Raw genomic sequence first — 144,179 nt, forward strand, 5'->3', positions numbered from 1 at the left:
TAATCATTTGTTATTTGTAAGTCATGTAGGCTGTTGATATTATTTTGATTTTAATACCACAAACAGCATATGTAGATGTATCATACAAAAATCAAGAAATAAGTACTAGCCCCCTATCGTCACGAGAAATGTGTTGACATTAGTAGTATCAGTCCCTTCATCCCAAAAAGTCATTCTTTAGCTGAACAAAATAGTGTGAAAGCTCAAAGGATGTTATAGAAAAAAAAAAATGTACAATAGTCCTCTAGCTGAATGGGATAAGAAGCATTGCCGTAGAGTAAATGTAGATAAAGCATACTGATGGCTGTTGGAAGAGAATGTGAGTTGGTTTTGTAATTTGCTGGTCAGCGGAGAGAGCAAATGCAATGAAAAATTTATGTACCTCTTCGCCCTCTTCGCAGTAATAGACAGGATAGGTAATGATGTTAGGGAAGTGGAGAATACAGTAACCCCCTGTTTGATGTCATAATTCAGCCAAAGCCATTTTGGGTAATGCATTTTCTTGGATAATGCCATATTACCTTTCCAGTCCCTCTACAGCAGGGGTTCCCAACCTTTATTTACCCATTACCCCATTTTCCACACCTCTCTTCACTCATTACCCCTCATTGCTTATGTTTCCACAATTGCATTTTAGCTGCTTAACATTTTGATGCCTAGATTTTAGTTTGAATGTAGGACTTAATTAAAGGTTAGGCTAAAACCAAGAGGGTTATTGCAAGGAGTAATTTATTTTTATTATTAACACTGATACCAAATAAACATGACTTTCAACATTCATCTCTGAATTTTAGTATAGGTCCGAAGTCTATCATAACTGGTATGATTTTTAGGTTTTTTTTTTTTTGTTACCTCCCCCATTACCCTTCACAAAAGACCAAATTACCCCACTTGGGGTAATTTACCCCAGGTTGGGAACCCCTGCTCTACAGGGTAATCATCATCATCATCATCATCATATGGACCTCCTTTCCCACCCTAGGGCAGGGTGAGGATCAGCAACATCCAGACAGCCAAAGTTTGCCCAGGTCAGTGGGCCATGCTTTCATTCACCCATCATTCAAGCCCATGGAATCTTGGCTCCATCAGATAGGCCTAAAAACTTACACCACATTCTGTAGCTTCACATTTAGCTATATGACAGTGTCAGTCCGAACGCTGTCACGTTAAAAAGGGTTATAACCCTTACAAAAACCTGTATTATACTGTATAACTATCTGAACTTATAAAAAAAAACAACCCAATAGCTTTCCTGATAAAACAAGTCAAGGTACAGCATATTCATACTGTACATACAGCACAGTAAATCCTCGATATACGAATTTTGGTTTTAACGACCACCTTATGCTGGTCAGACATTGTATTCATTTAACCAATTTTGTTTGGGAAAAGAATGGCTGCTTATGGGAAACACCAACCAGCATGGAGTCCACACACACACACACACACACACACACACACACACACACACACACACACACACACACACACACACACACACACACACACACACACACACACACACACACACACACACACACACACACACACACACACACACACACACACACACACACACACACACACACACACACACACACACACACACACACACACACACACACACACACACACACACACACACACACACACACACACACACACACACACACACAGAGAAAGAGAGAGAGAGAGAGAGAGTAGTCGTTTAATTTTTAAAGGCTCCAACATGCTTGCATGCATCAGCCTTGGTCACCTAATGGCGGCTCTCCATGCTGCACGATCTACTGCAGCCTCCCTGTTCAGTCCCTTAACCCTGAGGTCACACTTAATGACCTCGTCCCATGTCTTCTCGGTCTACCCCTCATAACCCCACCCCTAATATTAACACTTCTCACCTCCCTCACCCAATTATCATCCCTCATTCTCTCCACATGCCCAAACCATCTCAATCTACCTCTCTTCATCACAACACCAATACACTCCAGTCCCATCCTACCTCTCAACTCTTCCATCGTAAACCCAGCCCCCCCAAAACCCAGCCCCCCCAAAACCCAGCCCCCCCAAGACCTTGGGCGCAGGGACACACTACACATCCACCTAATCATTGTCATTTCTGTACATCTGAGCCTGCGAATATCCTCCTCCTTTACTACCCAGGTCTCACTATCATACAGCATTACACTCCTAACACATGCTGCATACAAAGACCCCTTAGCACGCAGGGAGAGTCCTCTCAATGTCAGGATAGGCAAGAGCTCCCTGAACTTCTTCCAACCACTTCTCACCCTAGCCACAGAGCTAGCTCCAGCCCCACCTCCAGCACACAACATGTCTCGCAAATAACAAAACTCTTCCACACTTTCAAGAGATTCACCAGCAAGTTCAATCCTTTCACACCTGACGATCTCCACCTGCTCTTCCCGACACGCCGTACACATAAAATCAGCATTATCTCACAGTCTACATGTGATACCGCTACATCTCTTGCGCACCCATTTATCACAAACACCGCACAAGATGGAATTACTTCCCACGCTCTTGTGGCAAACTGCATATAGCCACTCTCCCTCGTCTTTGACAGTACAGCCACCAACCCTAGATATCATCACTTTTGTTTTCTCTGCATTAATGTACCGTGAGTTTCTTTACCCACACTTTCCTTGTAAATACCGAATGATAAATGTACGGTAGTGTATAGACAGTGTACAGTATAGTGCAGAATTGTGATGGTTATCATTGGCTATCTGCGAGTGGTGGAATGCATTTCTTTTTTATGTTTAATGTACATGGAGCCATTTCATACTGTTTGCTATTCTCTAATATGTAGTATTTACTGTAATGTAACAGGTAATTACAGTTTGAGTTTCCTTACCCACACATTCCTTGTAAATACCATATGACAAATGAATATAGATTTATCCAAAGCCTACTTGCAGTCTCTAGGGGGAGGAAAGTGGGTGACAACAGGCAGAAGGCGATGGCGCCTGTCGGTAAGCTTGGGGAGGACAAGATAGAGTTTCTGGTGGGTCAGTGCAGGTGGAGTCAGACCTCATGGTTGGGGGGAATGGTTAGGGTGGAGGCGATGGTAGCGGGGAAGGTGGTGGGTGGGGTGGTGGGGGTTGGGCTAGGGGTTGTGGGGGTTAGGGTGGATGACATGATGGGATGGGTAGGGGGGTAGGTGGGGGGGGTGCATGTGCAGTGTGGCTGAGGGGGGAATCTGGTGGTTTGTTGAAGGTGCCACTTGTGGCAATTGATGCTGGTGTGTAGTTTTTGTAGGAGATTGAACCCCAGGTGGCCATCATATGCACAGCAGGTTGAGTCAAAGACAATAAATATGTGTTGAGTGGAGACATTCTCGTAGGTTTTGGCATGTAGGGCCAGAGTCTCCCCGTGGATGGGAAGGGGGCCGTCCCCCATGTCTACAAGATGGGCAAAGATGGCGACTGGGCCGAGGCTGTGGAGTTGCAGGAGTAGAAATGGTGGTAGAGGCATGATCTGGCTGCTCCCGTATCAACCAGTAGCCTCGTTTTCATCCCATTCAGCCTCATCTTGTAGGCTGGGGGGCAGTATTTGTGTGAGGTGGACCCAGTCACCGTGGGGAGGTGCAGGGACAGTCCTAAAAATCCAGCCGTTGTGGGGCGTCCTCCTCTCCGAGCTCTGATTCCCCGGGCTCGGAGTAATCGGTTGTGGGAGCCTTGTCCTCGATGTTGTCGTCTTCAATGGCGGAGAACTTGCAGTGCCCCTGGTTGGCTGCCCTGCATCAGGCAACCTTCAGCTGCTCCTGTATGTCGTGAATGGAACACCGTTGGTTGTACACAGAGAATTCCCACGGGTTGATGGAGATCAGGTAGGTGTTTTCTCTGGGACTGGGGCATCTCTTGGTGGGGAGTGCCCTTGGCATGGTGGGAGGAGTTGAAGGGGTGGTGTTACTGGGGGGCATCCAGGGTTTGGTGGGTGGTGGATTTTGTGCTGGGACTTGGCTAACCGCCCTGATGTGTTAGGGAGTGGTGCAGGTGTCAAGGAGGCGCCTGACCAGCTGGATGTCCATTTCGAGGTCCCCTGTCGGATTATAGATCGTGAAGTGCTCTCTGATGGCACAAGGGAGCATCCTCAATAAGGTGTTGATGGTGTGTTGATCCCAGGTGGTGGCATTGGCTTCTAGGTAGGTGGCGGTGACGAGTCGCCTGGCCTGGATGAGGGTGTCATCCAGACTACTGTTGTAGGTAAGGGTGTCTAATTGGGATGCAACAACCTTTCCCAGTGATGGTGTGACTGCTTGGATCACTATTCGTTTAAACTGTGCCAATGTCAGCTCAGGGATGATTTTTGCAGTGAAGCTGGAGACCATTTTTCCCAGGTGTGGGAGTGTGACTGCAGTCTTTTCTCTACATGTTCAAAACTTGTCCAATATAGGTTTGACCATGCACATGTATGTGTCTATGTCGTACTGTTCGGGGGTCAAACTTAGGTAATTGAACATGCAGTTTGGAAGCCATTTTTGTTTCTTTCGCTATGTTCCTTGTTGCTCTCTGTCGGATCTAGAACCAACGCTAGCCACCAGTGTTATGCAGCATATTCTGGGTTCAACTTTTTGAACTCAGCATACAGGCATGGACTTGGGTTCTTTTGTTCAGGACCGGGCCAGGGCATGAAACAAAGGAATAGGGCTCAAACAAAGGCTAACCAGTCTTACACGTATATTACCTTACTAAAATACAGTGGACTTGCACAATACATAGAACACAATACAACACTAAATGATACACAAGTGAAACACAGAGTCTAGATCACAGGTAGGTGCAGGTGGCGGACAGGTGTGGGAAGGGGACCGTCAGGGGTGCGCTCTTGGTAGAGGTGCTGGTCTCGGGCTGCGTGTTCAGGCATCTGGTGTAGGCTGAAGTGCGTCATCGTTGGAGGCCCTTTCCTGGAGGGGGCCTTAGGAGTGTGGTGGCCCTTGGGACTGGGGCCAAATAGGGCCAATAGGCGCGCTGCTTGGTGCCTGCCCTTGGCTGTGGTGGGAGTCCTGGTGGAGGGTCTGGGCTGGTCCGGGGTCGTCAGGGCGCCCCTTGAGGGGCCGGGGAGTGTGGTCTCGTTGAGAGGGGGAGGCGTCAGGAGTCGTCTGTGGCTGCTTGCTCCCGGGGAGACCAACAGCTGTCGGGGGCGTCAAGAGCTTGGCTGCAGGGACAGGACACCCAGGCTCACAACAGGTCTGCTCCAGACACTCTCCAGCACGAACCCTGTAGGGGAGCAATCTCCACCCTAAGTGGTACAGGGGGAGCGTGAGGTGCATCTCACTAGGCCTCTGGAGGGGTGGGCTGAACCAGGGACATCACCCTCAGCGGGAGCCTCCAGAGTAGTGGAGGAAGGAAGACCGGCGGTCTTTCCCTTGGATTGGCAGGTATGGTGGACTCTGCCGGAACTCCACTCCGGGGCAGTGAAAGAAGATCCAGTGGATTCTCCTTCCGCCTGGTAAGTCCGGTGGACTTTACCAAGGCTCCCTCCCGGGGTAGTGGAGGAAGGAAGTCTGGTGGACTTTCTCTCTGCCCGGCAAGTCCGGTGGACTTTGCTGGGGCACCACCTGTCCTGGGGACAGCAGGAGGAGGAGGTCCGATGGACGTTCCGACTCCTGTGGCAGGTCTGGTGGACTCTACTGCTGTCCTGCTGCCAGGGGAAAGTCGCAGCCAAGGGGTATCCAGTGGATTTCCCCACTGTGGTAGATCCAGTGGACTCTACTAAGGCTCTGCTCCCTTCCCTGGGGCTACAGGTGGAGGAAGTATTATGGACGTTCCGATGCCCCTGCTCCCGAAGGTGGGTGGCAGAAGAGGGAGGTCCGATGGATTCTCCCTCTGCAGTAGGTCCAGTGGACTCTAACATGCTGCTGCGCTCCCCTTGGGGTATGTAGGACTTGGAAGACTGGTGGTCGTTCCTCTTCTGGTGGCAGGTCCGGTGGACTCTACCGACGAAGGCCTACGTGGGACTGTGAACACAAGTCCCACCCCGAGTCTGGTGAGTTCTGTCCTGGTCGGAGGGTAATGCACCTGGGCGATGTACTTCCTGCTCGTCTGGCTGGGTGGAAGAGGGGCATATGGTAGCAGGGGACGTGGGCCGGTGTGGCTAGGGACCCCTATGCGCCTCCTCTTGGGTTGGATGTCGCGCTCTCCTCGGAGTCTCTTCGTCGGGTGGGTATTTCAAAAACTTAGATGAACTACATAATGAGTGAAAATATTTGTTGCACATCAAGGCATCACTGAAAACATGAGTGACTCGGCAACTAATTTCTGGCTTGAGCTGTGAGCGGTAAAGTAAGGCCTTAACCATCCGAAATTCAGCCTCCTCTGTTACTTCATGTACTGCCTCCTGGCTCTACCCCACTCGTCTGAAGTGTTGAGTATTCTCTCAACTGCACATAATCAAAACTAAGCGAACAGACTGCATATGTCAACTGCTGCAAACCGCCTTCATGCTAAGCAAGCAATTGCACCACAGGACGCAACATGCTACAAGCGAGAGCCATATGCATCGTCAATAGATGTTACAGGTGGGCAATGTCACTAGAGCTCTCTGAACAGAGAAGCTGCCAGGAAACAGAAAAGTGACAACCATCTACTATATTCTGACGATGCCGAGGCTCCACTGAGCTGTATAGTACGGAGAGTCTTCTCATGGGTAGCATGCACCACGTAGTTTGTGTAACCGCCGCCAGGGGCCCAGGGCGGCGCTGGTGTTGTTTATCTACACCACCGACGTCCACGTCTTTTGAAATCAGCCAATGAATTTGGAAAATATAGTGGCATGGCCCATTGCTTAGCTTATGTAGGCAACGGCGAAACAGAAATTACCATTGTGGAGGCGACGAGTGCAGGTGTTTTAATGTGGCGGCCAAAGTTACACGCTCGCTGCGGAGTTACCTCTCCACTTTATAGAGCTCAGCGCGAAGCTGCCAATGACGAACAAGGGCCTCTTCATATATTTCCCCAATAGTTCTACAATATTCATGTGAGGTATATACCTTAGCTAATTAATGTTTTAGCATTAGTTTATATTATTTGTAACCCTTGGGATATTTTGGCCAATCTTGGGATCTTTCAGGGGTTAGTCCTTGGGATTTATTAAATTTTGGTGTGGCAACACTGCCGGTGTGCGACCGACCCGCCAGTCGTTGGGAGTGCAGAGTTACTTGCATTTTGTAAAAAACCCAGAATGCCGCGTATAGACAATGACATTAAGCTGGACTTCAAGGACGTTCTTCTTAGACCTAAGAGATCAACTCTAAAAAGTCGGTCTGATGTAAGTATAACTTGAACATGATTTACATGTTAAGCAAGTAGAACAATCAGCTGACGATGCTGTCGTCTGCTACCGGCACTTTCAGTACTCCCGCATCATGTACTTTTATATTGTGTTGACACAGCAGTTTTCGTTCTTGTTTACACGTAGTTACAGGTTCTCAGATTAGTAGATATTTTTTTAGTATCGGAGTAATAAATATTCACCGATGAATTCCAGTTAGTTGAGGCCTATACGTAGCCGGCCAGGGCGAACTAAAAATACGGTAATTTATCAGCAGGTACCAGAACCAGACCATGGGTTTGACAAAAAGAAAGCAGTAGCAGGTATATTTAACGAAGTTTTTCTTGACTATCAGGGAAATTTGGTAAATTGTCAAGTTTTGTAACCACTGCTTGTATAATGACATTTGCTAGCTGAGGTGTGTGGCATATCTTCCACCTCTGATTATTTTATAAAACCGCTGACTGTTTATCATTATACTTGTTGAAGAAGGTGAGTGGCAAGACCCACCACCTTCTTTTGTTGTATCAGTACTCTGTACCTTCACAACAAGAAATCTTATTAGTCAAGTTTTGTGGAGGAAACATTTTGCTCTTTTATGTGATTCATTTGACTTTGGCTATTTTCATAGTTTTGGACATTCATGCCCAATCTAGTGTGTTGTAACACATTACCATGCCATTTTAGAGGGGGAAGGGTTCTCTGTTTTAGTTTCTTTGGAAATGGTTCATTATTTATGATTTTTATCATGTAAATAATTTCCCTAGTCATGACATGCATCCTTTTACCCTACAAGCAAAAACATTTAGAGGACTGATAGTGCTGTCATCTGTAGGTCTCTTGGTTGTTCCTGAAAACTCATTACATGAGCTGATCAGGGAGCTGTGGATCACTCACATGACGCGAAGTGACGTGAGCTAGGGTGACAGAGAGACAATCCCAAGCTGTGGATCAGACATGTAACACGAAGTGACGACCTAGGGTGACCCGTGACCCAACCTAAATGTGCCAGTTCAGACATGTCTGTTTTTATTGTGCATCCATTCCTCATGGAATCTCAGCATGGCTTGAGAACCTAAGGTGGCCTTGAAACTGTATAAGATGGATGAAATTTTCCCTCTAGGGTGAAACTTAGTTTGTCTTGAAGCACAAGATCTTAAATGTGCCAAGTTTGGGGATGTAATTATTGCAGAAGGATGTAATGTTGATAAGTGGTTGAAAGAAGTTTAATATAGCCATTACCCGTACTGACAGTGAAGGAATACTCCTCAAGTATAATAAAGGAAACTACAGTATGCTGTGTTTGAAACTGTGGGGTAGCAAAACATGAGCAACTAAAGAGGAAGATATCTGCAGGAGTGAGTGTATGAAAGGTGAATAAGCAAAATGAGAGAGAGAACACAGATTTGAGTGGATGCATAAGCACTGAGAGTATATTTGGGAGGTCTGTGTATCCATCTATTGCCAGATCCCATAATCCCGGAAGGGGTGGCCATTTGACTTTGAGTTATATGTTTTACAGGGAGAGAGACTAACCCTCCACCAACCCACTTGTTGACGCGTAGGGAACATGTATGGTTTGGTTATATGGTTACCACCCAGCGTTGTAAATGGTTTCTTGGCTTACAGGAAACCATTTGGTTTGTCACTCAATGTAAAGCCACCTGTAAAGGAAAGAAAAGCAATAAGAAGTGACAGGAAAGATGGGAGAAATAGGAAGAGCGGAGGGCAGGCACAGAAAAAGAATGATAAAGGCTAAGGAAGAAGTAGGCAGCACTACATCAAGTGAGTGGATGATGGTCACCACCACTTACCACTATGATGTACACAATTAGGCTGTATGGTTTTATAATCATCATCATCATCATCATCATCTGCATTCCACTGCTGCACTTAGGCTTCTTCCAAATGTGGTTTTCTGTAGAAGAAAAACAGGTAGTATTATGGTACCCATCCTGGTCGTTTTATGACTCAGTGGGGGGGAGTGCTTTTAGTCTGACTGCTACTATGTCAAATTGCTAATACAGTAATCTGACTGCTACTAAGTCAAAGCAGCACTCAAGTCTGCACACCACAATATGATAGCAATCCATGAGCAGGCTCAGCTTCACCCTTGAAGGACTGTCACCACCCTTTCCATCTGGGGTTGGAGCTCAAGAGGGTCTCAGGAAAGATGGGAGATGAGGTGGCCTGAGCAACCTCCTCCATGCCCTTCTCACCCCCACCATTGAAAAGTCACTGCCACCCCTTCTGACTAGGCTCCAACCCAAGAGGGTCTCTGGAGAGGTGGGGGATGGGATGGCCATGCCATCCTCCTCCGTGGCCTCTTCATTCCCACCCCTGAAGGGCCACCACCTTTTGCAGCTGAGGCTCTTGTTCAAGAGGATCTCAGGAGAGGTGAGGGATAAGATGGCCCTACCATCCCATTTTATAGTATGCACTATACAGTATATATATATATATATATATATATATATATATATATATATATACCCTGGGGGTAGGTTTTTTGTTCAAGAATACTTCCCCAGTATCCCTGCTTGTCGTAAAAGGCGACTAAAAGGGTTGGTGGAGGGTTAGTGCCCCTCCCCGGAAAACAACTAACTAAAAAAACAAACAATAAGCCTCGGACAAGGACTGACCAAACGATGACGACCAAGGACCGAACTAAGGACATGGTTATCGGAACGTGGAATGTAAGGGGAGCGAATGATGCCGTGAAAGAGAGAGAGATTCTCTAGGTGCTTGAGGGTGCGAAAATGGATGTATGTGGGATAACTGAAACAAAATGGAGAGGAGAAAGTGTGAGAGAATGGGAGTATGGATGGGGTATATGTGCAGGAGTAGGTGAGAATGAGAGGGCAAAGGAAGGAGTATGTATAGTTGTGAGTAAAAGATGGAAGAAGAGCATAAGACCGTATGGATCAGTTGGGTCAAGGATTGTGTGGGTAAAGTTGAAAGTTGGAATACAAATGTGGGCGATTGTGTGTGTGTATGCGCCAACGCAAGATCGTGCTAGCAGAGTGAGAGAAGAGTTCTGGACAAATGTAGAAGTGTGCATGGAAAAGTTTGGAAGGAATGAGAGTGTTTTTGATTGGTGATATGAATGGTAAAGTTGGGAATGTGAAGGTGGATGGAATAGTTGGTGAGTGGGGTGTGCCTGCTGAGATAGATGAGAATGGGAGTGCGTTAGTGGACATTTGTGCTGGGAGGGGGTTGGTGATAGCCAATACCCTCTTCAGGCATAAAATGATCCACAGGTATACATGGCGAGTGATGAGAAGGGTGGGTGGTGAACTGAATGAAAGGAAGGCAATGATTGATTATGTGTGTGTGGATGAAAGGATGCGAAGATGTGTAATGGATGCAAGAGCTTATAGAGGTTGGGGGAGTGGACTTTCTGACCACTACTTGGTGGTGGCCAGAATTAGGATTCAAGTAAGATGGAGGAATAGAAGAAGAGAAAGATGAAAGGAAGAAGTAGTTGCAAGGAGAGTTGAAAGGTTACAAGAGGATGAGAAAAAGGCAGAGTATAAGAGAGAAGTGGAGGAACGATTGGGCAAATATGAATTGGAGCAGATGGGAGACATGGAAGGTGTGTGTAGGATATTTACGGAAGAAGTATGTGCAGCATGTGATGTGGTGTGTGGAAGGAAGAGAAGACGGAGGGGGGTGCAAGGAACAGCGTGGTGGACTGAAGAGGTGAGACAGGCTGTGGCACAAAAGAAGAAAGCATACAATGAATGGATGAGAAATAGGGGTGTGGAAGAAGTTGAGAGGCGGAAGAGAGAGTTATATGTAGAAAGAAAGAGAGAGGTGAAAAGATTAGTAAGAGAGAGTAAGAAGAGAGTGGATGAGGCATTTGGAAGGAATTTGAGTGTAAAGTGGAGGGACTGTAAGAAAATGTTCTGTAAAGTGGTGAAAAGAGTAAGACAGGGTGGACGTGAAGTTAGCAGGGGAGTGAAAGATAAAAATGGTAGATTACTAGTGGAGAAGGGAGAAAAAGTGAGCAGATGGAGAGAACACTTTAAGGAATTGTTGAACATAGAGGATGGAAGTAATGCGAGTATAAGTGGCTGGGGAATGGCTGGGAGAAGGAGGGAGGTGAGAAGACAGGAAGAAATCAGTAGGATAGAAGTTGTGGAAGCAGTAAAGAAAGTTAAGTCGGGGAAAGCCCCAGAAATTGATGGAGTGTGTGGTGAAATGCTGAAGCATGGGGGAGAGGTAGTAGTAGAATGGATGTGGAAGACATGCAGATTGGCCTGGGAGGAAGGTAGAGTCCCGGAGGATTGGAAGTCAGGGGTAATTATTCCCTTGTACAAAGGAAAAGGAGAAAAAGAAGTGCGTGGTAATTATAGGGGCATTTGTCTTCTTAGTATAATAGGAAAAGTGTATGGTAGGATACTTACTGACAGAGTTAGAGAAAGAGCAGAGAAATTAGTTGGAGAAGAACAGGGAGGCTTTAGGAAGGGAAGAGGTTGTGTAAAATCAGATATTCATTCTTAGATCTTTAGTGGAAAAGTTTCTAGAGAAGGGACAGAAGTTGTATGCGGCTTTCATGGCTTTGGAGGAAGCATATGACAGGGTGGATAGACAAGGATTGTGGAAAGTGTTAAGAATATATGGAGTAGATGGGAAGTTGTTGAATGCTGTGAAGAGTATGTACGTTGGTGCGAAGGCTGCAGTGCGTGTGGATGGTGAACTAAGTGAATTTTTCTCTTTGAAATTTGGGTTGAAACAGGGATGTGTCATGTCTCCATGGTTGTTCAATCTGTACATGGATGGGGTAATAAAAGAGGTACAAGGTAGGGTAGTGGATGTTGGAATGGCCCTGGTGAGAGAGGATAGTGTTTGGAAACTCCCTGTACTGTTGTTTGCAGATGATACTGTGTTGTTGAGTGAAGACGAAGGGGAGAAGCAAGGCTTGGTGGATGAGTTTGGGAGAGTGTGTAAGAAACGGAATCTAAAGGTGAATGTAGGGAAGAGTAAAGTGATGGTCTTTGAGAGAGGTGAAGTCAGTGAATGTACAGCGAGGTTGGATGGTGAGAAATTGGAAAATGTGAGTACGTTTAAGGAGAGGGCCTACAAAAGGTACTGGAGCCAACCCACCCCTGAATCACATCATCTTTACGTTTCTGCCCGGAATCGTGCTAAGTCTGTTCTTCACTCTACTAAAAATAATTTCATCCATACTAAATACTCTCAACTCTCCAACTCGAATTCTTCCTGCTCCTTCTGGCACCTTGCCAAGAATCTTTCTAACAACTTTACCTCATCATCCTTCCCTCCTCTTTTCTACTCTGATGGTTCTGTAGCTATTTCTTCTACTGATAAAGCAGATCTCTTCGCACAGACTTTCTCCTCCAATTCCACCTTAAACGATTCCGGTGCTGTTCCTCCATCACTTCCCTCCCTCTGACTTCCTCATGGCTGACATTAAAATTTCTTCAGCTGATCTGTTTTCTGCCATCACTGGCCTCAGTACTAACAAGGCATATGGGCCTGATGGGGTCCCTCCTGTTGTTCTCAAGAACTGTGCTTCTGTGCTTACTCCCTGCCTAGGCAAACTCTTTCGCCTGTGTCCGTCAACTTGTACCTTTCCTTGTTTGCTCTCATTCAGCCAGTCCCTAAGAAGGGTGACCACTCCCAACCCTCCAACTATTGTCCAATTGCTTTAACGTCTTGTATTTCAAAAGTTTTCGAGTCAGTTCTCAATAGAAAAATTTTAAGGCATCTTTCCTATCACAACCTTCTTTCTGATCGTCAGTACGGGTTCCGTCAGGGACGCTCCACTGGCGATCTTCTCACCTACCTTTCAGACTCCTGGTCATCCTCCTTTCGGGACTTTGGCGAAAGCTTTGCCATTGCACTTGACATCTCAAAGGCTTTCGATCGAGTCTGGCATAAATCTTTAATTTCCAAACTGCCCTCCTACGGTTTCTATCCTTCTATCTGTGCCTTCATCGCTAGCTTCCTTTCTGGTCATTCTATAGCCGCTGTTGTAGACGGCCATCATTCTTCTCCTAGATCTATCATCAGTGGTGTTCCTCAGGGCTCTGTCCTGTCACGAACTCTCTTCCTTTTATTCATCAATGATCTTCTAAGCTGTACATCTAACCCTATCCACTCATACGCTGATGACTCCACCCTTCACCTTTCCATTCGGTTGTCGCAACGCCCATCCCAACAGCTACTTCAACAAACAAGGGATGAGGCTATGGCACACCTAATGTCTGACTTAGCTCGTATCTCTGACGGGGGTAAAAATAATATGGTGTTTTTAATGCATCTAAGACTCAGTTCTTACACCTATCAACCCAACAAAATCATCCACAGGTATACCCACTAATGTTTAATAATATTCAGCTTAATCCTGCACCATCCTTGAACATACTCGGGGTTTCATTTACTCGGGACTTACCTTGGAGAGATCATATTACATCTCTTGTAAACTCTGCTTCCAAGAGATTGGGTGTGCTAAGCCGATTCCGCTCTTTCTTTACCCCTGCACAATTGTTGACTCTATACAGGGGTTTTATCCGCCCCTGTGTGGAGTACAACTCTCATGTGTGGGGAGGCTCCCCACATACAGCTCTTCTCAATAGGTTGGAGTCAAAGGCTTTTCATCTCATTAACTCTCCTCCTCTTACTGACTCCCTTCAACCTCTGTCTCTTCGCCGCACTGTTGCATCTTTATCTCTTTTCTATCGCTACTTTAACCCCTTAACCACGGGGCGTCACTTTCGTGACGCTTGGGAGCAAGGGATCATACCGCGCAGCGTCGCTTTTGTGATTCTGTGTTATTTTGAATTCACCCGGGCTTCCAAGTGGGGGCTTGTATCATCTATCAGTACTGCCAATGTCCAACACTAGTCAGCATTCCTAATCTCATCTGTACTCCCATCCATTGTTGACAATTTAGCCATTTCTCCCCGTTCTTGACTCCCCTCCCTACCCCCCCTCCATTACCCTATCCTCTCGCCTGCCCGGCCGTGTTACGCTAAGTAAATCTTCCCTGGAATTTTTCACTGATTTCATCCATTGAAATAAGCCCTATGTCCTATTCTTATACCAAATAATATATACAAGAAAGAAATAAGGTAAGTGAGAGTGCCATACACCTGGAATTGGCTAATTATCACCTGACAACACCTCACGTGCACTTGTTCGCTAATTTTCGCTGTTTTTTTCCCCTTGAAATATGCCGTATAATCTATTTTCGTAATAAATATACATGTAAGGAGGGAAGGGAGAAGCCTAAGTGATATTTACATTCACCTGGAACTACCTAATTTATAATGTATTGTCTAGATTTCCTGCCAATCATTTCAGTGCTAGACATAGCTGTTTCAAGAGCTAACAATGGTAGCTCTGAATATCCCCTAAGTAGGCCTCCACCCTGGCCCTCCGTTATCAGTTTACTCTCATCTTCCGAAGTGAGGGTACGTATGTTTCTTCTTGCTGACTTCAAGGACTTTTTCACCCCCATGCAAAGGGCCCTGTGACCTTTACCCCCTACTAAACCTCGTGTGGAAAGAGGTAAAGGGCTGACAATTGATAAAAGAGTGACTACGATCTTTCTATTGAGTAAAACAGTGCAAGTGGAATTGTAAATAATGTGTAAATAATGTGTAAACAGCAAGTGAAAGTCATCATTCATTCATTCATTGCCAGACACCATGTATCCCAAACAGGGTGGCCAAGGGCTTAGAGTTAATTGTTTTACAGGGAGGGGCACTAATCCTCCACCAACCCCACGACACGTAGGGATGCCAACAGCATCTGGTGTTCCCAGGCGGTCACCCATCCAAGTACTAACCAGACCCAACGTTGCTTGTAAATATACGTGAACAATGGAAAATAGTTTTATAAGTTACTTCAAGTGACAGTGCATAACACAGTGTAAATAAAATAGAAATGTAAATAACGTAAATAAAATAGAGAACGTAAATAGAAATGTAAATGAGTAGTACAGTATTATAAGAATACGAGTATATACCCTAGGAGTAATGAAAGTGAAAGTTTCACTCTAGCATGTCTGAATGCTATGAGTTATGAGAGTGAAGATGGAAGTGACATTCACTCTCAGTGCTAGTATACAGGACGAGAAAGTGAATGCTACGTATTTTACTGAAAGAAATTGAATCCCTACAGTGACAATAAACTAATACTACTGAAGGAAACTTATGGATAAAGACTGTAGATATATATAAGTGTTATATAGTAATAGAAATATAAAGTGTGAGGGGTTTTATAAATAATAAATGACAGAGTACCAAGAGCGAACTAGTGCCAGTGCGACCATCAGACGTGCTCGTAATTTCCATTGCTTTCACAGTGTTTTTTTTTTTGAGTATGGATCCCAAACTACTTGAAAATTATAGAATAGTGTTTATAGTGTTTGTATCTGGCTGTGGTAATCATATTACGGGTTGTCGGGAAGTGTAAAGTGGAGACTTCGTTACCCTACTTCAGAGGTCTCTACAAGTCCTACGGTAACCGACGAAGGCTCAACAATCATTCCAGGAGAAAGCTGAAGGTATGTGCCATAAGCATATGTAATTTTATTATTCTAGGACTAATAACTGATTTTTGGCAAATATTTTTTGAGTCTGTCGGAGCCCAAATAACCCCAAGGGACACGCAAGTCATTGGTAAACAAGCCCGCGGTGTAGGGGTTAATGGTCACTGCTCCTCTGAACCATCTGCTTGCATTCCTCCACCTCTACGACGGGCGCGTAGCACCCGTCTGGCAGCAAACTCTCATCCCTTTTCTGTCCAGCTCGCTAATGCAAGAGTTAACCGTTACTCCCAGTCTTTCATTTATGCAACAGGTCAACTCTGGAACTGTCTCCCTCTGTCTGTATTTCCTGCTGCCTATGATCTCCAGTCTTTCAAACGCAGTGTGTTCAGGCATCTCAAAATGATCAGATCTTGAATTTGGCTCTCTGTTGTATTTGGTTTTTCTTGGAGGGAACTGTTACTGCTGGCTCATGGCCTTTGGTTCCTTCTTCCTCAAAAAAAAAAAAAAAAAAAAAAAAAAAAAAAAAAAAAAAAAACTTGGGTAGTGTGATGAGTAAGGATGGAGGTTTGGAGGGTGAAGTGCTTGAAAGGGTACAGCAGGGAAGAAAGGTTGTTGGTTCTTTGAAAGCAGTGATAAGAAACAGGGAAGTGAGCATGCTACATGACAGTATTGTTATACCAACTCAAACGTATGGAAGTGAAGCTTGGACGTTGTTGGAAGGACACAAGTCAAGAGTGAGAGCAGTGGAAATGAGTTATTTAAGAGGAGCCTGTGGAGTCACATGGAGAGACTGGCTGACGAATGAGGATATAAAGGAGCGTTGTGGTGTGGATGTGGATGTGATAGAAAGCATTATGAGGAACACACTGAGGTGGTTTGGCCATGTGGAGAGGATGGAGGGTGAAAGACTGACGAAGAGAGTGTATGTGAGTGAGGTGGAGGTGGAAGAGGGAGGGGGAGGCCGAGGATGAGATGGAGGGATGGGATGGAGAGGTATATGAGAGAGGGGTGTGTGAGATGGGAGCAGGGCAGTAAAATGGCGGGGGACAGGGCGACTTGGAGGCGATTTGTTTGTGACCACCCCAAACGGGATTGAGGCATCTGGCAATAGATAGATAGGTAGATAGAAAATCTCAAATTTCAACAGCTCAGAATTCGATTAATCAAATTTCGATGAATTTTCGAGTGGTCTGCCTATCTCACGTTTCGATGCAAAGTCATGCATTTCGATGCTCTCTCAGGGCCCGACTCCAACCAAAACAAACTGTGTGCAAGGTGATGTTCTATTGTCTGCAGCCTGTCCTGCCCTCTACGGCCAAGCACCACAGTTTCAGCCTGTACCTTCCACGTGTGGGTGTGCATTTCGCTGCAATTTCGTTGTGTTTTAGTTGTATTTTCGTTACAGCTGACATGTTTCAAGATGGCAAGCAAGAGTGGTCCTTCAGGTAGCAGTGGTAATGAATGAGAACGGCCTGGCACCTCTAAATCTTCGGAGCCAAAGAAGAAAAGGGAACACAGGAAGGGGCAGAAATACACCAAGTACAGTATATACTTGCTGACAAGGCGAAAATCCTGGAGTACCTGGACGAAGATTTGACTGCTGTTGAAATCTGCCGCCTTACGGAAGGACCTGAGAGCACAATTTGTACCCTCAAGCAGAAGAGAGCTGATGTGAAGAAGCAGGTCAACATTGGGAAGAAGTTTTTCAGACTTGTCCAGAAAAACATAAGTGCTGACACCACCGATTTCCGCAGGATTATGGCTATTACGGAGGGTTATCTTTTGCCCTGGATGACAAGGAAAGTGGCTTGTGGTGCAAGTGTGTCTGGTCGTTTGCTTCGTGAATAGGCACACAAGATCTACGCTGCGGTGTGCCACAAGAAGAGCATCGCATCACCACCATGCTTCATGGCTTCAAGCAGATGGTTAGGTAACTTTAAAGGGCGCTGTGAGGTGAAGCACGCCCGCTTTCTTGGCGAGGCTGCCTCTGCTGATGCAGAAGCTGCGTCAGCTTTCACTTTGGAGGCCAAGAAGCTGGTGGAAGACGGCGGCTACAGCTGTGACCAGGCAATATTATTATTGACTCTTATTATTGTCTCAATAAAGATCAGTAACAAGGCTTATCTGTAAATATCAGGAACGGTTACATTAAGATATTTCTATCAATCTATCTATTGCCAGACGCCTCAATGCCGTTTGGGGTGCACAAACAAATCGCCTCCAAGTCACCTTGTCCCCCACCATTTCACTGCCCTGCTTCCAACTCACACCTCCCTCTCTCATATACCTCTCCACCCCATCCCTCCATCTCTTTTTCGGCCTCCCCCTCCCTCTTCCCCCCTCCACCTCACTCACATACACTCTCTTCGTCAGTCTTTCACCCTCCATCCTCTCCACATGGCCAAACCACCTCGGTGTGTTCCTCATAACGCTTCCTATCACATCCACATCCACACCACAACACTCCTTTATATCCTCATTCGTCAGCCTGTCTCTCCATGTGACTCCACAGGCTCCTCTTAAATAACTCATTTCCACTGCTCTCACTCTCTCAGAAGTGATAAAAGTACCGAATTGGGAACCAGGAATGATGAAAATTTACCTGCTACCATTTTCTCTAGACCTAACTTTAAACCAAAATGATCATTTTGTATATCTATTAAAGCAAGGGACAAATCATTCATAGCCTCTGTTATCCTTATTTCTTCCTCATTCTTTAGTGTCAATAAGTTAATCTGTCTGACTAAATAGTTAGAGACATTAGCAGCCTTTTCTAATCTTTGTATAGCTTTTTGCATGGCACGCCTGTCTCGTACAGTGACATTTAGTATTTCAGAATGTAAATTAAGCTCAACTCTTTCTTCCTCTGTGAAAGATTCTATATTATCTAACTGGTGGTGTATAAGATCTATCTGCTCTTGTGTTGCTGTACCAAATAAAGCGTTAGAAATGGTTCCCAAGATATTAAAGGCTCCTCGCTTTCTGCGAGATCCTGAAGGGGTGGTGGCATCATTTAATAAAGAAGACAAATAATCATTGAGAGAGTGAAACAGTTTAGCAAATTCCAAATCAGAAGGGGTTAATGTCTCTCGTAAAACGTTAACAATAACTGATGAATTATCCATATGGTCTGTTGACCATGCAACATCGGCATCTAGTTTACGAGCACGCATCAGGGGCTGATAAAACTCATCTGTGTCAATAACATAAGGTATAATAAAAGAGTTTCCTGTAAAGTGGGCCTGACGCTGTGCAGTGAATGCAAGTCCCGCTCTCACTGGTAGGTCTTCCCCTGCTTGACTTCCAAGTCCACTGATGATCACGGTCAGTAGGACCTGTAAAAAAGGTCAACTTTTATTTTAGGTATTCTATAGGCGTATCCATGATATTAGGTAATTCTGTGACCTGTCCTTTAGATCTTAAACTATAGGTTTTTGTTCCTCCTTCGGCATCATCAATCGAATCAGCCACCGCACCTTCTTGCTCTTCGTGCAAGCTCTGCACGCTCTGAGTATTTTCCTCTGTTTCCTGCAATTGTGAGGCGTTTCCTTCTTCCGCTCTTTCTATGTCTAAAATATCTCTCAATTCATAATTTTGCACTTCCTCTGGTGGTAGAGGGCCCTCATGAAGGGGATATGCTCTCCGCACATTACCATTCATTGTCTCATCTAAATTATCTTCGTGGGCAAGCCTGACTCTGTCAGTGTGGACTTTCATGACTCTCCCCGTGTTTATGTCTACCAGTTTTACTATCACATCACTAATTTTCCCTTTCACACGAAAAGGTCCATCATATAGGGGTTGAAGTTTCTTAGGCTCTCCTGGCTTGGGAATCTTTCGTACATAAACCCTATCTCCTGTACGAATCTCTTTTACTTTTGCTCTCGATGTCTGTTGCTTCTCCATGGCCTCCTGACTTTCCTCAGTGTACCTTAAACATCTTCTAAAGGTATGATTAGCCTTAATGGCCATCTCATTTTTATAGTTATCCAGATCATAACAGATCGGTTCCTTTTCCACGACATCATACGGAACACCAGGGTCCCTTAGGAACATGAGGTAGAATGGGGATTCCTTTAACACTCTGTGATATGCCGTGTTGTATGCCCATGTGGCAAAGCACAACATTGAATCCCATATTTGTGGATTATCCTCTACTAAACTCCTTAGGTATTTCATTACCGTGGCATTGGCTCTTTGAATCACCCCATTGGCAGATGGGTGATACGCTGTTGTTGTTGTCTTTTTCGTCTTTAGCAACTCAGCTATCCCTTTAAGAGTTGCATTAACGAACTCTGTTCCTTGGTCTGTGACCATCCAACGTGGTGCTCCATGAACACACACGACATTTTTAACGAATGCTCTGGCAACCTCATCAGCAGTCTTCGTGCGAACCGGGATGGCTATCAAATATCGTGTCATCACATCTACTACTGTCATAATATATTTATATCCCTCTTCACTTGGATTTATGGGGCCAATCAAGTCCATATGAATTCTCTCAAAAGGTACTCCTACCCTAGGGTATCGCTGCAACGGCGCCGGGGCGTCCCCCGACGGCTTGAAGCGGTTGCAAGTAAGGCACGCCTTGCAATAATTCTCAACATCTTTATTCATCCGTGGCCACCAACTAAATCGTTTTAGTCTTTCTAAAGTTACTTTGATTCCCCCATGACCTACAGTCGGTAATTTATGAGCTATCTCTAGAGCACTCTGTTTGCATTCGTCAGGAGTCAACTTGTATTAGACTCTCATCATACTCATTTGTATCGTAATGATAGAGTAATCCATCTTCAACTATGAACTCACTAGTACTAACTCCTAGTGTTCTATGTGCATCTTTAATTTCTTCTCTAGTCACTTCTACTTCTCCATCTCGTATACATTGAAGATACTGTTCCTTCATTCTTTTATACAGTGGATGCGCATCCTGTCTGGGTCTCACTACCAATTCTCTCTATCTTATTATATCTCTTTCCCTATCTTCATCGATTCTGGATATTTGATAATCATCTTTTTCGCACTCACTATGATCATCATCATCTTTGGTTCTTTCTCTTATCTTTGGTTTTGTACCCGTAACTGCGAGAACTCTGTCCTCCGATAACACTTGGCTTCGAAGTCTAGATAAGGCATCTGCTACAACATTATCCTTGCCGGGTATATAGGTTACCTTAATGTTATACTCGGCAACCAAAAGTTGCCACCTAGCAATCCTTCCACTAGGGCTGGTTTCGTTCAGCAGCCAGACCAGGGGTCTATGATCCACACGAAGCTCCACCTCGTAACCCAATATTAAGCTCCTATTTACCTGGAGACCATATACTATAGCCAAAGCCTCTCTCTCTATAGTGCTATACTTCACCTCAGCAGAGTTTATCTATCTATCTATCTATTGCCAGACGCCTCAATCCCGTTTGGGGTGGCCACAAACAAACAAATCGCCTCCAAGTCGCCCTGTCCCCCGCCATTTCACTGCCCTGCTCCCAACTCACACCCCCCTCTCTCATATACCTCTCCACCCCATCCCTCCATCTCATCCTCGGCCTCCCCCTCCCTCTTCCCCCCTCCACCTCACTCACATACACTCTCTTCGTCAGTCTTTCGCCCTCCATCCTCTCCACATGGCCAAACCACCTCAGTGTGTTCCTCATAACGCTTCCTATCACATCCACATCCACACCACAACGCTCCTTTATATCCTCATTCGTCAGCCTGTCTCTCCACGTGACTCCACAGGCTCCTCTTAAATAACTCATTTCCACTGCTCTCACTCTTGACTTGTGTCCTTCCAACAATGTCCAAGCTTCACTTCCGTACGTTAGAGTTGGTATCACAATACTGTCATGTAGTAACTTTTTCACATCCATGCTCACTTCCCTGTTTCTTATCACTGCTTTCAAGGAACCAGCAACCTTTCTTCCCTGCTGTACCCTTTCAAGCACTTCACTCTCCAAACCTCCATCCTTACTCATCACACTACCCAAGTACTTAAACGTACTCACATTTTCCAATTCCTCACCATCTAACCTTGTTGTACATTCACTGACTTCACCCCTCTCAAAGACCATCACTTTACTCTTCCCTACATTCACCTTTAGGTTCCGTTTCTTACACACTCTCTCAAACTCATCCACCAAGCCTTGCAGCTCCCCTTCGTCTTCAGTCAACAACACAGTATCGTCTGCAAACAACAGTACAGGGAGTTTCCAAACACTATCCTCTCTCACCAGGGCCACTCCAACATCCACTACCCTACCTTGTACCTCTTTTATTACCGCATCCATGTACAGATTGAACAACCATGGAGACATGACACATCCTTGTTTCAAACCAACCTTCAAAGAGAAAAATTCACTTAGTTCACCATCCACACGCACTGCAGCCTTCGCACCATCGTACATACTCTTCACAGCATTCAACAACTTCCCATCTACTCCATATATTCTTAATACTTTCCACAATCCTTGTCTATCCACCCTGTCATATGCTTTCTCCAAATCCATGAAAGCCGCATACAACTTCTTTCCCTTCTCTAGAAACTTTTCCACTAAAGATCTAAGAATGAATATCTGATCTACACAACCTCTTCCCTTCCTAAAGCCTCCCTGTTCTTCTCCAACTAATTTCTCTGTTCTTTCTCTAACTCTGTCTATAAGTATCCTACCATACACTTTTCCTATTATACTAAGAAGACAAATGCCCCTATGATTACCACACACTTCTTTTTCCCCTTTTCCTTTGTACAAGGGAATAATTATACCTGACTTCCAATCCTCCGGGACTCTACCTTCCTCCCAGGCCAATCTGCACATCTTCCACATCCATTCTGCTACTATCTCTCCCCCATGCTTCAGCATTTCACCACACACTCCATCAATTCCTGGGGCTTTCCCCGATTTAACTTTCTTCATTGCTTCCACAACTTCTATCCTACTGATTTCTTCCTGTCTTCTCACCTCCCTCCTTCTCCCAGCCATTCCCCAGCCACTTATACTTGCATTACTTCCATCCTCTATGTTCAACAAGAAGTGATAGGCCGTAAATGACCTGCGTCGTCTTCCTGCTGTAATACTCCTCCTATAGCAGAAGAAGAAGTGTCTGTAGTCAGCACAAATTTCTTTGTGAAGTCTGGAAACGGCAAAGTCACTCCTTCAGGCAACTCTCGTTTCAGTGTTTGAAACGCAGTCTCTGCTTCAACACTCCATTGTATCGGGTTGGTATCTCTCTTTTTATTCTTTCTACCACCTGTCAATTTAATGAGTGGTCCAGCCTTCTCAGCGTAACCCTGAATATACCGTCGGTAGTAATTAGTCATTCCGAGGAAGGACTGCAATTCACAGACGGTTTTGGGAGTGGCTATATCACGAATAGCATTCACCTTTTGGGGTTGTGGCTTTATTCCTTTGGCACTAACAACATGTCCCAAATAGTCCCCTTCTGATTTTAAAAAGTGACACTTGGACAATATTAGAGAAAGATTCACATCACTCGATCTTCCCAGCACTATATCTAAATTCTTTAAATGTTCCTCCCAAGTCTCGCCCTGAATGATTATGTCATCCAGGTACATATGTGTGATGGAGCCCGTAAGCCCAATTAACACATGGTTAATCACTCTCTGAAACACAGCTGATGCTTCTTCAAGTCCAAAGGGAAGCACATTGTACTCCCAGTGACCTTCAGGAGAGGAAAAGGCTGTCAGTTCCTTACAATCCTCTGATAATGGTATCTGATGGTACCCTTGGCGAAGGTCCAAACAGCTGAAATAACTACTCTTTCCCAGCTGTGCTAAGATGTTCTGAATGTTAGGAAGAGGGAATCGATCCTCTCTGATATTATCATTCAGCTTTCTAAAATCCAAACATAATCTCAATCCGCCCTCTTTCTTAGCTATAGGTACCAGGGGTGCGTTGTAAAGACTTCGGGAGGGTCGTATAACTCCTTGCTCCAACATAGTTTTCAAGATTTCCTTGACCTCTTCATACTTTACCAGAATAGGATAAGGTTTTCTATAAGCTACTTCCGGGGTCACAGTTACTGTTTCATGATAGTAATAAGGGGTCACATTCAAGGGTTCATCCTCCAATGCGAACACTGTCGGATACTTCATTATCAGTGCTCTTAGCGCTTCATTCTCCTTACTCATCAAATGTGGGGAAAACACACTATCAACTAAGGCAAACAGTTTCTTCATCCGTGCTCTCTCGGTCATTCTAGTCTCATTCATCATGACTCCTGATACAATTTCTCCTAGGCCTTTCTGTTTGTTTTCATTTATATCCCACGATACTCTAGTACATGGCCTTATATGACCCAGACATGTACCTCCCTTGAGTTCGATCCTGTCCGGACTAGGATTGACGATCCTCACCTTAAAATGAAATCGCGATTTCTCTCGTGCCTTCTCTACTTCCTCTGGCCCTTCTCGTTCCGGGATCCCAGCTTTCTCCTGTAGTAACACTAATCCCGGGCACAATGTAGATGCCAACATGTTTCCTTCCTGAGGTTCAAAGATAGCCTCTTCACTTGACCGCATTCTTACTTCTAAAATGACGGTACCGCAAGTCCAAGGACCTAGCTCTGTACTCGTCAGTATTACAGCTTTTGCTACCTCTACGTCCGCTTCCGACTCACTGCTCAGTGGTGCCGCTCCTTTATACTCTAGAGGGACAATATTTACAGATTCGCCCTCTATATACAAGGTTAGAGGATTCGTTAGTAACTCCATCCTAGTGCTGAGTATAAAATCCATTCCAAGCAACATGGGTGCTGGTAAGCCTAAGCTTCCAACTATAATAAAAGTATGAGCATACCACTTATTTCCAATCTGAAGTTCAACCTTAATAGCTCCGTCAGTCAGTATCTCATCTCCACTTACGTTAAATAATTTAACCATTTTCTCTGATTCCTAATCATCTTGCTCAACGTTCCTTTTCAACTGTTGATATACTTCTCTCGTAATCAGCGACCTAGCAGCTCCTGTGTCAATCAAGGCTAAGACACTTTCATCTAGGCCTTTCACATTCACCATCATTGCAACTAGTTTCTCGTAGCCCACGAGTGAGGCGATTGGAATTGGGTCGGCGTTTTTTTTATTTTTTTTCTGAGTCCAAGATGTAGCACCTGACTGTCTTTCCCCTGACATCTGTCCCCATTGATCACTTCTCCCTCTTCCTCTATTATCTGACTGTCTCTCTCCTGACGCCTGTCCCCATTGATCAATTCTCCCTCTTCTTGTATTATCTTCTCTTTCCCACTCTTGCGCTCTCCTTCTTCCTACCCAACACTGCCGTGCCTGGTGACTGGCTTTATTGCAGTGGTAACATCTCCCTGCCTGATTATTAGTAGCGCCTGTCTGACTAGAAGTAGGGCCAAACCTCCAGTTGCATTCTCGAGCAATATGGCCTTTACCGTGGCAGTAATAGCACTCCGCCACTGGGGAATTCTTAGCAGTGTGTCCTGTCTTTTTGCATGAATGACAAGTAATAGGTGGAGGCGCTCTCACTCCTTAAGCTCCACCACTTTTAAGGCCAGTGCGAGGTTTCGGCTTTTCTGTTGTCACTACATTTATATTTGGTTTATTTCTCTGTCGTCTCTAACAACTTTAACTTGGGGTGTGTTTCTGCATATCTTAGCATGGCTGCCAAGATCCTATAAGGGTCTTCACGCTCCACATTGCTCAGCATGTCTTGCACCGACGGCGGTACACTCTTAAGTAACGCACCTGCAGCTACTTTATCAATAACATCATCATGACCTGGCTCTACCTCGTTCGCTTGAGTACTCAAAGTCTCAAGACGCACAAAGAATTGGTGAAACGTCTCCCCCGGAGAGCGAACAGCAGATCCCAGTTCACTGGCTCGTGCATCAGCAGGATAAATTCTTAAAAACTCAGCTTTCACAGCTGTCCAATCCGCACCAACTTTCTTAATCGTATTGAGAAGATGTGAATAGGCAGAGTCTATACTATGCGTTTTAGCTACTTCCAATCGACCTTCATCAGTCCAAAGTGGTCCCACTGTCATATCATCTATAGTGTGTAACCAATGCCTCGCGCTTGTAATGCATCTATACTGAGGGAAATCTGGCGATACTACCTCTCCACCACAAAAATAAGGAAGACCTGTTATCTTAGCATAATTGTTTACGGCATTGCCAGTTAAAGTCTGACTCAATTTATCGGCAAGATTCTGCAAAGGGTCCAGAGCAGGAGCCGGGGCGGCAGTGGCCGCGCCTCCTACTGGAGAGTGTGATCTGCTCATGTTAACTCCTCTAACTCCCCCAAAATAATATAATAAATGGTCGGAAAACACGGTGTCACACCGGGGTGGGGCTTGAATATGGAGATTCGCGAGATACTGATGTAACGCTTCCTCTGATGCGCACCTACGTAATCTAAACCACGCTTCAGGACTCTGTATTAAACCACGAGACACTGGGGATGGAGAACGTGGAGGGCTTAGGGGACCAATATTCATAACAAATCTGAATAACGAGTTTTTTCACCTTAGAATCCCACCACAGCTGCCACCAGTATGTCGTGCTCCCCTTCCTTGCTTTACTCTTTATCTATTCTTCTTCAATGGAAGACTAAGTTCCGTTACGTTAAGTCCAAATCAGGTTAGTCAGATTTAATCAAGTTTCATTAGGTAGCGCTGGATAGGTACAAGTGGGGAGCCCGACATAACAACACATCAAGTAATCACAAGTCCATTTAAGGCTGGCGCTACGTGGGAGCGTCTCGTTCCTTATTAAGAGGAAGGGATTCTAGGGTTACTCAAAACTAATTTTCTTTTCTCCGTTTATCTACAAATTACGTACAATTTATACACTAAGTCAAAGCAACAACTGATTTGGTTCACTCTGCGAACTTAAAGTTATGCAACTGCTTTATGGTCTTATTCTACGACAAAACTATTAACGTAAAACCAGATTTTCATTCTCACTTGTAATACAGTACAGTACAGTACATCAAATCAATATTGTACATTGCATTGTGAGATACAAACAATAAATACACATTATATGAGGAGAAACATACCACAGAGACCAGGTTGAGGTTTTTAATGGATGCTGGGGTAAGTATCCGAGCCATGTGGCGGGGTTATTGGGTCCCACCAGCCACCTTGGCGCCACCTCTCGCTACCTCACTGCTAGCTGCCTCACCACCACCCCTCGCTGCCTCACCACTACCCTCCCTCTCTCTCTCTGCCTCCTCTGATGCCACTTGATGCAACACTTCCACTTTGTGCTGAATTTCCTCTTGTGCTAGGTGCTCTTGAACAAATCCAGCAAAATCTTCATCCAGATACTCTTTTTGTCTCAGCCTTTCCTCCCAATTTTGAAGGTCCCGAGCACTTTTTGTCACCACCACTACCTCCTGGCCCTCCCCCCACAAAACCAGGCCCTTTCCCCACACCACCAGGTATAGTAGAGGCCATTGAACCATGAGAATCCAACACAATGGAGCCAGTGGCGTTCGTACACAATGGCGGGAGTGGGTAGCCTGAGTGTTGACATGACATCATTCAAGATGGTGGTGGGCTTCGGGGGGGCAGAGCGGAAAATTCAAAGCTCAAAATATTGCCCAAAACCCGAAATTTGTGCGCGAAACTCGATTTTTTTCACATGAAAGTGAAAGTTCAGGAATATTTGGTCTATGCCACGAAAGTTGAAATCGCGAAACCTGTTGTCGCGAAAGTTAGTGCCCATTGTGTGTATATATATATATATATATATATATATATATACACTGTATATATATATATATATACATTGTGATGTACAGCATCTTTATTATTAATCCAAACGTTTCGGAGACACAATCTCCATCATCAGTGGATCTAAAAGTTTAAAAGACAACAATCATCGATCAATGTCAGGAGAAATAAAAAAACCCGTGTACAAAACATAGACTTGCATAGAAAAAAAAAGAGGGAGGCAATATAAAATGGGGTAAAGCATAAAAGTACCATGTTTAATCCTTGCAAAATCTGAAGATCAGGACAAAGGCTAACTATGCTAAACATATACAGTAATCACTCCAATATCCGACGTAATAGAGCCATAGGTAGGTTCGGATATTGGTTTTGTCCGGATATTGGGCCCCAGCTTATGGACTTGTACTTACGGACCCTAACACAGAGAAACACCTATACAACTCCCTCCGGACATGCATAGCACCTATTTAACACCCAAATCACACCAATAAGGCACATAAATGACTGAAATAAATGCAATAGACACATAAAATGTGGGTTTAGAAGTATGTTCATACATTAATAAACATTCTGGTACTTATGGACTCTAACCGAACCTAACCTAACCGAACCTAACCGAACTCTGAAAAACACATTCCTACTGCACATGCATGAGGTAAGTTTAGTATGGAAAGAAGTACAGTATGACACTTTCTGGTAAGTATAGTATGGGAAAAAATACAATATGAAACATTCTGGTAAATATAGTATGGAAAATAGTACAACATGAAACATTTTGGCTACTTACAGCAAGTCCCTGGCCACCTCGATGAATAACCACCTCCTCTCGGACTCTGACAGTAAGAACGATTTCTTGAAGCACTTGCACTACACTCTTCCTGAAGTCTTGCACTGAACTTAGTCACTAACACACAGAAGTCCGTTCTTTTCACAGTGTTCACTTTAGTCCAAATAATGTTCCATTAAATTTAAGTGTTGCACATAAACTTTTCCCAAGTTTTTTTAAGTTTCCAAAGCCAAAACAAAGAAGGTTAGTTACGTTAAATTTCTTTTCTACTTAGTCTTTTCTCCCAACTTGAAAACCTTAACACAACACACCGTTTTTTTCACTGCACAACACTCAAAATTCCCGTGTGGTCTAGTGGAGAAGTTCTTGCTGTTTATTCACTGTCAGAGCCCGAGAGTATCACTGGCAGGCGTCCAAGGGGTGCATCGGTGGGTAGTGGTGATGGCGTACCGACTACAGAAGACTCTGAAGACAGCCGCAAACTCACGTCGAGCGGTGACTCCACTGTAGCTGATGTGCTGGGCTGTGGCTCGGAGCATGAGGGCCTGTCTTGGGGAGGCAACGGAGTGGAACCAGGGCTTGGCACAGCGGGGGTCACGGGCCTGAAAAAACTGTCAATCGTTGACTGACGCAAGGACCGACGATTCTGGCGATTGATGATGCGCTGCCGGAAAGCACGCACTTCCTCCACGAGTCCCAAGGGCCCCATCTCCCTGTTGCAGTCCGGGTGTTCCAGGTAGTCTAGGACGAACTCTAGATGTTCCCGGAGTGCGCTCAGCTTGGGGATGGCTGGAGTAGTGTCCTGCTGGGCGGAGTCTGCATCATCATCGCCTTCGTCGTCGGAATCTTCAAGTTCGGGACTGACACCAGCAACCGAAGACGCGATCTCGATATCAGACAACGTCTGATACCCAGGATCGCCCTCGTCGTCGTCCAACCACTCACGAACATCGTCCACATCAACATCGTCGCCGTGCGTACGTAGCCGTGCATGGAAGTCATCCACGTCAAACCCTAGGAAATCGTACTGCACATCTGTTCCGAGAAGCAGACGAGACCAACCATTTTCAAGAGTTTTCACAGGGACTTCCTTCCATGCACTAGCCCAGTTGTACAGCGCAGACTTGATGTTGTAGCGGCGAAGGTTTTCCAAAGTCCGCTTGCCTCGAGTGTCACGTCCTTCCCTGCGCTCGTCCTCGTCCTCGAGAACCACCATCACCTCGTCCAGGAACTTCCGACGGTACAGGCGCTTTGTTGCCACGATCACTCCTTGGTCCATTGGTTGAATGAGAGCAGTCGTATTAGGTGGCAGAAACATGCACCTAATACGGCCATTCTCAGCAACCAAGTCCTTGTCGCACGGGTGGGCAGGTGCATTGTCGAGGAGAAGGAGAGCCTTTACCTGGTCGCGAGGAATTCCCAGTGTCTTCGTCTGGTAATGTATGACCTCCTTGACGAAGTGATGGTGAAACCAGTCTTTGAAAATCACAGCTGTGAACCATGCTTTCAAAGAATGGTACCATACGACAGGAAGGACATCCATCACCCCACGAAGGCACCGAGGCTGCTTTGCACGGCCAACAATAACGGGCTTAAGCCGGTGCATGCCGTTAGCATTGGCACAACACAAAGCAGATATCCGTTCCTTAGAAAGCTTGCGGCCAGGTACACGCTTCTCCGTCTCATCGGCGAGAGTGTTCGTTGGCACCGAGCGATAGAATAGGCCAGTTTCGTCAGCGTTATAGACTTGACCGAGAGTGAGGCCCTCCCTGTCGATCAAGCCTTTCACCTTGTGCCGAAACTCGTCCACTCCATCCTCGTTAGCGTCCAATGCTTCGCCATGTGCTTTACGGTTAGTAAGGCCATGTCGCAACTTGAACGCGAAGAGCCAACCCTCGGATGCCTTGAAGTCTAGGGCGTCGTGAAGCCTTGCAAACTTCTCAGCAGCAGCCTTCAGCTCCGTTCCACGTACCATCACACCAGCTGCACGTTGCTGTCGATACCAAATCAACGTGGAGCGGTCGATCTCTGCATACTTGGGGGTAAACATAACCTTCCTCTCCACGTTGCGTTTGCTTCTCGACGAGAAGTCAGCCGTGTACTGCATGAGCTTGTCTCGGGAACACTTGATATCAAACAAAGTCGACCGGGCCAGGTTGAACTCGCGGAGAATGCGAGAGGAAGACCAACCCACATCAACCTTCTCCAATATCTCCCGTTTCTTCTCCAGAGTCAACACCACTCTCTTCCTTTTCTCAGGAGGCGGGGCCATCATCACACACACTAAGAGTAGGGCAGAGAGCAGCAGGAGGCCTTGCAGCAAGTACGGCACCACCACAAAAGCGAGCACGTGGGCAGCCATGGCGAAGAGCGTAGGTCTCGTCGCGGTGAGAGACAGGCAGGAAGTGGGGAGGATGCAGCGGCGCTCTATCGGACGTCGGAGGAATGACGAACCAAAACAGTGCTCTCACGCGGCGCGCGCGGCAAGTTCAAATTACGGACGGCAAAAAATCAATTTTTTTTTCCAATTTTTTTGGATTTTCGGACCATTTTGGGAATGTTTGATCCCAGGACGATAAGGTCCGGGTAGTGGGGATGTTCGGTTATTGGGCGTCCGGATATTAGAGTGATTACTGTATATTAAAAAATGAAATAAAAGGAGTAGGGGTTGACCTGTTAAAAGTTGTTACTGCGTGAATAGTTGGGTAGCACTAGTCGAGCTATTGAGACTGGGTCGCATTCTATGAATCAGGATGGATTCGGCAGTGATGAGGTCAGAGTAAGACTGACATGAAGTTAGTATCCGAAAATCTGCAGAAGAGAAAGGGTGATCAGAAAGGTAGGAGTGCTCTCTAATAGAAGAATAAGAGGGTTTAGAGAGGAACCTTCCAGTCCTAGTGGATTTCCCTTGGTGCTCAAGAATTCGGTGGAGCAGCCAACGTGAGGTCGACCCCACGTATCTAGCAGGACAGCTAGAACATGAAAATAAATAAACCACATTGGACTGGAGGTTAGTATGAAGACAAGATGAATGCTTAAGAAAGCTACCTATAGTACAGTACTCTTGTTTGTTAAGATTATCTTAAAATTAATTTGTGGATAACAATCACGGAGAAGTTTGTTTAGTGTTTTCCTAATTTCGTAACTTAATGAACCTAAGTATGGGATCTTGATATACAAACACTCCTTATCTACAGTGTGAACAGGCCTGATTGAGGAGAACTTTGAATTTAAAAACCTGCTTAATAGTTTCTCGAAAACACTGATGGGGTACTTATTATTGGCAAAATAGGTTCTTAAGAAACAAATTTCGGAGTGGAAAGTAAGCCAAAAGGAGCAACAATTGTACGCTCTGTTGAACAGTGTTGTAATACTGTTGATCTTAAAAGCGTACGGGATGTAACTGAGGAAGTTTGTGCCTAGGCCAGTGAAAGTAGGCTTCTGGTAAACACTCGTGGATAAATGAGAGGGGTGAATGTTAACTAGAATGTCCAGGAACGGAAGGCGTTTATCTTTTTCAGTTTCATGAGTGAATTTTATGTTAGGATGTTGGGAGTTTATATAATCCATAAACAACGTTGGTACTACTTTTCCTGACAAGACTAAGGTTCCCAAGAGGAAGATCTATTGCGGATATTATATATATATATATATATATATATATATATATATATATATATACATATATATATATATATATATATATATATATACATATATATATATATATATATTATATACATACAACAAGCTCTCCCCTAACGGGAGGGTTTCGTTCCAGCCATGGCATGTTCAGCGTGAAACTGCATAAGTTTTAACTACTCCTTATTTTGCTCCCTAGACCCCCTGAATGTGGTGTTTTGCTGTTATCAGCCATTGGTAATCAATATGAAGTGCTTTAAGTGGTTAGAAGGTTTATTTAAAGTTATAACTTAAAAATACAGTACTGCACAGCAAAACTTCAACACACAAATACATTAACACAGGGCAACATTCCGATGCTGATTGGTTTCGGGACAATTTGTCGTCAAGTCAATTCGCCATCACAACAATAACAAGACATTTCGCTGTCATTAGTGAAGACAGCTGTGGGTGATACTAGAATATAATTTAAAGGCGAAATAAATATGTTTATAGAATGACGGGAATCGTTCAGGGTGCGAGTTGCCCTGACGGGAAATCATCCATATCTTTTCGGGGAATTGTCTGACGGTGAATCGACTTGATGGAGAATTGTCTCGGAAACCGCCGATCATGGGTCAGGTTAGCTGGTTACAAGGCTTTATTTAATGCTTTAATGTTATTTAAGTGCTTTAACCTAATACCAGAACAATAAATATACAGTGCTGTGGAAAATCAGTGCAGTAAATCTTTAATGAACAAATAAAAAAGACAATATTCCGACGCCTATCAGGTAAACTGGTTATAAGACTTTATTTATTGCTTTAACATTATTTGATAGTACTTTAGCTTGTACATAAACTTACCAGAACAGTAATGTAAATATTTAACATACAAATACAGTACTGTGGAAAAGCAGTACAGCGAATCACATGATCACGTGATCAAAACAAACCGTGCGCGCTGTGCTGAGGTTCGAGAATTTGGCCTTTCAAAGGCCTCTAGCGTAAATTTACAGTTTTCGTAATGGTTCTTTACTCTTACGTTGTCTTATATGTATCCCAGCACTAACTGCTTATAATTGCGAGCGCATTCGGCAAGAACGTGTTCAGGGCGAGCTTACTGTATACTGTATATCTGTCTATATACCTAGGCTGCTTCCCCCAAGGAAAGGAAGGTAGCCGAGACAGTGAATATATATATATACAGTATATATATATATATACCCTATATACAGTAAAACCTCAATATAACGGACTTTAATAGACCGGAATTCGCTTTTATCGGACTTGAGGAGCTACTGGACTAAATTCCTATATATCGGAAAAAGTCCAATAAAGCCAGAAGCAGTCCGGACTGCCTGACCACTTCAGGTATGTTCACCACAATAAGGTAAATAAAAGACATGTTTATCACTGTACAGTACAGTATTATTATACATACTATACCATTTGATTAATGTAGTGAAGTTATAACACAGTACAGTACTGCAGTGGTAGTCAAAACAGTTCAAAAACTGTTCATGAGATCCGGACTGATGTCTGATATATCGGAAAAAGTCCGGGTTAGCAGGGGGAAGTCCGGATATCGCTTTTATCGGAATTTCGCATTTTTTGGAATGGCTTGCCCCCAAATTAGTCCATTATAGTGAGGTCTTACTGTATATATATATATATATATATATATATATATATATATATATATATACATACAGTGGGCTCGCACAGTGTGCGAGAGATCGGGTGGTCTGTGACATCACGCATTGTGAATTCGCACACTGAGAATACATGATCTTATGGGAAAAATTACATATGGGCGGTATCCCCTCATACCTGGACCTTTTTTTTTTTAGCCCTTAGAGACATAATAAAGGTCAAAATTTTCAGACATTGTACTACAGATATAGTTACAATAAGAAAAATATGGGCAGTCACCTTAACCCCCGGGGGGTAGGGTGGTTTCAAGAACACTCCCCCAGTATCCCTGCTTGTCGTACGAGGCGACTTAAAGGGTTGGTGGTGGGTTAGTGCCCCACCCTGTAAAAAGAACTGACTAAACAAGCAAATAAAGCTCCTTGGACCCAGACTGACCATACGTTGACGACAAAGGAACAGACAAAGGACATTCTTAGGGTGAGAACTTGGAATGTGAGAGGAGTGAATGATGAAGTGAAAGAGAGAGAGATTGTTCAGGTGCTTGAGGATGCAAGAGTGGATATATGTGGACTGACTGAAACTAAATGGAAAGGTGAAAGGGTGAGAGAATGGGAATATGGTTTAGGTATATGTTTGGGAGTTAATGAGAATGAGAGGGCAAGAGAGGGAGTATGTCTGATGATAAGCAAGAAGTGGAAGGAGAATATAAGAGAGTACGGAACAGTGGGTGCAAGGATTGTATGGGTGAGGATGAAAGTAGGTATACAAGCATGGGCGATTGTATGTGTGTATGCTCCGACAGAGGACCGAGTGGCAAGAGTGAAAGATGAGTTTTGGGCGAGAGTAGAAGCATGTATGGACAAATTTGAGAGGAGCGAGGGAGTGCTTTTGATTGGAGACAAGAATGGCAAAGTTGGGAATGTACGAGTGGATGGAATGGTTGGTCAGTGGGGTGTGCCAACTGAAGTAGATGGGAATGGTAGTGCTTTGGTGGACATCTGTGCTGGTAAGGGGTTGGCAATAGCCAACACCTACTTTCGGCACAAGATGATCCACCGGTATACGTGGAGAGTAACGAGGAGGATGGATGGTGAGCTTGTTGAACGAAAGGCAATGATAGACTGTGTGTGTGTGTGGGTGAGCGAATGAGAAGACAAGTTTTGGATGCAAGAGTGTGGAGAGGGTGGGGAAATGGAGTCTCGGACCATCACTTAGTGATGGCCAAGGTAAAGCTGCAAAGAAAATGGTTGAGGAGACGAAGGGGAAGACAGGAGGAAACAGCTCCTGTGGGAAGAGTAGAGAATTTGCAAGATAGTGAGAAAATGGCAGAGTATAAGAGCATAGTGGAAGAAAGATTGGGAAGGTATGAGCTAGAGCAGATGGAAGGGGTGGAAGATGTATGTAAGATATTCACGGAAGAGATAGGCGCTTCGTGTGAGGTGGTTTGTGGAGTGAGGAGGAGATGCAAGGGTGTGCAAGGGAGCGCATGGTGGAGTGATGAGGTGAAACGAGCTGTGGAACAAAAGAAGAAGGCATTTAGTGAATGGTTGGCGAGTAGAGGTAGGGGAGAAGATGAGAGAGAGAAGAGTGGTATATGTGAGCAGGAGAAGGGAGGTGCAGAGACTGGTGAAGGAGAGAAAGAAGAAAGTGGATGAAGAGTTTGGGAGGAATGTGAGTGTGAAATGGAGGGAGAGTAAGAAATTGTTTTGGAAGGAGGTAAAGAAAGTAAGGCAGTGTGAAAGGGGATATAGTAGGGGAGTGAAAGATATGAATAGATTGTTGGTAGAGAAGAGAGAGAAATTGAGGAGATGGAAGGAGCACTTTGAGGATTTGTTGAATGTAGAGAGAGAAAGCTTATGACAGAATAGGTAGGCAAGGTATGTGGAAGGTAATAAGAATATATGGAGTGGAGGGGAAATTGTTGAGTGTTGTGAAGAGTATGTACGAAGGAGCTAGGGCTACGGTGAGAGTGGATGGTGAGCTGAGTGAGTTCTTTGATCTCAGTGTAGGACTGAAACAGAGTTGTGTGATGTCTCCATGGCTGTTTAATATATACTGTACATGGATGGGGTTGTAAAGGAGGTGCAAGGTAGGGCAGTGGATGTGGGGGTGGCTCTAATGAATGAGGGTGAGATTTGAAAGATTCCGGTGTTGCTGTTTGCTGATGATACAGTATTTTTGAGTGAAGATGAATGGGAGTTGCAAGGTTTGGTGAATGAATTCGGGACAGTGTGTAGGAGGAGGAAGCTGAAAGTTAATGTAAATAAAAGTAAAGTTATGGTGTTTGAGAGGAATGAAGTCACAGAATGTACAGTGAGGTTGGATGGTGAGGATATGGAGAATGTGAGTGCATTCAAGTACTTGGGTAGTTTGATGAGTAAGGATGGAACTTTGGGGGATGAAGTGCGTGAAAGGGTACAGCAGGGAAGGAAGGTTGTTGGTTCACTGAAAGCAGTGATGAGAAACAGGGAGGTGAGTACGGAAGTTAAGAAGTCACTGCATGATAGTATGGTGATCCCTACCCTGACGTATGGATGCGAGACGTGGACCTTGCAAGAGGGGAACAAGTCAAGAGTGAGAGCAGTGGAAATGAGTTACTTGAGAGGAGCATGTGGAGTGACATGGAGGGACAGGTTGACGAATGAAGAAGTGAAGGAATGTTGTGGGGTGGATGTGGATGTGGTTGAGAAGATTAGGAGAAATACACTGAGGTGGTTATGTGGATGTGGTTGAGAAGATTAGGAGAAATACACTGAGGTGGTTTGGACATGTGGAGAGAATGGAGAATGAACGACTGACTAAGAGGGTGTATGTAGGTGAGGTGGAGAGAGGGGTAGACTGAGGATGAGGTGGAGGGATGGAGTTGAGAGGTATATGAGGGAGGGGGGGTGAGTGGGGGGGAGGGTAATCAAATGGTGGGTGACAGAGCAACTTGGAGGCGTTTTGTCTGCGGTCACCCTCTTGCGGGATTAGGGCATCGGGCTATAGATAGATATACATATAGACCTTAACAACAGTAGACAGCAAGCCTGATGGACTTAAATAACAGGGATTCCGAGGTGCAGCAACACACTTAGAGTGTCCCCGCCGCCACCATGGCCGCACCACGCTTGTTTAATGGTTGTCAATTTTGTATTATTCCAGGCTTTGACAATGAAATTTACGGCCTGTCGAATGTTATATTTCTTCTAGAATGCAGCAACAGTCATTATGGTGGGGGTTGCAGGTATGCCAGGTGAAGCAGGTGAGTCAGGTGGGCCTGTGGAGGTGGAGGGGGAGGTGGCTGGTGAGTCAGGTGGGGCAGTGGAGGAGGAGGGGACAGCAGCAGGCAAGTCAGGGGAGGTGGTGACTTACTGTTATTGCCAAAAATGTTATTGGCGAAGTTGTTATTGGCGAGATTTTACTGTAGACTCCTCTTGAGCACCTTCCCCATGAGCCTTTAGGTTACTGTTGGCGCGTTGTGTGGGGGTGGGGTTGCGTACTCATGGAAAATGGTGTTTTTGAGCCACTCTTTGCCTCTACCTCGCATTCTGTGAGGTAAACTCGTGCATCCAAGGTTTTTGGTTATGATTTTTGGTCACTCGCACACAATGCGATTCGCGCATTCTGAGCTCGTGCAGTAGGTGAGCCCACTGTATATATATACAGTATATATATATATATATATATATATATATACACAGTATATCTATAGGCTATATGAGGCCCTCAGATGCAAAGGGACGCATACACCACCCCGAGCGGTGTTGGAGTTATGGATAGCAACAGGTTCCTCAGGCATAGTACTATCTTTCCCAGAAGAGCACATGTGTCTAAATGCAACGGAACAACAGTAGACAATCCTCTAAAGGTCTGTGTATTTTCCACTTTACTGCGTCACAGCTCGACTGATGAGGGTAGGTTGTCTGCAGATAGACGCACGTTCCTGGACGACGAGGAGCCAATCAGAACATTGCTTCACACTGACACATCTCCTGCCTCGACCAATGTTTATCCACTGTTTCGCTCTCAGGCGCCGTATGTTTTCATTCTTGTGCTGGCTGGACTCGCGTTGTGATTCTCCCACAGTTTTCATTATTTTGCACCCATAAAAGTGCTTCCTTGCCATTGTGGCTGACAACAGTGATTCTACAGGTACAGTATCTAGTGGTCATGAGGAAGTGTCGCTTAGGGGGCGTAAAAGAGTAGTGAGAAAGAGTGAGTGGAAACGAATGAAGGCTAAAGCTGCTCATGATGCTGGCAAAAGTTACATTAGTGTTACCACTGGAAACCAGGTGTCTGAAAAGATAATAGGGCTGCCATGCAACAAGAAAATCTCTGCAGTCAGCCCTAGTCGTCAGAAGAGGAGGTGGATAATGATGACCTCCTTCAGGAGTATGAGTAGTGCCTAGAGACAACTCCCCCTCATAACTGCCAAGTTCTTATATGGATGTACAGATGTGTGGGTGAGTGTAATGGTTTATGGTAAAGGTGTTGTTAGTATGTCTTCATTGTTAATGATTAATAATTTTCTCAGTATGATGCAATGATAATCTTTAGAAAGTAGTAATAATAAATTTGCAACATTGACAAACAGACATTACAAGCAACATCCTTACCATCCTGTTCTTATTGAAATTGAAAACTTTCCACTATTATCGTAAACAAGAATAATCACTGTTTTATCTAAGTTTATGTTGTGTATTGTCATAAACATCAGTGGTTCATCCTCATAACACTATGTTATCATAGCTACTGATTATGAGTTAAAAAGCAGCCTGTTTGGAGAGAGAGAGAGAGAGAGAAAGCCATTTGTGGTGGAGGAACATTGTTTCTGATTTAGCCACACTCATGTACACATCTAACAGTGTGCAATGTTTTGGCTCTGTAAAGAGTAACAGGTGAAGTTTACAGCTCAGCGTGTACCATGCATCTAGTTTTGCTTAATTAGCCTACTGTTGAGCTAAGAAAATTTTTGCAGTTTTTGTTGCTTTACAATGCACAAAAACATGACAGACAGTACCTGACAAGCAAAAAAACATTAGGGGGGGGCTGTTGCGCATGCGATGAACTTTGTGAATTTATCCCAAACCTCGTGAAACAACGACAGTAAAATTCTGAGGGTCACAGCTTTCAAATGAAACAAACTGGAGCTTTATATCTTTATTGGTAATTTTTCTACAAGTACAAAACTTTAAAGTTAATTTTCTCCTTTTTTAAAAAACGGCATATGCATCCCTCTGCATCTGAGGGCCACACATATATACATATGTATGTATGTATATATATATATATATATATATATATATATATATATATATATGTATATACCATATATGTAGCTACACATCAAAATTCTGTGTAAAAAGTTACCCTTTGTTAGAGCTGCTGAGAGAGCTATATGCGCATCCCCCACAGTATCCTTGGAGGACAGAGACAGACAGACTACATACATTCTCTTTTTTTAATTTGCCATAAAAACTGCATGCATAGTTCTTTACCAACATTTTGGATCAACCCCCCCCCCCTCATCAAAAGGAAAATACTGTACTGATGTACAGCAACTCAAGTGTTTATTGGTATTCATCCTAAATAGTTGTTTCTGTACAGTCTCATAAGCATTGTCATCATAATGGTTTTTACATTAGGGTTGGGTGAATATTACTGTATGTGTGAGGTGACTGGAGGGGGTGCTTGTGTGTTTCCTTTGATTTTTGGTTGTTGTCTTGTTGACGAATGAAGAAGTGAAGGAACGTTGTGGGGTGGATGTGGATGTGGTTGAAAAGATTAGCAGAAATACACTGAGGTGGTTTGGACATGTGGAGAGAATGGAGAATGAAAGACTAACTAAGAGGGTGTATGTAGGTGAGGTGGAGGGAGGGAGAGGGAGGGGTAGACTGAGGATGAGGTGGAGGGATGGAGTTGAGAGGTATATGAGGGAGGGGGGGTGGTGAGTTGGGGGGAAGGTAGTCAAATGGTGGGTGACAGAGCAACTTGGAGGCATTTTGTCTGCTGCCACCCTTTGCGGGATTAGGGCTTCGGGCTATAGATAGATAGATAGTCTTGTTTCTTCATGCAGGGAATAGTTTAATCTTTGTTCTGAAAGGATTCATACAGTGGTGGGTATGAATTTTTGGATATTTGAATGTTATCATTTTCCAGTATTTGCTGCTGTTTGTTTCATCATCAGAGGTACCTACAATGTTTTCAGTTGTTTTGCTTTTGAATTTTGATCTCTTCATTAACCCCTTAAACGCGGCCGTGAACAGTCAACCCCCCCCCCGAGTGGTGGGGTTGTATCGCGGTCTGAGTACCTGTAGGAAAATATTAGCCAAAAATCAGAGATTAACCCTAGAACATTATACTTGGTATGGCAGATAGTACTTACATTCAGCTTTCTCCAGAGACAGGTGTTGAGCCATCGTGGACTACCCAAGGACTTGTGGAGACTTGCAAAGTTGGGTAACCAAATCTTCACTTTCACACCTCCAGCAACCCGGTTTCCCCTCTACCACAGCCTCACTCAGTCACAGTAAACCTTATACTACAACGTAAAGGTAGTTTGGAATCCGTATTTGTACAATAAGCACTGAAAATAAGGCTAAAATCAACGAAGCGTACGGCTGACATGCATCGCGGCGGCGGTCTTCCCGTCACTCAACAAACATTTCCATTTTCACAGCTAAAAACATGTATACTACATTATTTTCAATCATATTACTTCCCAAAATATCACCGCAGCTCGCTTTTTATTCTGCCCTATGCCCGCCACTTTATTCTCGTTTCTGTCGGCCGCTTGCACTGACTTGGAAGAGCTAGAACTCGCCATAATGTCACTTTGAAAGCCTGCGGTAAACTGACGCTAAACAGGGGCAAACCGTGAGAAAAAAGCTAGTGTTACAACTGGGGAAACAAGCGTTTCCTATTAGCATAAACTGCTTGTGAGAGGAGAGCACAGATTTACAGTTCGAGCACTCAGAGCGCTGCCATGTATCACAGCCAGGCTGGCTGTGCCGTGGTGGGGGGGGGGGACGGGGGAAAAACACGATACTTGGCAACAACTGAGGTCAGTAGTACAAAGGTAAAGTATGCTAATTGTAGCTAAAGGGTGGTGGTACTGATAGACAATACCAGCTGGAGCCCGCTTGCCCGCGGTTATTCAAAATTTACTAGAATCGCAAATGCAACGATCCGCCATTATGTCATTTTCGCCGAGCGTTGCAAACGAGACGATCCGTGTTTAAGGGGTTAATACAACCATCATCCACTCATGAGATGTAGTGCTGCCTATTTCATTTTTCACTTATAATTTTTTTTTAGTGTGTCTGCTCTCCTGTTCTTATTTTTCCCATCTTTCCTGCCACTTTATATTACTCTTTTTTCCTTCTCAGGTGGCTTCACATTGAGTGACAAATCAAATGGTTTCCTGTAAGCCAGAAAACTATTTACATTGCTGGGTGGTAACCATACAACTAACACATACGTGTTCCCCATGTATTAGCAAGTGGATTGGTGGAGGGATAATGCCGCTCCCTGTAAAAATCTAACCCAAAGATAAACGGTCACTCCTTGTGGAAATATGGTGTCTAGGTATAGGTTCTGATAGATAGACTAATGTTGTTTATGTTGTGCAAGAGTTGGGTTCTGCTGTGGTCATTTGAGTTTTTCTCTTGTATGTTGTGCAAGATTTGGGTTCTGCTATGGTCATTTGAGTTTTTCTCTCTGATATGATACTTTCCTTAAATACTGTATTGTTTTATTGAAGGGGACAAGCTAGGGTTGTCATTTATATTGTTGCCTTTAGAGATACGACTATTCCAGGCAGTTGTAATGATTCTGTTGAAGCTTGTGACTGCTTTATCAGTGTTTGAGAAAAAGTCCAAGTTTAAAGTTTCAAGAATTTCGTTTGTTTCATGTGAAACTAACAGTGATGGACTTGATATTTGGGCATTTATGCAAATGGCTGTTGGGCCAGTACTGTTGGGGGCCAGTATCCAGTGATATGTACTGTGTTTGTAAGAGTTCTTCCATTTGCTGTATAATAAATAAAAATTTTGTCCATGATTGCAAATCATGACCATGTTGGTAAGAAGGGTAAGAGAGTAGATGAACAGAATGAGTTGAGATAGAGTGAATGTAGGTGTATCGTCATGATGATACACAACAGAATGAAAGAGATAATTTGTAATTGACCATAGATAATGGAGTGTAAAAAGTGGCCAAGTTGTATTCAGGATGTTTCAATCAGCAAAGATATGAAACGTGATAATTCATAATTGGCCACAAATACTGTACAAAGCATGAGAACTGTAGTTGGTAACAGAGAATGGTGTGTTGAATGAATCAGAACTAATTTTTGGATGGGGAAATCAGCCAAGGTAAGAAAATTAACAAAAGAAATATTAGGTGAGCTACATTATAAGGTCAAGTTGAGCAGTAACAAATCCAGCTGAATGAAGCTAATGCAGTAAAAAAAAAAAAAAAAAAAAAAAAAGTATATAGGTGGTTATTCCTATAGAACCCCATGTCATTCCTCCTCAACAAATACCTCTTCCCTCACCATATCGCAACACTCCTCCACCATCCCATCAATCTACTCCCTTTCCCCCATCATTTCTCCCACCTTTTTCATTTTTCTTTCACCTTATCTTAGTCTTGCTCATATCCTATACTTCTCGCTCTCTTTTGTCACGTCTACAGCTCTCATTTTGCCCACCATCCCTTAGCTTGCTGTCCCTAACCTTCTACCTCTTCTTACTCTCTCATCCCTTTCATCCTCCTCTCCCCTTACATTCTTCCTGTCAGCTCCTCATCCCTTTCCTCACCTCTCCTCTGGTCTCCTCTGTTCCTCTCTTTTCCTCACCGTATCCTTGCATCCTCTTACATTTTACACCCTTTCCTTTCTGCACTTTCCTTCCCCCTTTCTTCCTATCCTTCCCTCTCTGTTTCCTACCCTCTCCCTCTCTCTCTCTCTCCTTTCCTTCCTCACCAACTGCTTCCTTCCCTCCTCCAGGAAAACCAAGCTCCATTTCACCTCCCACTCCATTCCTTCTCTCTCATTCTCTTTCTTTTCTCACTTCCTCCTCACTAAAACTCTTACAACATTTCCACCACTCCACAATCATTCTTTCCTCCCCCCTCACTTGCCTCCTCCCTCCTTCCCTCTGCACTCATGCTGTCTACATAAATCTTCACAATACTCCAGACTCACTTACCCCCTCCCTCAACCCTTATTATATCCACTTCCTCTTCCCTGATCCCTAATCACTCTTCTCCACTCATTCTGCCACACTCTCTTCCCCTCCCAGTTATATGACACTTTGTATCACTCACTACCCACTCACATACTAACTCTCACATTGACACACTCACTGTCATTTGATTACTCATTCCTCACTCCCCATTCCCCCACTCACTCACTCCCCATTCCTCACACATTCATTCACTCCCCACTTGGTCATGCACACACTCCCTCACTCTCCACTCACTCACTCACTGACTCTCTATTGCCTCGCTTAGTGACTCATTCTGCTCACTCACTCCCTGCTCAGTCACTCACTTCCTACTCATTGTCACTGACTCCCTACTCAGTCACTCACTTCCTACTCATTGTCAATGACTCCCTACTCAGTCACTCACTTCCTACTCACTCAGTCACTCACTTCCTACTCAGTCACTGACTTCCTACTCACTTAGTCACACACTTCCTACTCATTGTCACTCACTCCCTACTAATTGTCACTCACTCCCACATCACTCAGTCACTTGCTCAATCACTCTTTCCCTACTCAGTCATGCACTCACTTCCACTCACTACTGACACCCACTCACCACTCACTTCCACTCACTACTGACACCCACTCACCACTCACTTCCCATTCATTCACTCACTCACCTCATGTACTCACTCTCTTCTCTCACTCAGCTCACTCTTTCACTCCTAACCACTCACACTCCCCACTCATTCGTTCCTCTCTCTCTCTCTCCTCTCACTTACTTACTCCTCACACTTACTCACTCCTCATTCTCACTCACTCCTCACTCCCACCTCACCCCTCACGCCCACCTCACCCTTCACTCCCAACTCACTCACTTCCCACCTGCACGCCCACTCACTTATTTGACCATTTTCCACTCGCTCCCCACTCACTTCATATTTTTTCACTCCATATTCACTCACTCCTTACTCTTACTCCATACTCTCACTCACTGTTCATTTTCAACTCACCTACTCATTCACATCCCACTTGCACACACTCACACTTTCACTCATTTTCCACACATTTCCCTCTCACTCACTTCTCACTTTTTCCCCTACTCATTCACTCACTACTCACCCTCTATTCACTCATCTACTCACTCTCCACTGGCTCATTCATTCCTTCCATTGCACCCTGATTTACTCAGTGTCCACTCACTCCACACTCACTCACTCTTGCACCATTTTAAAATGGCTAACCTGATGGAAAAATGCCTTGGCCAGTTAGTGATCCAGTCTTCTACTGGTGCTCAGTTAGTCTTCTAGTTTTTATGCTTTTGACTGATTTTGCTTTTATTTTATAGTATAATTATGGCTAGGTAATGATTATGTTGAGGTACTGTAATGATTAAGATGGCCTAATCAGATGAGAGGTCATATATATATATATATATATATATATATATATATATATATATATATATTTTTAAATAACAGAACGGAGGAAGGAAAAACAAATGAGTAAAAAAAAAAAATAATCCATACACCAGATTACTGGTGTCCTCTGTTCATAAAATATCTGTAACAGTTAGACTTGAACAGTTGTGGGTTGAAATTTGGAGGGAAACAACTCTGGGGAAACGAGTTCCAGAGAGATGCAGTTCGGGGAATGAAAGAATTCTGTTAGGCAGAAGTTCTGCAATATGGCTTAGTGACATTCCAGTCAGGAGCGCTACCAGATGCCCGTGTAGAATGAGGGAAGGCATGGAGAGGTGGCACCATGGACGCAACTTCGTCTGAGCATTTGCCAAAAAAATATCTGTAAAATAATGCAAGGGAGGCAACATTCCTTCTTACTTGCAGGGGAGGTAGTTTATATGTAATGGCAGGGTTGTTAATGATTCTAACAGCTTTGTTCTAAATTTTGTCTAGTTGTCTTAATGCAACCTCTCCACAACCATTCCACAAGGGTGAGCAATATTCAAGCTGAGAGCGCACATGACTTAAGAATTATAGCTAACTGCTCATCAGCGAAGAAGTTACGGACTCTGTACAATAATCCAAGTTTCTTTGAGGCGGTTTTAGCAAGTGATCTGATGTGAGAGGTCCAGCTGAGGGCACTGTTAAGTGAGACGCCAAGAATTTCAATACTTTTGGAGATGGGAATATTAGTAGCACTGAAGGTAATGTATGAATTTGGCAATATCTGTCTATTAGTAAACTGTATATACAGTATTTAGTTTTACTAGCATTAAAAGAGACAAGGTTGTTTTGTCCCCATTCACTGATTGTAGATAGATCTTGATTTATGGAGATGGCTGTATTGAGTTTAGAGGTGGAGATATTAGACTTTGTAAATGGATGTCTGAGTGTGAATGAACTATGTAGTGTTGAGTCATCTGCATATGAGTGAATAGGATTGTGGGTGACAGATAAGAGATCATTAATATGAACCAGAAATAGGGTTGGCGCCTGAACTGATCCCTGCGGCACGCCGGCATTAATTGAGTGGAAATTGGAATATACATCATCTACTTTTACTCTTATTTTCTGTCACTAAGATATGAAGAAATTAAAGGAACAAAAGACGTTAGTCCATAGCAAGGGAGTTTGGACAGCAGGGAACGGTGCCATACTCTGTCGAAAGCTTTAGAGATATCAAGAGCTACTGCATGAGTTTCTCCAAAAAGATTAATTGATTGATGAATGGTATGAGTTAAGAGATTGAGTATGTCAATGGTGGATCTTTCGTGGCAAAAACCATATTGTCTATCACTAATTAAGTTGTTGGAATCAAGATGTTTAACAATGTGCTTATTAATTAAAGTTTCAAATACCTTACCAAGAGGAGATGTGACAGCTATTGGTCTGTAATTGGAGGGGTCAGACGAACTTCCTTTCTTTGGAACTGGGTGGATATTGGATATTGGCTTCTTTCTAGGTGGTCTGAATGGCAAATGTGGCAGTATATAAAGTGAGGTCAGGGGAGGAGGTTCTTTCATATGGTATGGTGGTTGTTGATGTCTAGAAAGTCAGGTTTTTCTTGAATGAGAACCTCACCATTCTGTGCATGTGTGTTTATCCATGAGAGGTCTTTTTCACTGAGATCATTGGCTGTGTATTTACCTATTTGTATTTACCTATTTGTAGTATACAGGAATTGAGCAATGCTCGTGTTGTCCTGTCTCCATATCCGCATTTATCAAGTCTACCTTTACACACGTGAATGTTTTTCTCATGCACCAACTCTTTGTCTAAGTCGTTCCAAATATTTAAGTATTTACCTAATATACCTAATTGTGATATACATGGAGTGTGCTATGCTCTTGGGTTTCCGTCGCTGTTTCTCAATAAGTCAAATTTAGCTTTAAACTCGTTTAAGTTTTTAGACTGGACGATCTCTTTGTCCAGGCTATTCCATAAGTCTATACTTCTGTAAGGAAAGCTATATTTCTTGATATCCTTCAAGCAGCTTGACTTTTTCAATTTCATTCCGTGTCCTCTTGTTGCTCTCTTATCCCATACAAACAGATCTTCTTTGTCAATTTTATCTACTCCCACCATGGTCCTGAACACCGCAATCATGTCTCCCCTCTTTCTCCTTTCCTCTAAGGAAGGCAAATCCAGCTTTTCCAGCCTCTCTCTGTATGACAGGTCTGCCAGACTGGGGACCATCTTGGTTGCTGTTCTTTGTATTCTCTCAATCTTGTTTATATCTTTCTTTTTGTGTGGGGACCACATTACCGCTGCAAATTCTAACTTGGGGCGGATCATGGCCACTATCAATTTTTTTCATCATCTCCTTATCCATATAATGAAATGCTACTCTTATGTTAGTCAAGAGTTTATAAGTCTCTCCAACTATCTTGTTAATGTGCTTTTCTGGTGACAAACTATCTTGGACCAGCACTTCCAAATCTTTCTCTTCTCTCATTTTTGTGATTAATTCATTACCCAACAAATAATTCAGTGATGGCCTCCTGGTACTTTTACCCATTTCCAATATTTTACATTTCTTTACATTAAATTTCATTTCCCACGTCCGGCTCCAATCGTGTATCCTATCCAAATCCTCTTGCAGCATTTTACAATCCTCCTCAACCTCTACCTTCCTCAAGATCTTTACATCATCAGCAAACAGACTTGCATAACAGTTCACTCCATCTACCATATCATTTACGTAAATCAGGAACATTACTGGTGCCAACACTGAGCCTTGAGGGACTCCACTTGTTACTTCCCTCCATCCAGACATCCTATACTTTATTACTGTCCTCATTTGTCTGTCTCTCAGAAAGTCTCAGCCATTCCAGAAGTTTCCCCTTCAGTCCTCCTATATATTCTAGTTTCCACATTAGTCTCTTAGGTACCTTGTCAAAGGCCTTCTCTAAGTCTAAGTACACACAATCCACCCAACCATCTCTCTCCTGTACCACGTCAATCGCTCTTGAGTAAAAGCTCAACAAGTTAGAAACACTTGACCTTCCACTTCTGAATCCAAACTGACGTTCAGCCAAAATATTCATCTCTTCCAGATATTTTATCCATCTGTCTTTCAGGATTCTCACGCACAATTTTGCGACCATGCTGTTTAGAGACACTGGTCTATAATTCAGGGGTTCTTCCCTGTTTCCTCCCTTATAAATTGGTACCACATTTGCCCTCTTCCATTCTTGTGGCACTTTCCCCTCTTCCAGAGGGCACACAATTAAACTGTGAATTTTATCCCCCAGTTGTTCTCTGCATTCCTTCAGTACCCAATTAGAAATTCCATCAGGTCCTGGGGCTTTCCTTACATCTTGCGTTTCCAGTAATTTATACACTTCCTGTACCTCCACTTTTATATCTTTTATCACCGGTACATTTCTAATCACTCCCTCCCCCTCCACAAGCTCCTTTTCTTTAGTGAAAACTGACTGGAAACGTTTGTTCATTATTTCTACTTGCATTGCCGCTTCCTTATAGACCTCTCCTTCTACTTTCAGTTTGGTGATTCCTTCCTTTTGTTTCAGTTTGCCATTAACAAATCTATAAAACAGTTTGGGTTCATCCTTACATTTGTCTATTATACCTTTTTCAAAATTCCTTTCTTCTTCTCTACGTATTCTCGTGTATTCATTTCTTGTTCTTTTATATTCTTCCTTTGTTCTGTTGTTACCTCTCTTTCTCCAATTGTTCCATGCCTTATCTCTCTCTTTTTTTGCTATCATACACCTTCTATTAAACCACTCCTTTTTCCTGTTTTCTTTCCCTCTTACTCTTGGTACAAATTTTTCCACTCCCAAATTATAGAGGTCTAGAAAGATATTCCACTTCCTCTGGATCTCGCTTGTTTCTTTGAATTTTCTCCAATCTGCATTTTCAAAAAAGTTTCTCAATCCTGTAAAATTTGCTTTCCCAAAGTTGTATCTTACCTGTCTATGAAGCTCGTCTCTTGGCTCGACGTTCCCTATTAACATCTGGAACTCAGTGACCACATGATCACTATTTCCTAAAGGTCAGAGATATTTCAATGATTCTATTACATCGGGTTCTTTGGTAAACAGTAAATCTAACCTTGCTGGTGTGTCCTTACCTCGAAACCGTGTCTCTTCTTTGACCCATTGTGTCATCACATTATTCATTATTATATTTAATAATATAATTTTCGAGTGCGAAATGATGAAGTGTGAAGGAGAACTGGAGTTGTTCGGGAGATGGCTCTTAGAGTTGAGCAGAGGGTGTTGCAATGGTTTGGACATATGGAGAGAATGGATAATGAGCGATTGGTGAAAAAGATAACTAGATCTGATGTGAGAGGTGTAAGGCTGAGAGGGAGACCACGAATAGGATGGATGGACAGTGTGAAGAGAGCGCTGGATGCGAGAGGGATGTCTGTTGAGCAAGGAAGAGTGGCTGTGCGTGACAGAAATAAATGGAGAGAAATTGTGAATGAGTAAATGATGACGCAGCCCTGAGGGGATATTCTCCCGCATTTGGTCTGATTAGCTAGTCAGGTCAGGTGCGAGTAAGGGGATGGGTCTATTATGATGTGGCAGGGGTAAACCAGCTCTGCTGTTGGGTCCTGCTGCGGATGTCACTGATTGCACTGCGCAGTTGACCCATGTGTGGTGTGGTGCGGTGAGGATCTGTCCCTTCTCCCCTTTGAGGCTAAGATGCGATTGACTGTGTTTGAATGGATGAGTAAATGGGGAGTGTGTCGTCCTGTCTCGGCTACCTCCCTTTCCATGGGGGAAGCAGCCTAGGTATACAGATAGATAGAATAGATATTGAATAACATAGTGTCCCACGAATCCTCGCCGCCTCCCGAGTACCATTCCTCCCAGTTCACCTCTTTACAGTTAAAGTCACCCACCAAATGTGTTAGGTTGTGTAGGATGGTGGGCTGCAGTGTTAGTGCAGAGCTTCACTCATGGAAAGCAGTTTAATCATGTGAAAATTTTAAAGGCTTGGACAGTGAGTAAATAGATGTATGGCTCAATCCACCGGGTTCCTTGTTAATGTTTTACTCTAGTAGGCATAGCTGCTTTGTGCATTCTTCATTCTTTAGTTAGGATCTTGCCGTTTATTTTTGGAATGTTGGATTTGGATGATGGCTTGCGAGAATAATATATCAGAATATACTGTTGGACTGTTGCTTAAAAGGTTCTTGGTTTGTTTGTGTTATGGACAGTAAGTAATTTATGTAATAATGTAGATATGTTTTCAGGAGCTGGATGCTTGCACCGCCCTGGACACTCACGTAATATATTTTACATATCATGTACATTGTGTCTGCATGGCATTAGTTTTGTGCTGTATAAGTACAGCATTGTAAATAATCATACCAATTTTAAATGTTATGTATTTGCTGTAATGGCTTCTTGCTTTCCTATTAGCACTGTGATATTGTGCAGTAAGTTCGTAGAGCACATAAAGTAGTAAATGGACTGCCAACTGTTGGAAACTTTCCTGCCGTACTTGTGGGAGGTTGAAGCAGAACATCACTCCACTTACAGTATAGCCAAATAGTTAGTCTTCCATATTCATTGGTGCAGGTGCGGGATGCCTCCATGTAATGGCATTGATATAGTGAGGCATCTCTGCTGCTTGGTAATAAAAATATCTCTTCACATCCTCCTTATCTCAAAAGGAGGATTGTTGCCTGCAGGAGAAGGGGAACTTCAGCCTGCAGTCCACTGGATTCATGTCCAGATGAGCCTGGGGTTGCAGCTACTACTCGTACTATTACTACCACCGAATTTAATGCCATTTCAGTATCTTGAACTAATTCTGGACACTACAGTATCTGTTCTGTTTATCCAGTTTTGCAGCATCAGTATGGTATGCTTAAAAAAAAAAAAAAAAAAAAAAAAAAAAAAAATTACACCAAGGGCACTACAGATTATCAGTCATTCAGATACTGGGGTTGTTAGTATATTGTGTATATACTGTACCATTTTGGGGATTTATTTTCTGTATGCATGTATTTGGCCTGTATAACAGATAAAATGGTGCAATGCGTATCATTAAAGGGAAATGTCTATATTTTCATCGGAAAGAATTGGAATTTGTGTACAGTACAGTCAAGTTGCCTAAGGCATGGTTAATTGGTTCTGGACCACGCCTGTGCCATAGCAAATCGCATCATACAAATAACTAAATCTGTAGGAAAATGCAATTTGGTTCTTGACATTCGCCCAAAGTCCCCCTTTTCACCCCACTTTTCCCCTTTTTTTCCCCACTTTACACATGCACACATTCAAGCAATCAGTCAATGCATGTATTACATACAAATTAAACACAAGACAATAAATAGAAAAGGACACAATACGTAACAATAGGCACAAAAAAATGGGAGGGTGATCAGATAACAAGCGGTCTGGCTACACACTGAGCGGGGCTTGAACGGCAGGCGAGGGCTGAGGTTCACTCTCCGGCCGCCAGGGGAATTTGCCTGTGCGTTTCAAACATTGCTGCGCCTGTGCCATAGGTATAGTTTAAGTGCATGGTTTGTTTTTTTGAGAGGGTCTGGCACCTTTCCGTGTCATAGAAATCTGTGCCATAGAAGCACGTGCCATAGACAACTTGACTGTATTTATTATTCTTTTTCCTGCAGTACAGTACTCCTAAATAGTTACAGTACTTAAAGTATAGTACTGTATTCACAGTGTGGGCTAGAGACTTATGAAGGTTTATGAACTGTGTATTGTGTGCTGTGATGAGATTTAGTGACAACTAGTCATCATCATCATCAAATTCTGTGTTGCCCCATGAGGAGTGTAGGAGCCAGGGCTAGGCAAGCTGGTCCTGACATTTAAGATGAGAATGACCAGCCTCACTCATCCCTGAGTGGCATCATGTGAGCAGTAAATAACGACCACCCCTTGGATATAACCTGACACAGGCTCAATCCGATTAGTGCCATTATTACCCATTAAACCATCAGGCTCCATAGTTTGGCTGTATAGTTACCACCCAGCATAGGAAATGGTTTCTTGGTGTACAGGAAATCATTTAGCCTGTCACTCAGTGTAGAGTGACCCTTAGACAGAAGAAAGAGGAAAGAAAGAAGGAAAAAAGGACATAAAAAGAAGGTAGGAAGAAAGGAAAGGGCAGCCACCCAAGAGCAGCACTACATTGAGTGAGTGGATGGTGAGCACTCCCACCTACCACGAATGACAAATAATAATGCTCACAAATACAGTACAGTATTTGAGCAGTATGCACATCAAAAGTAGTGTCATGCAGTACAGTATTCTGAACACATACCGGTATATGAATATTCAGTACAGGATGGCCCATACATAACATTCCACTCTGCCGGGTGATTTCTTGTGTGTGGTGGGGATAACTCAGTCAGCATTATTAATGTGAATTCTGCATTGTTTCTTAATTGTGTACTTCCCCTACCACACCTATGCCGACACCAGCAGACTGAGCTGTGCCCAGAAAATACTGTAAGATATCATGTGCATTTCTGTCAGAGTGCTATTCACGTATGCTGTACTGTACAGTATATATAAAAACATGATGACAGTGTGGATGGTAAGCAGAGGGTGCTTAAAAGGTTGTCTGCACAGGGCCCTCCCGGTCGTCATCAAGCGACTGTGCCACCCCCAGTGTTGCGGCACCCTAAATCTGCTCGTCAGTGCAGTAAAATTTTCTTTTGCAATATTAGGGGACTTCAACATCAACTCTGTTCAAAATTTCCTCCAGTTTGAATCCCCTGATCTGCTATTTCTGACAGAGACACAAGTAAGCTCCACCTCTGATTTAGCTAGATTTAATTTTCCTGGATATATCTTGATACAAAATTTCAGACTCAAGGGAGGTGTATATTGCCTTGCTAAATCAGAAATTGCCCTGGAGATTACTAAATTTAATTGTCCTTTTTTCGACCATTCCATATACTGTACAAATTAAATTCTTTTGGTAAAATTAAGTATTTCTGTTGTGTGTATCGTTCCCCTAATGCCCCATCAGAGCCGAGTTTATTTGACTCTCTGTCTTCACAACTAAATGACCTCAACATTAATACTGCATAAGAAATTACTATTCTGGATGATTTTAATATCCATAATGTCGAATGGCTCACTTATTCACCCAGAACTGATGACTCTGGTGTTGAATGTGAGCTATTTGCAGACTCATTTAATCACACCAAGTTAGTCAGTCAACCCACCCATGTACCAAACAACCCCGATCAAAATCCCCACCTATTGGACTTGTTTCTAACAACCAATTCAGATAATTATAATGTCGAAGTGAAGTCCCCCCTTGGATCCTCTGATCATTGTCTGATTCAAGCCACCAGTTTCACACCTACCACACCCTCCTGCTCTGAACCTGTCGTGATGACTAAATGGCACTATGACGGGGCAGACTGGGAGGGACTTCAAAATTTTCTCATGGATGTTCCTTGGACCTCCTTTTTCTCCCACGATGCAAATTCCACATTGGGCCACATACAGGATTTCATTAAAGTTGGCATGGAAACATTCATTCCACATCATAGTTACAGAAAAAGATGTAATTCCCCTAAATGGTTTGACCACAATTGTGCTAGAGTAACAGAGCATAAAACAATAGCCTATAACACTTATACAAGGACCAAAACCAAAGAAGCCATCAACTATTATAAAAATATCTGAAACCATGCCAAAACTATTTTCAATCTTTCTAAATCAAACTTTCTACATAGACAAGCTAACAAACTACTAAACAATCCAAATGATAACAAAATATTCTGGTCAACCCTTAATTCATTTAAAACTAACTTCACTACCACCTCTTCCATTCCACCGTTACAGTCCCCCAATGGAAATCTAGTAAGTGACCCACGCGGAAAAGCCAGCCTTCTTGTTGACATTTTTTCAACAAACTCAACCCTAAATTCAGAAAATCATAATATTCCTGTACTTGATTTTAATTCCTCACAAATACCTCCTTTCATGATTCACACCAGACACGTACAAGCTGTATTACAGAATCTATCAGCAGACAAAGCCACTGGTCCAGATGAAATTCATTCAAAAGTACTTAAAAATTGCTCCTCAGTGTTGGCTCCTGTCTTAGCAAAATTTTTCCACTTATGCATCTGTACCTCAAATTTTCCAGCCCCGTAGAAAGAAGCAAATATTCATCCTGTTCCTAAAAAGGGGGCAACTTCTGATCCATCAAACTATAGACCAATTGCAATAACTTCCGTTCTCGATAAAGTTTTTGAGACACTAATCAAGAAACACATAGTCAAGCATCTAGAAATCAATAAATTGATCAATGATCTGCAGTATGGATATAGACAAGAACATTCAACTGTAGATATTCTTTGCCTTCTCACCCATCAGATTAGCCCATTAAACGCAGATCGTCGCGTTTGCGACGCTCGGCGAAAAGGACATAATGGCGGATCGTCGCATTTGCGATTCTAGTAAATTTTGAATAACCGCGGGCAAGCAGGCTCCAGCTGGTATTGTCTATCAGTACCACCACCCTCTAGCTACAACTAGCATACTTTACCTTTGTACTACTGACCTCAGTTGTTGCCAAGTGTCGCGTTTTCCCCCCGTCCCCCCCCCACCACGGCCCGGCCAGCCTGGCTGTGATACATGGCAGCGCTCAGAACTGTAAATCTGCGCTCTCCTCTCACAAGCAGTTTATGCTACTAGGAAACGCTTGTTTCCCCAGTTGTAACACTAGCTTTTTTTCTCACGGTTTGCCCCTGTTTAGCGTCAGTTTACTGCAGGCTTTCAAAGTGACATTATGGCGAGTTCTAGCTCTTCCCAGTCAGTGCAAGCGTCCGACAGGAACGAGAATAAAGTGGCGGGCGTAAGGCAGAATAAAAAGCGCACCGTGGTGATCTTTTGGGAAGTAATATGATTGAAAATAATGTAGTATACATGTTTTTAGCTGTGAAAATGGAAATGTTTGTTGAGTGACGGGAAGACCGCCGCCGCGATGCATGTCGGCCGTACGCTTCGTTGATTTTAGCCGTATTTTCATTGCTTATTGTACAAATATGGATTCCTAACTACCTTTACGTTGTAGTATAAAGTTTACTGTGACTGAATGAGGCTGTGGTAGAGGGGAAACCGGGTTGCTGGAGGTGTGAAAGTATAGATTTGGTTACCCAACTTTGCAAGTCTCCACAAGTCCTTGGGTAGTCCACGAAGGCTCAACACCTGTCTCTGGAGAAAGCTGAATGTAAGTACTATCTGCCATACCAAGTATAATGTTCTAGGGTTAATCTCTGAATTTTAGTGAATATTTTCCGACAGGTAATCAGACCGCGATACAACCCCACCACTCGGGGGGGGAACGACTGTACACAACCGCGTTTAAGGGGTTAATAAAACAATAGACCAACATGGTGAAACACACACAATAGCACTTGATATTTCAAAAGCATTTGACAGAGTATGGCACCAGGCCTTATTGTCTAAGATGTCACACTATGGCCTTGCATCACTGGTTCCTCTAATTTCTTCTTACCTTCATAGTAGAAAAATACAGGTCATGGTAGATGGAATTTATTCTCAGTTCCATTCCATAAATGCTGGCATACCTCAGGGATCAGTTTTGGCGCCAACCCTTTTTCTCATTCATATAAATGACCTCCTATCTGTCACGCACAACCCAATACCCTCTTATGCTGATGACTCGACCCTTCACAGTTCTTTCACATTTAGTACCTCCTTTACACAATTTGATATTATAAATTCCCAAACAAACACAGCAATTTCTCTGAACCAGGACCTTTCTAAAATTAATCAATGGGGACAAAAAAATCTGGTCTCATTTAATGCTCAGAAAACTAAATACATTAATTTCTCCAACAGAAAGAATCCCTCAGACTCACACATAATATTAAATGATGTCAGTAGTCCTATATCCGCTACAATTGATATCTTAGGTGTTACTCTAAACCCCAACCTAAGCTGGACAGCTTATGTTAAATCCCTTGCTAAAAATACTTCTAAAAAACTGGGACTTATGTACTGTATAGAGTTCGTGAGTTCTTCACTGACGAGCAGATGGCCACAATATACAAAAGTCATGTGCGTTCTCAGATCGAATACTGTTCACTGCTGTGGAGTGGATGTGGAGCAGTTGCATTGAGGCAGTTGGACAAAATTCAAAATAAAGCCATTAGATTAATCATTAATCCTGCCATAACGCAGGATCTTCCTCCGTTATCAGTACGTCAAGATGTTGCTTCTTTAGCACTAATTTATTGATATTTTTACCATAAGTGCTCTAATGAACTGGCTTCAATTATGCCTCCCCTTCACATTTTCTCCCGAAATACTTGGGCAGCTGGGAGCGCCCATGAATTCACACCCTTTCCCCCACAATGCAGAACCTCTGCTTATCAAAATTCATTTATCTCCAGAACTACTACTCTCTGGAATTCACTTCCTGGGAGTTGCTTCCCACATACATTTAATCCTCTCAATTTTAAATCCAATTGTTATAAGTATTTTGTGAATGGAGGATGCCTTTAGGCACATGGACTTATTTTTGTTCCTTTGTTTTTCCTTCCTCCATTTGTTAAAAAAAAAAAAAAAAAAAAAAAAAAAAAGACATACAGTACTTGGTAGTTCCTGGAACACTGGTATTGCTCATAGTTTTTTTTATTAAAGCTTGCTATATTAACGTCAGTGACAGTAGCATGATTGAGCGTCAAGTGATGTCATCGGCAGTCAAAGGGTCAAGTCCATGCAAGAAAATAGGACTTTCCCAGCGAGAGGAACAGAAATGAATTATTTGAGATGAGTGTGTTGGTATATGTGAAGAGGCAGACAAACAAATGAGGAAGTTAGGAGGATTGTGATGTTCATGCGGATTCTTAAAAATGTTAGAAGCAACATGAGATACTATGGCTGTGTGAGAAGAGTGGAGAATGAAAGATTAACTTGGAGAGTGTATATGAGTGAGATGGAAGGGAAAAGGAGGAAGGGAACATCGAAGATGAGGTGAATGATTAGGGTGGAGAGGTATATTAATGAGGTTGCTGTGAATTGAAGGGAGGGCACCCTGTTGAAAGAGCATTGGGTAAAACTAAGGCAGTTTGTGAAGGTCACCCCCTCTGGAGGTTAAGGCATGTGACTGTGAATAGATAGATAGACTTCTATTTGGTTCTTGAGAACCCTGGCCTTTTTCCACACTGTTTAGGCTTATTGAATAAGTTGCAAGATGAGTTTCCATTCACCAAAAAACCCACACTACCAGTGTGGATTTTTTGTACCCTATTTCATGTTCACAATAGTGACTCTTCAGCCATTCCATTCTCCAGGTTTGTATGGCAAAAGTATGAGTAAGATTCCTAAAGCTCCAGGTGTGATGGAGGGAGATTGGTATGGATGGTGGGATGCATTTGCTGTTTTATGGGTCATATAAAGCTAGGATAATGTGGATTACTTATGTCAGTGCAATAAAATCCTTGATACATGGATACTGGGTTAAATTATTATCATCCCATATTTAAACAAAAGCCCCAAAGAAGGTTTTTTTTTTTTTTTAACCACGTACACCTGGCATACGTTGTTGTAGTTTCCGTAGCGTATTGTACCAAGTGCATTAGCTACTTCAGTAGTTGTACTCAGTACTGTGATATATTAGCTGTGTTGTCAGGTCTCCATCAGAGTGGAGGCCAAGTCCAATTCAGAAGGACCCCAGTGATTCTTAGTGTGTTAAATTATATGGAATTTCAAATAAAGTGCAAGTGAGGGGAGCCAAGGATCCAATAGGAGTGGATGGGAGCCAGCCACCCCCTCCATAGCTATGCCACTACTACACTGAATTAAATGCCTGGTATAGGCTATAGCAGATCATTTGTAGCCTTTTTGAGATTGTAACTGGAGTGTACAATGTACATGATTATATTTCATGTTGGCAATATATAAAGAGCTTCTTCATTCATATTGTAGCCTATATCTTCATAAGCACAGATTTCTGCATATTGAATAAAAATGTGTAGGGTGATACAGAGGCTAACCGTGAATATCAGAGTTACTTTGTCTTATTGTACATGCCTGTGCAGTGCAGTAGAGCACAGTACAGTAACCACCATAGATTAGTATTGTACCATGATATCTTCTCAACAATTATTTCTATATTTTTATATCCCTGTCAGGTTGACTTAGAACGGACTATCACCTTCAGGAATTCCAAGCTGACATGGACTGGTATACCCATCATTGCTGCCAATATGGACACAGTTGGTACCTTCGAGATGGCTAAAACACTGGCTAAGGTTTGAACACTGTACTAAAAATACTCTTTGTAGTTTTTTGCAGTCATCAGCAGGTATAACAGTACTGGTACTGGCATCTACAGCATGTGAGTACCTTTTGTGATGGAATGCATTATGAAAGAATCAGTAACTTTGCAGGGGAATTTCCTCCTCCATAATGTCCATCAGCCCCTGCAATCATCCCCTTCTGCCTGAGCTCATTCATGCTCATTCCTTTACCACATCATGTTGAATAGGCCTGTTATTTCACCGACTGCAAAATCCTGATCATAGCATAGTTTCAGTAAGTTTGTTACCATATGTATTATTCTCCCCTTCTCTTTTTCATAAGTTAGTTTCCACTTCATCCTTCACTGGTATGGTACTCTCCCAAGCTGAATAAAATTTGATAGGAAAAAGAGTTACATAAGTGGCATCCAGAAGGAATTAATCTGTTCCTAAAGGCTTCTCACTAATGTTTAGAGACATTCCAGTAAGAATTCATTATGCCTTGAGGCAGTTTTGCCATCAGAATTCATTATGCCTTGGGGCAGTTTTGCCAACACTAGTACTGTACCAAGGTTCAGATATAAATAGGTTTGTGTTCTTCAGATTCACGCACAGGGAGTGGACAGAAGCTGTGATGTCACCACACAGTGGGAAAAGAAAACAATATTAGAACGGAGACTAAGTACAAGGTGCTACCCAAGAGTTTCAGTAATTTGAATATTGTAGGAAAATAAGTTACCTTACCTCCTAGTTCTCACTGTCACCTTCGAAGTATTCCCCTTGGGCATGTATACAGTGGTTCCAGCTTTTTTTCTATGAGTTCATGGATCCCTGGAAGGCATCAGGCTTGATGGTCTTGAGCACCTCCCGCGATTCTGTTTGGATCTCTTCAATCGAGTCAAATTGACGCCCTTTCAGTCGTAATTTCAGCTTGGGAAACAGGAAAAGGTCACTGGGGGCAGGGGCAGGTGAATAGGGTGGGTGGGGAATGACTACCATGTTGGTGGAAGCTAGGAACTGCCAGACAACAATGGATGTGTGGGTGGGGGTGTTGTCATGATGCAGGACCCAGTCCTTGTTCTTCCACTGTTTTGGATGTTTGCCCTCAGACACTGCAATACTTCACAGTAAAACTTTCGGCTGACAGATTGACTGGTTGGGATGAATTCCTTGTGAACAATCCCTTTGATATAAAAGAAAATGATCAACATCGACGACACTGCTGTGAACTTGACGTGCTTTTTTTTGGCCTCGGTGAATTGGGAGACTTCTATTGCTAAGACTGCTGCTTTGTCTCCAAGTGATTCATCACCAGTTATGACCTTGGAGATGAAGGTGGCATCATCTCTGACCTGATTCTTGAGCTCCCTGCAAAGTGCAACACGATGTGCCTTCTGCTCATCACTTTACAGTCTTGGCACAAATTTTGCAGCGATGCGCCTCGTGTCTAACACGTCCGACAAAATGCATTGCACGCTCCCGTATGACAGTCCAGCGATATCACAAACATCATGGATAGTTCGTCTACGATCTGCAAGGATAGCCGGACGAACATTTCCGATGTTTTCTGGTGTCCAGAACGGTCATTGTCTTTGACAGATGTTCGTCCTACCTTGAACCACTTGTACCAGAAAAATGTTCTGCTTTGGGACATGGCATTGTCACCAAAGGCTTGCTGAAGCAACTGGTGAGTTTCTGTAGCCATCTTGTTGATCTTGAAGCTGAACTTTATGCAGGTTCTTCGTTCCGCGATGTCTGCCATTGCAGAACCACCAAACCACCTACACACCACATTACAATAGTAAGCATAACTCAACAACACGTCCGCTCACAGACATGGCTGGGGCCACACTGATGCACAAGGGGTGCTGCTGACTTCTCCTAGCAGCAAAAGGCAAACTGTATATGGTTGGCTTCCTCTATTCAGATTACTGGAACTTTTGGGTAGCACCTCATATATACAGTACAGCTTTTGCCCATCGGTGTGGCATTTTTATGAAACTGCCAGAAATCAGTGAGTGGGTAATTTTTTTTTTTTTTTATGAGGTACCATACTACTATGTTATCTTTGATGGTATGTTTAAAATGTGGATTAAAGTAGCTGAAGGACCATTACACGTGGTGAGTAGGGTAACACACCTGAAAATAGCTAAGGCATAACTGGTTGGGTAGATGCACTCCAGCCCTCATAGCCATCTGCAATGTGACATCACAAGCCATCATATGTGAGGAGAATCAGTTTTCCAACAGAAGTACACAGACTTTTTTTATATAGACCTTGATTAGTACGTTATACTCAGTATGCCAGAGATGATTATTAATATCATTAAGCTAAACTATCCTTGGTGATGCCTCACATATGGATGGGGTGATGCCTATATACTGTATTTGCCGGTGTATGAAGCCAACCTGTATATAACACTACTCCCAATATTTCCATATAAAATGTGAGTTTAGGGGTATACTCTGTGCATAAGATGAGCCCCGACTCTTTAGACACTGGGAACTTGCTGCCCCAGTAAGCCAAATCCTTTATCACTCTTCCCACTGACCAGTGAAGTGGTACTAATAATTGGGAACTTGCTGCCCCAGTAAGCCAAATCCTTTATCACTCTTCCCACTGACCAGTGAAGTGGTACTAATAATTGGGAACTTGCCGCCCCAGTAAGCCAAATCCTTTATCACTCTTCCCACTGACCAGTGAAGTGGTACTAATAACACGATGCTGAGCAACACAGCCTTTGGTTAGGTTTACTTTAAACCAGCTTCTTCTGTGGGTTTTACAGGCTGTCTAAGCTGCATGTGCCACCTCTGATATTAAAATGGATTATTCATGTACTATTCGAGTATGAATTCATACTGTATTCAAAAGTTAAAATCATGTTACCATGAATTTTACACAATAGGTTAAAGGAAATTTACGTTTTATTAAAGTCATCACATCGACAGTCATTTATTAAAAACCTTCAAAATCAGTATCATCCACATCTGACATCATCAGTTCATCAACTTCATCCTGGGTTAAAGTTTGCAGTTCTTTGTCATAATGATCAAACTCTGAATTCAAAGGTGTAGCTTCAGCATCGGCTTCCTCTTCCTCATCCTCCCACAAAATGTCATCTTCTGTGCCATCCACTGAATTGGATATTCCGCATTTCTTGAGAGTTGATGACTTTTTCCACAGAAATGTCATTACATGCTTTGATAATAAAATCACACAGCACATCCAGACATGGAGCACACATATTCTCACCACTTGTATATGACTTTTTACCACTGATCATGTACTCGTTCCATTGCTCAAGGATGCAATCCATGAATGGTTTGTTCAGACAGACATCAGGTGGTTGTAGGACTGAAGTTAATCCACCAGGAATAACAGCAATGTCACTGTTGTTTATCACTGTTGGTAATGAGCCGTGCATCAGATCTGGCAACCCTGCATTCGGTGGTAATCTGTAAGCAACCCAGCCAGTCACTGCTGAGACACATGATGGTGTTCATGGTGTGGGCTTTGTAGGTTACTCATCTTATGTCCTCTTGGCCATATCCATGGGGATATATATTTAAAAAAAAAAAAATTTTGCCTTCATATAGAAAACAAATTGTGTTTGATGATGATGTTAGTACAGTAATATCAACAGTTTTTGACAGTACAGTATAACCTCGATATAACGGACTTCAGTATAGTGGAATTCGCTTTTATCGGACTCGAGGAGCCAAGTGGATTAAATTCTTATGTGTCAGGAAAAGTCCAATAAAACCAGAAGCAGTCCTCTCTTGGAGTAAACGAATAAACAAACAAACGGAACAGATACCATAACATCGGTCCCTCCTCTCTCTCTCCTTCTCCATACCTTCTCTTCCTCCCCATCCCCTCTCCGGTGAGAGAGAGAGAGAGAAAGGTAAAATTGAAAATAACTGAAAATGAGTGTAAAAGTGAGGGTGAAAGAGAGTACAAGTGAATATGGAATGTTGAAGTCAACAGAGAGAGAGAGAGAGAGAGAGAGAGAGAATAAATACAGAAATGACAAGTGGCGTCCCCTTGCCATAAACAAATGAGGGAGATAGGCATAACCTTGGTCCCTCCTCACTCTCTCCTTCTATATATCCTCCCCTTCTCTCTGTCTCCGGGAGAGAGAGGTGAAAGTGAATGAAAAAATGAAGGTTCGTGAAGGCATTGTGAAGGTAAAAGTGAATGTAGTGCGAAAGTGAAGGTGAAAGTGAAGGCAAAAGTAAAAGTGAAGGTGGAAGGTGAAAGTGGTCAAAAGTGAAGGTGGAAGGTGAAAATGAGGGTGAAGGTGAAACAAAAAGTGAATGTGAAAGTGAAGGCAAAGGTGAAGTCAAAAGTGAAAGTGAAGGTGAAGATGGAAGGTGAAAGTAAACATGAATGTGAAAGTGAAGGTGAAGGTGAAAGTGAAGGTGAAAGTAAACATGAATGTGAAAGTGAAGGTGAAGGTGAAAGTGAAGTCAAAAGTGAAAGTGAAGGTGAAAGGTGATAATGAGGGTGAAAGTGAAGGAGAAAGTGAGAGTGAAGTGAAGGTGAAAGTGAGGGTGAAAGTGAAGGTGAAAATGAATGTAAAAGTGAAGATGGTGAAAGCGAAGGTGAAAATGAATAAAAGTGAAGATGAAGGTAAAAGTGAAGGTGAAAGAAAAGTTGAAAGTGAAAGTGAAGGTGAGAGAAAGTGAAGGTGAAGGTGGAAGTGAATGTGATAGTAAAAGAAGGGAGGGCAAAAGTGAAGGTGAGTGAATAATTGTAAAGGTAAAAGCGAAAATGAGAAAGTAAGGCTGCAAGTGAAGGTGAAAGGGAAATTCAAAATGAGTGATACTGAAAGTGAGTGTGAAGGTGAAAGTGAATGTGAAATGAGCATGGAAGAGAATATGAAAGTGACTGTGAATGTCAGAGTGAACTGAAAGTGAAGGTAAAAATGGATGGGAAGGTGAAGATGAAGGTGACCACGAAGACAAAAATATGTGAAGTAAAATAGAAGTGCCCAGTGCGGGGAGAGAGAGGGAGAGAAAGAGAGAGAGAGAGTAAATGCATGAATGACAAGCAAGCCTCAGTGCATAACAAAAGGAGGAGGAGGTCGAGAGGGGAGTCCTGATGTTGCTTTTTTCAGACTGGCTTGGGCCCCAATTAGTCCGATATATTGAGGTTTTACTGTATATGTATTATATTAATGGAAACAAGGGTCAAGGTGAGTGTTTGGCAATGTTCCCTATCATACCCATGGATCCCATATCCATAGGATGTAGAGGTTACAATTTTATACTTGGTGTTTAGGACGACCCCCAATTTTGGACATTTTTTTATGAGGTTCAAGAGCCGCCCTATCCACCGGCAAATACTGTAGACTGAGTGATCTCTTAAAAAAAAAAAAAAAGTTATTTTCTGATTCATAGCTATGATACCAGTCAATTTGGGACATTGACTGCTTTTAAAGCTGCAAAAATGTGAACTGACATGACATCAGTGAATTGATACAAAGACTTGTACAGTACTGTACACCCATACCCCGATATCCAGCAGTGTTATGTAGCAGTGGAAGTATTCGGTCAGCAAATATGGAATATGTCAGATATCGAAGCAATTTTCTCCGTAAGATACTGAAGGAAAACCAGAGATGCGTTCCAGACCCAAACCCAAACGCTCATATACCTTGCTTAATCAACAGAGACTGACACAGAAATGCCATAGGTAATGTTATTATCCTTATAAACAATACTATTGCTAAAAATGGCACATCAAACATCACATGCAGGAGGGTCGGGTGGTGGGATGCGCAGTGTTCAACACTGCTTCAGGGCACCTAAACAGCCTGGCCAGTGTTTCCAGGTCAGTGGATGCTGTTGGCACCCAATCCATCCGTAAAATGCTCCCGAAAAGCACACAAACAGTTAGGAAAATGATACACACACACACACACACATGGGAGACATGTGGGGGTGGGGGAGGGTGGGGGGATAGAGAGGGAGACAAGTGGAGGTGGGGGAAGGGAGGGAGACATGCCTGGCAGTGCTGAGTGTGGTGGAGGAGGAGGAGGAGGGATGGGGGGGAGAGGAGGGATTGGGGGGGACAAGGGAGGGGATGGAGGGAGGAAGAGAAGACCAGGAGAGCCTCATTTCAAACCTAGGGAGTGACGAAATGTCAGTCTGGAGAGGCGGGGTGTCGGTCTGGAGAAGCAGGGTGTGAGACTAGCGAGGCGATGGATATTTGGATTGTTCATATTGTGGGACTGTTCTCCTATTTCTTGTGTTCGGTCAAGCAAAGCGCTGGTTATCAGTGCACCGGATAACAGGATATGGGTGTACTAGTATTCAGGCATCTGTACCCAGTACTCCTTACCATTACACCCAAACTTCCCCTTATATGGGGTGTGTTTAAGAGTGTTTTGGTTTTGTGTAATTGCCTTTGTTTTACTTTTTTTTTTTCCCCACAAATATTGTCTGGCCTTATATGTGATTTACTTACCGTAAGAAAAAAATGGGAACAATGGCATGAGGTGCTGCTTTTAAAAATTATTTGTACAGTTCTGTATATATGTGTACAGTCAAACTTCCTTGATCACAGTTAATTGGTCCACCAAACTCCCACAATAATGAAAATCCACAATAACCAAATAAAAGAATAAGTGGAAATTAATGAGTGCAATCCCTAAAATCTGAATTCCAGATTTCCAAATATTCCAATTTCTATTGATAAATTGTCACAGTAGTTTACAGTATCCAATCTTTCTCACTCTGAACTCACTTGAGCCACATGACTGACTTTATAATTTTCTCTGTGAATCTGCCCTCATGGACAAATTTTTTTTATGTGAATCTGTCCTCATGGACAAAAAAAGTCATCATTGTTTATTGACAAGTTTTTACACTTAAACACCCAAACCATGACTGTTGGATGATAAATCTGAGGATGGATACAGTTAATAATAAAGGGAATGCTAATTAGATACTGGTATGTTTCTGTGCTTTTAGAAAATTAATTTGTTATCCAACAAATTAATTTTCTAAAAGCCTCTTGATCCTAACCACTCCAGATTTTTGGAGTTGTGCTGTAATTGGTTTGGGGCCTTTAAATCTTTATTTTTTTTTTTTTTTACCATAATAGCTAGTGGTAAATGTAACCCCTATAACAGACTGAAAGAACTGGATCTGATCATGGTCATGAATCATACAGCTCTTCTCACATATTTCTCGTAATCATTGAGCAGACATGATTAACAGTCAGTTTTTGTTGGTGTGAACAAATTTCTCATAATTAACCTTTCCTGACCATCAGTTTCTGGACTTGTGAGTAAGACAGTTCCCATAATTAAAGCAACATTTCTCATTTTTATAGCCAAGTTAACTCTGACATAATCCTTTGAATACTTTTGAATATTACTCCAATCAAATCAGAAGTTTATATCTCTTACTGGTATCTACTAAGACACTTTTTAAGTGACTGTGGAGTACTGGTACATAAACCATAATTATGTCTCGGTGTTGTTGGTGCATTAGCTGCAAAACACTGTTACCACTGTAACTGATTTGTGCCCAGTGACCTACTGCACCGCTAACCCTTATCGTCACATTTATTGTAACTCACCTGTCTGGTCAGAGTAATGTATGAAGAGTTATAAGGAGGATTTAATGCAGTACATGCTTTTTGTTACATTGTGAACAAGAACAGTACTGAAAAGCAGATTAGTTATTTTCTATGTTGTTAAAATAATGCATTTCTCAAAAGGGTAATACAGTACAGGAATTGTTTTCTTGTTTTAAAACTTTCACAGCAAGGAGCACAGTATCTGATGATTTCTTTCATTTTCCTTGTTTTTTGTTACTGCCTGTTTGCAGTCAAAGTGATTTTATCTGTAATTTGGAAAGGTAATACAGTAAAACCTCACCATAATGGACTAATTGGGGCCCAAGCCATTCTGAGAAAAGCAAAATTCTGATAAAAGTGACATCTGGACTTCCCCCTGCTAACCCGGACTTTTTCCGATATATCAGACATTAGTCTGGATCGCACCAACGGTTTTAAAACTGTTTTCACTACCACTGCAGTACTGTACTGTATTATAGATTCACAACAATAATCTAATGGTATGGTATGTGCAGTAATGCTGTACAGTACACTGATAAACATGTCCTTTATTTACCATTTTGTGGTGAACAGAGTTGAAGTGGTCAGGCAGTCCAGACTGCTTCTGGTTTTATCGGACTTTTTCCGATAAATAAGAATTTAGTCCAGTAGCTCCTCGATTCTGATAAAAGTGAATTCTTGTCCATTGAAGTCTGTTATATCGATGTTTTACTGTACTTTTTTTTGTAAGACCACAATGAAGAAAAACTGCAATAACGATACCAGCAACCAAGGATGTAACTGTAGGTTTTTATTTCTGGTGGATAATTCACATGTTTCATTTGTTTCTGACTAATCATATATCCCTTTACAGCCTACACAGCACAGTAAAGGCATGCAATGTAGTATCAATAAAAAGTGTCGTATTTAAATGTAACCATGTGTACAGATGTTAATGTTTCCTTACAGAGGCAGCATTTTTGTTGTCATTTAAAAAAATATTTCTTTGTTGCTGTTTAACCTCTTGTGCTTCATATTGTTTGTAGCATGCTTGAAATTCAGTTAAGAATGTGTTAAATTCTTTGGTATATATCTTGTCCAGAAAATGGAGTTGGGTTTAGAGAGAGGTGGAAAGGGTCCAGTTGTGGAGTAATTGGGATGCAAATTACTTTTTCTCATAAGATTTTAAAAATACAGTAAGTCCTCGTATTTGGATGCATTTTACTTCAACGTCTCGTTTTTTCCGCAAGAAAAAAGTTTCCGAGTTGTCTCACAATTTGCGAATTTCCCCACAATTCGATGCTCCCAGCCAGCAGACGATGCTTACCAATGCTCAGTCTAGGCACTGTCCATTTTTCTATGCAACAGTTTTCCATGATCTTTATACAGCAGGTCCATCAGGGCAATAGACACAGGTGAGTTTGTCATTGTTTATGATCGTAACGTACGATCTTCAGCTGTGTCGTGAATATACAACAGGTCCAGCTGGGCAGTAAACACACATGAGTTTGTTATTGTTTGTGATCGTAACGTACGATCTTCAGCCGTGTCGTGCTACTGTTTCTTAACAAAGAATCGTTACATGTTTCTTGTAACACTATTTATTTTTGTTTTGATGGATAAATACCTAAAATGGATGTAAAATAAAGCTTATCAATATTTAAGGAAGGAAAGAATAATAACCTTCTCATTACAGAGATGGTAGACTCAGCCCACCAATTTTTTATTTTGTTTGACTGTATTACAGCCTTTCTTCCTGCAGTGAGTAAAATAATGTTATAATTTCTTCCTTCCATTTAGTGACAAAGAGGGCACATAAAATGACCATGGTTCAGTTAACTGCCTTTGATGTCGAAAATAAAATAATCTGGTGAAAAGTGGCAGTTTTTCCTTGGTTAGTGACACTGGGAACTACCCCATCCACCCTCAACACACCTTCACTTGCCACTCAAGCCAGTCTTCACTTTATTTCTGGTAAGGATTTTTGGTGTTGCAGCTCTTTATAACAGTTTTAATATCTTTTCAGGTACTTGTTTATTGTGTATGCCGCTTTAGCACTAGTAAACACTCTTCATTTAATTTTGTTTGGTGTTATAGTACTTTCTGGTAGGGTAGGTACATGTCCCACTGAAACACTTCTCTATTTTTCCCACTGATTCTTAACTTCGCACTTCGACGTTTCGCGTTTCGTGCGGTTTTGGCGGAACATCCAAGCCGCGAAAAACGAGGATTTACTGTATGTTACAGTAGGTGAATTCTGTAAATGTGCTTTTTTATTTTTTATTTTTTATTTTTTTTCCTCCTTAGAATCAAGTAGGAGTAGGTTTGAGGAAACAAAGGTTAATGACATTACCGTATTATTTTTGATCACTACTGTCCTTTCATACTCCAGTAACCTATTGCATTATAACAGCATTATCTTCAGGCATGTAGACTAGGTCTTCATATCTGGCTTATATGCAAAGAGTGGTAAGATTTATGTCTTGGTACTGTATATATGTAGGTACAAAATTTGTATTACAGTACTGTACTTTTTTCTGAACTGTGTTTTAATTTATATATTTTAAGTCTAAAGACAGCAGTCTGCTGCTGTAATCTGAGTTGTTGCATTGTTTAGTTCTTTAACATTTGTTTTGTGTGTTAATGTTGCTGAGAAAAGGGTGTGTATTCTTTTCCACCCCATAGGACCCATATGTAGGAAAATCATGTAGGCTAAAGTAGGAAGTATTTACTGTTAAGCAGAGAAACTGGAAGAAGGCAAAAGGTTCAGAAAATATGAGTGATATATACCGTATAGAATTGCAAAGCAGGTAAATCAAACAAGTAAAGATGTAGTAAGTGAAAAATGTATTTGATTTTTTTTTTTTTTATGCGAGGAAGAAGGAAGCATGGAAGAGCCACTGTTATTGGCTGTTGAGTGAGGAGTTTGAGTGGAAAAAAGATGATTTAATGCCATTTGAACCAAGGCATGGGCCAGCTGTTTAGATAGAGTGAGGTTGGGTCAAGCAGCTGTTAACCAATATGAAAACTTGTAAAGTAACAGAACCATCAAGTATCTTAGCTGAAGTGTTGTGGCATTTGGTGAACTGTGTATTGAACTTTTCTTTGACCTAGTTACCACAATTGTACATTACTGTGTGGTACTCAGGGAGTGGAGGTCCAGCTCCATTTTGAGCTGCTTTGAAGGTAAGCGTAATGCATTAGACCAAGGAAATTATAGGTTTGAAACCATTGTCTTATATCATGAGAGTGGTGAAAGAGTAATGGGCAAATTAATAAGGGAATGAGTAGATATTTTTGGTTTTATGCCAGGGTAAGTAAGCATAGGTGCAATATATATTGTAAAAACTGTGGGAGAAGTACTTGGTTAAGAGCTAGAGATTTAACTGTATTTTTTGGACATAGAAAAAGCTTTTCATGGAGTCCCAAAAGGAGTAGTAAGGTGGGCATTTAGATGGCTGGGAGTTATGGTGATGTATGCCAATGTTAAAAGTAGCATAAGGGTGCGTTCACAGAGAAAGCGGGTTTACCTGCGCCAATAATTAAACCATACAAACAAATGGGGGTGTTCATAGAAGAAGTGGGGTCGAGCGCGTCGGAGCAGGCAGCCTGCTTCAACTCGCTTTCCAGAATCCTTGGACAATTCTTGCCTGCTCAACCCACGCGGGTAGAGGTGTACAGACTGGCGACGGCGTGAAATTGTGGAGATCGTGACGCGCAAGTAATATGCAGATTTTTTTTTTTTTTTAAATCAGAATCAGTCATTTTGGACTCAGGATCGGTATGGAAACAAAGACAAATGTAAACATTTTGTGATGGAAAGGCTATTAGTTATTCCCGCATTTTTTTCTGGGAATAACTAATATAACTCCTTTTTAAGATCACAAAAAAGATGGTGATACTCTCCAAGCTGTTCTCTCTTGCAGTTTATTTCATATGTTGCTGTTTTTTTCCTTTTGATCTTTGGGTGGGTCTGGTTAGTACTTGGATGGGTGACCGCCTGGGAACACCAGATGCTGTTGGCATACCGTTCTCCCTACGTGTCAAGTGGGGTTGGTGGAGGATTAGTGCCCCTCCCTGTAAAACAATTAACTCTGAGCCCTTGGCCACCCCGTTTGGGATACATGGCGTCTGGCAATGAATGAATGAAAACCTTTGGGTGAACACTGTCAAGCAATATGAACTCATCAGATGACAAGCTTGACATCTTCACTGTATGTCTGGTAGATCACAACTGACTGCGACCTTGTCTCTTTAACATCCCCTTGTCCTTTTAACATTTCTTTAATGGCGCTCGGGTCGGAGCTGGTTACCTGCTTCCTTTGTGAACACCTACACGCGCAGGTAACCAGCGCGGGTCGACGCCGGAAACCACCGTGCAGGCAACCTGCTTTCTCTGTGTACGCAGCCTAAGAGTGAATGGAAGTTAGAACAGAATCTGAGGTTAAGAGTGAGAATCATCAGGGATCAGCCCTGAGTCTACTGCTGTTCATAACAGTAAAGGAGGCATTATCACAAGCTTCCAGAGGAAGTTGCCCCATAGGAATTCTTTTGTCCAGGTTATTTCATGCTGATGGCAAAGATTATGGAAGAATTGGTTGAAAAATTATGAAAGTGGAGAAAAGGTATGCAGTCCAAAGGTCTCACGAGTAAATATTGGGAAGATTGAAGTCATAATCTGTGGGTGGGACACTGGGCTGGCTTCAGATTTGGGTAACTGGCCATGTGCTGTATGAAGGAAGGGTGTGGGTTGTAATAGGATTTTCTGTGTTGGTTGCAGTTATTGGTTTTACAAGAGATTTAGTGAAGTGTGGTTTGTTTGAGGCAAGTAGTGGATTTCAGATGTGGTAGATTTAGGAGCACTGCCACACCACTTGCAGAAGACTAATAAGATCTATGATGCTGGATGAATTCTTCTACTTGTTGGTGTTATCTGTACAGGGGATGGTGCTGAGTAGGGTGTCATTGGATGGGTGGTCAGTGGTTGGAAAAAGTTCAAGAGAATTGTTACTCATCTTCATCACATCCAAGTGTTCTCAATGTCCACAAAAGGGAAAGTGTTTGCTTCTTGTGTTATGAATGTCATATTTTATAGTAGTGAAATTGGGATAAGAGAAGACTGTAGCCAGACTAGAAAAAGATAACATGTGAATGACCTGATGGAATGTGGAGTGAAGCTGGATGACAGGACATAAGAACTAAAAAGGGAGAGCATCAGGAAGGAAGTAGAAAGAAAAGTGAGATGGGTTAGACATGTTGAGAGGATGGACCCGGACAGGTGGATAAGAAGGTGTAGAAGCACTGAGACTCTGGCCAGTAGACAGAAAGGGATGAGGTGGTGTGTGGTGACCTTAGATAGAGAGGTATTACTAGAGAGCTGGTGTAGGACAGAGCAAGATGAAGGAATGCTATCAGTTGAAACCATCTGACCTATGTTATATTCAAAACAGAAGTCAAACAAAATTTTTACAGTATTATCAGTTTTGTTTCTATCCTCTTACAGCACAAATGCTTCACAACAATTCACAAACATTATAGCATTGAGGAATGGGCAGAAGCCTTCAAGGAGGACAAGACAACACCAGGTTTTGTGGCAGCTTCATCTGGCATTTGTGATTATGACTGGGAGAAGCTCCAGCAGATATTGGCACTACACCCTGAGGTAAGAGAGTGTGTGAGGCAAGAGTTAGGGTGTGGGGGTGAAAGCAGAAGAGCTAGGGGTGCAGGTAGTTAGAAGAGAGAATTTGGGGAATAAGAGGTGAGGAGAGAGGACATGGGGTAAAGGTGGTGAGGGGAGAAGATATGGAGTATGGATGATGACGGGAGAAGATAAGAGGTGAGGAAAAGGGTTGGAATGTGAATGGTTAGAGATTGGGATGGGAGTGGTGAGGAAGGGGGATGGGGTGTGCATGGTGTTGCAAAGGTTTGGAATGTGAATGATGAGAGATAGGATGGGGATGTGAGTGGTGAGGAATAGGGATGGGATGTGAATGGTGATGAAGAGGGTTGAGTGTGTGGTGAGGAAGATATGGGAAGGAGTGTGAGTGGTGAGGAAGAGGAGGAATGGAGTGTGAGTGGTGAGGAAGAGGAGGGATGGAGTGTGAGTGGTGAGGAAGAGGAGGGATGGAGTGTGAGTGGTGAGGGGAAGTGGGGTGAACCGAGAGAGAGAGAGTCACACAAAAGACGTTATTTATTTTTGCCAGCATCATCAGAGATTTCACCCTCGTACATGATTTAGTTTTGAAGGAGTCCAAATCATTTTGGTCCTGGCTGTTTTTGGCCCTCTTGTATGCAGCCTTTCTCTCTTTTCTTGCTCTGGGTATTTCATTGGTAAGCCATTTTTTTTTTTTCTTTTTACAGAGTTTGGCTTTTGGGACTTAAGAGGGTGCCTGTCATTCTGGAAATTGCTCATTTAAATGTGCAATACATTTCATTAACATCATTGCCCTCTAGTCCAGCACTCACAAAACTCTTTCTAAAACCTGCAGAGTCAGCTTGACAGACGTTTAGTTTTCTTTAACCTTTTCAGGTCTCAAATAGGTCCCAAGGTCATGTTTGACAATTGCATTTTTTTTTTTTAAAGTCTGACTGTGCAGATAAAAAAAAAAATATCATATTCATGCACAAGGAAATATTACACATCTGCCAATGAAACATAGAGCTCTACTCACCATACAAGTGCTGCAAAAATTATGGGAAGTTGCGTAGCAAGTGGTGTGTGGTAGCATGGTGAGTATTGCCATCTCGGTGGGTAGGTGATTTCTTGGTGTGTAGGCGACATGATTGCATTGTTTGTTTCCATGTTTTTCCATAAAAAACAGTGCACTAATATATATAAGTTATATCTCACATGATTTGTGAATGATTCTTGAGATGTTTTCTTTACAAACAACAAACTACTGTAAACAGTTACAAGATCCATATAAAACTATCACTTACTTACTAGTTACTAATTTATTTTTCTTTGCTCTTATTTTGCTTAGTACTGTCCAAGGCTGTGGGGGTGAGGACATGGGCTTGCCCTTTGTATGTACATATGTTTATTTTATTGTTGCTAACTATATCATCCTGTGTACTTACAGGCAGCAGTAGAGACAGTGATCAGATGTTTATTATTTCTCAGAATTGACAGTGTTATAAGTATAACCAGGAAATATGAGAAACTTATGAAATATAAATAAGAAAAAAGTAAGGAGACACTAACAGTCATTTGTCAATGAAAAAGGCAACACTCGCTGCACGTGTATGTCCGCCTGGTAACAAATAAATGCATGGTACATGTATAAAAGGCTACAGAAACATATTTAGAAACCTAAAATCATAGTTCTGCATTTATTTTCCTTTAATCATACACTCTAACGCCCAGGAAATGAATAAATATTGACATACAACGCAGAAATCTCTTGCTTGCCTGTGACGCGGCAACTATGTGCGTAGGCATGAGGCAGGGGGTGGGGGATTGGAGAGTGGAGGGTGAAGGGTGGGAGATAGAGGGGTGGGGGATCTGCGGGAGGTAGGAGGGTGGATGAAGTAGGGGATGGGGGTTTGGAGGGAGAATGGAGGATGGAAGGGTGGGAGGCAGAGGGGTGGAGGAAGGGGGATATGAAAGGGAGGAGAGAGGTAAGAGAGAGAGAGAGAGAGAGAGAGAAAGAGGCCAATTGGGCGGGGTGTTATGTATCCTCCAGAGCAGTAGAAATATATTGCAAATCATATTCTTTTGCTAAATGAACTGTCTGATACAAAAATAGTAAAAAACTACTGCCAGATCAAATGTATAATAAAACCAGTTCATGCAACCCAACCCCCCACCATGATTAGCTCTTCCCAGACTGTGTAAACTAAAATATTGTGATCTGCGCATGCCTGCTAGAAGCAGAGGGGTCTGGGGAGCGGCTTGTATCCTTATTTCATTCACCAGCCTCACGCAACAGTTTTCATTCATGCCTAAATATGCTGCCACAGGAGTGGCTAGGAGACCCCTACTGAGCAAGCCACTATAGTAGCCAGGAGACCTGAAGGGGTTAATGTTGGTCCAGATGATCTTTCATAACAACTACATAGAGAAAGACGGGCTGTTAACACTTTCATAATTGTAGCAAACACAAAATCTAGGATACTGTTGCCTCTAGTTGATTCATTTACCCACTGGGACAAAAAATTTTCATTAGCAAAGTCTACAAGACACCAATCTTCAGCATCTGTTCTGTCTTCCCAGTGTATTGACAGTTAAAGTCACCAAGAAGTACAGACGTTTTACCACTAACAGTGCAGCTCAAGTTTCCGTACATATCTTCATCCATGTCATTTAGCTGATATAGATGCTTGTATGCAAGAACTAACACATATGTAGTGTTGGTTAGGTGAAGGTTCGCGCCTAACATTTCTTGGTCTGATCAAATTTTACAGTCAACAGGATTTAAGTAGTCACTGACATACTTTAAATTCTTACCCCTTTCTCATATAGTACCGGTATGGTCTTTATAAAACGTTTTGTAACTATTAATTTCAAAGTCTCCAACATAATCTCTTCTATCACTATGAATCTATGACTGTGATGACCAAAACATCAAAATATTATGCAGCCATGAATTCCATAAGTTCAGGCAGTTTGTTTCTAACTAACCTAGCAATGAAGAAAACTATCTGAAGAGGCTCCAGCCATTTCCAGGAACCCCTTAACTGTTCCTGTTTTGAGGAGGCACTGGTGTATCTGGAGGTACAGTACTTTTTTCTCTCTTGGGTCATATTCCTGCTTGCCATCAGAGGAAGAATTCAGCACCTGTGATTCCCCAACTTGAGGAGCATAACTGCTTCCCTGGAGTTTGGAGTCTGCCAGCAGCTGTGAGATAGAGTCCTTCAGTGAGGCAGAGTTCTCTTGTGACGGTGTCACCTCTCTCTTGGGGGATCTTGTAAATGTGGTGGAGAGCCTCTAGTATTTTCTGAGAAAAGAATTCTTATCTTTCTGAGGCCATTTCCTTTACTCTGGAGGGGTACCTGTTTATGTTTGCTGCATCTCTACTGGATAGCATGCCATCACATCATGGATTAACCTCAGTGAATTAAAGAGATGCTGACTGAGGAAGTTGTCAAATTGAGCTTTCTCACTGTCACTTAAATGTTCACGATCACAAAGATAAAATTTTGTCATCCATAGAACTTGTCAAATGGGTTAACAAAGTTTGCCCCCTCGCAGGGTGCACAAGTTAGCTACCCTTGGAATTTATGTCTGTTGCTTTACTGATGGCTTAATTACCAGCAGGCACCCCTGGAAAAATGTCAGTTATCATGTCTTGGTGTGTTTTGAGCTTTATCTGTTTAGCTGTTCATGGCATCACCTATAATCTTCTCTGTAGCAACAACCTTGTAGTTCCTGAGGAACAGGTTTTTGACACTAACCTGGGCTGCTGCTGTAGTTCTCTTTTCCTTTATCCAAATTTTCTCTGCTTCTTTAGCAACTTTCATTGTTCTGGCATGCAGAAAGGTCTTGATCAAAGGTCTTGATCTTTGTGTTACCCCTGCGGAACTTTCCAAAGTGAGACTTCTGTCCTTGCACCAGTAAACCACCACCCAGGAATGTCTGTTTCCTTAGCATCCACCAGACAAATTCTGCTTATGCTTAACTTGTTACCTGTTTCGTCCTTCACCATCTGTTGTTTCTGAGGCTTTTTGCCTTTTTTCATGTTGCACTCTATCACTCTGTCATTCAGTCTCTTTCCTGTCCCTAATGGTGTCTGGGTAGGGGTTGATTCATTCATCAGAAATGTGAGAGCACTGAATCTGTTTGTGATGCTCAATTCATTTTAAATTTCTCGAACTGGGTGTTTCCCCTTCTGCCTACTGTTTCCCAGTCTTTGAAGCCATTATCGTTGTCAGTTGGAACCAGTTTCATGCTTTCACCGATATTGGTATATTGCTACGAAAAAAGCTGCCTCGTCTCATGCTACAGTGGAGAGAGAGAGAGACTGTGATTTTAGTGGACAGTATTATGATTTTAGTGTTAACCACTAGGCCATTGGTACTTAACCCCAGGGTCTTGACCAAATATTGCATTGCCAAGCTGTATCAAGTGGGTGAGCATGGGTCTCCAGTACTGACTTAGCTTTCCCGTGCAATTTAACGGTAGCTGCATGAGAAAGGTAGCAAAACTGTTTACAGTTAAATGCAAAAGTCGTTAAGCCTCTCCCGTCCATCTTTCCTGACTGAAATTATAAAAACTTGAATTAATATGACTATCATCCATCTGTGGGAGATAATGTGTGTTTTTGTTCACTACATGTCATTCAGGCATCAATGATTTAAATGATAAGGGAAGCAGGAGAGGCAAACAGACTCTTGTATTGACATAATGCTGATGCAGTTAGTCTGTATTGGTGTTGGTGCTTGATAAATCAGCCACTCAGTCAATTTTGCTTCTGTGTATCCAGGGCGAATCTGGCTGTGACTGAAATTGCATATTGTTACCAGGAACCTGGCTCCTAAACTAGCCACAATATGGCTGCCAAGCTAACTTTTAAGTCATAAGACTGTGTCTGACCATCTTGGACAAGTATGTGTGTGTGTATTCACTTGTTTCACCATTTTTATTTTACAGGATTTGAGCACAATATCCATAGTGTCCCATCTCCAGCATTACAGCTGTTCAACACGTCCTTGAAAGTATGGATGTTTGTAGCAGTTACCAATCTTTTTCCTGTTTATATCCATTCTTTATGTGACTGTATCATTAGAACAGTCTCCTCAACACTTCAGTCATTCCACATCCTACCTCCACATCTTTCTTATTCTGTCCTCATTAATCATCATCCTGACCTTTTACCAACTTAAGAATGGGATAAGGTATTTCTACGCAGCCTGCACATTATATTCCTTAATAGCCCCACTTCTCTTGCTCTCATTTTTAACATTTCAGACTTATCCCACATATCCCATACAAATGTCTCACACCAGTACATTAATGTAGGCACTAGTCACTAACACCTGCTTGTAGTCTTCTGTTATCCTCTGCAGTAAGTCCTGTTTCATACCCAACCGTCTGTTGGATCAACTACCTTTAATTCCTTGAGCCAGTCTCTAGTTATACATTTATTTCTTTTGCCTGTTACTACACTGAGGCACTAAGCACTTAATGAGTGGTCAGAAAAAAAGAAATTATGAATACTTGATCACAATAAAGGTTGAAAAGTGATAAGGTGATAAGAAAGCTTTCATTTATTTCTCAACAGATTAAGTTCATCTGCCTGGATGTTGCAAATGGTTACTCAGAGGTTTTTGTGGAATATGTCAGGAAGGTCCGCAAGCACTTTCCTGAGCACACTATCCTTGTAAGTATCAAACACACTGAAAAATTGGTTGTGGAGTTTTGCAAACAGTATTCAGAATATCATGCAGAATGACTGGTGTTGTGTTAATGCTGTGTACATTATTTTTAAACAGCCTGCCCTGTACTTATTCTACATAATTACTGTTTAGTTCTTACATTTGTGATATCTTTGCAGATATGTATTACAGTGGAAATTGAACCATTGTATGATATAGTTTTTAAACTATTACTGTACTGAGATGAAATGGTCATGTGGAGAGAATGGATAACAATAGAGTGGTGAAAAAGGTATGTCTGAATGAATTTGAAGGAAGGAGGAGGCAAGGTAGGCCAAAGAGAAGGTGGAGGGATATGGTGGATGAGTGTGTGAAGAAGAGAGGTATGGAAGACAGTGATGCTAGGGAGCTGACAAGAGATCAAGCTGGCTGGATGAACATTATGAGAAATGCATGATAGGGATTTGGCACCCCTTTAAAGCATGACAGTGTCTGGATTGATTCTAGTGGATAGGTTTATGTGAAGTTACAGAATTTGGTGAAAGTTTTTGGCGTATCAAATGGAGCCAGGATTCCAGGGACGTGAATGATGAGTGAATGGAAGCATGGTTTGTTGGATTGGGCAGACTTAGGCGTTCTGGACAGTGCCACTCTTCACCCTGCTCTAGGGTGGGAAAGGAGGTCCGGATGATGTTGATAATGATGATGATGATGATGATGATGACGACGATGATGATGACTATGTACTGTATTAGTTTTACATATGTACTCTCTGAATACAGTTGCACCTTCTTATCTTATACAAGTGCTGCATACATGTTGTCTGAAGAAGCTAATACAGTATCCTGAAATTTCACGTGTAAGGATTGACCGCCATTCAGTCTGTCAGTGTAGTGCAACTTATAGATGACTCAGCACCTGGTGAAAGCCAAATGGCTTCCTGTAGTCCCACAAACCATATTTTTTTATGCTGAATGATATCCACATTACCAACAAATTGAAGCCTGATGGTTTAGTGGGTTAAGGTATTCCAGCTGGATGTGGCCAATGAGGAATAAAGTAATAATAGCTGGGGTTTATTTTTCACTTACTGCCAGTCATGGGTGAGCAGTTGGTTACTGATCTTAAATAGTTGGACTAAATAGCCTTTACCCGTGGCCCCAACACCCCTCATGGTACAATGGAATATTGAAAATGAATGGATGTAATATTTCAAAATGTTTATATGTATACTGTGTATGTATGTATATATATATATATATATATGTATGTGTGTATATTGTGGTAGGTGGGGACGCTCACCATCCACTTACTCGATGTAGTGCTGCTCTCGGGTGTCTGCCCTTTCCTCTCCATCCTTCTTTCCCTCCAGTCTCTTCTGTCTTTCTTTCCTTCATTCTTTCCACTTCCTTCAGCCTGTGGGTGACTCTACACTGAGTGACAAGCCAAATGGTTTCCTGTGCACTAGGAAACCATTTACTATGCTGGGTGGTAACCATATAACCAAATTTTGGCACCTGGTGGTTTAGTGGGTAATTATTGCACTCCAATTGGATTGAGCCAGTGAAGGTTTATATCCAAGGGGTGGTTGGGGTTGATTGCTCATGTAATGCCACTCAGGGATGAATGAGGCTGGTCACTCTCATCTTAAATGTCGGGACCAACTGCCTAGCCCTGGGCTCCTACTCCTCATGGGGCAGTGTAGGATTGGATTATATATATATACAATGTATATATTATTAGAGAAAGAGTGACTATTGTTGAGATGCAGTTTGGGTTTATGCCAGGCAGGGGCACCACTGATGCCATATTCATTGTTCAGCAGCTTCAGGAAAAATATATTGGGAAGAAAAGAGATCTGTATTTTGTTTTTGTTGATTTGGAAAAGGCCTTTGACAGAGTCCCTAGAGAGGTGGTGAAGTGGGCAATGAGAAAGCATGGTTTGGAGGAGTAGCTGGTTAGGATGGTTATGGTCATGTATGTGGGTGCTCGCACCCTGGTAAGAGTGAATGGAGATTTGAGTGATGAGTTTTCCGTGAATGTTGGTGTGCATCAGGGGTCAGTTTTGAGCCCCTTGTTGTTTATCATGGTACTTGAAGCCCTCTCACGGGACTTCAGAAACGGACTTATGTGGAAGATGTATGCTGATGATTTGGTGTTGATTGCAGAGAACGAAAGGGAGGCGGAGGAAAGATTTAGAAGTGGAGAGATGGTATGGGGCATAAGGGCTTAAGGGGAAATGCAGATAAAACAGTGATGATATCTAGGGTTGGTGGCGGTACTGTCAAAGACGAGGGAGAGTGGCCATGTGCAGTTTACCACAAGGGCGTGGGAAGTAATTCCATCTTGTTTAGTGTTTGTGATAAATGGGTGCACAAGAGATGTAGTGGTATCAGAAGTAGACTGCGAGATAATGCTGATTTTATGTGTGCGGCGTGTTGGGGAGAGCAGGTGGAGGTTGTTAGGTGTGAAAGGATTGAACTTGCTGGGGAGTCTCTTGAGTGTGTGGAAGAGTTTTGTTATTTGGGAGACATGTTGTGCGCTGGAAGTGGTGCTAGAGCTAGCTCTGTGGCTAGGGTGAGAAGTGGTTGGAAGAAGTTCAGGGAGCTACTGCCTCTCCTGACATTGAGAGGACTCTCCCTACGTGCTAAGGGGTCTTTGTATGCAGCATGTGTTAGAAGAGTAATGCTGTATGGTAGTGAGACCTGGGCAGTAAAGGAGGAGGATATTCGCAGGCTCAGATGTACAGAAATGACAATGATTAGGTGGATGTACAGTGCATCCCTGCATGAAAGGCCTGGGGGGGCTGGGTTCACGATGGAAGAGTTGAGAGGTAGGATGGGACTGGAGTGTATTGGTGTTGTGATGAGGAGAGGTAGATCGGGATGGTTTGGGCATGTGGAGAGGATGGGGGATGATAACTGGGTGAAGAAGGTGAGAAGTGTTAATATTGGGGGTGGGGTTGCGAGGGGTAGACCGAGAAAGACGTGGGATGAGGTCATTAAGTGTGACCTCAGGGTTAAGGGACTGAACAGGGAGGCTGCAATAGATTGTGCAGCATAGAGAGCTGCTAGGTGACCAAGGCCGACGCATGCAAGCATGTTGGAGCCTTCAAAAATGAAACGAAACGATATATATATTGCCAGATGTCTGAATCCCTTATGGAGTGGCTACAAACAGATCACCTGCATGTCGCCCTGTTCCCCACCATTTCACTGCCATGCTCCCAGCTCACACCCCCCCCTCTCATAACCTCTCCACTCCATCCCTCCATATAAAAGGAGAGGTGTTCCTCCCCTAACGCGGTTTGCTTTAACTCGATATTGCTCTAATGTGGCATGATTTTGCAGAAGGAGATAAACATTCTGACCTGAACACTGTTAGCGCAACGCGGTATTATGACCTGGGCGGGCAGTGACACGATGGATTTTACTGTGTGCTCTCCCCCTCTACCTCATCTCTGGCAATGTGTGTGTGCTCTTCTCCTCACATAGGGTGTTGGCGGGAGGTTGTGAAACACTCAGCACAGCAGTGCTTGCCCAGAAGCGAGAGCAGGAGTATATGTTCCCATCGTTCCGAGCTTGCACCTCCATCTTTTTTCTTATGCATTACTGTTTTCCCTGTTATTTTCCTAGAGTCGAGTTGTCATGCCTGGAAAGTACTGCTCAAGGGATAAGAGGGTCCATATCATTGCATGGAGGCAGGATAATGTCCCCATCAACACAATTTGTGAACTTACTGGACGCACAAAGTCAACCGTCATGAAGATTCTTGCTGCAGCCACCTGATGTCATACCAGAGCACAAGCATGACGGTGGATAGAAGAGGAGGACTTCCAGAGGTACACATACACTTCTGAGGAGGGAAGTAATCAAGAATCCTCGACTGACAGCAGCAGAATTGAAGAGAACGCATATCCAGCTGTTACAAGATGTCTCAATTCGAACTATCCAACACCGCTTGCAGAAAGAGCTGGATTTGCCAAGTTGCACTGCAGCCAAGAAACCACTTCTCGCTGACCGCATGAAGAAGCAGCGCATTCAGTTTGCCAAGAAGGATGCACACTGGACATCAGATGAGTGGAGAAAAGTTATGTTTTCCGATGAAAGCACATTTCAAGTGTTCCAGGTGCATTCTGCCAAGGTTTGTTACCCTGCCTCCCGTAGTCGATATGACCCTGCAAACACTGTGCCAACTGTTTAGCACCCACAATCAGTAATAGTATGGGGGTGTTTTTTTAGGTGAAATGGGAAGGGGAGGCCTCTACCTTCTTCCTAAGAACTTGATGATGAATGGTGGCTGGTACATTCAAGTTCTGAAAGATCATTTGTTAAACTTTTTTGCTATTCATGGGTGTGACTTTTTCATGCACAATTTAACTCCAAGTCACAAGTCAAGAAAGGTGACAAAATGGCTTCTTAATCGGATTGAGGTCCTCGACTGGCCCAGCAACAGTCTGGATCTAAATCCGATAGGAAACAGCTGGTCAAAGATGAAGAAAATCATGGCAGGGAAGAAGACACCCAATCTGGACAACCTGAAGACTGAACTGACGATTGTTTGGTGCAAAGAAATGTCCTTAGATTACTTTAGAGATCTAAGTGATTCCATGCCAAAATGCATCCAACTTGCCCTAAAAAACAAGGGAAACATGATTTCATATTAATGAATGGCATTTTATGAACAAACATTGTACTATACTATGATTTCTGTGTTTTTTAATACCTTGTGAGGGGAGGTCCTAAGTCAATTTGCGGTAGCTGTATATATACTGTACAGTATATTATATATATATATGTATATATATATATATATATATATATATATATATATATATACATACATACATATACAATACATCTCCCTAGTACGTGCGTATATGGGTGGCAGAGGACGTCGCGTACTAAGAATTCACGTACTGTGAATACATAAACTTATGGTAAAAATTACATATGGGCGGCACCCCTCTTCATGGGCAACCCTTGAGACGCCTTTCAGACCTAAGTATTGTACTATACAGGGAAACTATCTGAGACATATCATCTAAGATAAAGTAAACCAACAAGATTATGGCTTTACTAGGTAAATCAACAAGATTATGGCTTTACTAGGTAAATCAACAAGGATATGGCTTAACTAAACCAACAAGAATATGGTTGCTCACCTTTACCCAAGAGGACAACAGGTGTGATGGAGTTAAGAAGAGGATCCGAGGCAGGATGAGGCACCTAGCATGCATCTCCTGCATCACCCACCACACCACCCGACACACCACCTTCCTCACCACTTTTGACACTTTCACTACCTAATGCACTCACCTCGTTCATAAACCCTTCAAAGTCTATTTCTGACACCTCAGACATTGAATCAGCCTCTTAATCCTCCTCAGGATGTGGCTCTTCTGGTTTTGAAGGGAGTGATTCTTCACTTTGTTCAAGCCGAAGAAAATAGGTGATGAGTGTTTGCTTCCGTCTGTTTACTTGTGCTTGTCGGTGTAGTAGCGGAAGGTTCTGTCCAGTGAAGACATCACCTCCTCCACTCGCAACTGAGAGCGTTCGATGTCCTTGAATTCTTCCTTGAATTTATCAAGGACACACAGTACCCTGCTTATCTCCATCATGGTCAAATCTTCACCCTCCATCACTGGTGTTGTTGCCTTTTCTGCTGCTATCTCCTGCTTAAGGTGGGTGGAGCGTAGGCAACCGTTATCGCATCTTGGGATGGCGATGTCGTGTACTTGGGGTAACCCCGGATTTGGGCCACTCTTCGCTGCCTGTCTCGCTTACAAGGAGTTCAGTTTGCGTACTAATAAAGAATACACTAAAATTAAAAAAAAAAAGGTCCTCGCGTACAAGGGGATCACGTACTCGGAACTCGTATATATACTGTGGTGATGTACTGTATATATATATATATATATATATATATATAGTGGTCCCTCCCATTTAGCGATTAGTTAGTTTGGCGAAACCATTGCTAAATGCAAAGTGTATTTAAATGGGAAAATATAAATTAGTTTGCGCTCATCCTCGAAGTCATCCTTTTGACCCCCGATTTCCTACTTTAAGTGCTGAAAATGAAACACAGTGTATTTGCAATATATTATACAGATACAGTACTGTATGGTCTTACATCTACTCACCAGCAAAAAACACCAAATGCTCAGCACTGTGAGAGAAAAAAAAAAGCACCTAAGGTCGCCAGACGCTCACAACAATGATAACAATGGCAGTCTGGTGGCAGACGGGCAAGGCATTTCATGCCCCACATTGCTAAATGCGTAAGACAGTCACTAAATGCGAGGGATTGGTACCTTTTCTAACTTATCACTATATATATAGTCAGTGAAACCTTGTAATAACGGACTTCAGTGGACCAGAATTCGCTTCTATCAGACTCTAGGAGCTACCAGACTAAATTCTTATATATTGGAAAAAGTCTGATAAAGCCAGAAGCAGTCCGGACTGCCTGACGACTTCAGCCATGTTCACCACAATAAGATAAATAAAAGACATGTTTGTCAGTGTACAATACAGTATTATTATATATATTATACCATTTGATTAATATAGTGAAGTTGTAACACAGTACAGTACCACAACAGTAGTCAAAACAGTTTAAAAACTGTTCATGCAATCAGGACTAATGTCAGATATATCAGGAAAAGTCCAGATTAACATGGGGAAGTTTGGATGTTGCCTTAATCGGAATTTCGCATTTTCTGGAATGGTTTGGGCCTCAATTAGTCCATTATAGTGAGGCCTTACTGTGTGTATATATATATATATATCTGTCTATCTACCTATCTTGCTATTGCCAGACGCCTTAATCCCTAATACAGGGTGGCCACAGACAAGTCACCTCCACGTCACCCTGTCCCCCGCCATTTCACTGCCCTGCTCCCAATTCACACCCCCCTCTCCCATATACCTCTCCACTCCATCCCTCGATCTCATCCTTGGCCTTCCCCTCCCTCTCTCCTCCTCCACCTCACTCACATACACTCTCCTCATCATTCTCTCACTCTCCATCCTCTCCACATGGCCACACCACCTCAGTGTGTTTCTCCTAATGCTTCCTGTCACATTCATGTCCACACCACAACACTCCTTCACATTCTCATTTGTCAGTGTGTGTCTCCATGTGACTCAACAGGCTCCTCTCAAATAACTCATTTCCACTGCTCTCACTCTTGACTTGTGTCCCTCTATCAATGTCCAAGTTTCACTTCCATACATCAGAGTTGGTATCACAATACTGTCATGTAATAACTGTTTCACTTCCATGCTCACTTCCCTGTTTCTTATCACTGCCTTCAAGGAACCAGTAACCTCTCTTCCTTGTTGTACCCATTCAAGCACTTCACCCTCCAAACATCCATCCTTACTCGTCACACTACCCAAGTACTTAAATGTACTCACATAATCCATTTCATATATATATATATATATATATATATTCGTTTTCGTTTTCGTTTTTAAAGGCTCCAACATGCTTGCATGTGTCGGCCTTGGACACCTAATGGCGGCTCTCCATGCTGCACGATCCATTGCAGCCTCCCTGTTCAGTCCCTTAACCCTAAGGTCAGACTTAATGACCTCGTCCCATGTCTTTCTCGGTCTACCCCTCATAACCCCACCCCCAATATTAACACTTCTCACCTTCTTCACCCAATTATCATCCCCCATCCTCTCCACATGTCCAAACCACCTCAATCTACCACTCCTCATCACAACACCAATACACTCCAGTCCCATCCTACCTCTCAACTCTTCCATTGTAAACCCAGCCCCTCCAGGCCTTGGACACAGGGACGCACTGTACATCCACCTAATCATTGTCGTTTCTGTACGTCTGAGCCGGTGAATATCTTCCTCCTTCACTGCCCAGGTCTCACTGCCATACAGCATTACACTCCTAACACATGCTGCATACAAAGACCCCTTAGCACGTAGGGAGAGCCCTGTCAATGTCAGGAGAGGCAAGAGCTCCCTGAACTTCTTCCAACCACTTCTCACCCTAGCCACAGAGCTAGCTCCAGCCCCACCTCCAGCACACAACATGTCTCCCAAATAACAAAACTCTTCCACATACTCAAGAGATTCACCAGCAAGTTCAATCCTTTCACATCTGACAATCTCCACCTGCTCACCCCAGCACGCCGTACACATAAAATCAGCATTATCTTGCAGTCTACCTCTGATACCACTACATCTCTTATGCACCCATTTATCACACACACCGCACAAGATGGAATTACTTCCCACGCCCTTGTGGCAAACTGCACGTGGCCACTCTCCCTCGTCTTTGACAGTACCGCCACCAACCCTGGATATCATCACTTTTGTTTTATCCGCATTTACCCTTAAACCCTTTTGCCCCATACCATCTCTCCACTTCCTAAACCTTTCCTCCGCCTCCCTTTCATTCTCTGCAATCAACACCAAATCATCAGCATACAATAACTCCCACGGGAGTCCGTTTCTAAAGTCACGTGAAAGGGCTTCAAGTACCATGATAAACAACGTGGGACTCAAGACTGATCCCTGATGCACACCAACATTCATGGAAAACTCATCACTCAAATCTCCATTCTCTCTCACCTGGGTGTGAGCACCCACATACATGGCCATAACCACCCTAACCAGCCACTCCTCCAAGCCAAGCTTTCTCATTCACCACCTCTCTAGGGACTCTGTCAAAGGCCTTTTCCAAATCAACAAAAACAAAATAAAGATCCCTTCTCCTACCAATATATTTTTCCTGAAGCTGTCGAACAATGAATATGGCATCAGTGGTCCCGCTACCTGGCATAAACCCAAACTGCATCTCATCAATATTCACTCTTTCTCTAATCATACCTTCTAAAACTCTCTCCATTACCTTCATTATCTGATCTAAGAGCTTTATACCTGTATAATTTCCTCTTTCCAGGGCATCACCCTTTCCTTTATACACATTTACAATTACACTCTTCAGCCAATCATCTGGGACAACACACTCATAAATAATCCTATTTATCAGGTCAGTGACTAAACTCACCCCTATATCGCCTGAGGCCTTCAACATTTCAGCAGTCAACCCAGACACACCTGCTGCCTTCCCCACCCTCATCCTGCCTATTGCCTCACTCACAGTAGCAGTATCAATCAAAGGCCAAGGGCCAGACACTGGATCTGCTGGCTCCAAACCTTCCCTGTCCCAGTCAAACTCCTCATTCAACAACCGATTATAATGCCCTCTCCATGCATCTTTAATATCCTCGCTGTTCACCACTACCTTTCCTTCATCATTCTTCACACACTGCTCACCTATGATATCCCGATTATCCCTCTTCACCTGACCTGCCACTCTAAATATATTTTTCCTTTCCCCATGATTTAGGTTATCAAGTACCGGTAATTGTCTCTGTGACTCAGACTTGCCCTGTATACCTCTCTTCTAGCCCTACGCTTGGCAGCCAAATATTCCTCTTTGCTACCACCCTTCTTCCATTCCCGGAAAAGCCTTCTTTTCTCCTTAATTGCAGCTTCTACACCCTCATCCCACCACCAAGTTACTTTATGTCTTGGTGGTCCTCGTGTCCAGCCGCATGTTACATCAGTAACTCTCAAGAAATTGTTCTTGAGGGCTCTGTACTGTTCATTAACGCCTCTGTCTACAGCTCCCTGTTCAGCCACCACTCTCCTCAACTTGCTATAGAAGGCATCCCTTACTACTTGGTTTTCTAGCTTCCATATTTTCCTCCTAGGTACATAAGTCCTCTTTTTCATCACTTGTTCTTTAAGCACCATATCACAAATCAATAGTTTGTGCTGCTGCACACACTCCTCACTTCCTATAACTTTAACATCCCTCACTAACCTCGTATCGGCCTTCCTAACCAGAAAATAATCTATCTGACTGCTATTTCCCCCAGACTCATATGTAATTAACCTACTGTCTCTTTTCCTAATATATGTGTTGCACACAATCATGTCCCTTGCCTCCCCAAACTCGAGTATATATATATATACTGTATATATATGTGTGTGTGTGTGTGTAAAACAAAATCCAGAAATCCAGTCTAACTTCTGTACGACACTTTTAAGTTAGCCGTAATTACTGATATATAATAAACTGTACTAATGACTCCATCCTTTATTAATCCACATGTTTCTCATTGCACCAGTTATAACAGATACTTAAGAATCATGGGATTAGGCCATTTCCACATTAGAGTCTGACATCTGAAATTTTTTATGGAGGTAAAAGAAGCCTTTTCCGTTTCTGTCAATGTTGCAGGCAGGAAATGTTGTGACTGGAGAGATGGTGGAGGAGCTTATTCTTTCTGGTGCTGACATAATCAAGGTTGGTATTGGTCCTGGGTCTGTGTGCACCACTCGCAAGAAGACTGGTGTGGGTTATCCACAACTTTCAGCTGTAATTGAGTGTGCTGATGCTGCCCATGGCCTTGCCGGACATATCATATCGGTAAGTGATTTTGACTTCCCCAGTATCTCTTCTGTATTTGTATGTCAGGATTTTTTTTTTCTTTTTTTGTTAAAGGTAATACAGTACCTGCAGTATTAGGAATTGCATTGTTTTTACTCTTTGAGCAGTTGGAATATCCATTGGATGAAATTGCATACAGTAAGCCCTCCAATTTGGAGGGTTTATGTTTGGTGGAGTTGCAGTTGGTGGGAAAATTCAAAATATTTTACCCTTTATTTAGGCGACCAAAGTCTCACAATTGGCGAATAATTGCTGAGCATGAACCACAAACCATTGCTGCCAGACAGAAAAATGTGAGCCAAATAGTTTTCAGAAGCCAAATTTGAGATACAGTATTTGGCCTGAAAAATGTCAACCTGGCAACCCTATTATTTTGCCCAGTAAGCTGGGACTGTAAACAAGATCTGATCACTTGCCATTTCAACCGCAGTCGAGAAGAAAACAAGCAAGTGATGAAGCATTTGAATGTGTAAATGTGGAAAATGACATGGAAGAAGATGAACATAGCCTGCCAATGGATATTGACTTAGATGGTTTTGATGAAATGGCGGCAGAGGCGGAAGCAGTGATGGAGGCAGTGGTGGAAGAGAGGCTCGCGAGAGGGGCCACAGAGTTGGACGTTAGCCTAACTTAGCCAGCCTTGGATACTGGTTTAGTCTGTCAGTGCACCTTAATTTCTGTTTATGGGTTAGTTTTCAAAAGTCATGTTAATATACTAATTGTTTATTACCTTTCAGCAATACAGTAAAAATGGAATAGGGGAAAAATGAGGCTTTTTTTTGACCCCTCAGAACCAATTAAAATTTTTCCCATTTAATTGAGCCCTTGGATTTGGCAAAATTGGGTTTGGCAAGGTCATTTTGGCACCAGTTAGTTGCTCAAGTGGAGGGTGTACTGTACTGTACTGTACTGTCATTTCCAACTGCAGATCTGTGTTGGCCATGCCCCCTTCCTCTATGTCATCTGTGCTTAGTTGGCAGTTGTCATATGGCTGGTAGCACCACCATTTTCAACCTGACAGCAGTACTGATGCATCACCAGAGCTTGTTATCTGAATGCAAGATTAGTGCCTCTGTGTACTTAATCCCTATTTTTCCATATTATTCTACCTGTATGGCATGCAGCCATAGTCTGTGATCCATTTAGCCATCAATAATGAGAAGTCTGTGTGCAACAACAGTCCTGCCAGTGACTGGTATAGTTGGGGGGAGGGTCCTAAGGAATTAGTAGAATCCCCTGTTTGTAAAATTCAGTTCATTAATCTGTTATTTTCATCATGTGCAGTGTAGCCAGTGAAGAAATCACCTACTTTTCCTTTTAGCGTCTCAAATAATTTTCCTGGTTTGGTAGGACAGTCAGTCACAGGCTCTGCCTCTAGTTGACTTGCTTGTCATACTACTTTACTACAGAGTACCCTTTGTGTAGTTATGACACTTTTTTAGAATTAGAGTAGCATTACTCTGACTCTTGTAGTTCAGAACTAAGGGAAATGTCAAATATGCAACTGACTCAGTGGAGCTGCAGCATTGCTCTCCAACATGCAACTTTAGCACTAATCTCTCTCCCTCACTGCATTTGTGTGGGGGGGTGAGATTGGTGGCTGTGCTTCCATCCTTAACCCTTTCAATTGTGTGATGTGTTTTACCTGTATTGATTTAGTGGAAGATGTGCAGATTGGCCTGGGAGGAAGGTAGAGTCCCGGAGGATTGGAAGTCAGGTATAATTATTCCCTTGTACAAAGGAAAAGGGGAAAAAGAAGTGTGTGGTAATCATAGGGGCATTTGTCTTCTTAGTATAATAGGAAAAGTGTATGGTAGGATACTTATAGACAGAGTTAGAGAAAGAACAGAGAAATTAGTTGGAGAAGAACAGGGAGGCTTTAGGAAGGGAAGAGGTTGTGTAGATCAGATATTCATTCTTAGATCTTTAGTGGAAAAGTTTCTAGAGAAGGGAAAGAAGTTGTATGCGGCTTTCATGGATTTGGAGAAAGCATATGACAGGGTGGATAGACAAGGATTGTGGAAAGTGTTAAGAATATATGGAGTAGATGGGAAGTTGTTGAATGCTGTGAAGAGTATGTACGATGGTGCGAAGGCTGCAGTGCGTGTGGATGGTGAACTAAGTGAATTTTTCTCTTTGAAAGTTGGTTTGAAACAGGGATGTGTCATGTCTCCATGGTTGTTCAATCTGTACATGGATTGGATAATAAAAGAGGTACAAGGTAGGGTAGTGGATGTTGGAGTGGCCCTGGTGAGAGAGGATAGTGTTTGGAAACTCCCTGTACTGTTGTTTGCAGATGATACTGTGTTGTTGAGTGAAGACGAAGGGGAGCTGCAAGGCTTGGTGGATGAGTTTGAGAGAGAGTGTAAGAAACGGAACCTAAAGGTGAATGTAGGGAAGAGTAAAGTGATGGTCTTTGAGAGAGGTGAAGTTAGTGAATGTACAGCGAGGTTAGATGGTGAGGAATTGGAAAATGTGAGTACGTTTAAGTATTTGGGTAGTGTGATGAGTAAGGATGGAGGTTTGGAGAGTGAAGTGCTTGAAAGGGTACAGCAGGGAAGAAAGGTTGCTGGTTCCTTGAAAGCAGTGATAAGAAACAGGGAAGCGAGCATGGAAGTGAAAAAGTTACTACATGACAGTATTGTGATACCAACTCTAACGTACGGAAGTGAAGCTTGGACATTGTTGGAAGGACACAAGTCAAGAGTGAGAGCAGTGGAAATGAGTTATTTAAGAGGAGCCTGTGGAGTCACGTGGAGAGACAGGCTGACGAATGAGGATATAAAGGAGCGTTGTGGTGTGGATGTGGATGTGATAGGAAGCGTTATGAGGAACACACTGAGGTGGTTTGGCCATGTGGAGAGGATGGAGGGTGAAAGACTGACGAAGAGAGTGTATGTGAGTGAGGTGGAGGGGGGAAGAGGGAGGGGGAGGCCGAGGATGAGATGGAGGGATGGGGTGGAGAGGTATATGAGAGAGGGGGGTGTGAGTTGGGAGCAGGGGAGTGAAATGGCGGGGGACAGGGCGACTTGGAGGCGATTTGTTTGTGGCCACCCCAAACGGGATTGAGGCGTCTGGCAATAGATAGATAGATAGATAGATTTAGTTTTGCTTCCTTCAAGCAATTTTATTTTGCTGAGGTGAGTTTCCTAACCAGAGGAGTTAGATTTAGTGTAGTCTTCCTTAACCCCATCAGAACAAGATGTCTCCCTCAAGTTGGGTAGAGTTTTGGTAGTAAAAAAAAAAAAAAAAATAACATAAAAGACATCCCCAGGCTGAAGGGATCAAGTGTGTACACAACCTTCTCATGAGGGAAAGTAAATTGTGGGTTATAATTTTTTTTTCTTCATATGAGTGACCTGTCATGGTCAAGGGATAAAGAATGGCTACTGTAGTTTATTACTTAATGTTGTAGTCATGTTTAAAATAAATTGGTACTGTATACTGGTAGTTTAAGAAAAGTACTGGAATTATAATAACACAAATTATCCTTTAGGATGGAGGTTGTACATGTCCTGGTGACATTGCCAAGGCATTTGGTGCTGGTGCAGACTTTGTGATGATGGGTGGAATGCTAGCAGGCCATGACCAGTCTGGAGGAGACATTATTGAATGCAATGGCCGTAAAATGAAGCAGTTTTATGGTATGTCTTCAGCGACTGCGATGCAGAAATATTCTGGAGGTGTTGCAGAATACAGGTAGGAGTCAAGCCATTCAGATGAGGGACAGGACTGAGAAGTATATATGTGAGGTGGGTCAGGATTATATGATGGACTGCAGAGGCATGTGCGGGCCATATTATTAAAACTGAAAGCAGAAAGGAGAAGGCAGGTCCCTAATTTCCAGCCGTCATTCAAGATACAACTGTGAAAGTAAGATGTGGTTAGCCTGTATACCACAGTGCAGAGTGCATTTAGTTGTGGGGTAGAGGAGCCAGAAAAACCCTACTCATATCATGGATTATACAAAATGACTGTCAAATACAGTATTGGACGCATAACTACCTCTTCATGCTCTCAGTTTTAGTGATACAATCATATGCCTTGCCCACCCTGGATAAAAGACAGAAAAATGACCTAAGATGGTGGATAGATGTAGCTGCTTTCATTATGTATGAGTTTGATATTGGAAGTCCATACTGTAATGTTTTCTTTGTCTTATTTTTTTTGTCATATATTTTTTTTGGAGCAGTACCAGGAATTCACACTGTCATATATTCTATAGCTTGGGAATTTTGCTTTTAATTTATGTAGCAGAGACTTTAAGAGACATCCGTGCTTGTTATTCTCAGCAGAAACTCTGTCCTAAGCATCAGTGACATTTGTTAGACCTGTGTTAAACTACTACCAAAACTCTTAAAGGTAGGGTAATGTGGAGAACTGTTGGAAGGCTTTTGTGCAGTGGTGTCACTACACAGCCTATTTGAAACCATTCTGTATTTTCCACTAATATCAGTCCATGTTCATGGTGGCAGTGCTATGTGTGTGGCTAACGGGTCGCATTTGGATTGGTTGTGTAAATAGAAAATTTATAAGTGGAACAGGTAGGTTTAATCACGAACCATCCACTTAGTATAGTGCAAGCTTCAACTGGCTTTACACTTAGGGGCAAGCCAAATGTTTCCTGTAATCCAGAAAACCATTACAGTAATTGTGTTGACTGGTATTCACATAGCCAACACATACAGTACAGCTACCTGCAAATTGACTTAGGACCTCCCCCCACACTGTATTAAAAAACAAAGAAATCATAGTATGTCACAATGTTTGTTCATGAAATGCCATGCATTAATATGAAATCATGTTTCCCTTGTTTTCCAGGACCAGTTGTATGCATTTTGGCATGGAATCACTTAGATCTCTAAAGTAATCTTAGGACATTTCTTTGCACCAAACATTTGTCAGTTCAGTCTTCAGGTTGTCCAGATTGGGTGTCTTCTTCTTTGCCACGATTTTCTTCATTTTTGCCCAGCAGTGTTCCATCCGATTTAGATCCGGACTGTTACCAGGCCAGTTGAGGACCTCAGTCCAATTATCCTGAAGCCTTTTTGTCACCTTTCTTGACTTATGACATGGAACTGAATCATGCATGAAAAAGTTGCACCTACGAATAGCAAAAAAGTCTAACAAATGATCTTTCAGAACTTGAATATACCAGCCACCATTCATCATCAAGTTCTTAGGAAAAAAGTAGAGGCCTCCCCTTCCTATTTCACCTGAGAAACACCCTCATATCATTACTGATAGTCGGTGCTTAACATTCAGCACCGTGAAAGCAGGGTCATATCGACTACAGGAGGCAGGGCAACGAACCTTTGGCAGAATGCACCTGTAACACTTGAAATGTGCTTTCATCGGAAAACATAACTTTTCTCCACTTATCCGATGTCCAGAGTGCATACTTCTTGGCAAACTGAATGCGTTGCTTCTTCATGTGGTCAGTGAGCAGCGGTTTCTTGGCTGCGGTGCTGTTTGGCATAGCCAGCTCCTTCTGCAAGCGGTGCTGGATAGTTCAAATGGAGACGTAACAGCTGGGGATGCATTCTCTTCAATTCTGCTTCTGTCAGTCGAGGATTCTTGTTACTTCCCTCTTCAGAAGTGTATCTGTACCTCTGGAAGTCGTTGTCGTCTTTCCATCGCCGTGCTTGTGCTCTGGTACAACATCAGGTGGCAAGCTGCGTGCTGCAGCAAGAATCTTCGTGACAGTCGACTTTGCGCATCAAGTATGTTCACAAATTGTGTTGAAAGGAACATTATCCTGCCTTCATGCAATGATACAGACCCTCTCATCCCTTGGGCAGCACTTTTCAGGCATGACAACTCAACTCTAGGAAAAAAGCAGGGCAAACTAATGCATAAGAAAAATGAGAGAGGTGCAAGCTCGGAGTGACGGGAACATATACTCCAACTCTCGCATATGGGCAAGCACTGATGTACTGAGTGTTCCACTACCTCCTGCCAACACCAGAGGAGTTGCCAGTTACTTCTTGCCCCCAAAATTCACTTGGTAGAGATGGAAACACAAACAAAGGCAGACAACTCTCCCATAGCAATCCTGTGTGTAGATCTTAAGTCAATTTGTGGTGGGTGTACATACCTGATGGTCAGGTGAGTTAAGGAACTCCAGTTGGATGTGGCTCATAAAGGTCCAAATCCAAGGGATGGTTAGGGTTTATTGCTCAACTCTTGCTGGTCACTCTTTGTTTTTATTGTCTGAACTATACTCCTAATGAGACAATAAAGGATTGAATGACGAAGAGATGAATGTGCTGTACAGTAAATAAAAATATGTAGAATTGAGGGTTTGGTGTACCTACAGTCATCATCATCATGATCATCTGGACCTCCTTTCCCACCCTATGGCAGTTCATTATATTGCCAGAATACTTTGCACCTTGGTATTGTAGGCTTGCATGTGTACTATAAATCACGAAAACTTTAGATCAGTGATGAATTACAGTACAGCAAAACAGTGAAATTCAGTAGATAAGTGAGGGAGCAGTGGTGATGTGTTTACACACTGCTGGGAAGAGCTAGACTGATGCCATAGGTTAGTTGGTTACATGTATCTATCATATACAGTGTGCCCACCCCTATTTATACAGTGTACCTACCCCTGTTTTGTTACTATTTATGAAAATGTTGTTTAATTGACTCAGAGTTTGATAAAGACAACATTTGATGGAGGTTTGTGAAAAGAGGGTTTAACCTCTACGATACGCAATTTGATCGACCATACCGGCATGAAAATCTGTATATGGAGCCGATTTTTTTACTCATAAAGTAAAAAGCGTTATGCCCAAGGTTTAAGGCTTGAATTTACACACCTTATCCCACAAACCAGAGCATTTTAGACCAACTGGTTCATAAACTATAGCCCGTCAAAGTTGAAAAAAATTACCCTTCCAGGTGGCGTGACTCCCATTTTCCATGCACTCCTACCCCATTTTTTCCTCCCCTCCCTTCCTCCTGCATATTGAGCATTTAGTTCTGATTGGTTGGAAGGGATATACAATACAGGGAGTCACCGATAAACAAAAGGGTTAAGTTCCTTTAAAATCTTTTGTGGCAGTATTGTAACCAATGAGGTCTTGCCTAAGTGACGTACAGTATTTGCTGCTGCTGTAAAGCTTGAATTGGGAAAAGTTGTCAATACCATCTCAGCACTTTTGTGGCACCTCGGTTTGGGTTACCTTTCCTAGAAGGGTAGTCAAGTTGTACCCCACCTGCTCGTGGTGACCTCACAGACACCCTGGTTTTTTCCATTTCTGTTCTTTGTGTTTTTTCATTTTTTTTTTCCTCCTAAATTAGGGTGACACAAACGGGGGCAGCACTACCCAGGTTTATCCCGGGTTGTATTGTATATACTTTTTGCTGTTGTTGTCAGTTTTTGTTTTTTGTTCTCCTTTACCATGAGCAAACAACACCGGTGCCCTTGCTGCAGTAGGTCTGTAGCAAAAAGTGCACAAGCACTGAAGTGCGCCTACTGCAGTGAGTGGGTTCATATAGCTTGTGAAAATTTGGACGCTGGCGACTATCCATTTATGAAGAAGAGCCACCGGCTGGGCTTTCGCTGGCTGTGTAGCCAATGTGTTGCACCAGTGGACGAGGTCTTGGCTTGTAGAGGAAGTAGTACCAAGAAGGAGTTTGAAGATAAAGTTATTGGGCCAATCTTTCAGGCAATTAGAGACATTTCAAATAGACTGGAGGCACTAGAGACCAAGTTCTCATCACCTATGGCAGTCACGCAATATCAGGCCAAGTCATTTGTGGGTGCTGTTCGCGGGTCTCTCGTGGGGGAAGGGAAGGATCTGCCTGGGGGCGTGATTGAGATCAGTGCTCATGGCCAGAAAAAAGCCATTCATACTCAGCATGTACTGATTGTGAAACCAAAGAGTGGCGCTGATGCCCTGATAAATCAGATGGGACCAGTAGGCATCAGAGGTGTACTTAACTCGGTACCGGTTGATAGCTGTCTGAAGACCAAGGCCGGTGGGTTGGTAATGAAGTTTCCATCAGCTGAGGCCAAAGGCAAGGGAACTGGGGTGCTGATTTATCATTTTGGCTCTGAGGGCACTTTTTGCATGTTAGAGCCAAAGAAAATGTTGCCTAAAATGACTGTGACAGGCCTTTCCTCTTCCTTGGGTGACTCTGACATCATCCCAAACATTCTGAGGAAAAACAATAAAATTTAGATGCTCGTTGATCAAGATTGTACCCTCAACCTTCTCTTCATAAGAACAAGGAATGACACCAAAACTGCTGTCTTGAAGATGTCGCCAGAGATGAGATCCTCCATTGTAGAACAGGGCAGTTACATCTATGTGGATCTTACAAGATGCCGTGCTTTCGATAGATTCTAAGTTACACAGTGTCATCACTGTCAAGGCTTTGGTCATACATTTGAGAGATGTTCTAGGAAAAATGATGAACCTAAATGCGTCTTTTGTGCTGGAACCCATAAATCTAAGGATTGTAGTAACAGAAATTCTCCCAAATGCATTAACTGCTCTTCTTTAAGACACCAAGATGCTAATTCAAATTTACAGTCAGTTGCCCATTTTGCATCAAGTAGAGACTGTCCAGTTATGATTTCTCATAGGAATAGATTGATTGAAAACACCAATTTTGACCATTCAAAAAACTGACTACGTCCCTCTTGAACCAGTTAAGGATGGGTCTTTTAAATATTCGTTCTATCCGTAATAAGATAGACTATGTTAATAATACTCTAAATTAGCACGAGCTTGACATTTTGTGCTTGACTGAAACCTGGTTGTATGAGTCTGATATCAATATTTTTCGTAATGCTGTGCCTAAGACACATTCTATTATTAGTATTCCCAGGCCTGCTGCTGACTATCCGGGAGGAGGCTTAGCACTCATCTACTCGGCAGCACTTGCAAATGTTTCTCTCATTGACTCAGACCTGACCCCGTCCTCATTTGAATTTATGGAAGTATTAATAAATTTCCATTAGAATTGCAATTGTCTATCGACCAGGTCATCCGGGCAGAGATCGAGGTTTTATGGAGGAGTTTGGGCAGTTTCTTGAAGGGTTTTCTCTTAAGCCTGGAGGACTTCTTGTTTGTGGTGATTTCAGTTATTGGGTTGACAGTCCAGAGTCAAAACCATTTTCTTCAGAATTCCATGAGTTGATCACCCAGAACAATTTTTTCAATCATGTTAGTAATCCAACTCATGTCTCAGGACATGTCCTTGACTTGATCTTGTCCCCTTTTGGTTGCAGGCGCGTATCAGATGTGGAGGTTGACTCATTTGACCCCCTCATCTCTGATCATGCTCTGATCACTCTTAGTTTTGATGTCCCGAAATCCCCTTCATATAAAATGTCATCAGGTTCAGAAATTACAGGAATGTTGACCGCCAGTTGATGTGTCTTGATATTGATCAATGTTTAAACTCCATCGATTCTTCCAGTCTTTCTTCTGATGAATTGGTTGATATTTACAACAACGAGCTTAGGTCAGTTTTTGACCATTATTGTCCTGAGGTAGTAAAAACAATCACTGTACTTGATGATTCTCCGTGGTATGGTCCATCCATTAATTCTTTCCATAGACAACGTAGAAGGGCAGAATGTGAGTGGCGCTTGCAGCGGACGAAAGTGACTCGTTTGCGCTATGTTTTTGCGGGAAGAGCAGTTGTTCACGCTGTAAAAGCCCAAAAGGCTAGGTATTATCAAAGTAAAGTTGATTCATGTGGTGGTGATAAAAAAAAAACTGTCTGCAGTTGTGAACAATTTGGTTGGTCGGAGGAATGTAATTGTCATCCAGCTTCTGTATCTGATACCCAATTGGCTTCTGATTTTGCTTCATTTTTTACTAGTAAGATATCTCGGATAAGAAGTGATTTAGACTGCAGTTCTCCTAGTGAAGCGTACTCAGTTGACTTCCAGCCACGGTGCACCGGGGATCATTTGCTTTCAACATTTCATCCGCCGGATGTAAACAAAGTCAAATGTTACATCAGAGAACTTAATAAAACATTTTGCTCGCTCGATCCATGTAACATGTCACAACTACCTTATGTGTATGAGCACGCTGCAGACTTTATCTGCAACATAATAAATAGATGCTTCTTAGAAAGTAATTTTGTGCAGTCTGAGAAACGTGCTTTGGTTAGGCCCCAAATTAAGAAACCCGGCCTTGATGTCGAGAGCACGACAAATTATCATCCCATCTCTAACCTGTCTTTTTTTCCAAGATTATTGAGTGGGCCATACTTGGTCAACTCGTACCATTACTGGAACACAACAGAGTTGTTCCTGTTGTTCAATCAGCATAAGAAAATACCATTCAACTGAAACTGCACTAACAAGGATTCAGAGTGACTTGGTGGCAAACACTTGTAGTGGGATGTCCTCTCTCCTAGTTCTGTTGGATCTATCTGCAGCTTTTGATACAGTAGATCATAAACTATTGTTGGACGGTCTGTATTTTTATGGCGTTTGTGATAGTGCCCTTTTGCTCCTCAAGTCGTATCTGTCGTACAGATCTCAGAGAGTGGTTGTTGATTATGTTAGCTCTGATTCTGCCCCCCTTTTATTTGGAGTCCCTCAAGGATGAGTTTTGGGCCCAATTCTATTTACTATCTACACAAGTAGTTTATTGTCTCTACTTTATGCTCATGATGTGTCCTATCATTTTTATGCTGATGACACCCATCTGTATGTTAAGATGTCAAATATCAACGATACTAAGACAAAGTTTGAATCTCTAATGTCTGATATTAAGATTTGGTTGGCTAAGAGGAAACTTAAGCTGAATGATGGTAAAACTGAGATCATCATCATCATCAGAGGAAACGGAAGGGGTCATGACACTGACAATGCCCTGGCTTTGAACATTGGAGTGTCACAGCTTCATCCAGTCAGTTCTGTTTGAAATCTGTGTGTTTATTTTAATTCCAAGTTAAATTACAAAGAACATATTAATCAGGTTGTAAGAGGGTGTAACTTGCATATCAGAAATCTGTACTCCGTGAGAAAATTCCTGAATAGACGATGCCTCTTAACATTGGTCCTTGCAGTGGTCTTGTCTCGTGTTGATTATTGTAATTCACTGTGGGTTGGTCTTCCAAATAATATACTAACAAAAGTTCAGTCTGTGTTGAACAGGGCGGCACGGCTTATTTTTGGTCTCCCCCCCAAGAACCTCAACTACCCTGTTTCTGATTTTTTTTTTTTTTTTTTTTTTTTTTTTTAATGTGCTCGACTCTGGGCATAGGCTTCACAGCCTGCTCCCAAGGACCAGTAGTCCTCCTACATATACACCTCCACATGTCACCACTTCGGCGCTAACACCCACCGTCCATAGTGAATAAATGCTAGGGCTGTCTCATACAGGAATGGTGTATTGGTATTAGCAGGGATATTTTTACGACATGTCAGTAGGTCTGGTAGATCGGTAAAGTCTGCTTTTACATGAAATTCAAATCCTTAAACTGTTCCCTGCCCCAGCGGGGATTTGAACCTGGGTCTGGTAGAACCGCAAGGCACCTCTCTACCGATTGAGCCACAAGTTGCATTGGTTACAAGTAAAGGCTAGAATTGAATTTAAACTGTGTCTTATTACATTCAAGGTTCTTAAGTTTGGTGAACCGAAGTATCTTGCTGAATTGTTAAAACTCCCATCGGCACGCCCGGGTGTGATGTTACGCGGTGACGATGATTCCTTGCTTCTTGATGAGCCAGGAGCCATTCACCAGTCATCTTTCTCTGATCGTTCTTTTGCGTATAGAGCCCCTAGATTATATAACAGATTGCCATTGTCCATAAGACACCTCTCTACTGTTGAATCCTTTAACCCCTAATGCGCGGCCAATGGACAGCCGACCCCCCCCGCGTGGCGGCGTTCGATCGCGGTCTGAGTACCTGTAGGAAAATATTAGCCAAAAATCAGAGATTAACCCTAGAACATTATACTTGGTATGGCAGATAGTACTTACATTCAGCTTTCTCCAGAGACAGGTGTTGAGCCTTCGTGGACTACCCAAGGACTTGTGGAGACTTGCAAAGTTGGGTAACAAAATCTTCACTTTCACACCTCCAGCAACCCGGTTTCCCCTCTACCACAGCCTCATTCTGTCACAGTAAACTTTATACTACAACGTACAGGTAGTTTGGAATCCGTATTTGTACAATAAGCACTGAAAATAAGGCTAAAATCAACGAAGCGTACAGCCGACATGCAGCGTGGCAGTGGTCTTCCCGTCACTCAACATACATTTCCATTTTCACAGCTAAAAACACGTATACTACATTATTTTCAATCATATCACTTCCCAAAAGATCACCGCAGCGCGCTTTTTATTCTGCCTTACGCCTGTCACTTTATTTTCGTTCCTGTCGGCCACTCGCTCTGACTCAGAAGAGCTAGAACTCGCCATAATGTCACTTTGAAAGCCTGCGATTAACTGACGCTGAACAGGGGCAAACCGTGCGAAAAAAAGCGAGTGTGACAACTGGGGAAACAAGTGTTTCCTATTAGCATAAACTGCTTGTGAGAGGAGAGCACAGATTTAAAGTTCTGAGCAGTCAGAGCGCTGCCATGTATCACAGCCAGGCTGGCCGGGCTGTGGGGGGGGGGGGAAACGCGATACTTGGCAACAACTGAGGTCAGTAGTACAAAGGTAAAGTATGCTAATTGTAGCTAGAGGGTGGTGGTACTGATAGACAATACCAGCTGGAACATCCTTGCCCGCGTTTATTCAAAATTAACTCGAATTGCAAATGCGATGCTCCGCCGTTATGTCCTTTTTGGCGAGCGTCGCAAACGCGACGACCCACATTTTAGGGGTTATCCAGTAGAGCACCCACATACATAGCCATAACCACCCTAACCAGCCATTCCTCCTAGCCAAGCTTTCTCATTTCCCACTTCACCACCACTCTAGGGACTCTGTCAAAGGCCTTTTCCAAATCAACAAAAACAAAGTACAGATCACTTTTCTTCCCAATATATTTTTCCTGAAGCTGTCGAACAATGAATATGGCATCAATGGTCCCCCTGCCTGGCATAAACCCAAACTGCATCTCATCAATATTCACTCTATCTCTAATCATACCTTTTAGAACTCTCTCCGTTACCTTCGTTATCTGATCAGAAAGCTTTATACCTCTATAATTTTCTCTTTCCAGGGCATTACCCTTCCCTTTGTACACATTTACACTCTTCAACCAATCATCTGGGACAACACACTCATAATCATATTTATCAGGTCAGTGACTAACCTCACCCCTATATTTCCTGAGGTCTTCAACATTTCGGCAGTCAACCCAGACATACTTACTGTCTTCCCCACCTGCATCCTGCCTATTGCCTCACTCACAACAGCAGCACCAAGGGCCAAACATTGGATCTGCTGGCTCCAAACCTTCCCTATCCCAGACAAACTCCTCATTCAACAACCAGCTATAATGCTGTCTCCATGCGTCTTTAATATCCCCACTGTTTACCACTACCCTTCCTTTATCATTCTTCACACACTGCTCACCTATAATATCTCGATTATCCCTCTTCATCTGATTTGCCACCTTAAGTATCATATTTTTCCTTTCCCCATAATTTACGTTATCAAGTAAAAGAGTTTGTGACTCAGACTTTGCCCTGTATACAGTAATCCTGCATATTTCGCGGTAGTTATGTTCTTGTAACCCCCGCGAAAAGTCAATTCCGCGAATACTGTATTAACAATTGAAAACTTGCACTTGTGTCCACCATGCTGCCCATCACACAGTCCATGTCCATACTGATTGTGAGACAATTCGCCGTCAGACAATTCCCCGTCAAAACATGGACGATTCCCCTTCAGAACAATTCGCACCCTGGACGATTCCCCGCCATTCTGTAAATATACTAATCAATACTTTCATCAATATACTTATTATTAATTAATCAATACTTTAATAACTATATTTCAGGGGGATCCAGCAAAGTCTATGTTCAGTAGCGTAGGTTCTGGATATTATTTATTAGTTGCACCTTTAGTCAATAATTAACTTGTTTCTTCCTCGCTGTAGTTGCCTTTGAATTATATTCTAGCGTCACCCATAGCTATCTTCATTAATGAAGGCGAATTGTTTTGTGTTTGTTGTAACTGCGAATTGTCCCGAAACCTCCATACTCATCCCGAAATACCTTCTTACAAGATTGAAAGCACATACTCCATTATGAAGGAAAAACGTAAACACCGTACTGTAATACACAATTATTTACACATTTATTAACAAAACAGTACAAAATAAAAAGATGCATTAACTGGTGATAGCAAACACTCGCACGGTCGTTTCTTAGCTTGTCCAGTAACACAATTTTCTCTGCTAAGGTCATAACTTGATCGTTTTGTCACTTTGGAGTTCTTACTAATTGTATTATTAGCCTTTGGTGAGGCTGGCTTACGTCCTGGGGCCATGTGGAAAGCAAGTGGGAGGCAAGAGGCTCATATCATAGTGTGGTTACAACCACAACAGCCACTTAAGGCAGTCAGGCGTGGACTGAAGAATGTGGGGCAGAGAGCAGTGTTGCCATATCCAAACAACGCAATTATGCTAGGGCAATGAAAATATTATGCTAGATTGAGCATGTTTGTTCCAAGTAAAAAATGAATTATGCTAACTTGAAGCTAAATGATAAAATTCTATACATATTCGTGCAACATATTAATTATGTATTGTTTACTATGAAAATATTAAAATGAACCTACATACAGTAAGAGGATAAATATCGGTATCTACCCATACTGCTTTTTCCCACGAAACTTATGTTTTTCTGATGGATTTTGATGTGATTTGTTCGATTTTGAGCATTATTTCCGTCGGAAATAACCAGATTTTGAGATATGGCCCCCCCCCCATTCCCCTGAAATAATGAGGGATCTTTGGGGAATCGGAGGTTATAGGGAGGGGGGGAACACAGAAAATGGTCATTTCCGACTGAAATGAAGCTGAAAATCGAATGAATCATACCAAAATCCATCGGAAAAACCTAGGTTTCATGGGTAAAGTACAAAGCTCAAACTTATCCTAACCTAACCGAACCAAACCTAAAACCTAACCTAACCTAATCCAACCTAACCTAACCTAACCTAATCCAACCTAACCTAACCTAACCTAATCCAACCCAACCAAGCCCAAACTGAAAGTAACCAACTATTCAAACATCTTCTTACCTTATTTGTCTCTCTCTCTCTCTCTCTCTCTCTCTCTCTCTCTGATTTGTAGCTTTTATAAAATTATTCTAAAAATATTCCATTCCATTCTAAATTATGCTAGAATGATTCTAAAACTTCTAATATGCTACAAAATATTCCAGACTTGAAAATTTGATCAAAATTATGCTAAAAGAATAAAATTATGCTAGATATGGTAACACTGGCAGGGGGGCCACGGGAAAGGGACAGAGGGTGGCGTGAGTTTACCGCGCTACAATTGGAAGCTGCGGGAATTTCAATTTTTTTTTTTTTCTGTATATTCAAGGATATTTTTGTTGAACTTATTAATGCTAAGAAAATCCGCGAGAGGGCAAAACCGTAGACAAAAAATCCGCAAAAAATGCGGGATTACTGTACCTGTCTTCTAGCCCCAGCCATACACTTGGCAGCCAAGTATTCCTCCTTGTTACCACCCTTCTTCCATCCGTGGAAAAGCCTTCTTTTCTCCCTAACTGCAGCATCTACACCCTCATCCCACCACCAAGTTACTTTATGTCTTGGTGGGCCTCTTGTCCAACCGCATATTACATCAGTAACTCTCAAGAGGTTGTTAATCTGTACTGTTCATTAACACCTCTGTCAATGGCTTCCTGTTCAGTCACCACTTTCCTCATGTCGCTATAGAAGGCATTCCTTACTGCTTGGTTTTCCAGTATCCATATTTTCCTCCTAGGTACACTCGCACCAGAAAGTATCGATGCAGAATATGTGTTAAATACTATGACACACGGAACAAAGGGAACTGGAAATTGCGGTTCTGTCCTCCCACACGCAGGCATGCCAGACAGTAGATGACTGCTCTTTCAGATATAACCCTTGTGTCCTTCATAATGGGGAGGAAATGGCCGTAAATATTATAATATATACAGGTTTTAACGGGCTGTCACTGCTGCATGGTCGAATCATTCTGGATGGCATCGGACCCACAGTGCACCGATACTTTCTGGTGCGAGTGTACATAAGTCCTCTTTTTCATCCCTCGTTCTTTAAGCACCTCATCACAAAGCAATAGTTTGTGCTGCTGCACACACATCTCGCTTCCTATAACTTTAACATCCTTCACTAACCTCCTATCTGCCCTCTTGACCAGAAAATAATCTATCTGACTGCTATTTCCCCCACACTCGTACGTAATTAACCAACTGTCTTTTTTCCTAAAATGTGTGTTGCACACAATCATGTTCATTGCCTCTCCAAACTCAAGTATCCTTTCCCCTTCTGTATTCCCTATACCATATGCTTATCCCCATGTACTCCTTCATTACCTTGAGCTGCTCCACCTACATGACCATTTTAGTCACCTCCCAAAACCCCTATCTCATCATCCCCCATACCACCTACTACACGTATTAATTCATCCCAAAATCTATCCGTCTCTACCTCATCCAGGCCTGCCTTTGGTGCATATGCCGATATAATTGCAATCATCATTCCACCTAACAATATTTTCACTACCAGTATCGTGTCGCTTACTGTCATAACATTCATAACATATTCCATCCATTTCTCCGCAACCAACACACCCACACCCCCATATCTGTCTGTCTCTGCCTCCCAAAGCAACTTATAGTTGCAATCCTTCCCAACAATCTTTCTGGTTGATCCACCCCTGTACCAGACTTCCTGCAAACATGCCACATCCACCCACCTCCTACTGAATACCTCAGCGACTTCCCCCGCTCTTCCCCTCAAACTTCCAACATTCCATGAACCCACCCTCATCACCCTGGGCAATTTAATGTCCTCAGGCTTGCTTTGAAGCTTATTCTTGTATTTAGTCATAGTTGGTAATAATAAAGGGGGTAGACATACTACAGGCCCTACTCACTGCACAGTCCCAGGTCCAGGCAATGGATCTGGAACCTCTAGCCCACCAGCTTACCAGTGGCTGTGATATTGACCTTGGGGCACCCTGCCAGGACAGCTGCAGGGACATCCTCCAAGCACATCTTGGCACTGCAACTGTCCCACCATTATACACCCACTGATAGGGCAGCCTCCTGGGATGCTGCTCCCAGGTTCGGGCCCCCTCTGTATTGGGGGGAAATGGCAGCCTGGGAACCTCAATGTCCTGTACCCTCTAGCATAGGTTTGAGCCCTATCTCGCCCTGGACCCATGATCTATGCCGGCGGAACCCCCGTCACGCCCCCTCCCCCCAAAAAAGTCTACCACTAGGTAGCGGGGGCCAAGTCTTCTGGCCGCATGCCCTTGCTGGTGCCAACTGCTGTAACATAGTGGGATACATTGTGTGAAATGTAAAGCGCATGTGGTATAGTGCATAAGATAGGTAGACGAAATGTTTGGTAGAGTATGCTGATCTACGCTCCATGTTACTGTCACACTGAAAAGGTCAGCAGAGGGGAATGATTAGATAGCTAGTGAAACAGGAGCTCCAGCTGTGCCTATCACCAGCATTCCCATTCCCCTTGGGAGTACCACCCTGTTCGGCCCATGCTACAGCCTCCTCCATGTCCTTTACAACTTTTATCCAAGAGGCCTGATCCTGAAGTTGGTTGAAACAACATTCATCCATACACTGCGAGGGGGATTTTACCAGGAAGGATTGGGGTTTTGCTTTTCCGCCTTCCAGAAAGACATCCAATAAGGAACTGGTCCTTTTTGTTACAAGGTCTCCAACCTCAGCTCTCCCACATCATCCTTGATCCTTAGGTGTCAAGGAGGACCATCTTTTCCTTTGTCACTGGAATAACTCAGTCTTTGAAGTTTGGTGGTCATTCTGTCACTTTTCATTGTTAAGTTTGGTGCTTTTTGAGGGCTAGATACCTTTCTTGTAGCTTTGACATTTTCCTGACATACAAATCTATTTGTTTGGGAGGAATTCTGGAGTACTTCCATGCAGAGACAATTGCTTCACAGGCCAGCTTTTAACTGGCTGTTAGGGCTCTGCCATCTGCCAGGTGGTGGTTCAGTCCATGGGCATGTCGTTCTGTCGATAGCAGAGAGTTTGGTTTTCCAAGGAGCCAGTTTTCAGATGCAGATCTCAAACAAGATGTTGCTGTAAGCACTTCTGAAAAGAAAAACAATGTTAAGTATGGGGCAGGCTCTAAATATACTCCAGTCAAGCTCAGATTTCACACATAAGTAAGTGAACCATGGTGGACAAAAGCTAGATATGTGCTGGAACAGTTCATGTAACTTCATATATTACCATATTACTTTGAACCACCTTGATGTGTAGTGTGTCCTTGTACAACGTATGTGAGGTCTGGGCAGGCTAGGATTGTGGTTGTAGAGTTGAGAGGAAAAATGGAGCTGTAATGTATTGTTGTTATGAAGAAGAGTAGATTGAGGTGATTTGGGCATGTTAAGAGTATGAAGGATGTCCATTGGGTGTGGAAGGGGGGAGGTGTGTATATCAAGGGTAGGGTGGCAAGGGACAGACTAAAAAAGACCTGGGACGAGGTAATTGAGTGTGACCTTAGGGATAAGGGACTGAATACGGAGGCTGCCAGAGATTGAGCAGTGTGGAGGCCTGCAATTAGGTAACTAAGGATGGTGCATGCAAGGATATTATAGCCTTTATAAATGAAGTAAAACCAGATGTTCCCAGGGAAATAGAACAATTGTCTTGATATACTCTTCCCTTGAAATAGTAGGGAATGGGCCAGGATAATAAAGTACAAAAACAGTGGTAAGTAGTAGATGATGGTTTTCTTTAGTTCTGTTTTTTCTCTGCTGCACTGATAAGAGAAATACTACCGACTGAAATCATTAACATTTTATTAATCTCACTATAATTTTGTGATGTCACACAGAGCCAGTGAGGGGAAGTCTGTGGAGATCCTCTACAAGGGTGATGTCAATGCCACCATCCTAGACATTCTGGGTGGCCTGCGATCAGCTTGCACCTACACTGGAGCAGGAAAGCTCAAGGAACTTCCCAAGCGCACCACTTTCATCCGTGTCACCCAGCAGACAAATGAGATCTTTGCAGGGTTACAAGCAGATGATAAGAAGGCATGATAAGTTCAACTAGAAAAGTGCAGTCCCTATACCTATTTCCATTCATTTAACTACATACTGATGAGGGGATTACATGTATACTGTACTTGTATAGGAAAAAAGTGACGTTTAAAACCACAGTGAGTATATTTCATCAGTGTTATGTTACAGTGAGTATATTTCATCAGTGTTATGTTTGGATTTAAAGTCTTTTGTATATTTTATCTTCCCTGTTGCTTAGTTTTGTGAGTTTATTATAATAATGATAAGTGGTTATTTGTGCGTTATATTAATGTGTGCCAGACAGAAGGGGTAGCATGTAAGACTGCTCCAAAGATGATTATTTTCCACTAATTTTTTGGAGGCTAGCATGCAATTTTTGTAATACAGTAATCCCTCCACTATCCGATGTAATAGAGCCAAAGGCATGTCCGTAAAGTGGGCACCTGCCTGCTGGACTGGTACTTTAGGACCCTAACCCAGCCTAACTTTGAAAGCCACCTAAATAACTCCCTACCGGACATGCATAGCACCTATTTAAACCTATTGAAGACCCTATTCACACCAATAATGGACATAAAGCATAAAATAAATGAAAAGGAACCAAAGAATGAGGAATTAGAAGTGACTGTACCTCAGCCAGAGTACTTACAGCACGTCTGTGACCACCTTCTTAAGGCTTTGGCAGTGATGAAAATGCTCTTGAAGCACGTACAGTAATCCAGTGTTGTGCTGCACTTACAGTAATACTTTGCATGGTGAGTAAGAATTGTTAACACTGCACATTGTTAATTGCTCCACGCCAGTTTAAACCGCCAGTTTACACTCCACAGTTAATCCTTTGCACTCTCAATTCTAATTTCTTAACACTGCACAACACTGTAAATTCCCGTGTGGTCTACTGGCGAGGTATTGCAGTTTATTCACTGTTTATTAAAAAAAAAATGAGCACTTTTGTCATCCACTTCTATAAGCATCCACTCGCGATTGAAGTTAAGCAGTAACTGACTTGGAGTGTTGGTGGTAGGGAAACAGAGTTGCCAGATCGCAACAGCCATATTACCAAACTCCTCAATTGTCATTACCAAATTTAACTTTTCATTATCAAATTCGTAAAGCTAGCATTTAATCTTTACGTATTATATATACAAGTAGAAATACATGTAATCACTCTCCTTATAATTAACAGAATGTTGATTATTTTCACGCTATGTAGGGTAGCAAATTAATCAGAGAGAGCAGACAATCCACAATCTCCATCCTGTGTATCTTCATACATGTGAAAAATCTGTTTGGTAATGTATTATTCTGATTCATTACCAAACAAATTTTTCATTACCAAATTGGCCCACATTTGGTAATGAAAAATACCAAATGGCAACCCTGACAGGGGAGGGGGGAGGAAAGAAGGGGTGAAGGGCCCATGGTGTAAGCAACTGTTTGGCACCGGGTGGCAATTCAAAATTATGGGAGGGGAAAAAATCATTTTGGGAGGGGATTTTTTTCTTTTTTTGGCCATTTTTGGGATCTGAAGGTCCAGGTCCACAATGTCCGGTAAGTGGGGTGTCCGGAAAGTGGGCGTCCGGATAGGATAGGGATTAATGTATTAAACTCTGAAAACATGCATTCATCCTTATATAATGCATAAAGAAGCAGGCAGCACTGTAGAGCATTGTGAAGTACTGTATTTTGAATTGTGTAGCAAACACAAAGAGAGAAATACCAGGTAGCTACTGCACAAGGACCTCCATGTCTTTGAGTTTAAATCTGCAACACTCGCTCCTATACGATTTTCAGTTATCACTTTTCAGGCAGTACAATAAAAGTTTAATTATTGAGAATCCACTTAAACCCTGTCAGGTTTCTGGGCTGGACAGATTCTGTCTGTCCTAGAGTCAGTGTGCTCTCGCGCTGACCCACATCTTCGCGCTGCGATATTTTTCTTTGATTGCTTTGTGTAAATACATTTTTCATGGTAGGATGTTGATGTTGGTTTTGGTCATTTTAAAGCTGAATTGTACTTTATCTTAGTGCATTAAAAAAAATAAAGCAAAGAAAGTAAAAAGTCAAGATGATGAGTTGAAGTTAGGTGAAAACCAAATATTTTTTAGAAAAATATTTGGAAAAAAAAGTAAAATAAAATATATAAATCTCTTTTAAACCATTCAAAACCAGAATAAATTACCTTTACAATATATATATATATATATATATATATATATATATATATATATATTCATTCATTCATTCATTCATTCATTGCCAGATGCCATGTATCCCAAACGGGGTGGCCAAGGGCTTAGAGTTAATTGTTTTACAGGGAGGGGCACTAATCCTCCACCAACCCCACTTATATAGATAGATAGATAGATTCTGGCTCTATATGTATTTTATTGTGCAGTAAAGTGAAAGGAAAAAGATGCACAGTTTTTTATGACGTCTGCATATTCCTTTACGATCTCTTTCCTTGAATGGTCAGTGTAAATATACTTTTTATGATAGGATGCTGGTTGTGGTGTTGTTTTGAAGCTGAATAGCTGTACTTTATCATAGTATGTTCAAAAAAGGAAAACAAAGAAAATAAGTCAAAATGACAAGTTGAAGTTAGGTGAAAACCAAAAATTTTATACCTTGCCATAGAAAACTATTTGGCTACTCCTCACCCTGCCATAGGGTAGGAAAGGAGGTCTGGATGATGATGATGATTAAAAAAAAAAAATATATAAATCTGGTGTAAACCATGCAAAACTACAAAACTACTGCCAGCCACACACACAGCAAGCATTCTATGACATCTTGCCCAAGTCTCTTTGTTATGACGCATAAATGCAATTTATGGTGAATATTTTTATCTGAGGTTGGATTTGAAATGACACAAAAACGCATCATTAGAATATTAAGAGGTTAATAAAAAGAGATAAAAAGCCACTCAATACCTTTATGCATTGTGGCTCTAATTTGCTTGGTGTGTAAGCAGTGGTGACCAAGATGTTATTTTCCTCATATATGTATTGAGTAGAATTACAAGATAAAATTGTGATAATAAAACTGTATATCTTTGAAATATGTGAGTGTGAAGTTGCTGTGTAAGAGTTTATGTACTGATGGGTAGTGGGTGGCATGCAGGTTTGATTCATTTAGGTGCTTATATATTTAGAACTATCCTCATATTTATGAATGTAAAATACTGTCATGTTATGAAATAGATTATCATTCAGGATGTATATAACCATAAGTTCTACTCCCTCTGTCTAAACCATTAATTTACTTGCTCCCAGCACCAGAGGTAAGTAAATATTGTATTTACATTTTTATGTGGTGTTCTTAGTCCTTGTACATGTCCCTTTTAATGGCATTTACCATGTCTCTCTTACTTTTATTATTGGTAAGTATTTTACAGAAAGTTGTGTAATATTCTGATTTTCCTCTTTTCCCCTCTTGTTCTCTCTTTGTAACTAATTATATCTAATATGTATCTAACTATACTCAAACCTTGTGTAACAAGGTAATTTTAGCTTAAACATGGACCGCAGTACTCAAAACCACCATACACAAACAATATGTTTACATGACTGTATACTCGCACAACTCAATTGGGCCACTTTCCAGAAGTCCCGGTTGTACCTTCAGCCCACTTTACCCCACATAAATGACCTTGACTGACACCCACCATCATGTAATCACTATAATAGTGTAACATATGGCAGTTAAAGAACAATGACATTAACGTAAAAGTAACAAAAGTTAAGCTGCCTAAAGGTATGATGATGTTGCGTATGTCCCTGGCATACTCCCCTCATCCACCACCACCGATGTTGTTGTCACGGCATCGCTGAGGGTCAGTGGCCTATCTCAACACTTACAAACACAATAAACCACATCACAATAATTCAGCTAGACCTTGGTGAGACGTGAAGGGTGTAATGGGAGTGGAACTAGGGCTGCCATTTTTCTGTCGTGTGTTATGACATCACATTTCACTGTGACATCTACTGCCCTTATTTTTTCTGAGTTAGTATTATTATGAATAGGTAAATTACATTGCAACTTAAAACACACACACACACACACACACACACACACACACACACACACACCGCTCGCTGGTGCAGTGGTAACGTTCTCGCTTGCCATCTGGTAGACGGGAGTTCGCGCCTCGCTCAGGTTGCGAAAAGTTTCACTGACGAAGTGGGTGGTTACTGTCCCCCTAGAGCAAGGGGACGGGTGTGTGGGTGTGTGAAGGTCACAGCCTTGCCCTTAGATCGGACTATATGAGCTCTCAGCTCCCTTCCGGGAGGGTAAAAGCTGACGATCACGACCATCAAGTGATCCTGACCGACCCGGTGAATTACACACACACACACACACACACACACACACACTTTGCTAGAATGAGACATTAACATTTCCTAATGCCTTTTATAATGAAAACTGACAGGAAGGTAACTGATTTTTTTCAATGCTGTTTATTGAGAGAAGTGACAGTGTCCCAATAAATATTTTGCCGTAGGAAGTGGTTTAGTGGGTAATTATTATGCTCCAATCAGATTGAGCCAGTGAAAATTTATGTCCAAGGGGTGGTTGGGGTTGATTGCTTATGTAATGCCACTCAGGGATGAATGAGGCTGGTCACTTTCATCTTAAATGTCGGGACCAACTACCTAGCCCCGGGCTCCTACGCTCCTCATGGGGCAACGTAGGATTGGATGATGGATGGATGGATGGAGGAAGTGGTTTGATATGCTATGTTAATAATACAATATGTAATTATGACATACAAATGCTGGGAGTCAGGCTGGTGTGCATAACAGATAAAAGGACAGTATTTGCTGTTTTTACCCTTTCTAAGCATTTGTGAAGCCTTAGTATGACATACATGATATACAGTAATTCCTCTATTATCCGGACATCCATTACCCAGACGCTGTTATCTGGCTGTTCAAAATCATTATTCGTACATTTTTCCATTTTATCCAAACAAAATGCATGCGTCCGGATGGAAATTATGGCCGCGCCAGGATTTTTTGCCCAGCCGGGTGGGAATAGCTCAGTAGTGCCACCCTGTCTGGCTGGGTAGTTCACCCAGGCTGGGTTGTTCACCTACTGTCTGCTAGAGATCCCCCTCAGAGTTTCTCAGTTTCTGTGCGACAACAGTGTGGTGAACAGCTGCTCTCAGACAGTTGTGGTGGTGCATGTGGTTGTTCCTTACCTGCTTCAAGCCTTGCTATTCCTTGCATGTCTCATCCTAGGGTGTGTGATGATGCCCCTTCACCAGGGAAAAGGAAGAGAGTAGTGCTGACTTTGGTGAAGCGGGAGATCCTGGGTAAGAGTGATGCAGTTTGGTCAAATAGTGTGTGTTGACGTTGATTTTATTCTAGCTTAGTGTACTGTACCATGATTTTATTCTATTTTACCATGATTTTATTCCATTTTATCATTGTGTCTTGTGTGCCCACTGCATTTTTCTTGCATAGCTATTTTTTTCATGTTTTTTTTCTTGTCACTGCAGGTATGGCCCTGGAGTGGTGATTGCTTGTTTGTGGTTGATGTGTCTGCTTGGCCATGGTAATTGTATAGCTGTGGTTTATAGGTCTGCTTGACTAGATAGTGTTAAGCAACAGGAACGAGTGTAGTACGATATACTGTAGTGCCCTGTCACACCGGCTTTCAAAGCTATGTATTGGGGGGGGGGAGGCCAGGGGAGAAGTCCATTATCTGGAGGGAGCCATTACCTGGACATGACTTTGGCACAAACAAAACAAGTGCTTGGCCAAAATTACAGTGTAAATTGAACATTTCAGGAGGCAAGATTTAACTCAGCTTTGTAGCAGCTTCATTAAACATGACTATCTATCTATCTATCTATTGCCAGATGCCATAATCTCGTAAAGGGTGGCCATTTGACTTTGAGTTGTTTGTTTTGTGGAGAGAGGCACTAACCCTCCACCAACCCACTTGTTGACATGTAGGGAGCACGTGTGGGTTGGTTATATGGGGACCACCCAGCTTTGTAAATGGTTTCTTGGCTTACAGGAAACCATTTGGTTTGTCACTCAATGTAAAGCCACCTGTAAAGGAAAGAAAAGCAATAGGAAGTGACAGGAAAGATGGGAGAAATAGGAAGAGAGGAGAGTAGGCACAGAAAAAGAATGATAAAGGCTAAGGAAGAAGTAGGCAGCACTTCATCATGTGAGTGGATGATGGTCGCTCAACCTGGGTTCAGTTCTGAACCATTATAGAGTTAGTTACTGATGGGTGAAAATGGTCTTCTTCATAATTTTGAAGAGTCATCAGTTGTTGTAGCTCCATAACAGTTGAGAATGAGGGCCTTGTTGATGTAGCATTTATTACTAAAAATTAACCTGAGGAAACAGCTGAAGTTGATATTCCATTCCTAGGACTCCATGTGTGTATGCTTGTGTGCAAAGTGTTGTACAGTATAAGCAATTCTTTTTGAAGAAGGTGTGCAAGTGTCAAAACATCATGCTTGTTAAAGTCATGCTTAGTATAACTCACTTTCAATATCACAAGCATTTTAAGGGTTGGGAGTTATTGTTGATATAAATCCACTGTGTTGTGCTTGCATTATATTCAGGGTACTGTGTCAAATTCTCTGTTATATAAAAATCACCATTCATTTCAGTATTGTACAGTACTGTACTCAGTAGTTTCAGCCTTCAGTACTGTAATAATGAAATAAAACCTAACAAATTAATCACACTGTCCTGGCTGGGATTCGATCCCTGGTCCATGTGCTCCAAATGCATTCACATTACCACTGAACCAGAGGATCCCCACTTTGCCTACGGGCAACATGGGCATTTGTAGACCTAATTACATCCCACTTTTCTCTCCTCAATGATTAATTTGGTGAGTTTCAAACACATGGAAGTGCAGCATTGGAGGCCAACTTTGGGGATGCTGCAGACCACACCGAACAGCTCATCCCTGGGATGTTAGGACTAGGATGCTGCCAGCTAACCAAGGAACAACATCAAATTGCCAACCAAGCCTTGCCTCACATCCCACTGCTCCCACCAATGTAATACTGAAATGAAACTTAACAAGTTAATTGCACTGTCTTGGCCAGGATTCGATCCCTGGCCCACACGTTCCAAATGGCTTGTTACCACTGAGCCAAACAGAGGATGCCCACTTTGCCTACGGGCAATGCAGGCATTCACAGGTCCCATTACAATCTAGTAAGGTTAGATTAGAGGAACAGGAGTGTTCAGTTACTCCCCCCCCCCCCCAGGAGAAATTCCTCAAGGTCTAGTGTTAGCACCTGTCAGGGGTCAGAATATGACATATGCATGGTTTGAATCCCTGAGATGACCAGGCTTTTCTGTTATGTAAAATACCTGCCAGGGAAGTAAGTTTGCCTCCTGCCTTTAAATAGTCTGGACTCTTGTAGCCTAGCTTTGAATCCCCAACACTCAGAAAAGGGTTCAATTAATCAGGGATTGGTCATTGGTTTCATGGAGATTCATAATATGTGCTACAGAGCTCAGCTTTATTTTTTTCATATTCGTATGACATCAGAAATATCAGTGTGCTGTAAAAGACTACCACACTACACTCTGCCACATTTCACACCATGCACTGGAATTCCTCAAATTGTCACATTTCACTAGGCTCTACTTTTTGTCTTCCACTGCACAGAGAGTTTTCCTACTCACTTTGTTTCCATTATAATATGCATTTCAGAAACCAGCACAAAGCAGGTTTTTGCTGATACTGCACAATTTCAAGTTCAACCCACTTTATATACAGGTACTGTATTATAAATATAGGTGCACTGTCTGTAGGTGGGAAAATGGGTTAGGATGATGATAAGTCATATGAAAATATTAACTTTTTTCTTAGGTTATTAATGTTGTGCCATATAATTATTGTGCCATATAATCATACTGCCATTGGAATGTTGATATGCAGTGATTAAGAGAGCACACGTGTGCAAAATCATGGTGAATGTAAATGCAAGATGATACTGCACAATTTCAAGTTCAACCCACTTTATATACAGGTACTGTATTATAAATATAGGTGCACTGTCTGTAGGTGGGAAAATGGGTTAGGATGATGATAAGTCATATGAAAATATTAACTTTTTTCTTAGGTTATTAATGTTGTGCCATATAATTATTGTGCCATATAATCATACTGCCATTGGAATGTTGATATGCAGTGATTAAGAGAGCACACGTGTGCAAAATCATGGTGAATGTAAATGCAAGAAATTCATTGCACAAGTATGATGTTGCTCAATGAATATTTGTTAAAAAAATGGAATATTTGCCTCGTTATAATCAGTGTGTTTAGACCTGGCCCCTCGTTATTGTGTTGTCATATTATCGTATCATCAAAGACTCCAACATGCTTGCATGCATCAGCCTAAACTGTGATGAATCTTTTCAAGCTCGTTACCATCCCTGAGTCGTTGTTATTTGGAATTTTATTTTCATATTTCATTGAATATATCTAGTAGAGAGAGACAGACAGAGAGAATAAATATATTTGCAACTTTTTGTGTGTGCGTGTGTGTGTGTGTGTGTGTGTGTGTGTGTGTGTGACCGACTCTGGGCATAGGCTTCACAGCCTGCTATCAAGGCCCAGTAGTCCTCCTACGTACCGCACACCTCTACATGTCACCACTTCGGCGCTAACACCCACCGTCCATATTGAATACATGCTAGGGCTGTCTCATACAGGACTGGTGTATTGGTATTAGCGGGGGTATTTTTACGACATGTCGGCGGGCATTCTGGTAGATCAGTAAAGTCTGCTTTTATGAAATTCAAATCCTTAAACTGTTCCCTGTCTCAGCGGGATTTGAACCCGGGTCTGTCAGGACTGCAGGCCAACTCTCTACCGATTGAGCCACCGCCTCCCCCAGCTATGAGCACAGCAGGGTGGGAAAAGTTGACTTAGGTGAAAATTGAGTGTGTTGACTGGTAGCTTTTGAAATGTGATTTTGTGCTGAGAGGGAGGGAGTTAGGTGCCAGATGTCATTTGTTTTGTTTCATTTTTCTTTCCCTTTACTAGTGTTTTTCCTTCATTCAAATTACATACATTATGATGGATGGATGGATGGTCTCATATGGTTCTGCCTTAGCTGAGCCTGAGACAAACACAGGTAAAATTGAGATTCCTGTAAAACTGTGTTGCGTTACTGCTAGGCAGCTGCTGTTAAGGGGTGATGGAATTCATAAAGTTATTGTGGAAACCATGGGCACTGTCTTTAGACCTGTTGACTGAAAAGAGGAATATGGCCTGGGTAGGGATGGCTAATGGCACATACTGTATAAGGCATATGGTGCAGCAGGGATTCGTACCAGATGCTGCTTGTTTGTTGACAATCACCCAGTAGCTGGTTATTTTGATTGTTACTTATATTAGTACTGTACATTAAATTGAAGCTGTATGCCCTTTCTACAGACAGGATAATATAATGAATGAAAATTGTGGATCTCTAGGTCTCCTGATAATTGGTGGTAGAATAGAATGCAGCATATATCATGAAATATAAAAATCAGAAGTGATGGCCTTATACAAGTAATGTAGTGTATTTGGTTTAATTTTTCATATCACTTCCAAATATTCATTGGCTTCAAATTCTGGACATAAGTGCCATATAGGAAGTATGCTTATACTGTATTTTACTTCTATGTTTTTCATATTCAGAATAAGCACAGCAGTGTTTGTCACAGTGGCTGTCTTGGAAACATTGTCCGTTAGAATTATATTTTGATTTAGTATTCAAGTTCAGGAGTTTATAACTGTTTTGCTTTAATGGTAGAGCAGTAACAATGAGTCTTCACCATTAGACTTGGCATTTTATATTAAGGCATTACTGCAGTATTATACAGCTGTTGTTAGGGAGAACCAGTCATGGTTTTGAGTATCAAGTAAAAATAAAATTTTAAAACCAGTTGGGTGTTTTATTGTAACTTTTATAGTGGGAGATGGTGGTGACCATCATCCACTAACTTAATGCAGTGCTTCCTACCTCTTCCTACGGTGACCCTACATTTAGTGACAAGCCTAACAGTTACTGCAACCTAGGAAATCATTTACAGTACTGGTTGGCAACCATATAACCAAGTAAAGGGGTGATGTGGAGCTCACTAGGGTGCCCCTGTTAACTGGTTGGAGAGATGCAAATGTGGCATCCATCCAGGAATCAGATCTCTCAACTTTTCCCTGTGCCTCACTGTGGTGAGGTGCTGTCCACCACAAGGGATCATTGGTTCACAATGGGCTGGCCCTGCATGGGTGATTGCTTGCCTGTGATTGATGGGTCTTCTTGGCCAGACTGACCAGGATTGCTATTACTACTACAACAATCTATGCAGTCTAGAGATTTATGGTGCTCTAAGTAGAAATGGCCAACTAAGTTAATTTCCAAGGGGTACTTGGGGTTCTTGCATAATGTCAGATGGGGAAAAGTGAGTGATTCCCAGTCTTCAAAGTTACAGTATAGTGATAAGTTAGTACTAGTTCACTGGCAAATATCTATCTATAGCCAGATGCCATAATCTTGTAAGGGGTGGCCATTTGACTTTGAGGTAGTTGTTTTATGGGGAGGGACACTAACCCACTGCCAACCCACTTGTTGACACTTATAGGGAACAAGTGTGGGTTGGTTTTATGGTTACCACCTTGTGTTGTAAATGGTTTCCTGGTTTACAGGAAACCATTAGGCATGTCACCCAGTGTAATGCCACCTGAAAAGGAAAGAGTAATAAGTGACAGGAAAGATATAAGTAACAGGAAGAGAGGAGGGCAGACAGAAAAAGAATGATAAAGATGAAGCAAGAAGTAGGTAACATTACATCATGTGAGTAGATGATGCATGAAGTGAGTGGATGATAGTCACCACCACCCACTACCAATTGGCAAATAGACATCAGTATAAAATATGTACTGAAATGGTACACTTCAGCATTCATCACTAAAATAAAGTGTTTGAATAATGTCAGTTGTCTAAAAGACAGTCTTGGGGGAAAAAAAAAAAAAGGGGGGGGGGGCAAAAATAGTGTCCAGTGAAGCAAAATGGTGCACAGTACTGTGTTGCAAGAAGGAATAATGGGTCTCCTAAACAAGGCATCTATGTTTGTAACTGGCTCCTGTGATGTCACAGGCGATGTAGGTTTTAGAATGCAAACTGTGAAGCAGTACTCAGTGTTGAGCTGCCTTCAGGTTACTCTACACTGAGTGAAAGCCAAATGGTTTACTGTAACCTAGGAAATGATTTACTACACTGGGTGGTAACCATATAACCAAATTATGCCTGATGGTTTGGTGGGTTAACATATGATGAAAGGTTAGGTTTTATTGCTCACTGTTATGCTAGTGCAATCCTGGTCTGCTGGGGTTCTTCTAAACAGGAATACACAAAGCATGATTCAATACATCTTAAGAGTACAAGGTAGATATGTAAGCTCAAGATGGCCCTACAATAATTTTTTGTTACAGCTGATCCTGTGCACACCCTCGATACAACAGGGAAAGAGTTATCTACCAGAAATGTCAATCGGAGGAAATGGGGCTTGGGAGGTGGATCTGGAGGGAAAGTGTGAGGAGAAGGGATCCACTTCAGAGACCGTGACACGGTGGGGTAGTCGACCTGGTTCAGGGAAGTGTAGTGTCCCTCGGGTCCGTGGACTAGCTTCATTGAGTCTGTGGGCTGAGGATGAGGTTAGGAACTCCTGCGGTGCTGAGCCGCCTCTAACAAGCTCAGTTGTGCCACTTCTTGCAGACACGGGAGGGCACAGGAGTTCCTTCTGCATAGCCAAGCCGCCTCTAGCAATGGCCAAATCGGTAGAGAGACGGCCTGCAGTCCTAATGGACCCAGGATCGAATTCCAGCTGGGGCAAGGAACAGTTTAAAGATTTGAATTTCCTAAAAGCAGACTTTCCCGATCTACCAGATGACCCGCTGACATGTCGTAAAAATACCCCCGCTAATACCAATACACCAATCCTGTATGAGACAGCTCTAGCACATATTCAATATGGATGGTGGGTGCTAGTGCCGAAGTGGTGACATGTAGAGGTGTAGGAAGATTACTGGGCCTTGGGATAAGTCACTGTCCCAGAGAAGTAGGCCCTGAAGTCTTTGCCCAGAGTCGGACACATTAAAAAATAAAAGGGGGGGGGGGGTGGATCCTTCTGCGTTGCCAAGCCGCCTCTAGCAAGCTCGGTTGTGTCCCTTCTAGCAGACACGGGGGATCCTTCTGCGTCGCCAAGCAGCATCCATCAAGCTTGGTTGCGCCGCCTCAAGTAGACACGGGAGGGTACAAGAACTCCTGCATTGCCAAGCGTCCTCTAGCAAGCTCGGGTGTGCTGCCTCTAGCAGACACAGGGGATCCTTCTGCATTGCCAAGCAGCATCTTGCAAGCTTGGCTGTGCCACATGGAACGGGCCTGGACTGACGAGCTTCCGTTATCGGTTGTGCTGGTGACTCGGTTTGCAGTGGTGGCTGGGTGGCGACTCCGGCTAGAGGGTCTTCTGGGAGCTGTGTGTGTGTGGGCTCCTTGTGTCCTTCTGGTTCTGACATTCGTACTTTGACTATCTTGTGGTGGCTTCTGGCAGCGCGCTGAATCTCTGTGGTTGCAGTTGGAGCAGGGACTGAGGGACGTCTCCTCATTGTCATCGTTGTCCCAGGTATTTTACCACCCTTCCCGTCTTTTAAGCCACGTCCCTGTGGCGGGAGGTCGAATACTATTTTTCTGAATTGTGCCCATGTTAAGGCCGCATTAATTTTCCCTTCTACCAGCATAAGTGAGACAGTTGTTCTGCGATTTTGTGTTTATCCTTCTCGCAGACCAAATTCAACACCGGTTTGACCATTTCCATATATGTTGTGATGTATAGTTCAGGGCTGTGCTTGGGAACAGGGATGTACACCTGGCCCTCCACATTCGCCGATTCAAGTTTCGTGGATCAATGTTATGTTCATCATCATCATCATCATTATCACAGGTCATCAGAGTTCGTCCGCCAAAACTTCTGGGACAGTGGTGAGTTAACTTAGAGTTGAATGGGTATGGTTGTAAGAACCTAGGGTAAATATGTAGCTGATGGCTTGCCCGCACTCACGAGGATGTGCCTGAGACACACTCACTCGCGGGAGTCTGTGGAAGTCACCAGGTACATATTTACCCTCACTTAGTACTGTACACCCATACCCAATCAGAACTTATTTGATATTAAACTTTTTTATACAGTTGGTCTGTTACTATTTGTGATATTTTATGCTCCTTTCAGGTCCCACATATATAGTTTATTAGGTACCGTATGTGCACATTTGCTCACAAGGGGTGATTGCGACTGTAGAGGCATTTTGGGGGGACGCACCAAACATTCATGGAAATTCAACTTTCACGGGGGTCTGTGTCCCCCAACCCCCTCGAATGTGGAAGGCCTACTGTAGGACCTTTTTGGTGTCTGTGTTACCATGTTTTGTACTTAGGCTGTCGAAACTCCACTTTGCCTTCCCTTTGTATTTAGAGCCACCGCTGACACCAGTGTTATGCTAGTGCAATCCTGGTCTGGTGGGGTTCTAAACAGGGAGGAACACTCAAAGCATGATTCAACACATCTTAAGAGTACAAGGTAGACACGTAAACTCGAGATGACCCTACAATAATTTTATTGTTACAATTGGTCCTGTGCACACCCCTGATACAACGGGAGAAGAGTTATCTACCAGAAATGGCCAATCGGGGGAAATGGGGCTTAGGAGGTGGGTCTGGAGGGAGAGTGTGAGGGGAGGGCATCCACTCCAAAGGCAGTGACATGGTGGGGTAGTTGGCCTGGTTCAGGGGAGCGTAATGTCCCTCGGATCCCCAGACTAGCCTCAGTGAATCCACGGGTCGAGGACAAGGTCAGGAACTCCTTCTGTGTTTCCGAGATGCCTCTAGCAATCTCGGTTGTGCCGCTTCTAGCAGACATGGGAGGGTACAGGAACTCCTGCATTTCCAAGCCGCCTCTACCAGACATGGGGGGGGGGAGGTGGGGGATCCTTCCGCATTGCCAAGCCATCTCTAGCAAGCTCTGGTGTGTCACCTCTGGCAGACACCGGGGGATCTTTCTGCGTTGCCAAGCCACCTCTAGTAAGCTCGGTTGTATTGCCTCTTGCAGATACGAGGGGATCCTTCTGTGTTGCCAAGCCGCAACCAGCAAGCTTGGTTGCACTGCCTCAAGCAGACAAGGGAGGGTATAGGAGCTCCTTCTGTGTTGCCAATCTGCCTCTAGCAGATACAGAGGATCCTTCTGCACTGCCAAGCTGCATCTAGCAAGCTTGGTTGTGCCACTTAGAGTGGGCCTGGATTGATGAGCTCCCATCATCGGTGGTACTGGTGGCTCAGGTTGCAGTGGTGGCTGGGTGGCGACTCCAGGCTAGAGGGTCTTCTGGGAGCTGTATGCATGGGTTTCTTGTGTCCTTCTGGTTCCAATACTCATACTGTGACTATCCAGTGGTGGCTTCTGGTGGCGTGCTGATTTCTTTGGTCGCAGTTGGAGCAGGGACTGAGGTACATCTCACTGTCGTCGTTGTCTGGGTTATTTTACTTACAATGCCATTAATGGACATGCGAAGCTAGTCACCCATGCCTTCCCGGGACCCTACACTCTTCATGGGGATGTCAGGTGAGTAACATTGTCTGATTCTTTATGGAACTCAGATTTTATTTTCGTTATGCTGGTACAAATAGGGTTTATCTGGGTTCCTTTAAACAGGAATATACAAAATACGCTTACAATACACTACAATAGTGCAAGGCAGACACACAAGCGCTGAGTGGCAGGACTACAGGTTTATTATGACTCTTTCACTTTGACTACAGTATTATTACAGTCAGGTCTGGAACTTACAGAGACATACTGTACAGGTAAAGTAAATGAAATAGTCAATCAGGGAGAAATGTCTTACTAGGACACTGGAAGGGACCCCTATTCCCAGTGTCTTTAGGGACTGCCCCCGCTCTACATACCGGAACAAGGGGGGAGACCCAGGAAGTGAGTTTACGTCTGTATGATCGGGTGTTGTTCACTGTGTATTTTAAGGCAAGAGGCCAAAAGGGAGACACTACAACTTTAGTTCTGAAGGTGGGGAATGAGATGTCTAGTTCTTCCTAAGGACCTGAAGGGGACAGACGTTAGTGTGTATTGTTCCCAAAGTGGGCTATCAGGGAGGTTCGAAGAGACCAGAGAAAACTGGGACAGCAAGATGGTCTATTATTGTCGCCAGGATCTCCTTCCCAGGTGTTGGGGGAGGGGGACTGAGGGTGCATGTAAAAGGGAACACAAGGGGTGGGATCACTCAGTGGGTCGTAGTATCTTGCAGCGGTTGGTCATGGTCAGGTACATGTCGTGGCTTCTCTGGTGTTGAACTGCATTGTTCTAGTTCAGTAGTGGAGGAAGCACATTGTGGTTGCACTGGGGCTGAACTGTATCGAGCTAGTTCAGTAAGTAAGGAGTGACATTGTGACTGCTTTGGAGCTGAACTGCTTCGAGTCCAGTTCAGTAGGTGAGGGGGAACGTCGTAGCTGCTCAGAAGCTGAATAGGATCGAGCCAATTCAATAGATAAGGAGGGACATTGTGGCCACTCTGGAACAGAACTGCGTTGAGCCAGTTCAGTAGGGACGTCACGTAGGTCTCAGCTCAGGATACGTCGTGGCTGTTCAGGAGCAGAACTGCGTCGAGTCAGTTCTGGTGAGATGTCACACACCTCTTTCAGCAAAACAGTTATACTCCATCATTGGTTACAAATATGCATAGTGTGTAACAAAAAGAAATGGTGGGTCCTGCTACACACCCCTGCAGCAAATAGAGATTGATTGAAATATTTATTGTTGTAAAAGTATACAGAGTACTTATACAACAAAGAAGGTGCACCTTCTTTGTTGTATAAGTACTCTGTAGGTCTTGCCACAACTTTCTGCAAATAGATATACTGTACAGTCAGTGGTTATAAATTTATGGATGTAGCCACATGTCCTTTAGTAAATACTAGCTATAGTATTTGGTATAAAATGTAAAGTAATTTATAAGATATATTACATACAGGAAAGGAAACTAGCAACAGAGTAGCACAGAAGCATAGCATAGCGCACTAGCCTCGACCTAACATGATAACATCACACCTTATCAGTGGGTTATATGGGGTCGGTGAGTGATGTCCAAACCATCCAGCAACACAACACCACTGCCTGTCTCTCATCTTCATTATTTCTAGTTATTTATTTATTTTATACATGTCCTTCATTGTACAGTACATACTGTACTACCGTTTTCTCTTGCATTGGCTTGAGTAGTATATTTGTTAGCGACTAAGGCTAGGTAGTGGAAGGCGTAGCCTGTGAGGCTATGATGTAAATACTGTATACAAGGAAAAAATGCATAGTAATGAGTAACATAATGGTGACGACAAATGTAAGATAGATCGAAGAATAGCATGTATTTGTATGTGCGAACTATACATGTTATGAATGTAGTGCTTTCTAGAACGTGCACAAATTCCGGATGTTCACGGAGAATGGGAAGTAACCGATTTTCGCGATTAACCATGAGATTTGCTCAGTCAGCGTCATAGGTTGTGGGTTTCTATACCTCGCAATAGGTGGATATTCCATTATCAGCAAACAGAGATTAAAATATGTAAAATGCCCGCCGTGCCAGCCGCAGGACCTCCCACTTCACCACCCCCCACACCACCACCGAGCCGCCACCCCACCACCACCCCAGGAGGACACACCGGTGAGGTTAGTAGTCCCGGGCAAGAGGGTCATCGGGGCATCCCGACCCTGAGCCCCTATTCCCCGCAAGTGCCCCAACCCCAGGCGTTCAGGCAAACTGAACTACTGTGCGGGCGGGGTAGTGACCGTCAGATCAGGGGTGGGACTGAAAAGAGGCCAGTCCCAGGTAACACCGTATTGACGGTCTTGTTACACCCTCTAGGGCAGGAGGCCCAAGGGCAAGAGGCCCAAGGCTACGGCCTAAAGAGAGATAGAGAGATAGACACAGGCTACGGCCTGACAGAGTGTGTAAAGGGGAAGGTGACCCCAGGCTCCGGCCTTAACACGCTGAGGAGAGAGAGTTGCCTGTGTGCATCCCTCTCCAGTTGCTCTTTGGCTACGGCCAAAATACGGTCCAGGGTAGAGAGACCCTGCTACCGTACGTGTAGCGCTACCCAATTACGGAAGCGGCGTCCCGGGGTCGGTATCTTGCCGCAACGGACGAGTGAACCAGTTCATCCGTTAGTCGCTTTCCGTACGGGCAGACACTCGGTTTCGGCCGGGGCACGTACCAGGGTGGAGAATTCCCTGACGGTAGGATCTGTCCGTATTGGAGAGAGTGCGGCTTCTGAGCCCCTCACTCCGGCTTGTCTCCTACTGTGGGAGGAACACCACGCCGGCGGTACCTTGCCACGGCGAAAGGGCGACCTCGATCACCCTATAGGTGTCCCCCGCACGCCAGGCAAGGTCACGGCTACAGCCAAGGTGCACAATAGGGGAAGTAGAGCCCCGACTCAGACCTATAGACACACTCAGGGAACCACGAAGAGCGTGAGTCTCCCTTTAGCAACGGACGAGTGAACCAGTTCATCCGTTAGTCGCTTTCCGTATGGGCAGACACTCGGTTTCGGCCGGGGCATGTACCAGGCTGGAGAATTCCCTGACGGTAGGATCTGTCCGTATTGGAGAGAGTGCAGCTTCTGAGCCCCTCACTCCGGCTTGTCTCCTACTGCGGGAGGAACACCACGCCGGCGGTACCTTGCCACGGCGAAAGGGCGACCTCGATCACCCTATAGGTGTCCCCCGCATGCCAGGCAAGGTCACGGCTACAGCCAAGGTGCACAATAGGGGAAGTAGAGCCCCGACTCAGACCTATAGACACACTCAGGGAACCACGAAGAGCGTGAGTCTCCCTTTAGCCTCTTTCCTTTCGGGGAGCCCTTCGTCGCCATCCAGGCTTATAGGCCAGGAGGAGGCACTAGAGTGGTGGCAAGGCCCGATAACGGACTTACCGCCCACACCCGGGAGTTCTTTAGCCCTGTCGGAGCCCTACAGGAGACGCTGCCGCAGCCCAGCCCTGATGGCGCCTCTCCCCCTGAGCACCCGCAGTCCCAGGACGCCCAGGCCCACCACCACAGTCTACAACGACGGAGATCCAGGCTCCCTCACTCCCCGGAGGCAGAGGAAGCAGGCCCAACTACTCCGGCTGTTCGGCCCTAGCCCCGAGGCCCCCCGATCAGGTCGAGGCCCCCAGATCACAGAGCCTCCCTGCACCCCACCAGCGCGGCCCTAGGAAAGGAGCCGCCCCTCAGGTCGAGGCCCCAGACAAGGGAGCCTCCCTGACAGTAAGTAAAATGCCCGCCGAGACCGCCACAGGACCTCCCACCTCACCACCCCCCACACCACCGCCGAGCCGCCACCCCACCACCACCCCAGGAGGACACACAGGTGAGGCTAGTGACCTCGGGCAAGAGGGTCATCGGGACATCCCGGCCCTGAGCCCCTATTCCTCGCAAGTGCCCCAACCCCAGGCGTTCAGACAACCTGAACTACTGTGCGGGCGGGGTAGTGACCGTCAGACCAGGGGTGGGACTGAAAAGAGGTCAGTCCCAAGTAGCACCGTCTTGACGGTCTTGCTACACCCTCTAGGGCAGGAAGAGGCCCAAGGGCAGGAAGAGGCCCAAGGCTATGGCCTTAAAAGAGAAATAGACACAGGCTACGGCCTGACAAAGTGTGTAAAGGGGAAGGTGACCCCAGGCTCCGGCCTTAACACGCTGAGGAGAGAGAGAGTTGCCTGTGTGCATCCCTCTCCAGTTGTACTTTGGCTACGGCCAGAATACGGTCCAGGGTAGAGAGACCCTGCTACCGTACGTGTAGCGCTACCCAATTACGGAAGCGGCGACTCGGGGCCGGCCTCTCGCCGGAGCAGACGGGTGATCCCGTTTCTCCGTTAGTCGATTCCCGTACGGGCAGACACTCAGTTACGACTGGGGCACGTACCAGGGTGGAGAATTCCCTGACGGTAGGTTCTGTCCGTATTGGAGAGAGTGCGGCCCTCGTGCCCCTCACTCCGGCTTGTTCCCTACTGCGGGAGGAACACCACGCTGACGGCCGCTTGCCTCGGCGAAAGGGCGACCCCGATCACCCTACTGGTGTCCCTCGCACGCCGGACAAGTTCACGGCGCCAGTCAAAGTCCACACTAGGGGAAGTGGAGCCCCACCTCAGCCCAATGAACACACTCAGGGAACCACGAAGAGCGTGAGTCTCCCTCAAGCCTCTTTTCCCTCCGGGGAGCCCTTCGTCGCCATCCAGGCTTCTTGGCCAAGCGGAGGCATTAGAGTGGTGGCAAGGCCCGATTGCGGAGCTACCGCCCACACCCGGACGCTCCTTAGCACTGTTGGAGCCCTACAGGAGTTGCTGCCGCAGCCCAGCCCTGACGGCGCCTCTCCCCCTGAGCACCTGCAGACCCCGGACGCCCAGGCCTTCCACCACGTTCCCCGACGACGGCGACCTAGGCCCTCTCACGCCCCAGCAGAAGGAGAAGCAGGCCCGAATTCTCCGCCTGTTCGGTCCTAGTCCCGAGGGCCCCCGATCAAATCGAGGCCCCAGACTACGAGGCCTCCCTGCACCCCACTAGTGCGGGCCTAGGAAGGAGCCGCCCCTCAGGTCAAGGCCCTAAACAAGGGAGCCTCCCTGGACAGTAAGTACTAGTGACCCAACTACCCAGGAAACACGGGTAGAACAGTGATAGTGACAGTGACCCCTAATACAGTGACAGTGATCCAATGCACAGTGGCAGTGACAAATAAAAGTTATGTAAAACAGTGATATCAGAGTAAGTCGTGCTTGAGCGTTGAACAGCTCAGTTCCCCCTCTCAGAAGGGAAGCGGGAAGTTTTCTGTGGAGTCGGAGGTAGGTGTGTGAACGAGCCGAAAGGTTAATGAAGTGCTTCCCTGCGACTAGGTGACGGTGTCGGATGTCGCCACACGCACCCTACCTTTATTATGGTATCATACCCCCCACAGACTCCCGATCACAGTGAATATAAGTGAGACTCCCCCGTTTATTATTATCCACCAGTGGCACGACCAGTGTTCTCGATTGACCATCGCAGTGCAGAGTTATCTCTCCTCAATAACAGTAACCCATATCCCTGACTGCCCTGTGCCCTGTGCAAAAGTAGATTGGACCCAATTATAAGTGTATTGTTGTATCTCTGTGTAATTGTGTACCAAATGTTGTGTATGTAGCGCTGTAAGGGATAGAATTTAAGCAATAGATGTGATTCGGTGTACTGTCTCTTTTTATGCCCTGTTCCTTTGTTAGTGCATTACATCCGGTCTAGCCAAAGGACCCCGTCCAGCGCTCGTGTTTTTACGACGAGAAGTCGTCTTAAAAACACAGCATTACAGTAAGTACCAGTGATTTGATAACCCAGGAAACAAGGGTAAGACAGTGACAGTGACAGTGACCCAGAGTACAGTGACAGTGTTTTTCTAGAAGATATATTAAACAGTGGCATAACAGAAATTCGTGTAATCAGGGTACGAAGTGTAAAGTGGTAAATAACTCAGTCCCCCCTGCATCGAGGAACCAGGGAGTTTTCTGTGAAACTAGAGGTAGGTGCGTGAGTGAGCCGAAAGACAAGTGTATGTGCCCCCGTGATTGGTGACAGTGTCGAGTGTCGCCATCCGCACCCTACCTCTATTATAGTAATATCTCCGACACAGACTCCCAGTCGCAGTGGTCTAAAGTGAAACTCCCCAGTTTATTATTATCTTGAAGTGACATAATAATTAATTCAAACTAACAACCACAGTGATGTAATATTCCATTCAAGTAACAGTAAAGAATATCCACGACTGCCCTGTGCCAGTGTTAATATATATTTGATCATTCTATGCAGATGAGTGTAATCTTGTATCTCTGTTCTCCTATGTACTAAATATCGTTGTATGTACACTGTAATGAGTAGAACCTAAGCAATAGATGTGATACGGTATACTGTCTCTTTTTATGCCCTGTTCCTTTGTTAGTGCATTACATCCGGTCTAGTAAAAGGACCCCGTTCCAGTGCTCGTGTTTTTACGACGAGAAGTCGCCCTGAAAACACAGCATTACACTGGTGGCAAGCGGTGGTTCTAGATCCGAGTAACGCACGGAGGAACGCAAAAGGGAACTTACAATGGCAGCCAAACCACACATCCAATTGCCGAGGTTCAACCCGGACCAGTGCGACATAGACTTATATTTGGACATGATCAAACCCCTCCTGGACATAGGGTTCGACTCAGACAGAGAAAAGATCGCAGTCACACTACCTAACCTGGGTAAAATAATCACTAGTGTCGCACCAAAAATCGTCCCAGAACTGTCATGGGACCAATTCTCACAAATAGTGAGACAGGCATTCACGCCATCAATAGGCCGAGTTGTCGCTATCTCTCAACTCGACGCCCTCACCTACGACGGAAACCTGGATGACACATTCACCCAGGCTAGGCGCCTCGTCAGCGCTGCCTATCCTGAGGCACCACCAAATGCCCGGGATATCCATACATTCAATGCTCTATTGAGGATCCTCCCCAGCATAGTCAGGGAGCATTTCTCAATCTACGACCCGTCAGGGGACATGGAAAATGACCTACAACTCGTCCGACGTCTGCTCGCCGCCCGCCCCACACCACAGCCACTCCACGCTGTGACACGTTTTCCTACAAGTCAACACCCCCCTTCCAAACCTAAGCTGCCGCCTCACCAGCCAACTACTGAGCCGCCCTCCACAGTCCCTAGAGCTTACCCACAGAAGAAGCGACCAAACCCCAGGGAGCAAGGAAACCTCATCACTATTAACCCCTGGGAATTCACGGCTTGCAGCCGCACCTGCCCTCTACACGACATTAGGGAGCAGCTCAAAGCTAGCAGGCGCAGAAGCTTTCAACAAGGGCACAAGAAAGTCTCCTCCTTAGACGACGACGCCCAGGAAGACGACGCACTGCCGCAAGCTCTCTCGGGAACAGACGACGACGACCAAGAAGACACCACTCCACAACAGATGGATTTTTAGGCCCGCCCCCGCACCTCCCCACGGTGGCGGGGGCCACCTCACAGAACTACAGACCCCCAGTTTACGACAAGATTTGGCTAAACGGGGTCAAGGCACGTCTACTAGTGGATACGGGAGCAGCCAGATCGTGCCTCTACTCCCACTTCTACTCCCGCCACATGGGTGCATTCGGCCCCCTCTTCCCCACCTCAGCCAACCTCGTCGACGCGGGAGACGGCCCCCTGCCTATCCGTGGGGAAACTCGGGCCCTTCAGACCCACACCCATCAGCAAATATCCACTAGCCAACCATTCATCATATTCGACTCAACATGCAGTCAATATGATGGATATTTAGGGCTGGACCTCCTCCAGAAATTACACGCCACCATTGACTGCCATCAACGCCGCCTCCACTTCAGTCCAGCCCACCCCAACCAACCAGCAGTCAAGAAGAAAGAAGAAGAAGAAAAAAAAAAAACATCGAAGGCACAACAAGAACACCCACCACCACACACTACCATCAGACACTCACCTGTCCCATACCACAGACACACCTAAACCCAACCCAGCCCCTCACACCACTAGACCCCCATCACCACCACCCACCACTCATCATCTGCATCCCTCCCCATCTTTTCCTCCCACTGTCGCCTCCTCTATCACCATTCCACCTCACCATGAAGCTTGGGTAAAACTGAACAAACCTTCCCATACCTCCGTTCTCTTCTCACCATCCATCCCCACCGGACCACTCTCTTCCTGTCTAGTAAGCCCCACCTTCCTCCCCCCACATGCCCAGGAAATCCGTATCACCAACCTCGCTACTACACCACTAACCCTACCAAGAGGACTCATCATCGGCGATACTGAAGAAGCCGAACCATGCCAAACGCCACCCCCAGACCCACCCACTCTCCCTACCCTACCATCACACCTATCCCCGACCTAAACCAACAGCCTCCGACAACTCCTCCTGGATTTTCAAGACCTATTCTCCTCAGGCCCGACCGACCTTGGCCATACCACCTATCTCAGCCATGAGATACACACGACCGGACCTCCAATTCGCCAACCATCACGACGGAAAAATCCTAAGCAACGAGAGGAAGAAGACCGGCAGGTCCAGGACATGCTAGATGCTGGCGTAATCTCCAACTCTACTAGCCCATGGTCCTCTCCGGTGGTACTCGTAAGAAAAAAAGACGGGACAATGCGCTTCTGTGTTGACTACCGCCGAGTAAATGATGTCACAATCAAAGACGCCACTCCCCTACCACGCATCGACGACTCACTTGACTCGTTACATGGCTTGACATGGTTCTCCACCTTAGACCTGCAGTCAGGTTACTGGGAAGTCCCTGTGCATCCTGACGACAAACACAAAACCGCCTTCTCCACATCGAATGGCAAACATTATGAACTCAATGTCCTCCCTTTCGGACTCTGCAACGCCCCTGCCACATTCTCCCGTTTAATGGAGTCCGTCCTTAGTGGTTTAACTTGGGAGACTTGCTTAGCATACCTCGACGACGGCATTGTCTTTAGTCGTACATGGACCGACCACCTTCACCGCCTCAAGCAAGTGTTTCACCGCATACGCCAAGCAGGACTAAAGCTGAAACCAACGAAATGTGTATTGGTGGAGAGATCAGTGTCTTTCCTGGGACATCTCATTAATGCCGAAGGCATCTCACCAGACCCAGATAAGCTTCGAGCCATCGCAGACATCCCACTACCCCGCGACGTGCACGAAGTCAGAGCCTTCCTGGGGTTAACATCGTACTACAGGCGATTCGTCAAAGGATTCGCTGACATCGCAAAACCCCTTCACGAACTAACAAAAAAAGGTGAGCCTTTTGTGTGGACCGAGACAAGAAAAACGGCCTTTACCACCCTCAAATCACAATTAACCACCGCCCCAGTAGTCTCGTTCCCAGACTACAACCTCCCATTCCGCCTGTATACTGATGTGTCCCTCATTGCCATAGGAGCTGTCCTTGCGCAGGTACAAAATGGGAGAGAACACATCATCGCCTGTGCCAGTCGCACCCTGAACACGGCAGAGTGAAACTACGCGGCCACAAAGCGTGAGTGCCTAGGGATCATCTGGTCCCTAGAATATTTCAAGTCCTACATCTCAGGCACCCACGTAGTAGTCATTATGGATCACCAGTCCCTACAATGGCTACGGCAGTCAAACACAAACAATGCCCAACTGATACGCTGGCGAGAAATCCTCGAAGAATATGACTTCGAAGTCGCATACCGACCAGGCAAGCTACACACCAACGCCGATGCCCTATCCCGTCTCCCAATCAACGCCATCAAGACAGAACCTGACCTGGTCCAAATGTGGAATAATAAACAACGCCCAACTTGGATTCCACAGACCACATTCACCAAACTCCACCCACATGGCGAACATCTCTTTGACCTGAACGGACACATTGTCCTCAGCCCAGCTACGGCCCACGACACCATGCTCCACCTCCATGCCCACAACGGCATTCACCTGGGAACGAAGAAGCTGCTACAAGTCTTTAACGACATGTACTGGACCCCAAACCCATCCACCATCGCAAAGAAGATCATACAATCATGCCGAGCATGCGCCCTTGGGAAGGACATCACCCGAACGCCAGGCCCTACAGGAAAAGTCACAGCACAAAAACCGTGGCAACTACTCTCCCTAGACGTCGTCGGCCCCCTCACACCAAAAGCAGGCTACAAGTACATAATTACCTTCGTGGATGTATATTCTAAGTTCATCATCGCCTGCCCCGCCAAGAATCACACCGCACTGGCAGTCGCCGACGCCCTCACCAGACATGTCTTCCCTTATTTTGGGATTCCACAGGCCCTTCATTCGGATAATGCTCCAGAATTTACAGGAAAAATCTGGGAAGAACTAGCCAGCACATTCGGATACAACATCTCTCACTCATCCCCCTACTGGCCCCAAGGCTACAGCATATGCGAGAGAAGCCATCGCTCCCTTATGAATCAGGTCCGCACACGCATTATGCAAACGGGGAATGAAGTTTGGCCTGCACACGTCAAGATCATACAATGGGGGTTAAATACGTGCCCAAGAGAAGATGGAATAACCCCGCACGAGAGAGTCTTCGGGGACCACCTCTACTCCTGCCACTCCGCCACCACCTACAACCGCCCACTCCACCCTCCACCACCGACCCTCTCCACCACCTCAAACGCCGCCTCCACCACCTACACTCAAAACAAGATCTAGCACCTGACACAACCCACTCCAACCCATACACACCTGGCCAGTTTGTTGTGGTTGCAAACCTCCCTACCCCACCGAAGACCTCCCCCCGATTCAACGGACCTTACAAAATTGTGCGAGTACCTAACCCATACCAAGTCACCGTGGATCAACAGGGGCAACACCGCACATTTAGAAACCGCCACGTGCGCCCCTTCAACCCACCCGACACCACCCACCCCCACACTAAGCCTACCTCCACCCCGGCCCGCACACCTGGCCACCCTGACCTTCCTCAACATCACCCACCAGACTCCTACTACTACTCCTTCTCACCCCCATCCTCAAACTCTCCAGCTACCAGCCCACCCCCCAATACATCATCACCACAACCTCATACCACCACCACTACTTCACAACCAGACATTCACCCACCGAACACCCCTCCACCCACCACCTCTCAACCCACTCCACCCAGGCCGCCCTTGTCACCACAGCCGCCCACCCCCCCCGAAAGCCACACCACCCCCACACCCACCACCGCCCTTCCTCATGACCACTCCCATTATACACGCCACACCGCACCACCAACCATCCCCCCCCTCACCACCGTACACCCTCACCGCCACCACGCACTCAACCAGCCTCACCACCCACACCCACCGTAACCACGACCACCACCAGATCAGGACGACTCTCACGCCCACCCGCAAGATACACCCCGACACCTCCACCCAGCACACACCTACCCCAAAATCCACCATCCCCACCCACCCCCAACACCTCCCCCATAACCCTACCCCTCCACCAAGCACGCTGGAACTTTCCCAACTCCAAATTCCCCAAAGGACAACGCTCCTCCCACCAAATTAGCCCAGATAAAAGCACCAACCTCCCATCACTCTCCAGCATTCAAATTTCATCACCCCACCAGGCACCATTCCCCGAGATGAAGGTGACAAAAGTCCGATGGGAACCATACAACCACCCACCAACCAGAATCAGAGGCACCGACCACCTGCTACGCCTCCTACGCCGGACCAACCAGCCGTCCTCCCTCCACTTCACGCTCAGCCCCCACCAGGAGCCCAACCAATTCACCACGCACTGGGTCAGCTTCACCCGACACCTTACCCCGGCCTACCAGACAGCCACCTCTACCACCTACCACCTCCAGTCACGGGGCCGTGACTTCAACGACGCGGAGGGTGGTAAAATGCCCGCCGTGCCCGCCGCAGGACCTCCCACCTCACCACCCCCCACACCACCACCGAGCCGCCACCCCATCACCACCCCAGGAGGACACACCGGTGAGGTTAGTAGTCCCGGGCAAGAGGGTCATCGGGGCATCCCGACCCTGAGCCCCTATTCCCCGCAAGTGTCCCAACCCCAGGCGTTCAGGCAAACTGAACTACTGTGCGGGCGGGGTAGTGACCGTCAGATCAGGGGTGGGACTGAAAAGAGGCCAGTCCCAGGTAACACGGTATTGACGGTCTTGTTACACCCTCTAGGGCAGGAGGCCCAAGGGCAAGAGGCCCAAGGCTACAGCCTAAAGAGAGAAAGAGAGATAGACACAGGCTACGGCCTGACAGAGTGTGTAAAGGGGAAGGTGACCCCAGGCTCCGGCCTTAACACGTTGAGGAGAGAGAGTTGCCTGTGTGCATCCCTCTCCAGTTGCTCTTTGGCTACGGCCAGAATACGATCCAGGGTAGAGAGACCCTGCTACCGTACGTGTAGCGCTACCCAAATACGGAAGCAGCGTCCCGGGGTCGGTATCTTGCCGCAACGGACAGGTGAACCAATTCATCCGTTAGTCACTTTCCATACGGGCAGGCACTCGGTTTCGGCCGGGGCACGTACCAGGGTGGAGAATTCCCTGACGGTAGGATCTGTCCGTATTGGAGAGAGTGCGGCTTCTGAGCCCTCTAACTCCGGCTTGTCTCCTACTGTGGGAGGAACACCACGCCGGCGGTACCTTGCCACGGCGAAAGGGCGACCTCGATCACCCTATAGGTGTCCCCTGCACGCCGGGCAAGTTCACGGCTACATCCAAGGTGTACAATAGGGGAAGTAGAGCCCCAACTCAGACCTATAGACACACTCAGGGAACCACGAAGAGCGTGAGTCTCCCTTTAGCCTCTTTCCCTTCGGGGAGCCCTTCGTCACCATCCAGGCTTATAGGCCAGGAGGAGGCACTAGAGTGGTGGCAAGGCCCGATAACGGACTTACCGCCCACACCCGGGAGTTCTTTAGCCCTGTCGGAGCCCTACAGGAGACGCTGCCGCAGCCCAGCCCTGACGGCGCCTCTCCCCCTGAGCACCCGCAGTCCCAGGACGCCCAGGCCCACCACCGCAGTCTACAACGACGGAGATCCAGGCTCCCTCACTCCCCGGAGGCAGAGGAAGCAGGCCCGACTACTCCGGCTGTTCGGCCCTAGCCCCGAGGCCCCCCGATCAGGTCGAGGCCCCCAGACCACAGAGCCTCCCTGCACCCCACTAGCGCGGCCCTAGGAAAGGAGCCGCCCCTCAGGTCGAGGCCCCAGACAAGGGAGCCTCCCTGACAGTAAGTACCAGTGATTTGATAACCCAGGAAACAAGGGTAAGACAGTGACAGTGACAGTGACCCAGAGTACAGTGACAGTGTTTTTCTAGAAGATATATTAAACAGTGGCATAACAGAAATTCGTGTAATCAGGGTACGAAGTGTAAAGTGGTAAATAACTCAGTTCCCCCTGCATCGAGGAACCAGGGAGTTTTCTGTGAAACTAGAGGTAGGTGCGTGAGTGAGCCGAAAAGCAAGTGTATGTGCCCCCTTGACTTGGTGACAGTGTCGAGTGTCGCCATCCGCACCCTACCTCTATTATAGTAATATCTCCGACACAGACTCCCAGTCGCAGTGATCTAAAGTGAAACTCCCCAGTTTATTATTATCTTGAAGTGACATAATAATTAATTCAAACTAACAACCACAGTGATGTAATATTCCATTCAAGTAACAGTAAAGAATATCCACGACTGCCCTGTGCCACAGTGTTAATATATATTTGATCATTCTATGCAGATGAGTGTAATCTTGTATCTCTGTTCTCCTATGTACTAAATATCGTTGTATGTAAACTGTAATGAGTAGAACCTAAGCAATAGATGTGATACGGTATACTGTCTCTTTTTATGCCCTGTTCCTTTGTTAGTGCATTACATCCGGTCTAGTAAAAGGACCCCGTTCCAGTGCTCGTGTTTTTACGACGAGAAGTCGCCCTAAAAACACAGCATTACACAATATGTGTCACAATTCTCGTATTTTACCCCATACTGATGCATAAAGCTGTCAGGAGATGGCAAGAATAAATTATTGTGTCTTGTTCATTATGAACGTAACAAGGAAATGAATTTGACTGGGAATCAGTTAGTTATATTTTCTTGGTAAAAAAAAAGCTTTATTTGAAGCAGTAGATGCATCTTTATCGTTTTTTCTTCGTGAAAGTCTGTTATATTTTTCTGAATATTTCTGGGGTGCTAACCTAGCTTAACTATCTAATATTTTATTCTAACCTAACGTAACTGTTACGATGGTGTGAACTTGGTTTCCCTGGGTTCTTCTACACAGGAACACACAAAACATACTTCTGTAGGTACCATCAAATGGAACCAGGTGGGCACACGAACTGAGAGCAGTGATACTACAGGTTTATTATTCTTACACTCTACAGTAGGTACTGTACAAATCTTGGCACATTAAGACTGAGACATAGAAGCAGTGTGAGGGATATGGTCAATCTGGGATATGGGTTTCAATCTGAGGACCTGAAGGGACCTCTCCTTTGAGTGCAATAAAGAGATCGCCGTAAACTCTATACACCGGAAAAAGGGGGAGACCTGGGAGGTGAGTTTATGTCTGTACTGTGGGGTGTTGTTAAAAGTATATCAAGGACGGCAAAAGGCCAAAATGGAGAGACTACAATAATATTCTAGGTCCGAAAGAGGGGGAATCCGATATCTAGTTCTCCCTAAGGACAGACGTTGGTGTGTATTGTTCCAGGTGTAGGGGAAAGGGGACTGAGGGGCCGTGGAAAGGGGAGCACAGGGAGAGAGGTCACTGGGGATCAGGGTGTCTTGCAGCAGTTGGTCCGGGCAAGGGATACATCATGGCTTCTCTAGAGCTGAATCGTGTTCGGCCAGTTCAGTCACCAAGGAAGGATGTCGTGGCTTCTCCGGAGCTGAACGGCATTGAGCCAGGTCAGGTGGAGAGGAGGGACATCGTGGCTTCTCCTTAGCTGAACCGCATCGAGCCAGTTCAGTGGATAAGGAGAGACGTCAGGGTTACTCCGGAGCTGTAGGTGAGGAGGGACGTCGAGGCTTCTTCGGGGTTGAACTGCGTCGAGCCTGTTCAGGATGGACATCGCGTCAAGCCAACATCAACGGTTTGTATTGAGCCAAACCATAGTCTGGGAAGCATTGAGTCTTCTCTCCAATACCACATTGAGCTAGTACTGGTCTTGAAGAACTCTGGCAATTTGCAGTACTTGGGGCTCTGGCTGTGACGGCAGGTGGGCTGCGGCTCAGGGTGAGAGGGGCGGCAAGTGGTGGCATTTGTTTATCTCCGTGTCCCTTTTGCTCGGATGCCCGTATGGTAGCTATCTTGGCAGTGGGGCAAAACCATCTCCCAGCTTGTCAGCACTGGTTGTCTGTGGTAGTAGCTGGAGTGGGAACTGTGGTAGGTGGTCTCATTCTGGGCATTTTACTACCTTCACCGTTTTTTAAGCCACGTCCTTGTGGCAGGAGGCCAAATGTTTTCTCCTCATGAGTGACCATGGTTGGCGTAAGGTCCTTCAGAGTGTAGTACCAGGCTCTAGATCGTTCATCTGGTTTCCTCTTCAGGCCTCTGACGAGCATGAGGGAGCTTGGTTGGAGGTAGGTTGCAAGTAAAGGTAGAAGGTATTGAGGGCCCTGGATTCTCTTCTTGTGTCTGGTGTTGGAGACCCAGAAGGTGTAGCGGATGACCATGGCGGTGTGGGTTGGGTGTGATTGGAGAGAGGAGATGGCGGTGATGGTTGTAGCTGCAATCGTGGCTAAGAGGCGAACAGTGACCTTTGACCCAGGGTCAGACTTGAAGTTGCCCATTGCAGATGCGAAAGTAGTAGTGGGATTGGTGTTGGCTGGTATGGGGATAGGCTGGGTGGAATTTGTGCTTGTTAATGACCTTACTTTTTATCTTCCTCAGCTCTGGGGTGAGTTTGATTTACAGTTAGGGTTGGAGAGGAGGCAAGGGGTGGGGTGACAGGTTTTGATGATAGTGGGGTGCTGTATCTATCAGGTGGCCTTGATTGGCAGCCTGATCTGGTGAAGACGGGAATGCGGCATCTTCTGTCGGACAGGTGTGTGGAGGAGGATGGGGGATAGTGAACGATCTAGGGCTTGGTGATGATGGATACGAGGTTGGGTAAGGTTGTACTGATGGTTGTGGTAAGGGTGATAGTTTACTTGGGGTATGAAATGGATGAGAAGGGGTATGTGAAAATGCACTGAGTGGCAGGGTGGCTGAGGTCAGGATGGCGAATATGAGTGTGTGGTGGAAGACGAGGGGGGGAGGGTGAGGACGAGGGTTGCCAGGCAGGGGATACAGTTTGCCAGGGCGGTACGCAACGTCGAAATCGAATTCTTCAAGGGTTTCTTGCCCTCGGATTAAGACAGCATTGGTTGTTTGCGATCTGCACTGCCATTGCAGGGACTGGTGGTCCGTGATGGTCGTGAGCGGGACCTCTAAAATATACGACCGGAGGTGCTTGAGTGCCCGGGTCACTACAAGGCATTCACGTTTTGTGGCTGCGTAATATGCTTTGGAAGGGTTTAGGGTCCTCCTAGCGTAAGCGATGATGTGCTCTTTTCCCTCCTGGGCTTGAGCAAGGGCAGTGCCTATTCCGACCAGGGAGGTGTCTGTATACAACTGAAAAGGTTGCGTGTAGTTGGGGAAGGTGACTATTGGCGCTGTAATGAGGTGGTGTTTGAGTATTTCAAAGGCCTTGATTCTGGGGGTAGTCCACTGGAAAGTTTCATCTTTCCTGTCATGTCATGGAGTTACTTGGCAATAGTGGCAAAGTTTTTGACAAAGCATCAGTAATATGAGGCCAGGCTCAGGAAAGTGTGGACTCCTTTTACACTGACAGGTGGGGTCAGCTCTGCAATGGCTCGGAGCTTGTTGGGATCCGGGGCGAGTCCCTCGTGGGAGATGCAACTGATTCTTGGGCAAGGTTGCATTTTGAGAGCTTGAGCCTGAGGCCAGCTGCTTTACCACAGCGCAGGCCCTAAATGCTGGAGATGCTCCTTCCATGTTCATCCAAACACGATAACATCATCCAGGTAGGCCAAACAAGTTTCCCAGCTTAGCTCTCATATCACCAAGTCCATTAACCTGGGGAATGTAGCTGGTCCATCGCAGAGGTCAAAGGGGAGGATGCTGAACACGTACAGCCATCCTCCACTGGCTGAGAAGGCTGTTTTCTGCTGATGTTTTTCTTGAAAGGTACTTGCCAGTGGCCTGATTAAAGGTCTGAAGTGGAGAACCATCGGGTACTGTACAGTGAGTCCAAGGAGTCATTGATTCAGGGTGGGGGGGGTTGGCATCTTTGATAGTCACGTCGATGAGTTGTTGATAGTCGATGCAAAATCTCATGGATCCATCTTTCTTTTTCACCAGAACTACTGGAGAAGACCATGGGCTGGTTGAGGGTGTCACGATCCCTGCACTCAGCATGTCATGAACTTGACGGTCTTGGTGCAGCATCAGATTTTTTTCTGCGTGATGGCTGGTGTATGGGGGGTCCCATAGTGTGTATCTGGTGATGTAGTATCTCAGTCCAGCCTAGATCTCTTGAGTGTGGGGTGAAGACATCCTGGTAGTGAAGGAGCTACTGTTCCAAGTCTTCTTGGTGTTGCTGTGACAGATGGGTGGGAAACTGAGGTAGGGAGGGGACGTCGGTAGAACTCGGGGGTTCAAGGGGGGGTATCAAACGTTGCCAACTTTTCCAAGACTATACCTTTGGAATGCATGAGGGGTTCGTCAGAGACGCTGACGATCCTGATGGCACTAAGGTGGAGGGGAACTACTGCCGGGGAGATTAGGCAATTCGTGGCCAAGGGTTGCTCCATCTGGGGAAGAACAGCAATGGGTGCTGGGAAGGGGTTCCCACTGGCACGCAGGCTTGATACTGGGGTTGGATGGTGGTCGTCTTCTTGTTTACGGCCTGCATGACTGTATGCAGGCCAGTGGTGGGGTTGTGGGCCCCAAATCGGAGGCTCCAGTGATGGCTGTATATTATAAGCCCAAGCTTTTGTATCAAATCCAAAGAGAGATAGCCATCGAAGACGATGAATGTATGGCTGGTGCACAGTGATGGCTCTGGGGTGGTAATCATGAGTGGGAGAGTTTCGCCTTTCAGGGCCAGTGGTTTGTCTCCTGCTCCAATCAGGTCAGTGGGCGAGGCTTGAAGGGCGTTAAAAACTGCCTGATTTTTCTTGTAAACCGCATGTACAAGTAAGAACACAGGGTGTCCGTATCCATTAGAAACCTCACAGGGACTCAATGGAGCCTAATCTTGATGCAGACAGGCATTTTGAGACTGGTGCTAGTTGCCCCTGCCAGGACCAGAGCCGACAGGGAAGGACCTAAAAATCCAGCCCAGCTTCGGAGGACCCGCTTTCTATCTACCAGTGATTACATAGAAAATGAGATTACATCTCATTTTCTATGTAATCACTGGTAGACTCTGCACCGACCTCTTCCTCAGGATCCAGTCCTGTATTGTCTACCTGGGCATCATTGCTGGCGACACAACACTGGAAGGGATGGGGCTTCTGCGATGGAGTCTGGCGGTTGGACCAGCTGTGCCAAGATTTAACTTGCTCACGCATATCATGCAGGGTGCAGGGAGCATCGCAGGCCTTGAACTCATATGAGTCAAGCAGGATCAGCTGGTCCTGCCATGTCCGTTTTTTTTGTGAAGATGGGGAGATGCCGGAATGGAAAGGGCAATTTTGACTCCGCCAATCCTTTGTCTTCCAGCTAGGTTGGGTGGGGACATGGTACTCAGCCCCAATCTGCTTTTGTTTGCCTGCGTGTGCCACCAGTAGCTGTCAGACTGTAATGATGTCCCAGTCGAATCCCTGAATGTCGTGGATGTGAAGTGTTCCCAGACGATAGTTGGTAGGGTCCATATGCGGTGTGCGAATATTTGTTGATTCAGGTGTTCCTCAGACAACTGGGTGTAATGCAATGTGTGAATGTATGTTGATTCCGGTGTTCCTCAGACAACTGGGCGTGGGCAGAAATAGTAAATTTTCCCAGTTACGCTAATGTAGCATCTAGATCTTCCTCGAATATCACATCATTTAACTATGAAAGTGTAATGACCGAACCGAGGGAGCGTTGGATAGCGCTGAACACTAATTTACTGAACTGTACCCATGTTAGGGTCTCATTGATTTTACCTGCTACCAGGGCAACTGACTTGCCTAGATGAGGCAGCAATACTGTGATCTTCTGTGCAGCCTCATAGTAAACCAAATCCATCACAGGTTTGACCATTTCTATGAAAGTCATAATGTCATAGAATTCTGGGTCATACTTGGGTATGGGGATGTGGGACATTTGGGCCTCCATTGTGATGTATGTCCTACTCTGTACATGAAGTGATCGAGGCTCTGCTTTGCCTTTCCTCTGTATTCAGAACCACCGCTAGCCACCAGTGTTATGCTGGAATGAACTTAAATTGGTTTCCCTGGGTTCTTCTAAACAAGAAGGAACACACAAAACACACTTCTGATACCCTCACATGGTACAAGGTGAACACAAACTCAATGTGGTGATACTACAGGTTTACTATTATTCTTACACTCTAAGTACAGTCTTGCAACATTAAGCCTGAGACATAAAGGCAATGTAACGGAAATAGTCAATCTGGGATATGGGTCTCAATCTGAGGGCCTGAAGGGACCTCTCCTTCGAGTGCAATAGGGAGATCGCCGTAAAGTCTATACACCGGTAAAAGGGGGAGACCTGGGAGGTGAATTTACGTCTGTACTGTGGGGTGTTGTTAAAAGTACATCAGGGCCGGAAAAGGCCAAAAGGGAGAGACTACAACTCTAGTTCCGAGAGTGAGGAACCCGATACAGTACCTAGTTCTCCCTAAGGACCTAGGGGACAGACGTTAGTGTGTATTGTTCCCAAAGTGGGCACACAGGGAGGTTAGAAGGGACCAAAGAAAGTTGGAACAGCAAGGTTATACAGTGGTGTTGCCGTGATCTCTTTTCCAACTAAGAGGGCATGGAAACGGGAGCACAGAGAGAGAGGTCATTCTAGGGATCGAGGTGTCTTGCAGCAGTTGGTCCGGGCTAGGGATATGTTGTGGCTTCTCCGGAGCTGAACCGTATCTGGCTAATTCAGTTGTCAAGGAGGGACATTGTGGCTTCTCCAGCGCAGAACTGAGTCGAGCCAGTTCAGATGGCGAGGAGGGATATAATGGATTCTCCTTAGCTGAACCGCATCGAGCCAGTTCAGTGGATTATGAGGGACGTCGGTGTTTCTCTGGAGCTGTAGGTGAGAAGGAACATTGGCTTCTTTGGGGTTGAATTGTGTTGTGCCAGTTCACGATGGACGTCGCGTCTAACCAATGTCAATGGTTTGCATCGAGCCAAACCAGAGTCAGAGACTTGAAGCATCGAACCTTGAGCCTTCTCTTCCATACTGCGTTGAGCCAGTACCGGACTGAACAGCTCACTAGCTCAGGCTGTTTGCAGTACTTGGGGCTCTAGCTGTGACGGCAGGTAGGCTGTTGCTCGGGGTAAGAGGAGTGGCTAGTGGTGGTGTGTGCGTGATCTTCATGTCCCTATTGCTCAGACGTTTGAAAGGTAGCAATCTTGGTGGTGGGGTAAGGCCGTCTCCCGTCTTGTCAACAATGGTTTTCTGTGGTGGCAACTTGAGCTGGGACTATGGTTGGTAGCCTCGTCCCGGGCATTTTACTAACCTAACCTAGCATCCGGTTGGGAAATTGGGAAACGAAAACCACCTTTAAGTACGTTAAGACAAACAAACGTAGGTATGGCTTAAAAAACGTAATGATAAAAAGTGATAATTTTCAGCAAGAAAAGGTAATTTACCACCCTGATTATGATCAGAAAAACAGAAAACAAACTGGAGGAATATGAATTGAATTGGTAAGGTCCTTATACTTCTTCGAGTAAAGCTTACACTTACCGTCAGGAAAATACAGAAAACAAACTGGAGGAATATGAATTGGTAAGGTCTTTCGACTGCTTCAAGTAAAGCCACTGAAGCGTATGTTTACTGTCGAAAGTGTTTTTCGCCGAATTTGTAATGTCTTAGAAAATCAGCTGGTACTAGTTCTCATTGATAAACAATACTTCATGCCGGTGGTAGAAGTGAGTATTCCCCGTTATCAGCGAATAGCACGTAAAGTAGCCTAACAACTGTACGATGTAAATATTGAAATATTGTTTTTCTCTTGGTGGACTTTTAAATTTTTGGATTACCCTAATTACGAAAGCGGTAACACAAGGTAACACAAACCGTGAATTAGTTGGTTAGCCTTTAGGCCTGTTTCCGATAGTGTGATCGGGTAATTCCATACTTTTTTTCATCTTAGATAATGAAAAAAGTTTCGTAACAGAATATTGCCTCCTGTATTATAGCGTTTTTTTTACCCTCAGTACCGGGTATTTTGTTTTGTGCCCTTACTGTGGAGGCCTTTTACTTTAACCTACATAACAAAGCCTAGCTACTACACAAGGAGATATAACCAAGCTAACCTTATCTGATCAAACCTAATAAACCTGATGCCTACCGGTAATGGAAGGGCATTACTGTCCAAAATTGCAAAAATATTGACCTTGCTATTATGCAGGAAGATAAGTAAATTATTGGGAATAAATCCATTTCCGAATGTACCGTAAATTTTGGTAAATATCGGTTCTTAGCCCATACTGCTTTTTCCCATGAAACCTAGGCTTTTCTCATGGTTTTTGTGTGATTCATTTGATTTTCAGCATCATTCCCATTGGAAATGACCAGATTTTGAGATACAGCCCCCCCCCCATCCCCCTGTAATAATGGGGGATCTTTGGGGAATTGGGGGTTTTATGAAGGGCAGAAACACAGAAAATGGTCATTTCCAAGTGAAATGAAGCTGATAATTGAATGAATCATACCAAAATCCATTAGAAAAACCTAGGTTTCGTGGGTAAAATACAAAGCTCAAACCTATCCTAACCTAACCCAACCTAAAACCTAACCTAACCTAACAACCTAAAACCTAACCAAACCTAACCTAACCCAATCCAACTTAACCCAAACTGAAAGTAACCTGCTATTCAAACCTTACATCTTACCTTACTTGTCAGGTAGGGACACTGAACAGACAGGGGCAAAACACCTTGGGACCTAAGAAATTCAATGCTTGAATCGTTGTTTTCAAAACACCTTTAAAAAATGCGGCCGGGAACAGAGGGACATCTGCTGCACTGGACCGCCATATCTACTCTGATTTTGAAATGAAAGCAGGAGGTAGTGGGGGAAGCAGCGCAAACGCTGATTGGCTGTAGGTGATCTGGTGATGGCTGTGATGGGCTTGCTTATTGCCAGCATCGAAAGCTTAGTTTGAACCGAATTTCGTTGAGCCAGCAAGTCATCCTAGGTGGGTCGGAAGGGGGAGGGTGGGGTGGGGATACCCAAATATTATATCTTCCTTAAAACCAATTTGTGACAGAAGTGTATAAGGAAAATGCTGATGAACTTGAAGAGATGAGTGTGGGGCACATAATAAAGTGACGGGAATGATTATGGGCTGAAAACCGATATTATCCTTAATTTTTACAGAGTTGAGTTGAGTTGATGGTCGGGAGTTTTGCCTTTGCAGTGGCACTCCCTGATGCTGTCTATGGTTTGAGCATTGGCTAATGCTTTACCCTGAAATTACAAAGCTTCCATTTCTTTTTACCTATTTCTTGTTTTATTTTCTTTAATTTTCCAAAATGTGTGGACTTTCTCTTTAGTTTCTTCAATGTTATTATTATCAAATAAGTACCGGTAATCACCAATTACATAATCTTCATTTTCCATATATGGTTGTTGTAGTTTCACAATTTTCTTTCTTCACTGTATCCGGGGCACCATAAGAGGAAATGCTTCAGGTCTTCATAGTCTGCTTCACACATCTTGCACTTAGTTTCTTCACCACTAAATCTCTTCCTGCCATTTAGGTTCAAAGTGTTGGTCGTGCACTTGTATAATATGGATGATGCTTGCTTATTGTCATATGTGCTGTCTTGTCCTCCAATTTCTTGCCTCCATTCTCTGTAGATCTTTAAACTTGATTTGCTCTCCATCTCTCTTTTCCACACTCTTGTGTCCCAGTCTTTCATTCTCTCTCTTATTCTTTCATCTGTAACTTCCATCCATTCCTCCTGGTGCCCAGTCATACTAATCCTTTTCTCCAAACCTTTCATCCATTTACTTACATTCTGTACCCTCATCTCCTTTATTATCCTTCTAAGCATATCATTTCCATCCTCCCTCATACCATACCTTACATACTTCTACTGTATCTCGATTATCCCAGCTCCAGCCCCCACCTCTCCCCTCAAAGCAGCCTCCTGTGCATACCTTGGTGCCCCCATAATTTGCCTATAAACTCCATTTTCTATATTCTGTAATCTATTTATATCTTCCTCTGTCATATCTATCACTCCTGCTCTATATAATAATGATGGTAACAAAAAGTTTTACCAA

The 144,179-nt window shown here is 44.0% G+C and overlaps 2 protein-coding genes across 2 annotated transcripts in view; both read left to right on the forward strand.

Annotated features, from left to right (window-relative positions):
• Positions 1-7,149: 7,149 nt before the first annotated feature.
• Positions 7,150-111,758, forward strand: LOC145410060 (GMP reductase 2-like). The gene is made up of 7 exons (XM_080280276.1): positions 7,150-7,290; positions 57,399-57,518; positions 70,580-70,738; positions 76,299-76,397; positions 86,677-86,865; positions 90,383-90,585; positions 105,898-111,758. The coding sequence occupies exons 1-7, from the start codon at positions 7,204-7,206 to the stop codon at positions 106,103-106,105; spliced, it is 1,065 nt and encodes a 354-aa protein (XP_080136402.1). The 5' UTR covers positions 7,150-7,203; the 3' UTR covers positions 106,106-111,758.
• Positions 111,759-140,208: 28,450 nt separating this feature from the next.
• c12.2 (von Willebrand factor A domain-containing protein c12.2) overlaps positions 140,209-144,179 on the forward strand; it is a 464,393-nt gene continuing 460,422 nt past the window's right edge. Inside the window, exon 1 of the mRNA XM_080280343.1 lies at positions 140,209-140,250. Within this exon, the coding sequence (XP_080136469.1) occupies positions 140,209-140,250 (42 nt within the window). The remainder of the gene's footprint in view (positions 140,251-144,179) is intronic.

The sequence above is a fragment of the Coenobita brevimanus genome, chromosome 84 (assembly GCF_032717465.1).
Source record: "Coenobita brevimanus isolate Jiangsu-jjx chromosome 84, ASM3271746v2, whole genome shotgun sequence".
Classification (NCBI taxonomy): domain Eukaryota; kingdom Metazoa; phylum Arthropoda; class Malacostraca; order Decapoda; family Coenobitidae; genus Coenobita; species Coenobita brevimanus.

Coding starts and splice junctions, on each gene's coding strand:
- LOC145410060 (XM_080280276.1), top strand. CDS start 7,204: ATGCCGCGTATAGACAATGACATTAAGCTGGACTTCAAGGACGTTCTT. Junction 7,291..57,398: donor CTCTAAAAAGTCGGTCTGAT/GTAAGTATAACT, acceptor TATCCCTGTCAG/GTTGACTTAGAACGGACTAT. Junction 86,866..90,382: donor TTGCCGGACATATCATATCG/GTAAGTGATTTT, acceptor ATTATCCTTTAG/GATGGAGGTTGTACATGTCC.